At 35.9% G+C, this 144,179-nt stretch overlaps 1 long non-coding RNA gene across 1 annotated transcript; it reads left to right on the forward strand.

The window, feature by feature from the left end:
- Positions 1–55,064: 55,064 nt before the first annotated feature.
- Positions 55,065–118,519, forward strand: LOC123928423. The gene is made up of 4 exons (XR_006815696.1): positions 55,065–55,218; positions 90,800–90,948; positions 117,057–117,104; positions 118,319–118,519. It is a non-coding gene; the product is annotated as an uncharacterized LOC123928423 (long non-coding RNA).
- The last annotated feature ends 25,660 nt before the right edge of the window (positions 118,520–144,179 follow it).

Here is a 144,179-nt window from a genome sequence, read left to right on the forward strand (position 1 = left end):
TTTAAATATTTCTGCAACAATTTCCCATTTTATAAACATCTATACTGCATACCATCTGCTGAGACTTATTTTAATTCATAAAAAGACTATATTTAAATCAAAATGTAAGTGACAGAATCAGAACAAAAGAGAAAGGGCAGGAGAATAAACCGAGAAAGTTCCAAATATGACTTCTAAAGGCAGACAATATAAAAGCTATAATCTTAGTTTAAGCCTTACACTCTTTAAACACAGTAATTATAGGACATCTGCTGGGAACACAGCTTTGCTATTGGGTAACATTAATTGCCCTGTAATATTTCCTGACACTCCCCAAAATATGCCCCATTGCTAATAATTCATTCACATTTCAGTACCATTATTAGCTACTAATTCAAACAATCAAGACAAAGACAATGAATGGATGACCTTGAACAATTACCCACTCAGTGAACAGAATTTATTTTGTGCTTTTCAAAGACGTAACTGCTTTACAGAGACTGTGAATAGCACTCCCAAATCAGGCAAATGCAAACAAGGGGGGAAAAAAAACTGTGGCATAAGCCTGAGGTTCTTAGTGTTCTTAGAATTTTGATAAAATTCACCCATTTTTCTATAAGGAAAAATTAAAAAGTAGGATGAAGTTCAAGCAAAAACCAAATTCTTTTTATAATTGAGAGACAATTCAGTCATGGATAGGCAAGTATACAAATGGTTATTTATTTTTTATTTCAACCTGTGAGAACATTTAAGAATCACATAAATTCAGAGCCAGAAAAAACATTCACTTCTCACAGCAAAATGGTGGGAGTTTAATGGACAGCTCCTCAGGGGGCTCCTTGTGCAAAATATTTTAAACACAGTCTGCCAAGTTAACACTCCCTCCTCTTCACCACCTCCTTGTTTCTCAAGAAATTTGAATTTTTTAAGAAATGTTGTACTCTTGGCCTTTTCTAATATGGAATGCATTAAGAGAAAACCCATAAATAAATGCTTACATATGCTCGTGAGAAAGCAAGCAGACACCTCAAATTGATCTATTTGCCAACAAAGGGGGAAAAGAGCAGGCACAACTGAAAACTAAGGCAGAGGAAGTAATAAATGATACAGGCCGGCCAACATTCCCACTATATTTCCTTCATGTGTTGGGGACCATATTCTGGTCTGGTGTGTCCCAGTTAGAAATGCAAGAAGAATGGGGAAAAATGGATTAGGCATGAGCAATTCATGTTGAGAAAAGAGTGTTGGCATTTTTTCCACTATCTGAAAATCCCGGCAAGGAAAGTGAAAATACACACTGATCTAATATAAAATCCCAAAAAGAAAAGGCAAAATTTGAATTCCTTCACTGATAAGAGACCCTAAAAAACAATTCCCACAACATTCAAAAAATGAGGAAAATATGCATCTGTCTAAAGAGCTTTCTTATATTGGAACCTCCAATGCTTTTTCTTTCTTCTCCTCTTCTTCTAAAATTGTATTCTTCTTATGAAATTTATTACCATCAAAATTGATAATACGATGATGTTATTCAAAGTTTAGAGGAAAAAGCCTTAGGAGATAATTGTTTCTAATTGTGTTCTGTTCCCACCCACCCCCAGTGTAAATTTAATGCATTGCAGAAGTTTTTTCTATTGTTTTATTTTTTCAAATGTGAAAACCCAAAAATATAAATTATATAAGCACTCCTCTGTGTATTTTCCACTCGAGATTTTTATTTAACTATTTCAGCTTACTAAAAATAAGATAGAATAATCCATACAACCCTTACCTCACCATGTATTTTTTTTTAATTTCTTTTTTCTTTGCAGATGTTTACTGCCTTCAGGGATATTTTGCATAGAGTCAGAGAAGCTTATGTTAGAACACATGTTCTACCATAGAGGAAACACCTTCATAAGGTTGCAAAAAGACAGAGCAAAAGAACTCTACCTAAATGATATGGAAATGCAAGTGTTAGGATGCTGAGAGTGAGAGGTTGAGGAGGAACTAGAGAACATTCACTCCCTAACAGTTGATCAGAGGTACATAAAATAAACAGAAAAAAAAAAAAGCTCTAAATCAGCTCCCATAGTACCTAAGATGATAGCTTAATCACTGTGAGGTTTCTCTAAGTATTGAGATAGTTCTAAGAGCACCCTGAGTTTACTAGTCGCCAAGTGTTATTAATAGGGTTACTGTCTATTTGTTTGCAAAAATGTAAAATTCTCAACTTGCTCTCCTTGAGGTTTCATCTGATATTTTTAGAAAAGTCAGAGGAGGGTCTTCTCATGTTCTTGGCACTGTCCTTACTAGTCCTTGAATTCCTCCCCTCCCTTCCTCCACATTTCTCCATTGCCTCAATGCTCCTGTAGGGTGGAGTTTCCCCATGACCATCAGCCTCTGCCCCCATGAGAAAATCCCGTGTCTCTTCCAAGAGCATGATCTCTCAGTGTTTCCCAGGTTGCTCAGCTTTGAGATTCCCAAGAGGTTCTGGGATTCCTATGCTCTTCCTGTTCTAAAGAAATAAGGGAAACAACCTGTCCTTCCCTCTTTGTAACACATTACCTCACAGAAGATTATCTCCATCTACAGATGAGAAACTTTGGCTTAGCAAAGTTGAATGATTTGATCCAAACCACTCAGGTGGCCAATACTTATTCACTGGTCTTAAGTAGTATGCAAATTGCACATCATACTCTCAATGGACAGTCCTAAAATTGTCTGGATTCCAAAAAGAGCAAAATTTGGGGTAACTTGAGACATTTGCTACACATCCAAAAGTATAGAAAGCAATGTAAAGTCTGTGCTAAGAACAGGCACCCACAGAGCAAGGTGTCAGTGAAAAGGAAAGGTAACTCTAGAGGGATTCATGAGTCCTGAATTTATTGAATCCAACCTACTTGTTTTCCCTGGAATTATTATCCACTTTTGAGTATGACGCAGGGCAGACAAGCATCTTCACCTTGCTGAGTAAAATCCATGAATGTCCCATTGTAGCCCCTTCACTGCAGAAGCAAATGTGGGCATCACTGTCTAATCTACAAACTTGAGCCAGCAGTGGTATAGCAAAATGACTAGAAGCACAACTCCAGGAGATGGCTCTACCATTGAAGATCTATGTGGCCATGAGCAAGACCTTAACGCCTCCTTATCTGTGCAAGGGTCATGTAATGGTAACTTCATCACAGATTTGGTAGGAAAATTCAATAAGTTAGCATGAAGTGTTTAGAGCAGTATCTGGCCCATGGTAAAGGCTTAAGTATCATTAAAATAAATGTAATAGGAAAGACTACTCTGTGCATGACGTAATGAGAATGGGGAATGGCAATGACTTTCAGACCACAACTGTCTTTTATTTATATGCCTTTGGAACCCACAAAATCTCATTTCAAACCCACGTATCCTTATTTGGCTTCTATTTGCTCTTAGCAAAATATGCATTTTCACATATAAAGAAAAAGATCCAGAATAAGTAACTGGATATCAAGGATCCAACTTTTACAAAATAGCATTCTGATGAGAGGAAGATAAATTAATCAGATTCATGTTGATTAACTCTCTTTGAAAATGCACTAAACAAAAACAAAAAGACACAAACAAACAAAAGCCGGGAAAAGTGAGCTAGGGCTTTGTAGAAACACATTCGCAGCCAAATCCTCAACATCACTCCATAAGCTCATGAAATGTGCTGGACCTGTTTAAATGGAAGCTTCGTTGAGCTGCACAATTCTTTATCATTTTAGGGACACTCGAATACATTTATATGTAATTTGCTTCTGCATTATTTTATTAAAAGTAGACACCCTACGTGAGTTTCTTTGCATAATAAAAATTAATATTTACTTAAAGGTCAATTCTAGATATGCATTTGCCTATTTTAAATATTTGTATGCCAAGCATTTAACACCCTAATATATTTTCTGATAGAAGAACTGAAGCAGTTTCTCTACCAAATTATTCTGAACATGGCCCTTGTTTGGCAATAACCTGAAGTTCACTGTAGAGATTTTAGGATGTTACTATTTTAGGAAATAAATGAATGCATTGGTCTATAGCCCACATTCCATTTTGTCTAGAAAATTATATGCCACAGGCCAGGAGGTATATTTTTTCTTAATAAATAGTTGTGCAATGTCATGATTAACTGCGTGGAAATAAAGACAAGAAGGGTGTTTTCCTTCCAGAAGTAAAATTTCTGGAAAGGTACTTAGTAATCTTTTCTGTTCTTTCTTTTTTTATTTAAAATTTTTTTTATTCTTAATTTCTTTAAAGAACTATCTGTTTAAAATCGTTTAGATTAAACTACATCTGCTTACTTGCAGTTTTGATATTTCCTTCTCAGAACCAAAACACTTTTCAGCTAAAGTGCAGGTCCTCGCTTAAACGACATACTTCTGGTGTTCCCACATTTCATTTCAGATGTTGAGCCAAGCTCAAATTAGATTCATATTTTCTGTTCTTTTTTTTTAATCCCACAAACTCTATATGGTTATAGATTATGTCTGTTTAGAAAATTTTGTTGAGACTAGAAAGATAAGCCATACAATATGAACTTCATAATTTAGCCTACAAAATTCTCTTTAAATCAGTGCCATTCAAAAAAAAGTAAAAATTAAACGAATCAAGGCTAGTTTGTGAGTAAAGCGAATGTATTTAAATAAGAACGGACTTTAAAGGAAACATGACTTCAAGCAAAATTAACATTTTGTATCACAGGCCTCACAATTGCTGAATATTCAGCATGTTTGACCAACATTCAGTAGCACTTAATGCAAAGAAAGACTTGTGCAACTGTTTTATGAAATATTTATTTAGTAAGTAAAAGCATAGTTCCATTTGCTAATTATATTCTTCAAGTAAGTCATTTGGAAATATTCAAATTTTATTATCTTACCCAACAAGTAATGCTGTTCTTTGATCTCACATCTTGAACTATGCCCATATGAGTTACACAATGCTTTTGATACTACAGTCTCAGGAGGCTTGTTTTCGAAGGATAACCTACGTGGATCTTAGAGATACCAGATTCCTGTTTCTCATATTGAACCAAAGGTTGCCAGATACCTCATTTGGTATTTACTCATTTGTAAACTCATGCAATACTATTCCCAGGAACTTTTTGCCAATAATGTAAGACATTTGTAAACAGATCAAATGGGTCAGCTGAAAGAACAACCAGAAAGAGGATGTCTATAAAGTCAGAAAGGTATGACCTAGGTTCAAGTCCCTGCTCTAACATGGATTGCCTTTAATCACATTATGGAGTATTGGGAATTATTGTCATTTTAAGACCATACTAGAGTAAAATTTGTTAAAAGGAACTCTACATGTGGAGTAAATCTATAAGGATCTGCACGAGGGAAGACAGGGCCAAGTGAGGCTGGGTGTCATGATAGGACTTAGGAAGCGGTTGGTCTGGATGCCATCAGAAAATGGGAAGTAAATGCAAGGATCCTGACCAAACAGCATAGTTGAGAGAATGGGGTTAATAGCAGGTGATGAGAAAGTAGCAAGTTTGTCCTGAAATTGAATTCAATCAGGTTTTGACAAAGTCTACAAAGAAGACAGATGGATAGAAACTTCTTTGTGGAGGAAGTGTCTAAAATAATAATGAGTTTTAACTTCTAAAACAATGTAAGAATTCTCATTTAATTTAAATGTTGTCAGACATTTAATTAAATGTCTCATTTAATTAAAAAGTATTATTGATGCATAAATTAAAAAGCAGTAAATTTTATCAGAGGAAAGGGGTACCTGGTTGAGCTCAGGTCATGATCTCAGGATCCTGGGATGGAGCCCTGCATCTGGCTCTCTGCTCAGCAGGGAGCCTGGTTCCCTCTCTCTCTCTGCCTGCCTCTCTGCCTGCTTGTGATCTCTCTCTCTCTGTCAAATAAATACAAGCAAATTGTTAATGTTCACAAATAATACATAAACTTTGCTTCATTAGTTAAATGTCTGCATACTTAACATAAGCTTGAGAGTCAATCATCTTTCTATATCTTTTGATGAAAAAGAGCTACTTTCTCTATTGCTATATTGGAAGTATTGCCAGACTCAATATTCTGTTTTCACACTTTGACATAAGAAATTTCACTTATTGGGCGCCTGGGTGGCTCAGTGGGTTAAGCCGCTGCCTTCGGCTCAGGTCATGATCTCAGGGTCCTGGGATCGAGACCCGCATCAGACTCTCTGCTCAGCAGGGAGCCTGCTTCCCTCTCCCTCTCTCTACCTACCTCTCTGCCTACTTGTGATCTCTCTCTGTCAAATAAATAAATAAAATCTTAGAAAAAAATAAATTTCACTTATTATTAAGGAAAAAAATTTTATCATAGGATGAATTTTTTCCCTGTGTATTACAGGCATATACTTATCCCAGGGTGTTAAAAATTTGTAAAAAAAAAAAAAAAAAAAAAAAGTGTATAATGTGTGTGCATATGGTTTTATTTTTCTAAAGTTATTTGCAATTGTGTTAATGTTTCACATACTTATTCACTATATTTACTATATTCACTATATTTACTAAATATATCTATTATATATAATAGTAATATAGATATTATATATATATAATAGTAATAGATATTACTAAATATCTATTCAGTTGATACTCTACACCAAGCACCATATTAAGTAATAAGGATGAAAAACACATTAGTGTCTTCTCTTGAGGAGCTCATAATATGTTTAACAGAGAGAGATCCTAAACATGCATAAATTTGCACTATAATTTACTAAATACTCTAGTAGATTCAGAAACAAACTACTATAGGAACACAGATGAGGAAATAATCCTGACTGAGCAGGAAGGGAAGGAGTTTTAAAAAAAATACACAGAGAAGGTCTTTGGTGTGAACATTGAAGAGTGCAGAGCATTTTATCCCTTCTAGAATCACAAAATATTATTACTAAAAAGGTTTTATCAATTATTTAGTTCAAGTTCCTCGTTTTAAACATGGGGTTTGGAGCTGTTAAGTGATTTCCTGAAAGTCACCAAACAAATAAATAAATAAAAGGCAAAGAGGAGTAAGAATCCAGGGGTCTTGGTTTCCAGGTTATGGACTTTCTATTTCATATAGGACTCTTTTTCCAAACCAGTGTCTCCTTTGCAAATCCCACCCCTATGTCCACTTCAGGCCACTTAGCATATGTTCGTTATTAAACAAGAAAATACTTAAACTAAATCTCTATTTAAAGGAGACAGTGATGAAGCAAAAATCTGGAAGTAATATTTTTAATCAGTGTTTCAAGATATTCCCATTTATTTACTTCTCTTGCTAGGAAATATGATATTGTTTAGACACTATCCAGTTTGGAACAAAAAAAATATAATACTATTTACCTTATTATTGAATGCCAGAAATCCTTAAATGACCAGTATTATTTATTATTTAAAACATCCCTTGAAACCCATAACCATCTGACACCCACTTGCTAGGTCTGGCAACTTTGAATTGGGCCCTTTGCAATTTTGACGGATGTTCAGAATATAAGTAGCCAAAATACCATATATGTGCACTGATTGTGAAAGTTTTGGGTGTGATTCTAAGCTTAATCGCCCACATGGTTTTCAGTGCTGATTTACACAATCATGATTAAAGAGAGGAGCATGGTAAAAATGTCTCTTCACTTGGTGGCTATATATAGATGTTCAAAATCTCCTGCTACTTTGTAGTTCTCTTTCTGGATAATCCCATTCATTTTTAAAACTACAGAAAATTGAACTTTGAATATTTGTAGACTTCCATATATTTTAAGCATATGCTTCTATTTGGATGTACCTTAATCCCAGAGCAGCCAGACAACAAATTTGGCACTCAAGTATGGAATGTAGCCATGTTGTGCTCTCAGATAGAATTAGCAGAACATTTACATCATTTAGATTTAATATTTTATTTTTCTTAAGAGAAATAGGTATTATTGCCTGCTTGAATTTAAAGTATAAGATCCAGCTGATTGCATTATTGATCAAATTTATACATTCAGTTTTAACAGATTAACATTATTTTGGCCATTTGAAATGATGAAATTAGTTTGGCCATATGGTGACCAAATTGCAGTTATTAACTTCTCATTAATTAGCTGTTATAATAGCATAAATATAACCATATATGGGTCAATTCGGTTAAGCTGTTGAGGCTGCTTCTTCCTAGTATCCCCTATGCAGTCTTTTTAAAGAAGCCAGCAATTGAACTCAATTTCCTCTTCACTTCCAATATAACTAATATGAATATAGTTAGTCTATTAACTAAATGATGATACAGTTTTTGGTATCAGTAGATACACTTTAATGTATATTAATCATTAATGCATACTGATATAACTTTAATACATGTAAAATATATATTTATATCATGAAAATTGTCAGTTTTATGAATACTTCTTCTGGGTTCTACTAAGTATGATTATTTTTTTCCTTTAACCATTAATGAAAAATGTTTAATATGTCATAATTATTCTGACAGAGAACAAAACAAAATATCTTTTTTTTCTGCTTAATTCTAGTGCATTGATTATGATTAGATATTAAATTTTGAAGTCAATGTTTAACATGTTAGGGGATCCAATGGGAAAGAAAACGGTGTCTTTTATAATTTCTTATTAAACAAGAATTATATAGTTTTATGATGAATAGTACTGTGGAATCTTCTGGCATAATATGTGGTACACATTTAAACAAATGACATTAATCATTAATACTTTCTGTAAAATTACCATACACCAAAGACGATAACCATACTACTGGGTCTTTCCCTTCAGGGAAATGAAGTAGGAAAGATGATTGGCATGGCTATTTCCTTGTCTTCCAAATGCAAGGACAACAATAATCACTCAACTCCTCCATTCTCTCCCTAGTTTAAAAAATGGTATGTGGGTAAACATCTGGCACATCATGTGGAATATGAATGATATTTACTCATCCTTCTTCCCGCCCACCTGCCCTTCAAAATGAGACATTTCTTTACTGGTTATTTGAGTATAGAGACCATTCAAATGCAAATAGAGATTCTTTTTTGCACTTGAACTCACAGTGACCCACCTCAGAGCTCTTAATAAATAGATCATAATGTAAATTCTTTAGAACCAAACAAAGAAAAGCATAGACAATCTAGGCTTTTGTACACAGCTCAAGTCTTTGAGCCTCCTGCTAGTTAGGTGGGAAACATGACTAGAGAAAGACTATTCCATTTTTCAATCTTTTTGCCTTTGGTTCAGTAGAGGCTACATTGAAGAGAACACTAAGAAAGTAGTTCTTACATTTGTTTTCCTACTGGTGTGTTTTCCTTAACCGACACCCTACGACTACTGTGGATTATAACATGACATATCCTAAGAATTTCAAAGATTGACTGGTTTCTCTTGAGAGGAAGGAAATGATTTCTCATAAGAGATATATATATAATATTAATGTATATGTTAATATTAATTATATATATGCATCATATCAATTTATAAGAAAATATTCTCTGGAGTTTGATCATTTTACTGTTTGGGTTTATATAATGAGAAAAATAAATAAATAAATAATAAAATAAAATCATAAAGGATTAGGGCTTCTGGATGGCTCAGTCAGTTAAACAGCCTTCATCTCAGGTCATGATCTCAGGGCCCTGGGCTCCAGCCAGGATTTGGGCTCCCTGCTCAGTGGGGAGTCTGCTTCTCTCTCTCCCTCTGCCCTTCCCCCACCATCCCAACTCCTGCTCTCTCTGTCTCAAATAAATTAAAAAAAAAAAAAAATCTTCAAAAAAAAAAAATAAAGGGCATGGAAGGACCTGAGAAAGTTTTAAATCTGATCAAAGAAACTTTTTTTTTTTTTTAAGAGAGAGAACATGAAATAGCAAGCACAGGGGTGGGAAGAGGAATAGGAAGAGAGATTGAGAATCTTCAGCAGGCTCCATGCCCAGCACAGAGCCAGATGTGGGGCTCAATCTCATGACCCTGAGATCATGATTTGAGCTGAAATCAAGAATCTGGCACTTAGGGGTGCTTGGGTGGCTCAGTGGATTAAGCCCTTGCCTTCTGCTCAGGTCATGGTCTCGAGGGTCCTGGGATCGAGCCCCGCATTGGGCTCTCTGCTCAGCAGGGAGCCTGCTTCCCCATCTCTCTGCCTGCCTCTCTGCCTACTTGTGATCTCTCTCTCTCTCTCTGTCAAATAAATAAATTAAAATATTAAAAAAAAAAAAAAGAGTCTGGCACTTAACGAATTAAGCCACCCAGGCGCCCCTGATCAAGGAAACTTAAAAAAGGATTTTTCATGATAAGTTTTGGAATAGAATTGAGGATAGATATATCCTTATGGAGAAGTTTATACATATAAATAATAAGATAAATATAAAAATAATTATCATGCTAGACCACAATAAAACAGTTTTCAAGTAAGGATCTTCATCTAGTTGCTTTCCAGACAAATGAGAAATTGAAGACCTTCTATTAGATAGTGGATAAAACAGAAAATAAAATGGTTGATACGAACATCTTCTATTGATTTTTCAGGTGATCTCTTGTGTGCTAAATTTGACTCTTTTCTTTATAATGAAAAAGAATAAAGGTAGGGATTTTCAAGGGCCATGGTTTATATCAGCACAATAAATAACATAGCTTTAATAACCACATACAAATTTTGTGTCTGTGAGATGCTACCTCAGAGTAAAAAGAGAAAATGGAGTATTAATGATGGCCTTTTAAAAATCATCCTATTATAGTGTACATTCACTAGTATTACAAAAATACCAATCTTGATAATTTTACCAAGAAAAAAAATGTTAAGCTTAGGATAAAAATATTTTTCTTAACTGGTAAACTTTTTTTTTCTATCTATTTCCCTGCTAGGGAAAGCCTTGGATTACTAACATTAATGTATAACATAAGGTAATATTAATACGAACTTCCAGATAGCTGATCTTTGAGACAAAAGGCTTATGGTATTTCCATTATATATTCCCAAGAATGAATATAACACACACACATTTTAAGGAGACAGTAGCAGGCTCTCTAAGTTTTTTGCTTTGTTTTGTTTTAGATTATCTATTTATTTATTTGAGAGAGCGAGAGTGAGCGAGTGAGCAAGAGAGAGAGAGGAGCACTAGTGGGGGAAGGGAGCAGAAGGAGAGGGAGAAGAAAACTCCCTGCAGAGCAGAGAGGCTGATTTGGGGCTTGATCCCTGGGACTCCAGGATCACTGACTGAACCACCAGGTGCCCAGTTCTCTAAGTTTTATCCCTACTTCTAGTTGACTATCAATAGAAAAGCAAGTGTAGGAGAGGGGGACTACAAAAATCTTGAAAGCAAAACCACCACTGTTTTCTGATGTCCCCTCATATATTTTGTTACTCATGTTTTGTAACTTGACCAGCTGTCTCAATAAAAGAACGGGAAAGGAAACCAAATTTCAAAAAAAAAAAAAGAAATGATTGAATAAATCGAAGATTCTTAACCAACTTGAGTAAAACAAAAGAAATTAACAACTTAAGTTCATCAATATCCTATTCTATTCTCCTGAAGTCAAGAGATGTGTCATTTTTTGTGTTATTGGGTCCTATCTGAGAGAGGAACACAATGTCAGAACATCTTATGGTATATTCAGCCTGTCCTTGTCTCTAACCCTCTGTATCTGTCTAATCTTGTGTGAGGTCATGCAGTTCCTTGGTCATGGCACCATATTTTCTATTATGGTTAGAGCTCACTGTCACATGTGACTGGTTGTTAACCCTCTAATAACTAACATCTCGTTGGAGTCCACTGAGGTCACTGATGGACCTTAAGCTGTAGACTTTGTGAATTTGCTCCTTAGAAACTATTTATTTTCATTTGTTTGTGATCCCATCATCTTTTTCTTGCTTAGCTTGTGTGTCTCCTGAGTACCAATACCACCCCCCCATATTTGTTTTCTTAATATATCACTTTGAGTAAAATATATTTGTGTTAGATTTTGAACATCCTCAGCATCTGAGTTGTTTTCAGATTATTGTTTCTTGAATTCTCTGTGAAAGTATAACTCCATTCGTACTTTAGTTTATTAATTATTCACTATTCTCCCTAAAGAGTCTATCGTTCCAAATTTCATCATATATTTATGTAGTGATAAAGCTCTTTATAGACAACTAAGGGGCAACAGTACAAAGTAATTATCAACTTAGCTGTTGATTTCCCCTTTTCCAAATTTCATATATATCAAGAATATGTGTAGTAATAGTTCCTCCTTGCATTTAAGTAATTTAAAAAAAAAACATTTTGCATCATCGTTCCTGGATGATTTTTATTTCTTCTTTCATTGGTTACTGTGTCCTGTGCCTCATGTGATTATTCCATAGGCAAAACTTCTTAAGTTTACATTTAAATAGGTACTGATATTTTAAACATTTAGATGCAGGAAAAATCCCGATGTTCTTGAAAGTGTGTTGTGAGAATTTGCAGACAGAATTTACACATCTAATTGATTTTTAACAAGTACATTTTGAAAATAAGTACAAATAAATTAACTTCTCTCTAGTACATGCTTCCCATGTACTAGACATTTCTACTACGATGAGATCTTGTGATTTGAACTCCAAGCATTAAGCTACATTTTCTTCTTTTATCATTGTCACGCTCTTCATTGGAGGTCATGATGGCAAAAAGAAACTTCCCTTCAGATTCTGGTATAATGTTTGTGTCAACCTGTAGATTTAATAAATTAAGAAATATCTCTAATTTTACATAACATTTCCGGGATATATCTGCAGTTCTAAATTGGAGAGTTGGTTTTAAAATCAGGTTGAGAATTAGCCAAACCGCTCTGTCTCTTCGTCATTGCCAGCTTTGCCACATGTGTCTTGTGATTTATCAGCTTCCGCGGAAAACATACGTAATGCTATATGTGTATGGACAAATTTGACATGAATATTTACATGTCCACATAAAAACACACATTTGTAGTTTAACCTTCATGACCACAACTGTAAAACATGAAAAATCATACTCCTGTAAGATTGAACTTGAGGCAGAAACAGCTTCATATTTTACTACTTGTTTTTCTCTTAGAAGAACCCATGTGCAGAGAATTAAACTGCAGAAAGGATTCACATTAATACTGAATTTAATCTTTTAAAAGTAACGATGGGAGTGAAGGCTGGTCATGGGGAAGAGGGAATAATGTGATAGAGCAGGAAGCATGTAAGAGATTTACAACCCTTCCAGAAAACCCTTGGTTTTATTTCTTTCATTTTTTTATTTTTATTTTTTTAAAAGAAGGTTTTATTTATTTATCTGAGAGAGAGAGAGAGAGAGAGAGCATGAGAGAAGAGAGGCAGAGGGAGAGGGAGAAGCAAACTCCCCACTGAGCAGGGAACCTACAAGGGGCTTGATCCCAGGACCCTGAGATCATGACCTGAGTTGAAGGCAGATGTTTTAACCAACTGAGCCACCCAGGCACCCCAGCTTTATTTATTTTAAAGAAGTAAAGGCAATAGTTAAGTTTTCTAATGCCCATGCAGTACTTACAAGTACAATTTTTTTGTGCACCTGTCATATAATCCTTATCACCACTGTACAGGGGAAACGTTGTTACCCCTCTTTCACAGATGAAAAAAAATGCAAGCTTGAAGACTTGTCATGATTTGCAAATGTAGTACATTAAATAAGGGACATCTCCAGGAACCGAAGGCAGTTTAACTGGTTTCAAAGCACATGCTTGGCCCTCTTCATCATGATGCATGCTTCGTATTTATCATGTTTACGTCTTTCCCACTAGACTCGTTCATAATGATTTCCTTTTTTTTTTTTAAGATTTTATTTATTTATTCAATGGAGAGGGAGAGCACAAGCAGGAGGAGCAGCAGATAGAGAAGCAGACTCTCAGCTGAGCAGAGAGCCCGACTTGGGACTCCATCCCCGGACCCTGGGATCATGACCTGAGCGGGAGGCACACACTTAACTGACCGAGCCACCCAGGCGTCCACCGTGATGATTTTCTAAACCACATAGTTTTTCTCCTTTAGACTCTCTTCAGGCATTACTCATTCAACAAACAGTGATGGATCACCTGATGTACGATGTGCTATACCTGATCTTCTGGCCTGGAAAATACATTCCCTATTTAATTCTCACAGAGGAAAATACTTAAATTTTTTAGGCTACAAATTCCTGTTCTTTCATTATTTTCCGAAATACAGCAGTACGAGATAATGAACATAACCTGAGAACACTCTAAGTATTTATGACAAAGTCTAAAGAGTACATTTTATATTCCTAGCTTGCCCCATTGAGAGGCCATAAATCACAATTTTATCAAATATTTTAGCCATAAAAAGGGATATATTTGTGTCTATAAGAAGGTAGCTTGTTTCTTCTAATAGAATGATCCTGACAATTTTATTATAAGCTTAGTTACATAAATGACTTTTCCCTCCCTTTTTCTGCTAATAAAGTGCTTTTAGAAATAAATTACTTCAATTTCTGTGTAATGGATGAGGACATTAAGCACAATCTTGTGAACTGTTAATCATGTCCGCAAGTCACTTATTTTTACCTAGAAATTATCTCATAAATTTTGATATTGGGCACTGGCTACTAAGTTTAGCTGTATTTCTCACTGTAAACCATAATAAATGGATATATTATACTAAATTAAGTGACGAACAATTGATGCTTCTCAGGATCTCCTCTACAACAGTTTTATGATGTTTAATTCCAGTGGATACCCTGCTTACCCCAGAATTGAATTAGATCCTGCATCTTGTTTCAGTGGAGACAGGAGTGGACATAGGTATTTTTGTGGAGACAGAGGTTTAGAAAAACGTCTCTTACAAGTTCATGGCAAGTACCAGAGTAATGGTTTTTATGGTGGCCTTCACAGAATGATTGGCAGAACACGGTGGCACTGATTTATCAGATGAACGACTTCCAACACAGTCAGGAAGGTGGGGAATCAGGAGGCTGTGGACTGAAGCTATGGAATGTGAGAACGTGTGGACTTGGCAGTGATGTGGGGATTAGATACCCAGAAGCAGGCCCAACCCCCTCTACTGTACAGATATTGGAAACAGAGTCTGGTCATCACTGCTAAGCTACCATTAATATCCAAGAAGCTAGGCACTAGATTGCTATGCCAGAAATCCTGATTACAACCATGGTTTCTCAACTTCTACAAAACGGACATTGGCATCTCCATGATTTGGCAACAGGAAAGAACCAAAACCTCAGTAAGTTCATTTCAGCTTCTTGGTGCAGCTGATTGGAGAGTCTTATTTTCACAGCTACTCCTGTTTTCAAGTGAGATGGTGACTGTAGTTTTTAAACTTAACATATTTTATAGAAGAGGCGGATACACAGAGGGAACGTTGAATGCTAATTTAACCTCATCTAGTAGAGATCCTGCTAACTAGTGCATCCTTGTAAGTAGTAAATGGAATAATTTTTAAAGTAGTAATTATAATAGTGTCCTTATTGAGAAAGAGTGTTATAAAATAACAGGCTACATCAGTGACCCAGACTCTGAAAAGTAGCCAAAAGTTCCCAAAATGTTATATATGATTTGAAGAATGCATGCTTAAATAAGCTGGAGCATATTTAAAGACCTTAGAGTTCATTTGAAGATTTTTCTATGATACATCAATGCCAGAATAGAAATAAGATATTTTGTTTTGTTTTAACTACAAAATATGCTACTATCTTGCCACCAGGTTTTCTTCTGTCTCTCCGTTCATTTCCCTTGCTTTAAATAATATTTATATATTTTTTAAATTTTTATTTATTTTTTTCAGCGTAACAGTATTCATTGTTTTTGCACAACACCCAGTGCTCCATGCAATACGTGCCCTCCCCATTACCCACCACCTGTTCCCCCAACCTCCCACCCCCTCCCCTTCAAAACCCTCAGGTTGTTTTTCAGAGTCCATAGTCTCTTATGGTATATATTTTGATTCCAAAATTAATATCTCCAGCCCATATCTCTCCCTTGCACAGCAAACTGACAGGCCCAAATTCATATTAAGCATTCCCTCTTTAATATCTCGTAGGCATGCTCTGAAAATGGAGATCTGGTAATTTCACCAATTTAGGGTAAGAAAAAAACCTATTTCTTTCTTGTTCTCCATCTCAGTACACGGTACCACCTTCCATCTAATTACAAAGAAACCTGAATTTCTCTCCTGTATACTACATTAAACTCATCACCAATGCAAAGGGTAATCTTGGTTTATTATCCCAAACGTGCTTTTTCCCAAGTATATCTCATCCCAATGAATGTAGATGCCATCTACATCTATCTGATTGCTCAAGTCAAAAGCTTAGGAGTCATCCTTGACCTCTCTCTTTCTCTTATATCACACATCTAATCCATCAACAAAACCCAAGTGTTCTGTCCACAGAATATACTTCAGATCCATCCCCTTCTTCATTACCAATTTTATGTCTTAATCCAAGCATGCATCATCTCTCCTGTGATCTAAAGAAATGATTGCCAAACTTGTTTTTGATCTTCTACTCTTGACCCCTCCAAACCATTCTTCAGGCAGCTGGCGTACCTGAACATTAAATTTAAAATCCATTAAATGGCCTTCAAAGCCTGGTATAATTCATCCTTGCCTATCTCTCTCACCCCTTCTCAGTCCACTCTTCTCTTTCTCTACACCACAGTTACACTGGATTTGAGAAATTCTTAAAATGCCTCCTTCTCTTTTCCAACACCCTCTGTTCTCTTGATTCATGGCATCTAATCTTGCGGACTCGGCCTTAACACTAGCTCCTCTTTGAGCACTTTCTTGACCATTTCATCTAAATTAATTTCCATCCCATTATTATACCGTTTTGTTTCTTTCTGCTTAACTGTTCACCATCTACTTTCCTCATCTGATTTTATAAGTACATATGGAAAACTGCATAGTATTACTCTTCTATCACTTATCCCTGGCGTCTAGCACTGTGTCTGGCACATAGTAACAGCTCAATAATTATTTATCACAGTATTTTCTAATGTGAAATGTAATAAGATTCATCTTTTCCATTTTAAGTAGCCAATATTTATTAAAATAGATGAGTTTGTTAAATGCTTATTGTAAGCCAACATTGTGCTAAATGCTCCACAAACATGTTTCCATTTACTACTTATAATTAACCCACGAAGTAGCTGTACTTCAGTATTCTTATTTCACAAGTGAAGAAATTGAGGCTTGGTGTATTGACAAGAACTTGCTGAGATCACAGGGCAGGGAAAACAATGTCAATCTTTTTCCATAAATGCAACTTTTCAGTATTTTGACTAGACTTATCTACAGCAAACGTGAGTCACAATTGCAGTTTCTTAAGTGACAGGAATTTTAATTATCTAGAGTCTCAGTCTCTAGGTCTATCTTATTTAGAAACAAAAGCAAGTTTGGTTTTTTTTTTAGGTTTTTATTTTAATTCCAGTTAGTTAACATACAGTGTTACATACAGTTTCAGGTGTACGATGTAGTAGGTGTAGTAATTCAACACTCACATACATGACCCTGTGCTCATCAGGACAAACGCACTCCTTAATTCCCATCACCTGTTTCGCCCATCCTCCACCGTGCTCCCTCCAGCAACCATCAGATTGTTCTCTATAGTTAAGAGTTGGAGAAACTAAAGCAAATTTCAGCCTTTCTGTGTCTCAATTACCTCATCTGTAAACCAGCATAGTATTTTTTTACACTTAGAACATTATCATAAGATGAAAAGAGATAATGTATAGGAAAGCATCCAGAAATGGATTCAAGAGCCACAAAATATAGGGGTTTTGTGTCAAGGGAGGGCAAAGAAAAAAATAACATTCATTGTGAGCCTGTGAGACAATACAAAAAATTGTCTGGAGAAAGGTATGCTAATTTTTTAATGCTCAAAACAAATCAATTGGGTACCTTTGATTCGCTGCATTTTTATAGATGTGTACTCCAAGTTCATGGAATTCTTGATCTCTTTTGTTTAAACCTGAAAACAGCTTATGCCTATTAAAAAGAAAACTGTTGAAACCCTGTCTCTCTATGAAAATGGTATGATGACAAATCTAAAGTTAATAATAATAATAATAATACATTTTAAAAATCACCACCAAATAACTTACATTAACCTGCATGCCTACCAGCTCTGCTTAGCCCCGTTCATGTATGTAAATTATATTTTTGTTTACGTATTTTTAAAGTCAAGCTAGCATATAAATCCTACATTATAAAATGTTTAAATTTTTATTGTAAAAAGTTACTTAAACATTTGTAAGTTTAGACTCACTTCAAGGGAAAATAAAAGCAAAAATACCCAATTTTGTACAGCAGCTTCCCAGAGTTGTGAATGTCACACAAGTACCGTGATGTGCGTAATACATATACATAAACCTTCCAGGAAGGGAACATGACTTCATTGCGAATATTTTAAAACCCTGTTTATAGTTAAACAAACACAAGTATTGTGGGCTGGAATGTAAAATGACTATATATTTGAGAACATGAGACTTTAAAGACCTTCTGGGCTTCTGACTCTCCGGTTTAAGTTAGGACCTGGGGAGGGAGGCGTACACACTCACTTGCGTTTGTGGTCAAGGAAGTGCATTAGTCAGCTCTCACAAGCTCACGCTGCATTACAAACAACTCCAAAGCTCAGTGCTTTACTGCCCTAACTGCTTCTCCTTCACATGGGACAGTGGTGGCTGTGGGCAGGCTGCTGTGTGTTTGCTTCTGGCCAAGGGTAAGGTTCAGGTTTGCTTCTCCGCACTTTTGATTTTGGTTATTAGACCGCAGGAATAGCTTGGCATGTGGGAGAAGGCACAGGGGCAAGAGCACTTGCTTGGCATGTGGGAGAAGGCACAGGGGCAAGAGCACTGGTGGAAACCCGCTCTGTTTTGACAAACTCCTGCAGCCACATGCCTAGGTATACGGAGACCACCCCACCATGCCCACTCATCGGCCAACCTAAGTCACCACCACTAGAGGGAAAGGGATGCCCAATTCCCTTGTAAGGAGAGGGGGGCAGTGAAAGGTCGGGAAAAACAATTCAATCTACTCCAGGTACTTAGGAGGAAAATTCTTGGAAGTCCTAACATACATTGTTTTATATTCATGGAAGCCAGTGAGACTGCACATATCGACCCCCAGTTAAAAAAATCAAGGAACTCAGTCTCAAGGATGTTAAGTGACTTGCTGAACGCCAGCATCTCCAACTAACTATCTAGAACAGTTTTTCAAGTGCACCATAGAGTAAATGGAATGCTCATTTTTGGATACCTTCCAGTACTTAGCACAGTTGCTTGTGTATGGTGTTGACTAGATTTTAGGAAATAAAGCTCATTCTTTCATTTAGCCATCAAATATTTATTGACAGTTCATCTTGAGTAAGCTACTGTGCACTAGGTACTGAGGATAAATCTGTGAATAAGACAAAAACACTCTTTGCCTTTGTTGAGCTTTATGTGAAGTGGGAAATAGTTCCTTTTTAAAATACAGGATTTTGTCACCATTCTTTTACTCAGACTTTGAAATTTTCTGCTGATGAATTTATGTTAGTGTAAGTCTATTTATCAATGAAAAGGACTAGGGATATTGTATACCGTTTTATCATAGGGAATGATGAACTAAGGTAAGAACATGTTCTAGGATCCTTAGGGGTTCAATCTGCAGAGTCATTTCCCTAATTTACAGTATTCCCCATGTTATTCTATCCCCTTCTATGTGAACCTTTGAAGTTTTTAGTCTTTCCAGGAAAGGTGATCAGTATTTACTTCCAGATCCGTACACTTAAAATGGAAAATTAAGGATCAACAAAATAGTGAGATATTGGCTGTGGTTTGCCTAGAAATACCTTGTGTGTCCTCAGGGAGGCAGCTGGACTCAATGGCTACAATTGCAAAGTGGAAACTTAGGTACTAATCATCACCTTGTTACTTGCTAAGGTGTCTCAGGGTCACTTGCTCCATTGTGGAATCCTTAAATTGGGGGGTAAGAAGAGGATGGAGCACTTGTTAAACCTTCTTAGGTATTATTGCTAAGGATTATAAGTAAAACAAATTGTCTTTGTGTGTTTCTACCCTTTTCTACCTCTGTTGTACTTTCTTTGTATCACATGTTAGCTCTTTTTACATATTTTTTTTTACTACACACTTGACTCCATACTTCGTGTGTGTCTATATAGATCTACACATTCCAGAAATAAATTATTCACAACTATACTTGGTTCTGATGGTCATTATTTAAACCAGTCGTATTCAAAATTTTGACTAGAAATATTTCTAATCAACATACAACTTAAGATAAAAATGACTAAAAAACGGTCACCTGAGTGGCTCTGTCGGTTAAACATCTAACTCTTGATTTCTGCTCAGGTCAGGTCAAGATCTCAAGGTCCTGAGATCGAGCACCATGTCTGGCTCTGTGTTCAAAGGTATGGGAGGGCTGCTTGAGATTCTCTCTCCCCCTCTGTCCCTCTGTGTATAGCTGCATTCTACTCTCATCTTCCCTCTCGTATTAGAGGAAACATTTCCTCTCCCAAAGGACCTCCCAAAGCCAGGTCCTATAGTGTTCATGACATGACACCACCCCACAGAGACACTGTACTATTTCCTCCTCCTTGCACAGACCATTCTCCTCCTTGGTAAGAAAATAAATGCGACCAAATCACTAGAATCTTTTTTAAAAATGTCACATAAAAAGAGGGAAATGTTAATCCTGCCTATGCCTCACTCTCACCATATTCCTCTCACAGCCAGTCTTCTTCAGTCACCTGCGGTGTGGTCTCTGGCCTTGCCAGTCCTTCATAACAGATCTCACTAATGTCAACAATGATTTCTTGCTCCTGGGGCCGTCACTTCTTCCCACAGAAGTGGACGGTGGCAGGAATGAGTGTCCAAATACCCCTAGTATGAGACAGGGTACCTGAAGCTGTTTTCCTGTAAGGCAGAAAGTTTTTGCTCTATATTTTACCTGAAAAATAAAAGGAACTCCTTCATTATACTTACACAGCTATCAATGTTTACTTAAATAAAAAGGTGATTCATACTCATTATAGAATGGACAAATGTTATTAACATTTATTCATCATATCTAAAAGTATATTTTGAGAACCTACTTTGAACAATCCACTGGAGATTAGATAAAGAGCAAAATCCAGCATAGGTCTTTGCCTTCATGAAGCTTATAGTCACTAGTGGGGGCAGAAATTAACTAGTTACACAAATATAAAATCGCAATTTTTGTAGGTCCATAAAGTGTTGTGCACAGTGCTATAGAACATTGTGGATCAAATTTTAAGTGTCCTTGATGGAAGGTTCTGTGCACCAAAGAGAATTAATGCGATGCTTTTTTAAGACTATAATTTGATATTAGTTATTACTTAAGCTTTTTAAGTTGATCATTCATAGTTCATTCTATTTCTAAATCTAGCTAATTTGAGGAGTTTTAAATAGGGTGTAAATTAATGTTTGGTTTAATTTGTAAACTTAAACTCATCTGAACATTTTAAGCTCCATTTATGTTTATTGTATTCTACTTCCTTTTAAAGTATTTCAATTGTATAACCAGCAAGACCACAAACAGAATCCGCAAGCACTGAATAATGTCTTTAAATATAATAAAAAGAACCTATAAATGCAGTGAACCTTACGTTTTCTTAAATGTTTTGATATTAAGTATGCACTTAACACAATTTAACTTTAAAATCCTGTCTAAACCAATAATCAATGATACCCTTTAAATGGATACCACAAGTCTGACTTGTTATAAGAACAGGCTGAAAATTCTAAAATATTATAAGTACATAAAAACATGCTTAGATTTTTTCTTTTATTATTTTATTGCCCCAAATTAATACACTCAGTTATGACTATATTTAGCTCTTTGTAAGGCAGTTGTAGAAGGAAAGCAATCATCTCTACAGATAACTGAATGCTTTCACGTAGCAGAACTTATAGCTTTGGTGGGCCACCAATCTTTTAGTCCTTTGTCTTTTCACCTGCCATGTAGCAAACAGACCAGAAACCTAATAACCTATCCATACTTTTTTCTATTTGCATATTGTAATTAACTTATTGTTTCCTATCTTTTATAATGTTTCCTTACAAATTCATTGTTTTCCTTATATTCTTTGTAATTTTTCTTAGCAAAATTATATTATTGTCCTGATGGTGATTGCCTTTATAATTCTGTATTTATTTTGTGGAATACAGAAACAATGTCTCAATAGAATAAGAAAAAGCAAGCTATCAAGATGGATTGAGAATGCAGGGCAGGATAAAAATAGAAGAAAACTGTTCAAAGAAAGTGATCTAGAAATCTGTTTAGGACTTTCTGATGTTTTGGTCCAGATGTTAACTGTGCATGAGCAGGGGGAAATAATGTGAGGTCTGAAAAAGGGTGACGGGGCTGTGAACTGAACAGAGACCTTAGAGACCTCGCTATGTTGGGAGATGTAAGATTTCCAATGATCCTGAGTAGAGAGAACACACGGAACCACCCAAGCATTTAACTGAGTTCCCAGAATTGTTACATATTACAAACAAGACTACTCTAGTCCTAGAAGGAAGTCTACTGTAAAAAAACACCTGACATGCCTCAAGAAGATCAAGCTCATCTGCCAGTGTAGCAACTGCCTTCCAGAACTAAATTCAGCACTCTGGTTGTCTTGAAAGGAAGACAGTTCTTAGACTCACAACAATGTATCCGTAATACCAGCACACAGTCTTAAATTACTGGACGTGAGAAGACTTAATAAAATGTTTGTCTCTAGCAGGCAATGGCATTAAAACGTCTATTAAAATAAGTTTAAATTTTAAAGAAGAAGACACACATAACAAATGAAAAGATGAGGAATCGAAGCAGAGCCACGGAGACTATAAAAACGAACCAAATGCAAATCCTAGAACTGAAAAACACAATAACTGAAATGAAAAATTCACTAGGTGTGCTTAACAGCAGATTGATGCTACAGAAGAAAAGATCACAATAGTAATTATGCAGCGCAGTAGTAATTATTCAAATTGAAACTCAGTGAGAAAAAAAAGGGCTAAAAAAAGAAAATGAGCAGAGTCTTAATAACCTGTGGGACAATAACAAGCAGTTTAACATATATGAAATTGAATTCACAAAAGGAAAGAAAGGAGAGATTGGGACAGAAAATATTCAATATATATAAAATATTTCACTCTTGGAATAGAAGTTGCAATAAAAGTCACTTACCATCTCCTCTCTTGTTCTATCCCTTTTCTTGGAATATTACCACCCCTTCCTTCCAATAGAAAGCTCCCCCTCTAGTCGTTGTGGGTAAAGAATTGCCAGACAATGCACTAGATTTTTTCCCCCCTCTCTCCCTTTCTCTGTTGTTTCTTATCATGTAGGTCCTCTCTGGCTCACTTGAAAATCCTTACTGAACTCCTGTTTTAATACATGTAAGGCCAACATCTGATATAGTAACTGCAATTGTAGTTGCCATCTGATTAAGTTATAAATAGTCCATAACCCATTGCCACTTTCCAAAACTCATCTGTCTTTTGTGCTGCTTAAATTGGAGAATTCAAAGTCGATGTGACAGGAATCCCCAACCGTGCATTTTTCAAGTCTCTGATAGTGTCACTAATCTCTGTTATTTCCCTAGTTACACAGAATTGCTTGGGGTTTAATAGTTTGGTGAAGAGTGGAAGTTCCAGAAGCTTCCCTCAGCCTTGCACAACACCATATCTCTCAATCTATTGGTTAGAGAGACAATGTGAGGATTCTGCCATTTTGCTGAAAATATTTACTTCAACTAAACACTGGAAGCACTGAGGATGGGGTTATGAAGTGAGTTTGAGGACCCAATGAGCTTACTATAATGTGAGTTCAGATCAAAAGTCCATCATCAAAGGATCCTCAGAAGCACCGCCTCCTGACTGAGAGCCCATGGAGGCATTCTGGATCCTCAGGAGTCAAAACTACCTCAAATTCAGGGTCCAATAATACCTGAAAAATGTAATATTCTTGTTTTCCCAGTGCAGAATTGTCTGGTATATAAAGCCAGTTTGGGGGATAGTTAGTGGCAAATTTAGAATATGCTCTCTGAATATTATTGGTGGGACTTCCTTCAGGGTATTTGATTCAAGGAGCTATGGCCTGTGAATTGGTCTGGAAATGGAGGGAGGGGTCCAAAATTCTCTATTTTGGTATCTCCTCTCAGGCTTTTACCATGAATTTTCCCCTAGTAACTAAAACAAAGAATATTTTTGTGAATGGCCTCATTCGGTCCTAGAGACTATCTAATCCGTTATTCCGTCCCAGTGAGACCCATCTGGTGAGGAGGCTCAGCCTGAAGCCTATCCTGGTGACCACTTTCACCTGGAATTACTGTCTCATTGCCACTACCTGGCATGACTAACTTCTAGTCTTCTTGTTGAAATCAACTCTGGAGTATGGAGTCTACCATCAACATCTTTGGTATATAAAAAATTTCCACTAAATTATTTTTCAAACAAGACAATGCACCCTCCCCAATTTTTTTCTTTCTTTCTCTCTCTTTCTTTCTTTCTTTCTTTCTTTCTTTCTTTCAAGGGTCTGGATGAAGGGAAGGGCATCTAGGTCTTTTAAGAGGGAATATCTTCTAAAATCTTTACTCAGTACATCTCTGGCATCTCATCTGTATTGTGTATGGTCCACTTTCGGATCAAATCAAACTAGGAAACAATTCAAACTACTCACAACGGCTTGTGCTGTCATGACTAGATTCCCTGGTAAGTACACCAAAGCTTATCAATTCAGCCTTGTTTAAAATCATTTCTCCCTTCCTTGCTCTATCAACTCAGAATTCATTCTCACATGTGTTTCTTTGAGATTTGCCTACATAAATCAGCAAATCCTTGCATTTTTTTTCCAAGAAGAACTAAAGATACGGCACTGCCTATCAGCTTCAGCATCAGCCCAGTTCCTTTTCTATATCTTCAAGTCATGGTGTGTCAGAACCCCCAGATGCACACAAATATGTAGCTACACATGGCAACCCTGTTTATTCACACTGTTTTATGTGCTTTGTCTTGATAGCTAAAGACTGATGCTGTAGCCACTGCGAAATACATGGTCTGATGTAACGTGTATAGCTCTCTCTTTATAGTTATCGATTAAATATTTGACCTGGCCTTTGTAAAGCATTTCAAGAGCCATTATTTATCACTATATAAATAATATAATCATGGTTTTTATTTTTTTTCATGTTTTTAAAAAAAAGACAAAAACAAGAGCAAAAACAAAAACAGTTTAATGCAGAGTTATTTGTTCCAACATTTTTCTGTTCAGAAGGCAGAATCTATCTGACCAGCAGAGCAAACTTTCAAAGTAGCTAGTTCTCCTTTAGCTTTCACTCTTTTCTCCATCTTATTTGAAGATATAAACTCCAACATCACATATTTAAGACACATATGTTTGCAATATTTGGAGAAGCTGCCCTTCTCCAGATCTGTATTATGTCACATTCTTACCCTATACTCCAGTATACAGAACTGCTTGCTGATTTAGGAAAGTACCAGGCAGCTTCCTACTTCCTTACCTTTGAACATGCTGCCTCAGCCCTCTGGGGATGGTGGTTGCCGGTTCACCTTTAATAATCTTACATAACGGCATCCCCTGACCATCTCATAATGGGCAGGCAGCATTGAACACACTCCTTTTATGTAATGCCATACTGTATTCCAATTATTTTTGTTTGTGTCTTTGATCTGTCCCAGGTAAGTGCCTCTAAGGCTCTCAAAATGTAAATACCTAAAGAAGTGGCTTAAATGAAGTGGGAAAATTAGGATTAAGCAAAATTAAATAGGAAATGAGGATTACACCTTCTTGAGATTGTAACATTATTATAATAAAACCCATTAAAAAATTCAAGTAGAGTTTCCTAAACTTCTACATGCTTTCAAATCCTGAGATGTGTTTTAGTCTTGCTTCTGAAGCCTAAGTCGGTGGGACACAAATATGTTGGGGAGGTCTTGGGATTTTGATGGTTATTCTGTTTGCCAAAGCCCCAAAACCAGATTCCTTTCTCTGTGCAGGGCCTCAGGAAGGTGACCTCTGTGTAATGCACAGAGGCTGCTGTTGCTCTATGTTGGATACAACATACATCTTTTCCCTTTTTGGCTGCTCCTTGTTGTATTTAACCAGTGCGATCCACTGGCCAGAGATTGGAAACTGGAGGAGAGATGAGGGTGTTTCTTGCCCTGTCTCACTGATTCAGGCCACATTTCCAGCATGGCTGGAGCCTCTAGGACTGCAGCTCTCCTCCTGTAACTTGTCATCAAATTCACTGCAGTGTTAACAGAATGTCTTCTCCTGCATCCTTTAGGCCAAGGATGATGGAGGCTTCTCGCTTTTTCTAATCTCTGGCTGCTTCAACAAACCTTGTTGGTTGTTCTAATTCTGTTCACACATTTTATTAGAGTCTCTAACAATTTTAGTTATGTTCTATCTCTAGCCTACACCCTTATTTCTACAGAGTGTTTCCAGTCTGCTTACTGCTTTATGGTTCAGCTTAGGCTAATGTAAAGGCTAATATAAGCTGTTACTTGTACTTCTTTAACACTGAAATGCATTATTAATTTATCTCTTGGCTCCCAAAATGGAAGCAATTAATTTATTTATGACCTGGGGAGATTTGAAAATAATTTATAACTTTTCTCCAAAAAAACCATGACATCTTTCTTGGGATAGATGAAAATGTAGATGAAGCTTTTTCAAAAATAATAAATCATAAATTTAGAATATATCTTTCAGAGATTAAATTATACTTTCTAAATTACTTTTTTTTCCAGTGTTCAATTATGACATATTTTCCAATTAAACATGATCAGTGAAGATACCATATGCTCTGTTACCCCTGTTGATGTTGATCAGTAGCAGGTCAGTTAATATTCATGTTTAAAAGGCTATATCAGTAATTCTCTTTAATTTTAGGCTGTTAATAAGTTTCAATGCTTATCAGAACTGTACTTTTTTTTTAATTATGTAACTACGATTAGTGATCTTTCGGAAACCATTCAGTACCTGTTACCTGATAAAATGTACTGAATTTGATTCTTAATCACTCAGATCAGGAAAGGAATGAGCACAGGCAGTCCTTGCTAATTCCTTTCCTGATCTAGTGTGGGACTGTAAACACACACAAACTGAAATTGTACAAAGCAATCTTAATAACCAATGGGAAAATTATGAGTTTTCCATGAAGTTTTAAGTTTTCTTTCTAAAATATTAGAAACTCTTTCTATCAGCTATAAATGTATGGAGAAATGAAAATAAATAGTAAACTTAATGTTTATTTAGGACACTGTAGTGTAAAACATGAGAAACATGGAGAATTAAAGTATTTTATTCCCATTGTAAACATCTTATTAATAGTAGTTTGGATAGTGCTTGCCTTCTCATAATGTAATGTCTTTTCTGTGCCTTAGTGAACGGTCATATTCCTTTCTAAGTTTGGATCAGCTTCCAACGTTTTATCTTTTGCATTTTCAGAGTCATGAAATACCTCCAAGAATCCCTTTAATGTGAAGTTTTCCGCTTCCTCTGGGACATTTTTCCCATCCCGACTCCCCTCTGGAACATCTTTATTCTTTTTGTCATCCTTCTTGTCCTTTCCGTTTATGTTGATACATTCATCCTATTAAGCTTCTCTGACTACGTGTGTAGAGTCTCTTCCCATAATTAGGTATTTCTCATACACTTCCGTCTACTCAGATTTCCCAGCAAACATTAATATTTCTCCTTGTTTTAACTGAAATTTCGTCTTCATTGTCTTATTCCCTCTTTTGATTATTTGCCTTGCGGAATGCCATGTAGGTTTCTCATGACAAGGCAAGGAGGCAACACTACTGCACACTTTCCTGTCTGTGTTTGAACAGAATAACAAATGAGTGACAGACCCTGGGAGAGGCAACATATTTGGCCACAGACCGTGATTTACATCCATGATTTATGTAGTGATTTGTGAACTAAAGGGCCAGCAGCAAAGGGTGTACTAAATTTATGCAAGCATTCACAGTTAATATGCTGTGGTAACTGAAATGTGAACCATGTCATTTGGAGGTGCGTGTTACATAACTAAACCATGGTAACCGAGACCCGTGCATATTGGAACCTTGATGAATGACTGCCTAGATCAGTTTGGATTTTAGTAGAAGACTTTTTGTCATTATTTAACATTGTTTAAATCACTAATACCTACTGGACACAGCTTAGTACAAAAGTCACAATGATTTGTGATTTCAAAGAGAATTTGTTTTGGAATGAAAACTAATTAACATATTTTTCCTTCTTCAAACCACATATCTTGGCAGGCTACACAATAGCTATTCCAACAAATATTATCAATACCAGAGCAAAACCCGGTCTCATTTCCCCAATCACTTGTTTTGGACATTAATATAAATTTAATGTGAAAACTAGATTTAAAAATTGAAAGTAGTTTGGGATCTACTCTCCAAGCCTACTTTATGCTGCTCCATAACAATAAACTCAGACTAAAGTTGGAATTCTTCAAGTCACTTGTGAGAATACAGAGAGCAATGGCTTTCTGAATTCTGAATGGAGTAGAGAAATTTAGTAAATTGTGAAATGAGAACCACGTTCAGTCTAGAGTAAACAAATTAGTTATTCATTATTGGTTGGACATAAATTGTGAAAAATAAAAGCAGATTTCTAAACCAATTAAAGTATAAATGTATTAATTATACTCCCAAACATAATTTAAAACCTAGAACAACACAAAAAATAACTAAATCAAGTATCAAAAACATTAAAATCCAAGAACAGATGTTGTAATGACATTTTACTTATTGGAGTAGGACATTTACATTTTGTAGTTTCACACACTGCAGAGAGAAGCTGATTGCCTGAACCCTACTATTGTTGCCGGTGGCTTGTGTTCATGCATAAAAAAGCCAGATGTTAATGAGAACATTTCTTCCTTCATTTATTAATTCACTCACTTGCTCACTCATTCATTCATTTTGTTCATGTATTTATTCATTTCTTTATTCAATATTGCTTATGTTAATATTCCATATACTAAATACTGGGGATACAGTAATTTATTAAAATCCACAATTCTTGCCCTTAATGCAGTGACTAGTCTACAGAACAGGCAGACATCTAGCAAGCAAATACACAGTAGTAAATATATAATTTCTAGTTCATGTGGGAAAAGAAAAGAATGAAATGAGCTGAGAGAATAAAAGAGGGGAATTCTTTTAAATAGGATATCCAGTAAGACCCCTCTGAGAGACATGCTGAAACCTGAGGGAGGAATGGGACCTGCCTTAACTGTAGGGTGAGATGGGTTCTGTGCAAGGAGAACTAAGTAAAATTACTGAGGTGAGACTTTAGCACATCTCAGAGTACAAAGGCCAGTTGGCCAGAAGGTAATAAGTGAGAGTAGACTGCTGTAATAGGAGGAGGGAAAGTGGGTCAGGAATCTGAACATTAAGAACTCTTGAAGTCATGGATTTAATTATATGATCAGAAGGAAGCCCTTGGAGGGGTCTCATAAGGAGAATTATATGAACTGATTTACATTTCAGTTCAAACTCGAGTGCTTTGTAGGGGTGATCGAGAAGTATAACGAGCATGTCCATGATGAGGAAAGAGGCACAGGGGGCACAGGGGGACATGATGTTCACTTTGGCAAACGTTGAGCTTCCTGCCAGTGTGATTTTAGTAGGGAGAGCAGTAGTATTTATGATCATTGAATTCAAAACTGGTGACAGTGACCCTGAGCTGAGTTTCTGGGTACAGCTTACATTCTCGCTAGTAGGGAGCCTCCCTCAAGGTTTGGTTCCTCCTCTTCGTCTCTAGATGTGCATGGACCATCAAATGTAACATTTTCTCACTGTGCTGTACTACTGACAAGCTACTACTGACTTCTGTCTGTGACATCCCTGACCCTGATTTGTTGGCCTGTTCTTGTTTGTGTGCATGGATGTGTGTGGCTCTTGGACAGCAGATTTTGCTTCCTGCAGCTGAGCGGTAACTCCCAGGGCACTGGGAGTCCACTCCATGGACTATATTGCATTCCAGCCTAGTCTTCGTAAGTCTTCAATCTGTCAGTCTTGCCAAGCTATGTCCTTAATATTAGAATTCACTTATTTTCCTGGATCCATTCAGAAGTGTCTGGGTAGGGAGTTCAGCTCTTGCCATTGAATGCCTGGGCACATTTGATTAAATGCCTTTAGGAAAAATGTACATTAACCTTATGTATCTACTTCTTTATAGGTCAGCCTCCATTTCTCTCTCTGTCTCTCTAAATCTCCTTGATGATCCTATACTTCTCTGTAGCTTTAAATAACATAAAAATACAGACTTTTCAATTTGTTATCTCCAGCTGAGATAATTCTTCTAAGTGCCAGACTCATGTATCTCACTTGACATACCATCATAAATGCCTCATAAGCATCTAAAACTTCACATGTTTATATTCGATCTTTCTCTCCCTCCAGTCTCCCACTCAAAAACCCAACTTGTTCCCTCCTGAATTTTCGGTTTCAGAAAATGACATCAACGTAAGCTTAGATGTTCAGAAGTCAATTCTGACACTTCCTTACCTTCAGATCCATCAAAGAAAGATCTGAAATGTCTTTTGATAGTATCATCAGAAATTATCTAGAATTGATCTATTTTTCTCCTTCTCACACTGGTGTCCTCATAATCTTCCATGGCATCTTACTTTGTCACTACAGTAACTTACTGATTGACTTACCCAGTTGCTTCCCTCTACTATATGCCAGAGAAGAGAGGGTACCTATAGTATCTGATCTCCAGAGGCTCCAGCTATCAAACACAGCAGGATTTCTATTTACATGTAATGCTTTCCAGTAGTCGATTCAAAATGTATTCAATGCTACAATTAATTCAGAGAGGAAGGAGCCACAAGGAGCCAAATCTGAAATTTCAACCATGTGGCCAGACATCCTGTGAGCCTATGAACATATAAACATTTTTACTTTTTTTTTTTTCTCTTGAGTCTATCCAATACTGGCTGAAAGAGCTTCAAGCCCAAGCATAAAAATATTCTTATAATTATTGCATTTCAATTCTCACATTTCTTACATTTTTGTGCTCTCTCAGAGAAGAAAGTGAAAAAGTTGAGCATTTTTATTTCTTCTGTTCATAGTTTGAGTGAAGCAACATGAATCTCTACATAAATAGCCAATGACAAAAAAAAAAAAGGAAAGAAAGAAAAAAGAGATATCTTTTTTTGGGAGGCATTATTTGTGAAGATATAAAAATCCAATTATTTATTCTTTACCTACTAAGTCACAATCTAAACTGAATAAACTTAAAACCTTGCCATCAAAGCCACATTACTATAAATAAGATTTTAAGGAACAAATTATAGTTGGTTAAAAAGTGGGATAGAAGTATTTTAAGAAGGTAGAAGAAACTGACATGAGTTCAAATAAGAATGACTAGACCTTATCTCCCTCATCTGATACAATACTGGAAGTTGTTTTTTGTTTGTTTGTTTGTTTGTTTTTTCTGGGGGAGGAGGTTGTTTTATTATTTTGAAACATAAGCAGTAATTCTCCAACTTCTGCTTAACTCCAAGTGACTGGATAATCATTACTCTCATAGCCCATTACGTTTACATATAGCTCAATTACTGGAAAATCTCTCATTCTTTTTCCCTCGCCAAAAGTTTGGCCGGTGATCCGCCCTCTGGAGCCATGTTGCAATCTGAGTCCTCTTCCACAAGATCCCTTTCGGAGAAAGCTCTTACTCTCTGTCTTATTAGACAGCTTATCTATTTCAACTTTAATTTTTGAACTTCTTTTCAACCATTCCTTGTATGATCCTTCATCGCCGTGTTTAGCTTTTATTAGATATTTACTCTTGGCTACTATCAGGAGTTCACATCAAATTTGCAAGTCTGTACTTTCCAGAATCATTTCATTATTGACCCTTCAAAAAATCTGTACAATAACATTTCTTTATTTGTATGGAAACATTTCTACTTTCTCTAAACTCTTCTAAAGTCCATGTTTGAAAGTTATTTCAAAGCTTTTGTGTATAATTCTTTTTTAATTTATAATTCTTTTGATCATGACAATTTGAACTCATTTAAAGCAAGAAATTCCTTATTTTGTCTTAATGCAATGTGAGTTCCAATTCTCCTTTAATGATACTCATCAGCCCTTTCCAGATTAAAAATGAATTTAGATGGATGAAAATCTGCAAGCACACTAAAACAACACACACACACACATACTCCAAACCTTTCAACAAGGTCACTGTCCTTGTGCCTCCTGGCCAGCTGAAATTTAAAATATCCAGGCAATCATTTTTTTTTTTTCTATTTGTTTATAAGATGTTTTGCTCATTGGTCCCAAGTAAAATTATACAAGAATGCTGGAGTATTCCAGATAAAGCCGATCCCATTATAATACATTGTTTTCTCTCCAGAAACAAGTGTATGATTTCATAAAATGCATAACCAGATTTTCAAGTAGCTTAAATTAATCCATATTTGCATGGCCTCAACTGTATCCCATTAACAGAGGAAAAGGGGAAAGGCTATGAAATACATATTAATCTGTAATTTATGACCCTTTCCCATCCTCCATATAATGAAAACCTGAGATTTATTTTCTTACATGGTTGCACGAGGTAAGGAATGTGGCTCCCCCCAAGTACAGGCCCCTAGTGAATGTTTCATATCACTGGTTAGTAATGCTACATATTAAATTTAACCACCTCATCTTCTTGGTACAGTTACTACGTGATAGTTTCAACAGTTTCTTTTTTCTTCCCTGGGCTCATTATGGAACAGATATTACAAGGGCTAAAAGGGGTCATACATTAACTGGATGAGATCCAATTATGGGAAAAACCAGAGCAGTACTCTTGGGCAAACTGAAAGCTGTGCTAAATTGATCACATGACCACACATTAAAAAGCAAGAAAATGTTCACTTTTTTTCAAGATAATTTAATATATGTATGTCAGTAAAATTATGATTAAAGAATCCACTCATTCAGCGATAGGTACCAGGTGACTAGAATTCCTCAAAAAAGGAATTCTAACAATTAAAAAAAAAAACCCTTTTCATATTCAGTATTTGCTATAGAAATATACATTTGGGAAATATGTAATTATTTGAAAATAATTGAAGGATGGTTTTTGGTTTTCCACCTATATTTAAAATATTTAAAAATTGAAGTTATTATTGCTGGCTTTACAGGAGAACCACATTTTCATACAAACTGTTAGACAGCCTGAATTCATAGAATTTGAGTTTAAAAAATCATATATTGTTCTGGACAATTACCAATAGCTAAATTGTATAGGAGATGCCCAAAAGCGTATTGATGTAAAGCTATATCCACTTCGGGTAGCAGAAAGCAAACATTGTTTATATTTTAGCTTGGAAGATAATATATGTAGAATATATTAGTTCAAGTATATCATTTCTGAAGTAAAATATTATTTGAAAAAAATCCCAACAAGAGGTGAGTTATGCTTTACAAACACTGTTGGAATCCTTTATCTTTGACATTTCAGAATTTTTTTCCAGAGTTTTATATTGAAATAAATAAAACAAGTAGACATTTTCTGGCAGCTAAAAAATAACACCTTTATTTTCAGTACTGATTTTGTTATATATCAGAGTACTATAAATAATACCCAAAAGTGTCATAAAATTTACCTCCAAATTATTTCATTATGCAAGGAAATGAGAAAGTATTAAGTTGCAGCTCCCAAACTGCTGGAAATCCTTCCTGATGTGGTAAGTCCGCCATAGCCAGATGCACCAAAGCACTTGAAGAAAACATCTTCTCAGAAGATGGACCTGGAAAATAGCCAAATAACAAGTCACATTCTCAGGCAACAATAAGGAAATGGACACTGAACTAAACATGGGAAACTAAACAAGTCTGGATAGACTTGGTAACCGCAAATTCATCCAACGCTTGCCAGAGAAATAAAGATACTTGGTTGCAAACGAAAATCAGGTTGGATAGATCAGTGTACTCAGCTCAGCTAGGGGTTCTGCCAGAGCCACACAAACTCGATGGTAGCATCTCTATTCTTGGAGAAGGCAAAACCTGGTTCTGAGTCTGCCGGTTAACCTGAATCACTTTGCATGAAGAAGAGCTCTTCTGGGTCTGGAGGGTTCGTCATAGTCTTCAGTGGGATGGACATGGGGTGGGGAAGGACACCTGCTTAGCCATTCAGTTTTAGTGAAATCACCTGTGACAACATATAGTGACATTTCCCCCACATCTGTCGTTTTAGCTAAAATTAAACACGAGTACCCGGAGAACATTGCAATATGCTTCAAATTAGAGCAATATCATGATTTCTAGATAAGAGCGGTCCCAGTTGGGCAGTATCCTCACCTGGCCCCTCCCCAGGGGCCATTGTTATCACCTTTTAAAGTTTGTATATATGAGCCAAAGATGGGGACGGGGTGATGAGGGCAGTAGATCCTGATTTTTCCTCTTCATTTTCTCTTGGTTTTTCCTAATGGGGATGTCTATTGGTTTAAGGTTAATTTCAGCTTTCTGAACTCGTGTTTTAAAAGCCAGGTAATTCTAAACTGTTCCTCTTGTGCTTTGTTATATTCTCACCATTCTTTTTTGGTTATGAATGAGCCTGAGTCCCTGGGGTCTCCCCTGTGTTCCTCCTTCAGGTATCTTTGTTTTGTTACTGTAATAAATTAAATCTACCAAATCTTTTTAGATGTTATTCAGAGTTTTCAAGAACACCTTTACATGGGGGTTCTGTAATACAGGAACCCCAATAGTTTCTCATTTACCCTGGTGCCTGTCACAACAAAGTGAAGCAAAGGGACTGTCGGCCATCAGATTTACCTCCTCTATCAATTCTGTGCCACTGAGCCCCTCACCACTGCTGCGTGTGGCCTTCTGGTTTCTGGTTCTGCATGTGAGGAGCTTGGGAGTCACCACTCTATCCAAGCAAAGAGCAAAAAGCCAGAGAGACTGAAAAATCAACAACTCTTCTTAGCCCCATAAGAGGAGGGTGACCCTTCGCCTCAGAGTTTGAAAAGACAGGTGAATACAGGGAGTTGCAGCTCCTGGAAGCAGCTGCTCACCCCCCCAGAAACTACCCAGGAACTAGAGGTGGGGTAGGAAACCTTGAACTGTAATTGATGAATTGCTGGAGGCTCAGTGCATACAACTCTGAGAATCAAAAACTCCAGGGGGATCTGGTCATTGGCAGAGTCCTCATAATATTATGTGATTTAAGTCCTGGAGTACCACCAGGTTCCTGCAGTGAATCTGGAATTGAGATCCCGTTGGACTTCTGGCAGAGGGAAGGGGAGAGGGAACCATTTGAAATATACATCAGTATGCCCTGTTCTTAACAAGGGCTGCCTTAGGGGAGACTACTTAACTGGAGCTTAACCTGCTGGAGATTATAAGTGCCTAACCTACCTAGGAAGTGAAATAAGCAACTCCGGTTCACTCTAGCCATCCTGTTTTGCCTAAGATTTGTGGGGGGGGGGGGGCATGAGAAACTCTTGTGAAGCTCAGTCCAGAAGTACAGGTTCACTAAAAGGCTGAGATCTAATCGGGCTATAGAAAGCTTTCTCTCCTCTCATATATCACCACCACATTACTGTGGGCCTATTTACAGCAGTTCTTTTTGCCCTATATATTATGGCTGGCTATTAAGAAAAAAGAAATTACAAGGCATACAAAAGGCAAGAAGCACAATTTGAAGAGACAGAGCAAGCATCAGAAAAAGGCGTGGCTTTTTTTAAATTTTTTTAAATTAATTTATTTATTTTTTCAGCATAACAGTATTCATTGTTTTTGCACAACACCCAGTGCTCCATGCAGTACGTGCCCTCCCTATTACCCACCACCTGGTTCCCCCAACCTCCCACCCCCGCCCCTTCAAAACCCTCAGGTTGTTTTTCAGAGTCCATAGTCTCTTATGGTTCAAGGCATGGCCTTTTTATTCATGTTATGCATGTTAAAATCAGAGAAAACAACTGTGATTAACATGCCAAGGGTTCTAATGGATAAGGTAGACTGCATGCAAAAACAGATGGCTGATGTAGGCAGAGAGGTGGGAATTTTAAGAAAGAGCCAAAAAGAAATGCAAGAGACACAAACACTGTCACACAAATGAAGAATGCTTCTGATGGGCTTAGTAATAGATTGGACACAGGTGAGGAAAAAATCGCTGTGTTTGAAGATGTATCAATAAGCACCAAAATTAAGAAACAGAGAGAATAGTTGAGGAAAACAGAACAGAATACTCAAGGACTGTGAGACAACCACAAAAGGTATAACATATGCATAAGGGGGACACCAGGAGGTGGAGAAAGACAGAAAAGAAAAGAAGAAATATTTGAAATGATAACAACTGAGAATTCCCCAAATTAATTTCAGACACCAAACCACAGATGTAGAAAGCTCATGGAACATGAAGCCCGATTATTGCAAGAAGCAAACCAAAACAAAACCAAACTCTACCTCAGCATATTATTTAAGAGTTACAGAATATCAAAGATACAGAAAAAATAAAACCTGAAAGAAAGCAGAGGGGGAAAAAACCCACCTCACTTCTAGAGGAATAAAGCTGAGAATTACATCTAACGTCTACTCAGAAATCTGGCAGTCAAGAAAAGAGTACAGTGAAATATTTAAAGCTTTGAGGAACAAACTCATCCAATTAGAATTCTGTATGCTGCAAAATTATCTTTCAAAAGTGAAGGAAAAATAAGGACTTTCTCAGACAAACAAAAACGGAGAGAATTTGTTGCCAGTAGATCTGCTGTATGAGAAATGGTAAAAGAAGTTCTTTGGACAAAGGAAAATAAAATGAGCCCAGAGGCTTAGATCAACAAAAAGAAAAGAAGAAGGAACAACTGAAAGTAAAATAAACCTTCATTTATCTTAAGTAATCCAACATATAACAGTGTGTTCAGAACATTGCAACAATGTATTCAATTATGTATGCTTACATATATATCTTCTATGTCTGTATATGTCCATACTTATGTATACTTACATATGAGTGAAATGGATGAAGGCAATGGTACAAGGGGAAAGGAATAAGGCACTAGGATTGCTTTGTTGTTACAAGGTACTCACACTGCCCGGTAAAGTAGTACAGTGTTATTTGGAAGTGGGTATGGGTTAGTTGTAAATGCATATCGAAAGCACTAAGGTAACTACTAAAAAAAAGGTTTAAAAAAAGTATTACAGATATGCTAAGAAAGGAGAGAAAAAAAAGGAAACATATAAAATGCCCAATTAAAGCCACAAAAGAGGAAGAGTTGAGAGAAGTGATGATGTTGGCAGTGTTTGGTTATTCTTTAGCCATCAGAACTACACAGATTCTGTGGGCTCCGGTGACTATCAAATGTATCTGGAAGTAATGAGTGTAAGGGGAACCCAATTTATGAAACTCTGGTGGGTGTACTTCTTCTGCCTTTCCTGTCTATATCCTCCATAGGCCAATGGCGAGGGGAACTTCTGCTTGTTGGAAGTACTATTCCGAAAACTGGCCCAACCCCTTTCCTTAGTGAATCTGCAACTTCTGTGTCTACTGCAGGATGACCGGACTGTCTACATGGGTGGACTTTTGCTTCACTGTGGGATGGACACGCCCTCACCTCCTCCCTTATATGAGGAGGGTTGGGCCCCCTACCTGGATGGAAGAGGGACATGGGACTCCTTCCCCTTAGATACATGTGGTAAAGACTAGGTCTTTACCTTAGAAAGAGGGAACAGCTTCACAAGTAGTCTCATCCCTTTCTTGTTAGTATAGTTTTCTTTCCCGATTTCCCCTCCGAATGGCTCACATATCTCTACTCAGGGACTTGGGTCTTCCTCCCATCATCTTTAGGACACTTGAGAGCATGCATAGCGAATGCCGAGCTGAAATTTAAAATATCCGGGCAATCATTTTTTCCAGTGCCTTTCTCACTGGTTCTATACCATCACCCTCTTCTGCAGGCAAAGAATTTCCTCTGCTACCTTCTCAATCGAAGTAAGCAAAAGTCAGACTTCTACCATTCTCTCCCGTTCTCTACCCTCCTAATTCGCCTTTGATTCTCTTGATAATCCTGCTTTATTTCGTGTAATCCCAAGTCTCCTACATCTCTGTAAACCCCAGAGCAGAAAATAACAGTTCCTATCTTTGCTTTTTCCTTACCCAGCCACTTTAACCTGGACTTTTTGCCCTACCAGTTCAAAGGACACTCACACTCTGTATTGACTTATCACAGAAAAGAGATGAATTCAACCCGTTGAGGCAATGTATTCATCACACAAAAGCAAAGTTTCATGTGGGTTTATGCAAGCATTGGGTGCGGTGGAGTGTCTACCAGCTCAGAAGATCTCCAGATTTCCTTAAAATTTTTATTTTAAACCAATTCCAGGGGTCATTTAGTCAACATTTAATATATTAAATGTATACCATGTCACAATACATAAAAACTCTCCAATTTAAGGCTTCTCATCAGAAATAGAGTTTTCCAAGGAGGAGAGAGACTAGTGCTTTTCAAACTAAGCCTAACAATGTCTATAATGCCTTCCTAAGAACTCAGCCTAATACAAAGCTTCTCCCTACCCCAGTTTTTTTTTTTTTAATTTTATTTATTTGACAGAGAGAGAGATCACAAGTAGGCAGAGAGGCAGACAGAGAGAGAGAGGAGGAAGCAGGCTCCCGGCGGAGCAGAGAGCCCAATGCAGGGCTCGATCCCAGGACCCTGAGATCTTGACCTGAGCCGAAGGCAGCGGCTTAATCCACTGAGCCACCCAGGCGCCCCTCCCTACCCCAGTTTAATCCCACATTGCCACCAGGGCTAGCTACCTAAAAATAAATCAGTACATTTTATTTGACTGTCTCAAAGCTCCATACCCTTCATGCTCTTTATAAACCTTTTATAACTTGTTATCACCTTTTCTCTCTTCTTCTCCTTCAGTTTTTTAATTCTATAGACCTAACTCAAAGATGCCACTTACACGAAGCCTTCTTCATGTAAGCCTGCCTGGAAACTAGTCATTTTTCCCTCTGTGGTGCTTTTTTCAGAAAAAGAAAAAAATTTTAAAAAGAATACAAAGTTTAGTAATTGAGTTGTTTTGACATTTAACTCTCTCTGCAAAGCTATATTTGGTCATATGCATTGCTGGAAATTTTTATAGCACATAGATAATTACTCATAAAAACAGATAACTTGTATGAAAATAAACCCTGAATGTAAGCAACCACAGTAAGCACATTTGCAGAAATCTGTTTTGAAAGTCTAGTGTAAAAGTGAAAAATATCTCGTGGTTAGAAATGAAATCCAGCTGCATAGGCTTGCAAGACCCAGTTGTGCACATCTTTTCCCCACGTGTTCAGTGATGTCACATCAGCCACATTAGGTGTATTTACATCATGGAAATCAGCGAATGTTCCAAATCAGGACTCTCTCCTACTTCCTCTTCACCTTCTCCTAAAGTCAAACATTCACTAGCACTCCACTGAAAACTTTTTTTTTTCAAACCAACCTGCATCTGTGGTTTGTAATTAAACCTTCTTTACTATCCTTATTTTAAAATTCTTAGTCTTATCATTATCTAATGGTAATGATAATTTATTTTCAAAGCATGTTTTTGCTTAGGAATACCTTTCAAGGAAGTATTAATTTATCTTTTGGGGTTACTTCCACAAACCTTTGACGAGTTAAGCCCTATACTTGATTCAATCTGATTGGCTAAATAATTCTGAACTTGAAAATCAATATTTTAGATCTTTATGATGTGGGAATATTATGTAAAAAATTACAAATAGTGTTGTCACCAAATCTAAGAATTATTTCTAAGAATGAATGAATGATTTAAGTAAACTAGAAAATATAATGTAATTCTTCTATTATTTTTTTTCCATTTTATTTTTTTTTCAACGTAACAGTATTCATTGTTTTTGCACAACACCCAGTGCTCCATGCAAAACATGCCCTCCCCATTACCCACCACCTGTTCCCCCAACCTCCCACCCCTGACCCTTCAAAACCCTCAGGTTGTTTTTCAGAGTCCATAGTCTCTTATGGTTCGCCTCCCCTTCCAATTTTTTTTTTTTTATAAACATATAGGGTATGTGCTATCGTGAGTGCTGTGAAGTGTGTAAACCTGGCGATTGACAGATCTTCTATTATTTTTGACTTGTTTTAATTTTTTCTTGATACTTACATTCTGTTTCCTTGCCTTTTCCTGACTCTGGTGTCTACTGGCATTCCTTGGTTTGTGGCCACATCATTCCTTCTCTATCTCCATCTTTATCTTGCCTTCTTTTCTCTCTCTCTCTCTCTGAGTGTATGTCTTCTCTTCTTTCTGTGTTGAATCTCCCTGCACCTCTGTCTTACCAGGTGACTCATTTATGTGATAACATTTCACCCACCTGGACAATCTAAAGAGATTAACCATCTCCAAATATTTAATTACATTTTTACCAGCTAAGGTAATATTTACAGGTTCCAAAGATTAGAACTCAATATCAGCCCACTATTTCACTGATCCTATTTTTAAAAGAGCTACTAAATATTGGCAAAAACATATTCCAAGGGAGTCTGGGTGTTTCAGCCATTTTTCAAATGCTTGAACAAAGTTGTCTAGTATTGCTAAGCATACACGGAACACTCATGAGTGGCTAAAATAAAGATACAAACTATCTACCTTATTTATATATGAATTATTTTGATTGTTTTTGAACTTCATTTTATGCATCTGTCATTTTAAAGTTTGTTATATGTGAAATACCTTATCCTTTTCCTTTTAGTGGTATAATATAACCCCATATTCATTTTTAAAGTTTGGTTATTTATTCATGAAGAAATATTTTTCAGGGGTACCTGGGTGGCTCAGTGGGTTAAGCCTCTGCCTTCGGCTCAGGTCATGATCTCAGGGTCCTGGGATCGAGTCCCACGTTGGGCTCTCTGCTCGGCAGGGAGCCTGCTTCCTCCTCTCTCTCTCTCTCTCTGCTTGCCTCTCTGCCTACTTGTGATCTCTATCAAATAAATAAAATCTTTAAAAAAAAAAGAAATATTTTTCAGTACTCAACTTGTATTAAGTACTTTTTTATTTCTTACCTGAAGATTCTATGACAGGTGTTACCAATTATGTATTTTTCACAAGTTCCAATATACATAAATCAAATTGATTTGCCAAAATTCCTTATAATCATGATTTGAATTATAACATTCTCACTGAAAATGTTTTCACTGAATGCCAAGTATGTCTTCACTGTTTTATCATCTCAGAAAAATAAAGAACCACAAGAAGTGATCACCTTCAGGAAGATTCAGAACCTCAGCCAGCACAGCAGGTTTAAAACCAGATATGAGCTTATTGGTTCATACTATCTTACTCCTCCAGTGTATTTCACATTTACTACCTCATTTAATACATGGAATTTAACAATGGAGAAACTATTTGTATGTATTGACAGCTTCGTAGGGTGAGGGAGAGTGCTTTTGGATCCAGACATAGGTTGATATCTTGATTCTGGCTCATATGTAAGAGTGGAAAAATCATTACCTTGCTGTACTCATTTATTCTAAATGATTAGACCTAGTGAACCTCACAGTATATGATAATGGCTATTAGAATACATAAGATATAAAATGACCTATATTAGATGGTTGGCGTGCTTGTATGTTCAGGAATTTTTTTAAGTGACAATTACTTTTAAGGGAGTAAGAGAAGGCTTTAGGAAGGAAGGTTTTCAGCTTTTAAAGACTGAAGAAAGGGATGGGAGAAAAGACATTATACACACACACACACACACACACACACACACACACAGGCACTCACCCACACACAGAGGAGGAAGAGGATCAGGAGGAAGAAGATAAAGTTATGGGGGATGAAACTAGCATGATATGTTTATGTGACACTGAGAAGCAGCCTGGGTGCATTAGAAAGAATGTGGGTAATACTAGAAAATAATGTTGCACAGTTAGAGGGCACAGATACTGTAGATCTTGAAAATCAGGAAAAAATGATTACATGTGATGAGACAAGAGATAGAGAACTATTAAAGGTTTTTGAGCAGAAGAGTGACATAATGGAAATAGTTGATAATTTGCATATATAGTGAAAGAGTTTAAAGAATACTAATCAAATGAAATTGGGAACTGAGAAAAATATTTCTTCTGAAATAGACAATTTAATGGAAAATAGTGACAGTATCCAAGTAAATAACATAACAAGAAAAAGACTTTGCAGAATATTGATTTAATGCATCACTTAAGCAAGAGAATATCTCAAACGTGCATTATCTATGCTCTATTTCCTTGTACCTTGGACAGTTTATCTATTTACCTCCCTCCAAAAAACAGGCACATTTTTCTACATGAATTGTTTGCTTATGATGTATAGTATTTAACAGTATGATAAACTGCATCTCAAAGAGAATTCAGCACTTTTAGAAGTTATGTATTTGTTAATATGCCATGGGTTAGACTATCATAATAAAAATGACTAAAATTAAATTCAGACCAGCAGAGGATAACTGCCATCATCATCATCCGTTGAAAACATATCACTGCCAAAGAAATCACTTTCAACATGCACAAAAGTTTGTAAATTGCAATTTGACCCCATTGTATAAATTTCAATAGTCATCTGAAACATCAAAAGAACCCATTTAAAATAATTATGTTGATTCCAAATTGTACATTCAAATGATATGTTCAGTTCACAGATTGGGGATATGACAAGAACATATGCCATAAAACCAAGATGAAAAGTTGAAGTTAGTTATCAAGCTTATTGTTAATTTTTAGACGCAGGTATGGAAAAATCTACCTCTTTAAATTAAGAGGACTGATCTGGAGAAAAAAACCAACAAACAGAAATTGTGTGCTTATGTCTATGCAGTTACCATATTAGAGATAAAATTAGCCTTTATTACAAGGAGAGCTCTGTGGAATTCTTTTAGCATAGGAAAATAAATGTCATTCCCCATTAAAATGAAGTGAATGCCTTATTTGGTCAAGGCAGCATGCATAATTTAATTAGATGCCTTAATATTCTGGAACATGGCATGAAAGGGCAGCTCAAATATATTTAGCAGTTATGAATTTTAGAGATACTATAGCTAAAAGATGTGTATCCTTATGAATACTTTATGATAACATCACTTCTGCTCCTGACTACAAAGGGGTCTTAGCAAATTTCTATTTCCCTGAAACAGCATTGCACAGTAAGAACAGGAATGAATGGATGTGAAAGTTGAGAAGCAGAGAGCTTCATGAATTTCATAACAAGGATCTGAAGAGATCAAGGTTTGCAGCAATCTGGAACTGGTAAGAGCTGCAAAGGATGTGGCTTTAGGGAAGAGAGGGTAGAGAGCACAAGGCCCTTGTAATTGAAATTCTTGGGGGGGGGATGAGAAGTTTGATCTCACTTTTGTTTTCATGAATATAAGCAAATAAGAAAAGTGATATCTTATTATTTATAAAACCCTGAATATTTTGACAAACCCCTAATTTGGGGTTGGAAGTCAAAATCAAATGAAATACACCAGTGTCATTTGAGTTTCCCTTCCCAGGGAGTTGATTTGACTCTAGCTCAAGGAGAGAATTAGTAAATGTGAAGTGATGGAGATGAACTCAAAACATTGATAAAAAGCTCCCGCAAAGAACTTAATGAAAATCATACCCTTAACAGGCATCAGAGAACATCACAAACCAAAAGGAAACAGTTTTAAGAGAGATTTTTCAGAGCAATGTTCTTGACAACTCGAGAACATCAGTGTTAGTGTTGACTGGACTTTTACGTCTTCAATGTTGAGATTATTTTCTTTTCGATGGGTTCTCATTTTTTAGATTACATATAGCATACATTATATGTAATTCAATACATCAAAAGAAGCCTAAAATTCAATGTCATCTTTATTATTTTCGATGCATTTCAATGATTCTATGTCTTATTAGCTCTCCCTGTGAGGTAATGTTCCTCTCTTTCATTTTCTCAACTGATGACAGTGCTGGAAAATAGTACATTCTCAGTGAATTTTTATTGGCCAACGGAGTCAATCTTACTATACATATTATAAATGAAGAAAACATTTAGGCCTCACAGGGTTCTTGAGGCAAACTTAAGGACCACTTTGCTGTTGCTCCATGAGGCTGGAAGTGACTCTAATATTGACACATTATCTGATAGTTATGCTCAGAAGTTGCACGAAACCTGTCTAGAATGGGTGTCTCTTTCTGCACCTGCCCGTGTCTGATTTGAGTCAAAGGAACATAGGTCCTTGGGAATTGAAGGAAAGATGTCAGGGAACCCAAGAGCCAGAACATAACCAATGGTTAAGACTGAGACCAGACTCTGGCATTGTAGAGAATTCAAGAAGTGTACCATCCACATCTGTAGGCTCTTCTGCATCACTCCTCATCCTTGCTGAGGACTTTCCTTACTTTCTAGTCTACAGTCTTGCTGAACATGGACTGTCAGTCCTTCTCAGTCTCTTGACTGGAGCTAAAAGCTTTCAGTCACAAGTTCAAACTCCTAAGAAAAAGGACTGAAATTAACTGGGCTTAGATGAAATCCCATTATCTGGGCCAACACACTGTGGGCTAGGTAATAGGACACGACTGCTCCAGTTGCAGTGTGTAGATAGAAAGCCGCAATGGGACTTCTTAGAATTCTGGGGAAACTATGCACTAGGCATCCATGCTATTCCTGTCGTAGCTGCTGGAAGGAGTTCTGAGCTCAACAAGAAATACTTTAAATGCTTTTCCTCCCAGCCACACCTCCATATCCTCTCAGGTGCACTTGGCTAGATTTAGCCAGTGGATTTTTGTTTGATCGAGTAATTGTCAACCTAAGGACCAGTCTACCATCATCTTTGTATGCTCCATCCATTCGTGCTTTTTTTGCCCTATCCAGACCTGCCACTCAGATTCTAGCATACTTCACAGGTGATCACACCCACTAGTCGGTCCTTTTAGTCCCCTCTGACTGAGAAGCATATTTTGGTCATTTGCTTTTCATTCCCTGAGCCCATCGCTAGTGCTAAAGCTTAACCTGGAAATTACCAATATGGCAATCATCTCTTAAGACTGATATAACTATTCCCCTCACTCCCCAAACCCGTATGAGTGGAAAAAATAATCTGTTTTGGGGGAGGAAGCAGAATGATTTCATTTTCTTTTTAACCTTTCTTTGCATCATTTTATTGCTCCCATCATAGACAAGTCCATTAGAAGGATTTTTTCCCTATTTTTTAATGTCCCTTAAAACAATATTTAAAAGAGTATGTCCAACAACCCATTTTTCTAACTGATATTTTCACTGCTTATTCTGAAACTTTAAAATTTTAAGCTTCACTGGTAAAACTTTCAGCATAAATTATTAATCCAATTTAATTTAAATTTTCATAAGTTGTTAAAGAAGATTGCATGTGAGTAACCAGTTTTCAGATTTGGTAAGTTCTAATTCAAGACAGCACTAATGCGCAGCCTTTGGGTATTAACTTTCCTTAAGTAAAGCATGAAATAATTTCTTTCATCCAAGACAAAATGTGGATGGCAGATGCTTTTCAAAGGGTTTAATTAATTATCTCAATTTTAGACCACCCAAGAGTTGGAAGTAGACTTGGAATTGAATATATAGATACAGCTCAAAAGTAATGTGATGTCTGGTAGGCCTAACAATTTTCATAATTGAAGATCTTAATAGATAATTTGGTGTGTCTGTGAAAGCCGTGTACTTACCTCTGTTAAGAAACTAGAGTTGTGGAGTGAATTATTCTTCTTTGTGCCGCCTTTTTTTCCCCCTAAGGTCAATAAGGTAATTTCTTGAAGTTATTTGACTATAAAATACTTGCTTTCATTAAAGTATCCACTCAGTCATTATCATGGTGTGAGAATTATTTTTGAAGACAAGTAAGAAATAACAGAAAAGAAACCTTCATAAAAGAGTCCTGAAAGAACATTCCGCAGAAGTTTCCATAAATATTTACAACTCCCTTAATAGGAGTAAAAGTACTTCAACCTTGACATTTCACTGTGTTACAACCATATGGACACTCAATTTATACCAAGGAAGCTAGAACAGCTTAATTTAAGTTAATCATATGTGTGATATTAGAAAAAAATGCCAAACCAGGAATGCAGTAGACAACATATCAATTAATGGGGTTATTTGAGGATCATTAAATGATCTCACTTTTTACCAAAATGTTTCCTCTCCAAGTAGTCATTGCCTAAAATTTTCACCACTGAACACCCAAATGGATGAATGACTTACCTAATTCTACTTATTCACACTCATGCTGTCTAGCGAAACAATGCCATTGTGGAATAATCTTTAACAAAATCAGTCTCGCAAAATGCTGAGCAAAGATTTCAGAAAAACAGTAGATTATTTTCACATTTACTTTGTCATAAAAACAGCAAGCAGTAGGCAAAAATTAGTCATCATATTTTTAAGCAAAAAAAAAAAAAAATCCAATTGCTAAGTGAAATCATACCAAAGTTCAAGTTGTGGATGAAAGATGAATGTAATAGCTTGAGTGGATAAATGAGGTAGCGGGACTTTGCGTAGGAGTGGCATGGTTCAACAGACTTTTTATAAATTCTGTTTTGCTGGCATGTGGCCGATGATCAAAGAAGGATTGCTGTGCGCCTTTGTAAAGGTATCACGTGCAGTTCCGCAACTGCCCAAGATATCAGATGCCAACAAGTGATAGCAAGGTATAATGAAATGTGGAGAGTTAGGGAGAGAATGGACAATAGAAGGGGAAAAGGAAATGAGAGAAACTTCCATTGGAGATAATCAGTAAGTCCTACTGAGTAGCTGGTCTCTAATGCTATGTTCTAATATAATGCTTCTAAGTGGTTTCTAGAGCCTTGCTACTAAAAATGTCCTCAGCCAACCAGCACCATCAGCATCACAAGGGAGATTGTTACAGGGACAGACGGAATCTAGAACCATGCCTCCCACCTACAGAACCAGCTCTGTATTTGAACCAAGTCTCAGATAATTCATATTCCTACTAATGTTAGAAAAACATCGTTGTTTGGTAGGTCGATATAAAGACTCAAAACATGTACTAATAAGTGAAAACAAAACTCTAATGAAATCATTGTTCTTCTACATAAATGTAATTTGTTATTTTTTTTTAAGATTTTATTTATTTATTTGACAGAGAGAGAGATCACAAGCAGGCAGAGAGGCAGGCAGAGAGAGAGGAGGAAGCAGGCTTCCCTGCGGAGCAGAGAGCCCGATGCGGGGCTCGATCCCAGGACCCTGAGATCACGACCTGAGCCGAAGGCAGAGGCTTAATCCACTGAGCCACCCAGGCGCCCCGTTATTTTAATCTGAGACAAGGTAATAATGATACCCTGTTTTGGTGAATTTCATTTTAAAAATTAGTCTCTGTGTACAAGTTGTATGACGTCTACGTAGCTTGTTTTCCTGTGATTGGAAGAAACAGAAAATACACTGCCTTTTATCATTGAAAGCATTAGACACTGGGAGACTTAAGAAAACAGCAGGTCAGCCTACTTCTCCCACTTGATCACATGATGCCAAAACAGCCACATGAAAAATGACAAACCGAAATAGTTTTTCGGTTTTTTACTTTGTTCCACATTAATCAAGTGCATATTTGGGAAATCCTCGATGTCTGAGTGTTAGTTTTTACTTACTTGTAGGAAATGCAAACATCACACTCGAGAGAGGATAATAAACTGAGGCAAATCAAAAGCCTTTCAGTCACTTAAAGGTAAACATCTAAAGTTCATAAAAGGTTTGTCTTTTACAGAGTTCAAAAAAGGAAAAGAAAAAAAGTAAGAAGCAACCTCTTCAGCATGTTTGTTCGGCCCAACTCCTTAAGATCTGACCACACATCCCAGTGTGTGCTCATTATAAATTCAGAACAGTTGAGAAACTTCCTACTCAGATATCATTTTCATCTGATTCCAATTTTCCCACCCAAGTCTCAGACCACCCATGACAAACAAAATTACGACCAAGAGCTAATTTTTACAACAAAAACAGTTTGTATGTAAATGTGTGAAGAGCAGAAATTTCTATGTATCCATTCTTTTAGAATACGAGTTTGAGGCCAAGTTAAAAGTCTTAACATAATCCAATAATTCAGTACTTGCATGTCGGAGCTATAGAATTCTTAACATTTTCCCTGTCATCATAGCTGTAAGGAGTGGAAAGACGTGGTGCCTTTTCTATGTTATGTTGTTTCTACAAATCAAGTAATTTCCCATATCTCAGTTTCTCTCTCTCTAGTAAAGGAGATAACAATACTTTAGCACCTGCCTCATTGAGTTATGGTAAATATCAAATATAACAGTGGACCTTTGAGATATAAGATAGGAGATGTGTCAAGTATTGTATAAATATAAAAGAGTTACTGGTAAGTGTGTTTCTTAAAGACATTATAGGATTTATAATATGGGCTTATTTAATAATATGCAATTTAGAAGGTCCAATTCTGCCATCAATGACATTCATTGATGATGATGATATTCATTCTTCAATAGGTTTTCCTTCAGAAAGTTGAAAGTAGGAATTGACCTTTCTGATATAGAAAGAATATGTCTATGTGATAAAAACTTTATTGATTGGACTTGAACAATTATAGAGCCTCTATATACAAATTTGAAAGAAGGAGCAAAATGCATAACAAAACTAATTTATTGGTGTTATTTTTGTTTTATTTTCATCACTGCATTTGAGGATTTTATTCAATGTCATTTTCTCAATCAATGCTTTAGAACTGAATATACTGAATTTACACTATATTTATAATATATTTAGAATTTTTATACTATATACTATTTATACTATACTTAGAATTTTTTTTTAGTTCAAATTTTGAACAATAAGCACAGCAAATTTCAGAAAATGAAGCTCGTATTCAGGCAGGGAGAGACATATAACAGACAAGTACATTTGAAAAATGAGATATTTTCTGATAGTAATAAGTTCAATGGGCAAAACCCAAAACCAGACAACAAATTAGATAGGATAATAGGTGGGTGTCTTCCTGGAAGAAAAGGTGTTGGAAAGGAGCCAGAAGGTGAAGATCTAGGACAAGGGTATTCTCAGCCATGGGCACAATTAATCAAAGAGTTTGAGGAAAGTCTGAGCCAAGGCAAGTGTGATTGCAGTGCAGTGACAGAGGGTGGATACAAGATGAGATCCAGGTATTAAGTAGGGACCACAATAAGATGACGTTGGGTCTTAAAGTCATAGTAATGGAGGAGGAGGCTATTTTGAGTGCAGTGGGAAGCAATTACAGAAGTCTAAGCAAGAAAGTGGCACGGTATATTTTATATTTTAAAAGCTAGCTGCTTTGTGGAGAACATACTGTGGTGTGAGTCCATGTGTAGAGGCAGACGGACCAGATACAAGATGATTAGAATAATGCACGTGAGAGATAATAGTGGTTTGGATGCACATAGCAGCAGAAGGCATCATGAGAGGTAATTGCATTTATAGTCTATTTCCAAGATAAGCCCCACAATATTTACTTATCTGTGGGCACATAAAAAAGAAAAAGGGGACTCAAGAATGGTAGCTAGGTTTCAGACTCAGCAGTTTTTTTGATGGATGTGTTGCTAGCTGATTTAGAGAAAGCTGGAGAATGAGCAGCATGCGAAAAAAAAAGAGGAGGATTCAAGAAAATTACAAAGCATGTGACTTGCCCAACTCATAATTGCTATTAGTTCTTTTATGTTTAGGAAGCCCTTGCTTTTACAGACCCCCAGAAGAGGAGAGAGATGTGTGATAGTACTTAAGACTTACTAAAACTCTGCTGGAGTTTCAAGATAGATTTTAGGCCAGAGGAAAGGAAACCAAGTCCTTCTGAGTGTGTGAGTGGGCTTTGAATCTCCTCTAAGAGGAAAGGTATTGAATCCACTCTGTCTTTATAATTTAGGACTGGAATGTTAGTTTCCCCCGGGAATGCTCCAAATCACTAAATAAATGTGGTACTTTGCTGATTACATCAATTTTACTTGAAGATTTCAAGGACTTGGGAGGCCAAGTTTAAGAGGCTTAATTCCATGTAATATATAATACCATTTATAAATTATGAAATAGAATAAACATTTCCATGCATTTTTCTAGATAAGACATGAGATTGTAAAAGCAGGAACTTAAGCGCCTTTTAGGTTTTGCCTTCTGGACAATAGAGGTCACTCAAGGGTTTTAAGCAGAGGAGTGAAAGAATCACCTTCCCTTTAGAAGACCCCTTTGGCTGCAGGTTTGAGAGAGGATCATTGCAGTAGTGAAGGTGGTAGAGTAGGGGTCAGCAAGATTGGAGATGAAGGAGACCCCTAACTTGAACTATCGTGCACACTGAAGCCTATACACCAGGAATGAGATGGAGTGAAATGGACAGATTCATGATCTCTATGGGCATAAAATTAATTGGGTATGAAAGCCCACGCCTGGGTGGCTCAGTGAATTAAGCCGCTCCCTTCGGCTCAGGTCATGATCTCAGGGTCCTGGGATCGAGCCCCGCATCGGGCTCTCTGCTCTGCAGGGAGACTGCTTCCTCCTCTCTCTCTGCCTGCCTCTCTGCCTACTTGTGATCTCTCTCTCTGTCAAATAAATAAATAAAATCTTAAAAAAAAAAAAAAGATTTAAGAAAGCCCAGTAAAGGAAAGGAAGATTTAAATATCAGGTCCAAGTGTTCTGTCTTTGGTCCCTGGTGTACTCTTCAGTGAGACAGGCAACAATGAAAGATGCACAGATTGGAGGAAGAGATGATGACTTTAGTGTTGTATGTATTGGGTTGAGGTGTCAGTGAGACATCCAATGGGAAAGGTACAGTGGGATCTACAGTTCTGGTCCTTAGGAAAAAGGCTAGGGTTTCAGAGAGAAATCATCTGTGTTAAGTTGTCATTGAACTCAAAAAAGGTGACTTAAATTCTGTTGAGTGAGAAGAGAATAGGGTCTGAGAAGGAATCTGAAAAATACAAATATATTAGAAACAAGAAGAGAAAAACCAGTTTTTATAAAAGAGAATGAGAGGCATAAGAAAGAGAAAGAAAACCAGGAATAAATCAAGCCAAAAGGAAAGAACATTCCAAGAATGAGAAAGTGATCAAATGCCTAAATATTTTAGAGAACACAAGTATTAAAAGGACTGAAAATTGTTCATGAGATTAAGCAACACAAAGGCATTTGGTGGTCTTGCTAAAATAAATAAATTAATTAAAAAAAGATGGCAAGGACACAAGCCAGATTATAACAGGTATAGAAATGAGGGGAAGGAAAGTAGAAATAGCGAATGTCAAGAAATTATAAAAGGCAGGAATTTTTAAATATTGAAGAAACTTGAGCTTCTTAAAATGCTAATAAAAAGACTTTGTAGGCAAGGAGCTGCTGACAATTTGAGAAAGAAACATCTGAGAAGAAATTTCTGAAAAGGCAAAAGTTTCATCTATGCACTCTGTAATTGATTTACCTTAGAAAGGTTGAAAAACTTTTCCATTGTAATGGGAAGGAATTAGAAAAAGATGAATTTACATTTTGGCAAGTTTGTTGGTTCGCCGCTGAGAATGGGAAGGCGATGCAATCTAGAAAGAACAATAGAGAGGAAAAAAATTGGATAATGTGAAAAATGAGAAAAAACTAAGTGGGCAAACAGTTTTACCTTTTTTTTTTAATTTTTATTTCTTTGACAGAGAGAAATCACAACTAGGCAGAGAGGCAGGCAGAGAGAGAGGAGGAAGGAGGCTCCCCGCCAAGCAGAGAGCCCGATGCGGGGCTCGATCCCAGGACCCCGGGACCATGACCTGAGCTGAAGGCAGAGGCTTTAACCCACTGAGCCACCCAGGCGCCCCGGGCAAACAGTTTTATACACCACTGAGGAACTAGTCAAATTTGGAGACTATGAGCTTATAGTAACACCTTTTATAGACAGATTGAATGTTTATCTAGCCACTTTTAGAAGCCCAGAATAGCCTCGAGGAGATTATCAGTTGGATGAATCCAAAATTGGGTTTTGCCTGGTGGGACTGATGGGACATCAGAAAGAAAACAGGACAAAAAAGGTACATATCTTGACTAAATACTGTATGACATCCTGAAATATGGGCTCTAATAGGGCAGGAAGTTTGAAAGGAAAGAGAATGGAACATGAAAGAGGATGATAGATAAGGAGCCAAAGAATTGAAGTATCAAAAAGGTTGAAAAAGAAGTGTAATAATAATAGTGGTGGAAAGGTTGAAAATGGTAGATGGCGAGTAGGTGACCTGACTTTACAATATTAACAGTAATCTTTTCCCACGTACATTTTGGGTGCAAGTGATTGTGGTAGGACTGGAGGTGGCCACATCATCAGAACTGATACCAGTAAAGTGTTGAGTGGATTGCCCTTGTGAGCATTGACCTAAAGCAGGATGATGGCAGAACTAGAGATGAAGGGGAAATCTGAGACCCAGATGCCTGGTATCCAGTGAATGAGAAGAACTGAAGAAAAAGTTGGTAGGTGACAACAGGGAGGAGTTATGTAAATATGTGCCAATCCTATGACCATGAGTTCGGTCAGTGTAAGTGTCCTATATGATTAATTTACACCAATATTGAGGAGAATCTGTGGTCTCGCAGTAATTTCCCCACTTGTCCTCCAGTGTCTGATTCATTTGTTTGGACTCTATTTTAAAATATTCTTTCTAATATGCTGGTATTATCTACCAGATTTTTTGTGATCTGTTGGCTACTAGTGAAGAGATCTCTGCAAGACGGGAAAAAAATTCAGCAAAAATTAATCTCATCTCTTCTTATGAAAGGCACTATGAGGGATTAAAATAGTGAAACACAATTCAGCCCTTGAAATATTTACACTCTAGTACAGAAATTTAATGAAAATAGGATAACATAATACCATCACGTGGGTATTGTATGAGAAGGCAGAAGTGGAAAAATTCTGGACAGAATGGGGTGATGACAATTTAGGGGAAACTAAGCACCCCTCAATGAAGGAGAAATATTCAGAAAATGAGAGGACTAAAAAGTATCTTCTAATTCTACTTTGGATCTGTTTAACCTATCCTAGCTACAGCATACTCTAAGAGATAGCAGTGTGTACTTTAGATTGGATCAGTGATGAAGATGCATTCATATTTCCTTCAGAAATTACCTCTAGTCTACAAAAAGACCACACAGAGGTAGGAGGAGTGAATGGGAGTTCCCCTTAATTTGTATGATTTAGGCTGCAGGAGGGACACATCCAAGAAACTCCGTGGGGACTCTTGATATTCCCCTTACAGAAATGGAATTTTTGATGCCATTTTGGAAAGGATCCATGACGTGTCTGATCCTATTATTCTATGGGCTTCGAGCTCTGAACCAGTCATAGGGCTCCTTAAGCCCCAGACTAATGTTCTGGGAAAAGCACATTCCTTCAACAAATATGGAAACTTCTATTGTTTCAAGATTCTGTGCAAGGGCTCTTGTGGGGCCCAGAGAAAAATATGTTACTCTAAAGCCTGTTTATAGTCACATGTGGGTCACTTTTCATGCTATGGTCTGGGTCTGAACCAAACACACTGACATGACTGAAGTGGATATTCTCTATTTATGCTGAAATATTCAAATCTATTGTACCGGAAAAAAGAAAGAAAGAAAAACCTTATTCAGCACCATGATGAGAATGAATATGGTGTGTAAAATGGGTGAGAGTTGGTTTGAATCAAGTACCATCAACTACCAACTCCATGGCTACCATGGCTACCATGTATCCATCATGGGTACCATGATACTGGGTAGTATCAGCACCATTTTCTCATCTACAAAACAGGGATAACAATAACTAATTTATTAGTAGTTGCAAAGATTAAACAAGACAATGTGAAGTGCACATTACTTGGCATACACCATAAGAAGGTACCTGTATTAGTGATAACCAGTATTATTTTAGAAGACAACATATCTGCTTGAAAAAATGGACATGCACTCAGCCATGTGTGGGTTAAAACCACGGTAGTAAATGATCTGTTTTGCCCACAAGAAATGAAAGTAGTACAGTGGACTCTATGGGTTGTTACAACGATTAAATTAAAAAGACTGACGAGGTGTTAGCAGGTACACAACAAGAAAGAGCAAACTACTACTCACTTAGAAGTCCCTTCATTTATTTTTCATAACTCTGTGGATCAGTATAAATGAACAGAGTTCTTATTTGCCAGAGTCCACCTTCCTCATCTCCAATGCTGGAAACATGGGATTTGATGATCTCTAAGATAACATGTACATCTAAATCATACGTATTCACCGGAGATTTTTAGGAACCAGGTGAATGAAATCATCCTGAAATAGCTGAACGATAACTTCTGGCTGCCAGTTTTATGAAATTTTTGCATTTACCAGAAGAGGCAAATTAAAAAAGGACTTTGAAAAAATTATACTTCCTCTTCATCCCTGCTTAGCTGAAGCCCTTTCTTTGATTTCCTTGACATTGTTGCCTTTTCATGTTTTCCAGCGTTATTCGCTCCCCTTCTCCAAAACCGAATAGCTACTCAAAAAAAGTTAATTCTATTTCTGTGTCACGATTGACTAATTTAGCCTGCTAGTTGAGAACTGCAATAAACCTTCTTTTTCCAAAATAAAATCTGTGAATTCATCACTGGAAAACAAAACAAAACAAAACAAAAAACGATTTTATGCTTCAAAACATGATTGAGTCCCACAAAGGAATGAGATGATAATTTACTTTCTGTCACCTCCAAAGTTACCCGGGAAAACAAACAAATAAACAAACACGTTTTTCTGACAGGCAAACCAGGCAAATCACAGACAAAACTGCAGGGCAGGGGGATCAAAAGGAAAAAAAAAAAAAAAAATCTTGAAAAAGCCGAGCTTCCAATCTCCTCCCACTGGTCTTCGTGAAGGATGACTTCAGTCCCTTTCTTAACTAATTCTGTCACTGTAAAATCCTACAGTCATTCTTCCACACATAAAGGACAAATAAGCTCAAGAGGAGGCTCTCGATGCTTTCAGTTTTAACTATTCACCAATGGTGGAAAAGGCAGAATGCCTGAGCTCTGTCCCGGCGGCCAATCGGATGGCTGTGTATCTCCCACATGACTCGCTACCCCTGTCTTTCACATGGGCTGTAATTTAGTTCAATTCAGAACTGCAGATAGTACAGCTTTCACAGGAGCAAGGGATGCCTGAGCACAAGTGGCTGAGTTCCGCGTGACTTTATGAAGCCCTTTCCCACCTCCCTCCTTCAGGAAAACGGGGGATTCTGCACCTGCGTCAGGGACAGCCTGGCAAAAGCCTCTGCTCTGCCTCCGGGGACGAGGAACTAGCACAAATAACCGTTTTGAAATTGTGAGTATACATTTCTTTCCGTCAAGTGTGCCGATGAAAATAGTTTTATGTCATAAGCATCAACGATTTGGAGATTTTTTTTTTTTTTTTTAGGGCACTTCTTTTAAATGTGTAGGAAAAGGTCTTCGGCAGGCAGGAAGATGGTTCGGGGACAATTGTTGCATGCTTTGTTATGTTAAAGAATTAAAAATAAAAGTCAGGCATTCCAAAGAGTAGCTGCGGGAGGGCTGCACCCTGGAACCCTGCTCCTGTAGGCTGCTTTGTTCATAAGAAAAAAATGAAGGCACACTCATAGGTACTTAGTTCACTTCTTCTCGTTCTTTATGGCTAATCAGATCTGATCTGTCCCCAAGAAAAATAAAAGACAAACTTTGCTGACTCCACTGACAAGGGTACCATAGACTTTCCAGACATCTGACAGTTATTATAATTAGCTATGAAAGACTGCTAAGACACTTGGGGGCAAATAGCTCTTAAATTCTGAACAATGGCTTCAAGCCAGAGCTTTCTTTTTATTTATTTTTTAAAACACCACTTTTCATTTTGTCATAATGATAGAAACGGAGCTGGTTTCGGTGTTTTCGTCCACAAAATGTGAAATAAAGTCCCAGCAGAAGTGAAAGGTGACTGGTTATAAAGTGGTCAGTGTAAAGATAGAAGGAAAAGACAGCTTTCTGTATCAGGATCCAGCCTTCCATGTATAAAGATTTTTTTTTTTTTAATTCCTAATAGGGTGGAGTGAGGATGTGGGGGTGGGGAGGAAGCATGCGGAAGCTTCTTTATAGAATGCTTGAAGAATAAAAGAATTTGGGATTTCTTCTTACTAGAAGGCAAAAGATACACTGAGCATCTAACTTACATGCTTGGTAAGGTTTTTTGATGGAGTTTCAAACAGAAGCGACATACAAGCCAGTTTTTTTTTTTTTAATTTATAAAATAATTGGAAACAAATGGGTGAAGAATGATCCTGTATTATTGCTTTCTTTTTACATTGAGCTAGGCTAACCTAGCAATGCATTATGCCTTTACTTCTAGAATCATCCAGATTCTTAAAAAGTTATAGGCTAAGTCTCATAAGAAATTAAAAGGCAAATCAAATCGATGTGATTGTGACTGATGAAGATTTTGAACGACAAAGCCTCCAACAGAAAGAGTTTGTAAGAAAACATTGCCCTCCTTATTTTTAAAAGAGAGCATCAACTCCATCAATTATTGAAAGGAATTATTCAAAGGCTCCAGACATAACTAATTATGGCTTAAAGAGATCTGCCAGAGCAGGGCTTGTGTTCTAATTATAAAAGTCCAAGACGGTAGGATTCATTTTTTAAAGAGGACTTGGACACAAATTTTCGCATAATCTTTTTAAAATACACCATTTTTTTTTTCTTTGTCTGCTCTCATGTTATCTACACCTCCCCCACCGCCGCCCACTGTGTGCTGAGACACCTGAAGGCTAGACATAATGATCAACAGAGCTCCAGCCTGTCTGGACTCCAGCCAGGTTTTTCTCCCCCCTCTACAATCAAGGAGCTTGCACGCAATGCATGCCGAGCCTATTCCACTGCTATGTGCAGATCCGGGATGGAAGTCTTACACATACTGCGGAAAGATTAAAGACAACAATATCCCCTTTCTTTTACCCCAGACAGCCTCAATTTTTAACCCTTTCATTACCTTTAAAACCAAGACATCTTCTCCGTTCAAATGCAGGGCTCAAGGGACCCTGCAACTCCTGCATCATATCATACAGCTACACATGCCTCATTGGGTATAGAAATCTCATCTCGACAGACCCATCAGGGGATATTTTAGGATGAACAGTGTGCTAACGAAACAAAACACAATTTACTCGTGCGGGAAATGCATTTTTGAATGAGCTTAAGCTGTGTGAAATCTAGAAAAAGTCAAAGGTCTGTGGAAAGATTCTTGCAAAGCTTGCAGAAGGTTATAGCGTTTCTGATGATGCTGTTCTTTAACCGTCTCGCTCTCTCTCTCTCTCTCTCTCTCTCTCTCACACACACACACACACACACACACACACACAACAGACACATTCAGTCGGGCAATTATATCATTATATCACAGAGAAACCCTGGTTTAGTGGTGATGTCATCACATATAAAATTTTGCCTTTGTGGGCAACATTTGCAATCACCTAATCTCCAACGTCTGCTGGGTGTGTGCCCATAGGAAGTTCACATGTTTGTGGGATTAACCAACACCCACAGGAAAGGACTATTTTATTTGTAGCTATCTCTCTCTTGAAGATGTGTTTATGGGGCAGAATGGACATGTTTATCAAGGTATCTGTAGTCAGGCAGAGTTTCTGGTTCTAGGAAGCCTTACTAAGATGCTGGTAGAACATTTTAGAGGTGGCTGAATTTCTATGCTATGAATAGGATGTAAAACGGCGAACATTTTGCAATCACGTGGATAAAAATGCTATAGTACTGAAAGGGGTTATGACTTGGTGATTCTTATTTGGCATTTACATTTTTGCAAACATTAAATCATTTCACTCTTAACTTACTGGTTAAAGAAAGAATATATACAAATGACTTAAAAGTAATGCTCGTTTCATGTGCTCTGGGTTAGAGGATAATTGGGTTAAAATTTTATGGGCTGGTGCAGTGTTTGTATTTATTTTCAAGTTCATTTTGTGGGTGTTACACTAAACAGTTGTCCACCAAACAAGTTGTCCAGATTTTTAATAATGTGTGTATTTAAGTGTACTGTTTTATTTTCCTTAACTCAAATAGAACAAAGTTTAATAATTTTATGGAAACAGATTGCCATATCTGAGACATAAAGATAGAGCAACCGTGCATACATAATGTCTCTTAATTACTAAGTTTGGATTTGTAATTTACTCTTCATTAATATAGAACGGCCAGGTATACTTACCAGTTCTTATATACCAAGTATCTGATACATTATTTTTTTTGAATTTTGCAATTTGCTCTGAATACTTCTTTCTTGCATACTTAGAAAAGGATTAATTCTGAAAGGATTTGCAACACATACATATATGAACAGCACGATTTATACACCAGCATACAATATAATGAGATTAATTTTACTGAGGCATTTATTGTATGATTGTTTTAAAACGAGAAAAAGTATTTTGTTCTGTTTTTTGCCTTCTGTGTTACTTTTGTTGAGAAAAGCATATAGCTCAAAGAACAGACACATTTTGTGCTTAGAAAAAACAAGCTACACAAGTTAGGTGACATTCTGTGGGGTAAGACTCCAGTGCGAACTCATAAATAACTTTTTTGAGAAATTTTTGGGCTTGACTCCATAATTTTTACATAAATAGTTCTTCCAGCCTATACTGGAGTTTTTGCCTGAGGATGAATTATACAATTGTTTTGTCAAACATAAAAAAATGGACAAGTAGTTGTTGGATTTAAATTTCACCTACTTTCTAAAAACAAAACATGACATTGCCCACTGGGGATACAGGTTACTAAAACGGCATCTTTCAAAGAACAGAAGATAATGGACTTGATTGAAATAGTTGAACTACGTAGCGCCAATTCAAGAACAAATGGTTTTTCAGGGCATAAAGGAGAAAGAACAATTTACTATGGTACAGTTTATTCTTCTTACACAATAGTAATGATTTATTTGAAATGGCAGAACAAACAGTAAATATACAAAAACAACCAATGATATCTTATGTCAGAGGTATGTCAAGATTGTTGTTTCCTAGATTAGAATATCCTTAATTCAATTATTTATCTGAAGACTGTAGTGAAAACCTATACTGTTGCTTGCTTAGTTGATAGAATAATCATGTGTCCTTGCACATGTGTATAGATGGTATAAGAGATATTTGAATGTAGTTTTATGACGAAAAATAAGTGTTGGTATTTTACTATAACCAAAGTTTTTTTTTTTTTTAAATGATCTTGAGTTAGAATATTAACATATTTTAACACAATGTAATTTAGATGGGGAGGTCCACATAGCTATGTCTCTGCTAGCAGGGGGACATACTCAGATCATGGCTAAATTGATGTATTGATGATGTAATTACTGCAAATGCCTCATATCAAAACATATTTCAATCATTTCAGAAGATATGACTCTAATGTGGCAAACAGTATAAAACGCTATTTTTTAGAAAAACTTTGTTTCTTGACATTAGGAAGATGACTTCTGAAAGTCGGCTGACACTCCTAATTTCTCTTCATGAAAGGATAGATTGGGTTTTGTTTTTTTTTTAAATTTGCCTTTACGCTTGAGACCTGAAATTATTTTTAGTAGATGCCCTAGCACTGCACAGAGAATGCACAGGAACCTCAAGTCACAATGAGAAAAGAAGGAGAATTGGTTTGGTTGCTTGACGCCTCAGATTTTATTCTTCCAAGCCTACATGCAGACAGAACTCAAAATTAATTTGAGTGAAAACTATCCGAGTTATTTTCACAATTTTCAAAAGACCCACGGTCCTGTTGATATCCCATTAAGGAGTAGTGTTCTAAGAGTGATTGAATGTTCCCCTGCCTGAAACTCAGTCAAGCTCAGTGAGGCACTGGGGTCAGATGGGCTCATGAATCACAGATAGGAAATGAACTGTGTATTGCATATTTGGAGGTTGAAAAAGAAACATTTGGGATATTTTACCGTAAACAGATTTTGGGTTGAGTTTTGGCACATCTTTTTAAACATCAAGCCTGCAGTTCAGCTGAAATAACTTTTTATATGTATAGCTAAGACCAGATGGCCACGTGCTCCTTTCTTATTTAGATGAGACTTTTCCTTTCAATAACATCTTTCTTCCTGACCTGCTTAAAAATTCCAGCGAATGAAATCAGCACAGGATTTTCAATTCTAATTGACCATGTGCAGAGGAAGGGCCAGTGGAGGAATCAGTGGAGGCATTGTAAGGCTTTACTGCCTCAGTTTTGTCTTTGTGTTTTCTCCTTACTAGCCAATCTAAACTAATTGAAAACATTTAATTTTTATTAAAATTAATATAGCTGCGAGATTAATCCTCTATACAAATTATGTGAGTTGGCTGTTTCTACCATTTCATCTTAAGGAATCCAAAAAAAGTTATCATGCACCTGCATAGTCTCTCGACTAACTGGTAAGCAAGTGATTGGTTTAAAAAAAAAGCATTAAAATACTGGCATAATGATTGAGTTAAGACAAAAAAAATGATGATATGAAATGTATTTGGAATAAATCATCATTATTGGAACATACATGTTTTTTTAAATTTACCTTGAAAATACCCGCCATATAAAGTTCTTGGTCCATTATGTGTGCAGTCATTATATAAAAAAGAAAAAAAAATCTGGAGATTTCACTTGGATTTAGGTTACTCAAAGATAACAAACATTGAAGATGATCTGTGTAGTCAGTGGCTCACTTAGCAAATCATACGCGGTGAAAGTGTGCATGTGAGTTTTCAAGTTCTGTTTCCTCTGGACAAGTTCATTACTCAAATAATTTTCTTCATAGTTGATTTACGACTTTGAAGAGTCAAAGATGTTCTCTTTTTAAAAATTTAATTCTCAAATGATAAAAGTGTTAGATGAAAACAAGTTATCCCTCTGATCCTGACATTATTTTGGCCAAGAAAGATAGAAACATGCACCAGAGGTGCATATTTTTTAAATATATAATTGAGTTTAGAAAAACCCTAAATTAAACATCAGTGTCATTGAAAAATATGAGCCTCACACTAACACTGTCTCTGATTTGGAATTCTTTGCTCATTCTTCTGCAGGTAACTTTTTACCTCCAGCAAATCTACTTGTTGTCAAAAGTGGGATACCTCATCAAAAGCCACACTAGTGAAATTGTTTGAAAAATGCATCTTATGACTGATCAGATCAATTAGGATTTCTTTACATCAAAATTTCACAAAAAATGAAATGCAATTGCCCATGGGATTCACACCTATGAAGGCATGTTCTAAGCCACCAACATATAAAGTCAATTCTTTATGAACCTTGCAAACAGTCAATTTGTATGACCAAAATATTTAAACTCTCATTATATCATTAAGTGTATGCATTAATTACAATATCTCATATTTGATCATTTTCCTCCTGATTCATATATTTAAAAAATGCATTATAAAAAATATGTATGGCAATGATTTAGCCCATTTTTGTTCTATTACCCTAAATGCATAAAATATAGTTAGAAAATTGAGACATGAAAATATAAACAGAAAACCTAAGCATAAAACAAAGTCTAAAAAATTACACACATTTTAAGCTAAATTTTACTTTTAAAACAACAAATTCTAATTGACAGGGAATCTAGCCGTTTGTGTAGAAGATAATGGATAATAGGATCTTGGGAAAAATAATTAAAATTATACTGGTGCTGTAATTTCAGGGGATTGAAGCTAAGATGTTCAAAATAGATAGGTGTAAACAAGGAATACAGCCCTGAGTTACTCCCACTTTCTTTTCTTCCATGTTATTCTGAAAAAGAGATGGTCTTGATTCTGTAGGATTACAGATAATCACAAATACCAAGGGAATTTTAGTCTTTATATTTATATGGGCTCATGGTTGAGATTTGCTCGTCTGTTTTCCTGTATATCCTAATTCTTTAGATGAACAGCACAGGAGAAATTGTGATCAGTTTGGGGAGCTTTGCAGCTGTGTAAAATGTCTGCCTCACTCTATCCTCTTTCCTGTTCTGTAAGACTGGGATCATCAGTCAGAGACAGGGCTAGCTCCTCGAGAAACCCGGGCCCCCTTTCACTCTCCACGGAAACCATCTGTGTCTGTTTTCACGTTCCTTCTAAAGAACCTTTCCCCAGACTAGAGCACACTTCTGAACATTGGAGGCTTCTTCCCCCAGTTTGCTATGTTCTCAGCCATTCCTGCTTAAGTAAGACTTTGCCTCACCCAGCTACGGTTCACACTCAGAGTTGGTTTTTTCTGTTTTTGTTTTTGTTTTTGTTTTTTTGTTTTATTTTATATTTTTAAAGTGTGGAGGAAGTGGGGGCAAACAGGGAATACGTGACATCGAAAGAATAAATGTAGGGGCGGTTGCAGATGTCTTTGGCGTTCTGAAAATCTGCAGGGTTGTAAGCAGAATAACAGGGCGACAGTGAGTGTGATTGGACAGCTCTCACTCCCCGCACGTGGAAGTTTTCTCTCAAGTAATGCCCTTGAGGTGGACTCTTCATCCCTGCAGTTCATACTTGATTTGGTATATTTCCTGCAGGGAAATTTGCTTTTTTAACTTAAAAAGGCCTAACCTCTCCTTCAGCAAACGTGGACTAGAACAAAGGTATGAGAAGAGATTTATGTCCATAAGATGATGAGTGAGAGTGGGAACGGTACCAGAGAATCTAAAATGAGGCAGGTATGTCAAAAAGTTGATTCTAGTTGATTATATTTTTATCATCCATACGGATTGTCTAGAAATCTGTATGGAGATGTCACCTCTGTGTGATGGGAAACCAGAACTAAACCAAAATTTCATGTACGGTTTTAAGTATCCTGCTTATTGCTTAGAAACATTCATGAAAGAGACATATTTCACGGACTTGTAGAGCCATCTGATCCTTGTTGCCATTAGCCATCTCTGGGATATCCGTCAACGTTTAAGGGGAGAAAATGAAACACTCACCACTGGCCCGGTTGTTGTAAGCACTTCACAGAGTGCCCCCCGCCCCAAGCCCTGAAAGGACAGAAAGATTTAAGCTGACAACAGTGACCAGGAAGAAATTCATTTTTTGGTTAGTCTGAGGACAGAAAAGGGTTAATTTTTCAAATCTCTGTGAAGGGGAGGGGGGAACCCCTGGAAGATAAAAACCAAACCAAAGCCTAAGCTGCTAGTGATTTGGTTGTATTTATGGATTATACTACATCTTGAAAAGAAGAAAATCAGAGCTGTAAGATGACGCTGCAGGGGTCGTCTGGACTTTTCGCTGAGTCTAAAGTCTGTTTAGTCAATGCTTATTAAGGCCTGGATTTGACCTTTGCTCTCCTCACTCCTCCCTGTTCCAGGTGCAACATTTTTGCAAGTGCTTTACCATTATTGGACACTATGTACAAGCTTCGAATTGTGAATGAAGAGAGTGTCCTTAGCATAAAAAGCAATCTAGTAGTTATGATGCCCACATTAAAAGAGAGAAAGGTTACGAAGATCTGTAAACTTACATACACTTTCCTTTATAATTAATACATGGCGACTCTAGGCGTTCTTCAAGATATAATTAAGGTCATTCCATTGCAGCTTGCATTAAAACCAGTTTGGTACGATATGATGAGTTTTAAGGTAGTGATTTTTGTCTAAACAAATTATCCTTGAAGTTAACAGAGAAAATCATCTATAATGATTTTGTTTAAATTTTTACATATACACTGAAGTTCTTATGTTCTAGGTTTTGTTTTTGTTTTCTAGAGGATTAATCTAAAAATTGTGTCCACTGAGAAGAAAACACAAAATTCCCTAGTATTTGCTCCTGGAATATAGTCACACTTGTTTACTTCAACAATTCTATAAAGTATATTTCTTATTTACAGAGTGTTTGGTAACTCTAAGAGAAAGTCCATTTATACACATGCATTAATTGATATTTTGAACAAAATAGCCATGTTTATGCCTCTGAAATGTTAGATAACATGCATAAAGCATATATTATAACTTAAAAGTAATTATATAAATGTAAAAGGGGATAATAAATCTATTATGTATAGAATACATTAAAAGCTTTAAAAATTTCTTTCTGCTGAAAGTTTTGTTCAATTGACAGTTCTCTAAATTACATAAATTTACTCATTTTAAATATATAGTTTTGAACTTTGAAGAAAAGGAAATCTACCTTATAAAGAAGATGAAGGTTTTAGAATTTCACAAACGAAGTCTTTTATAAACATCTTTGTAAGCTAGAATACAAAAAGTAGGAAAAAATCATTTTTAATTTAGAAATTTTCAAACTACACAAAAGGTATAAGCAATGTAAATATATTTTCATGCTTCTACACCAAGATCGACAATTTTTAATATTTTTCTTCATTTACTCCAAGCCATTAAGAAATAAACTATATCTAGTTGAAGATCCCAACCCCCTTTGTATTTCCTGACGTCCCTTTGGCTTTAGGAATAATCACTACCTTTTACTTGCTAGATCATCCTTCATGTCTTCATTTTTAATCATTAGTTATGTATCACAAACAGTAAAAAATGAACAAAGTATCAAGTATGAAGTCTTATATTCACTGCTTCTTAATTTACCTTAAAATTATTGAAAAATTTTCAAGTGAACATATTCGTTGGAAACTGTATTTATTCATTTCAAGTTAGAATACCATAATGATGATTTAATGTAAAGATTTAGGTTAAAAGATCTCTTTGCCCTACCTCCACTAACTCCTTTGGTTGCAGAAATTGAGAAAATGTCTTCTGTCTCCCTTTTATTCAAATTTTTAGAATTGAGCCTTTTACATTTTACTATCTTCATGTTACATAAGGGATTGGTAATATGATTAAAGCTTTATACTTTAACATGATCTCCATTGCCCTCATTTTATTGTTTTTATAAAGGAGCAAGTATTATAGGTAGCTTCATGGATATTAGTTTTCATATTTTTACACTCATAGTATCTCATATGGACTCTTATTTTAAAATATTCTAAGGAGCCATAGAGCTATGTTTGGTTTGGTTTGATGAGAAAATGCCAACAATATCATAGTTAAAGAAACGAGCATTGACTTTAGGACTGTTTTTTGCAATTTCATGTGGAGTCAGATTTCTGTTTAAAGAGGACCAAATGCATTTCTGAAAAAATGTATTGAAACCAAGATCCTTATTTGAACACAGTATTGCCACGGATTTGCATAAGCTATGTGGTAATTCATTGCCATATAGACCTCTTAATGCTACGTATCCTCTGTGAATGCATCAGAGTAGAAATCTGCATCAGAACATTTACTGTTATAGGTTACCTTTAACATCTTCAGAGAGAAAATTTTAGAATAACCTGAAGGTGAGTTTGAATTTATTTTTCCCTATAAATCCCTTAAAAATTATTTGGGTAGCAATCTTTCAAGAGAAACCTAAAGTCAATTTAAAACTTAAGATCTTAATGCCTCAGAAAAGAAGTTAACTAAAATACCTAGGTCAGATACTTGAGCTTGCTCTCCAACCAAACTGTACTTTCAGCTTTCATTTATGAACTACATGTTATTTCCAGACTGGACAATAGTAACCACTAGTCAATATTTACTCCAGGCAATATGTATGCTGACATAGTTTAAAGATGATAATAGATGAGTATGCAAGACTCCATCTTTTTTTCAGGTTCAAACCAGGGTATGTTGTAGCCCTCAATAAATGTGACCTCTCATCTTTTAGGCTAGGTGAAAATAATCATCATCATCATCATCATCATCATCATCATCATCATAATACAATGATCTTGACTGTACCATTCTTAAAAGAATAAATTGCTATACAACATATTTAAAACTGATCTCATCTATAATTTTTGTATACCAAATAATTTATTCAAAGATACCACCTTTTTACTATAAAATGAATTCAAGAGTTTGAAAAACTGGTCTTTAAAGGCTCTTCTCTTATAACATGGCCAAAAGAACTGCAAACATATTTATTAAGAATTTATGGAATTTTTTCTTTCTTTTCTTTTTCTCAGCCACCTATCATCTTCCTTACCCTTTAAGCTACCAATAGGCTTCCCCTTCAGATAATTTCCTAGTCAGTGTCACTCATTGGGGGTTTTTAAATTCTCGTTTCTCCAAAACTCTGGTCAATTCATTAACATCTCTCAGTATTTTTATGTCTGTTTCTCATTATAGTCACACAGCAAATAAGCAGAACACTGGGTAAAGAATAAGAAGATATGTTACTAAGTAACTGGGTGACTCCTTTGGGACCTCAATTTCCCTGTCAGTAGTTTAGGGAATTAGGGCTACTGGATCTTCAAGGTCCCGGGACATAGCTCTGCATGATTAGCTGAAATTGAGACTATTAACAGATTAATGAATTCTGTGCTTTCAGAATAATCTCAATATGTTACACATACCCACAAGTGGTCTAGCCTGTTGGAAATCTAGTCATATTTATAATTTTTCGAAATAATTCTTTTTAAATGTCTAATTTTCACTGGTTAAATCCCTTTGTCCATAAACTGTGATTCCTAGATGTGCCTTCTGAAGGATGTTCTTCATCTGAATCTGCTGATTTCCTCCATGAAATATCATATGTAAAACCATTAGTTTAAGGAGAAGTTAGATAATTCAGACAATGCATTTTACTGATGAACTAAGTCAAATCAGGAAACAACATGGTCACTTATTTGTAAAGATCGTGTGTGTGTGCGCGCGTACACGTCTTTGTGTGTGTGTGTGTGTGTGTGTGTAGGATATTCTTTGCAAACTCCGTAATAATTTGGAACCACTGGGTTGTGCAATAGAAGAAGGGGGTTCACTAAATCTTAACTGTTATTATGGCAATGATATGATATGACTGCGGGGGTTTCCAGATGCTGATCTGGACATTAATACTAAGAGTTACAAAATAGACATCTTCAAGGTATTACCAAAGTTGTATTTCAAGTTAGCACTACCCCTATTTTTATTATTGGGAAGCTGATCATTGAAACACTGTTGAGGAACTCTGAGAATGATTTTACCCTGCATTTTAGCAATGCAAATTTACTCAGATTCCTTATTTATGAGCAACTTAGGAAAGTTATAAATTCTCTTGCTAATTCAGGCTATGCTTTAGGTTTAAACTAGTTTATAACTGTGGTATATGTAGATACAACTTCCACAGGGAAGAAATTCAAGGAGTTGAATTTCTCAGTTTCAGATGTCAAAAGCAGGGCTCAGACTAAAAGTCCAAAACGGGAGTGCAGCAGCATGAGTGATGGGAATCCATGGAGGAAACTATCATGCTAAGTAAGTTAAATAATAAATATAAAACGAATTATAAAAATACACTTGAAATATGAAGAGTTAACACTATACTGAGATTTTTTTCTACTAAAGTCGATATAAGATATTTAATTTATCCTTTAAGAAAATTGTGATCAACAATTTAACAACTATTCAGATTATGTGATAAATCAGACAATTAAAGTGATTTCTTATGCCTGTTTGTCCACCAAGGTTATCTTTGCCTCCAAAATATGATAGAAACACAGAATAGATCCAAATTAAATTGCCTTTGTAGATATTCACAGCATACCAAAATCAAGTGTTATAAGATTATCTATAATACGAAATTGTGGAAATGTCTATGATTTTCATTATTCCTCTCTTTAAAAAAAGTCACTTTATTCAAATAATTATATAAACCTAATCTTTAGAAAGGGAGAATGAAGAAGAAAAATAAAATATCATATGTAGTCTAGAAAGTCCTTTCTTAACTGAAAATATGAATTATTCAATGAAATCATGTAGCCTTTCAGAAATATTTCCCTATATCAGATTTTAATTTTGTCTGTCATTCTGTAAAGCTGTGATACATTATACCATATGCCACAGAGTAACAAACCATAGATTATTAATGGTCACATTTGAACTTGGTAGGGAAAACTTTAAGTCCATAATTGCTGTCAATGCTAAGTTGAGTTTATGCATCTGAATTTCCATTATAACTTTTTTTTTAAATGGGATGCAAAGCAGAGGAAGTCCTGAGGTAGAAAATATCAGTGCCTAAATAATATGCATAAAATGAAATGCAAAATTTTTCATGGTCACAATGTGGATTTCTTTACATTCAATTTAGGAAACTTATTTCTTTGAGTCAAACTTCAGCGTTCAAGAGTTTGATGATCTACTTTGTGAAATAATATTATTTTCACACAGAAAAGGGCCTTAGAGGTTACTTGTAGACAAAGAAACTGAGCCCTGAAAAGAGAAGTGAGCCATCCAAATTCATGGAGTAAATTATCTAGCATAAGAGAGAATTCTTTCCATTTCTCAGGTGTCTCTCTAAAAATGATTGGATAAAAGAAAACATAGAGATGAAAGTACAACATTTCCATTTGCTTAATAACATTCGTTCTGATAAAAGCCCTGCTACAGATAAAGCTGAGTCAATTTGTTTTAATAAGAAGCATCAAACCTGCTACAGAAGCACTTAACCCCTTTGTTATGCAGCTTCTCATTTGTGAACCGTCTCACACATACCCTCTATATCCCATGACACTGGGATCTTTATTAAGTGCTTACTGCCAGTAAGTCATAGTGCTATGTAGAATGCATCTAATTCTCATTAAAACTTCTATGATGTAAGTCCCATTATTCCTTTTTTGGAAATGAAGAAATTTAGAAAGAGGGTGGCTAAGTGTTAAGTCCATGCTGCCGCAATGCCTGTATGGTAGACTAGCATTTGGACCCAAAGACCAGACACTTCACCTGTGCACCTAACTGCTTTTCTTCATGGCGTTTCTTCTATTACTGTCCTAAAATATGGGATAATAGGTGGTGGTAGTGGGGGGGGGGGACATCAGTGTAATAAAGCCTTTTATAAATGCAAGATGGTAATAATTCGAGAAAGGATGCCTGCCCAATCTCACATTATCGTGGGTAATCAGTTCTTAGATGTGCAGGTCAAATCTTTCTAATGAATTCCATTATAAGGAAGATGGAGACAGAACATACATAAGCACCATGGAAAAGCCCATTTATTTTACTTGTTTATTTAAGATTCCTATATACTGAGTTCTCTTGAAAATCATTATAATAGGGTTTGACCTGTGTGGATAATACACCTTTTATTGTCATGCCAATTGTATTTGTTTTATGAAATCAATTTGTTCTCAGTCATATTTCCCTATGGCTCATCAGTTTCCTGTTTTTATCTCCTTTACCTCATCAACATATTATATTGTGCTATTCCATCTAAATAGCAGTAATGCTTCAAAAAAGTGTATATCAGTATTGGTTGCAAATTTAAAAAAAATTAATCCCATAGCATTTTAGTAAATGCACTGAACTCAGCTTTAAGATAATTTACAGTAACAACGAAGTCCACCTGTAATGGCCTCTATCCAAATGAATGCAGCCACCAGTGGTCCTTATGAAAGGACAAAATTATACCCACAGATGTGCTATCAAGTTGTTACAGTGTGGCCATTTCATAATCAATCTATAATGTTTACTGAATGTTAGCTCTAGAGAAGATATTGGACATCAACATTGTTAATGTTCTCATGGTTTTAAAAAGAAAATCTGTAAACAATCTCAATCTTGGACCAGGGTTAATGGAGTCTGTCGAGAAATAAAAATATGTACTTAGAAATTCTAAAACCTCACACCTCTCAATTTTTTTCTGGTATTTTCTAAAATTTATGTAAACAACTAAAATCTGATTTGGTTGGAGGCTTGGTTGGACTCACAAGACTTTCTCTCTCGTGATTTCTTAAGTGTTATTCAACTGGATGTTTCTAGATGTGAAACTCTGACTCAAATCAACTTCTCTTCTTGGAGAAGAAATGTCAGTCATTGCCCGAAATTTTTTTTTTTTTTTTTTTTTTTTTTGCTTCTCAGCTTTCTTTAAAAAAAAAACAAAAACAACAAAAAACACAGTTCTTGATTTCATGGCAGGTAGTGAAACTCATTACAGAAACTCATTCATTCCACAAACAGCAGTAAAACATCTTTTTAAATATACTATATCTAAAAGAATTCTTACATTATGCATTTTCATCCACTGAAAATATCTTTGAAGGTATTCACTATTTTAAACATGTATCTAGGGGCACCTGGGTGGCTCAGTGGGTTAAGCCTCTGCTTTCAGCTCAGGTCATGATCTCAGGGTCCTGGGATCGAGCCCCGCATCCGGCTCTCTGCTCAGCAGGAAGTCTGCTTCCCTCTCTCTCTCTGCCTGCCTCTCTGCCTACCTGTGACCTCTCTGTCAAATAAATAAATAAAATCTTAAAAAAAAAAAAAAAGCATGTATCTAGTGTGCCTATGTACAATCTCAGCCTACTGGGGTAAAACTTGTTAGAGGTCAAGAATAATAGCAAGGGACTGGAAGCTAGTTTGGCAGTTTCCTACTGCAGATAGGAACACTGCAGATAGGAAACTGCCAAACTAGCTTCCAGTCCCTTGCTATTATGCTAGTTTGGCAGTTTCCTATCTGCAGTGTTGCTCTTAATTCTGAGAAATTCTATAATAAATTTGAAATTGTCTTCTAAATCTATGTTGACCATTCTAAAGAAGTTCCATTATTTATCTCTGAAAAGTAACTACTCTAACCAGTCTTTCAAATGTTATTGCAAAAAGTCATTTAAAAAAACCCTTATTAGAAAGCTTTATATTTAAATACTTGTTCTTAATTTGCATTAGTTTTCTCTTAAAACTTCATAAGTGATCTTGAAATCATTCAATAGGACATTCATGTATTATCATGAATTTGTTACCATATACATGAAGAGTAAAGTTAAACTAACATGATGTCCCTAAAGAGACAAAAGAGATGTTCACCAAATTACATAGATTCTGGTCACAGGGAGAAAAAGGTAGAGACTGGATCCTGGGCTACTTTAATTCAATGCCTATTTATGGAGCTCTTGTTTATTCTCAATACTGGCCTATGCAGGTGGGAAGATATAAAAAACATGAGAAAAACTTATTCTCCATCCTCAAAGTGTTCATAACCATGTTGATTCAAAATAAAATAAAAGCAATCAAAGTAATTAACTTTTACTCAAAATACAGGGTGAAGTTAAAAGACAACCCTCTTTTCTACCTGACTGTAGAATTTACGACAAAAATCTTAGATTTGAGGGTAGCAACTCCTAAGTATGCAGGATCCAAAGTAAGCAGAAATGTCAAGGAATTATATTTTCAAAATTATCTTAATTTCAATAATTTTAAATAATTGATCTTCATAATAAAGACCAGCAGAAATATAAGCTCAGAATTATAAAAGTAAACATTGGATTATATACCATATAATTTTTGGATAGTCTGTTCTTTGATTCCTATAATATCTTAAAATGGGAATTCATGGATTAATCAAATGTATCAGTTTATTTTAAGAAAAAATAGATCTGTATTAATGTTTCTTGTTTCATGTAATTTAAAGGAGTATTTTTAATCAGGTAATTACCACTTGTTTTGATACTGCACAGAAAAGTGCTATCAAGTCATTATTGGTTGACTATAATCACATTCTCTCCAATCTGAGAGCATGTACATGAAAGGAAACACCAAGCATGATACCTTCAGTGTGATCAAATAAGTAGCTACTGCTGTAGGACATTTGTTCCAATAAATCTACAAGCATTTGGAAGAACTCGGATACATTTCAGAAAACACTTGGGATCTTAACATTCATTCCTGTCATTCTCTTTGTTCCAGTGTTCATATCCATCAAACCAATGATATCATTGAGAATGTAGATGGCACAGCATTAGCACAGTTAGCATGCATTGACCGCACGTTCTGGGTCAACTCAGTCCTACCAGTCACTGCCTCAAGAATCTTCAGAATGAAAGCTGCCCTATTCTTGGGTCTTCCATGTGTGATTCCAATATAATCTTTTCAGCAGACCTGGGAACCAAAAATGTAGTGATCTCAAAATCATTTCAAAGCAGTAGAATTGATGGAATACCATCATGCTTCTGGAGTTAGATGGAAACAAAATACTCCAATTAAACTGCAATTTCTGGAATAATTTGGAGTCTCATAGCAAGAGTAGCTCATGGGATCATTGATTTTACAGCCATAGTCCAACTGACAGGTGAGTTCTTGCCACTTGTCACCTTGAAATTTGGGCCTTTGTTTCTTAGATTCTTTATCTTACCAGTGAATTCTCATTTAATTCTGTCCCATTCATCAATGTCACCATGATGATCTTTCTACTCCTTTCTTTGTGCAGGGCAAATGAAAAGAGGCTTATTTTGACTTTGACTCATTCACAATAAACCTTAAGGATATTTGAGCCAGATGACAGAAGCATACTTCCCAGAAATTGCCATAACATCATCAGGGATTTCATTCATTCTGGAGATGATCTGGAGGGATACGTGCCACATGGAACTGCTAAAAAGAGTTTCAAAGTTATGATAATTTGCAAGACAACATAGAATAGTTTTATGAAGAAGACAAAATTTCAGGGAGATAATAAGGGAACATACCGTGAAAACGAAAATGGGGCCAAGGGACACCATGACCAGGGAATCAAGATGAACCTTGCGAGGCATTCAGAAACAATAGTCATGTTTCTAGTTTGGTCATAGAGACTCAGGTGTGCAGTGCTACCTCCAAAGAGACTCCAGGTGTCCTGAATGGTAGCCCCTGGCATTCTGTTCGTCTCATTTTTGTGGAAGCCACACCTCCTTGTAGGATTCCCAGCAGCTATGAAAACAGCTACCATGGGGCTCGCTCAGGAGTGCCCTTTCTTTCTCCTGACTCAGCTCATTATCTGAGTAAGCCTGTCCAGACGAATATTGTTCTTTATAAGCCACCCCTGAAGTGTTGACCGTGACACACATGTAGTCTCAGATTATGTCCTTTAGAATACTACTGTATCTCTTTGTCCCCAATACAGCCAGTTCCAAGAATCTTGACTAATTCGTCATAGTTTTTGGTTAAACATTATGATGCTAGAGTAGCATCCAACTGCTATTGAAACCCCTACAGTTCCAGTTGCTAAGAAAGTAACTGAAAAGAGAGATTTTTACTTAGCTCTTGGTTTTAATAGGTTTTCTCATTGGAGAGAAATGCCACCTCTAAATTAACGGGAACACCCAAGGAAAGAATAAAGAAATCATAATACAGTAGCAGGGCAGTCATCGACCTCTATGTTGGCTCCTTGTAATGTCTAAAAGGAATAAAGAATTAAAAGGTTTGTAATGGTAGTGCATGTCAGTTCCACAAAATAGCACAATTTGTGGTCAAACAAAAAAGAAAATTACTAAAGCTATTGCTTTGTTTTGGGTCAAATTTATATACTCTAATAGAGTGAAGGAAGTTATAATACAGGTGTTTGCCATCAAAAGTCTTCATCTGTTTTCATTTCCTTTGACTTATCCTAATATAGGTACAAAACATCATTTCACCTCAGAGAAAATTAAGCGTCAGGACAACTAATTGAAGAAACTGAGTTAAATTTTCAAAGAGAAAAATAAGAATATCAAATTAGGTTCTATTACCCACACACAATTCTGAGTCACAATTAAAAACACAAAGGAATTAAAGTATCAGTATGAAATATAGGTAAATGTGTGTTGGTGCTGCTTCATTTCATGCAGAAGACAAGGATTTGTTTGTTTCAAACAGTGTTTTCATCATCTGGATTCTTGAGGCACTCAATAAATAGCACCCATCTTCCTTGCTCAAGTTCTGAAATAAAAAATAAGGTGGAGACAGGATATCACCTTTATTTCTGCTGCAGCTTATCATTTTGAAGTATATGGCTTACACTTTTGAGCGTGCTGAAAATTGTGGTATGGAGACGGTCATCCACGAGTATACCCATTCCGCAGGTGGGCCAGTTCTGCAGGGATAGAAACGGAGAGAATGAAAGAGAGAAACACACCCACACCCACACCCCCACAAATGGGTATATGCTAGCTCACATGCACAGTTTTCCCTACAAACTTTCCAATTAAATGCCTGTCTGGAGTAGAATGAAGAAGAGTGAAGAGTATTTTGCTAGTTTGCCAGTGGAGTCACTTCACATGAAAAATCAGGAACAGGAGAAGGGACTTTTCCCCATAAAGATATGCATAAAAGAAATAAACGGTAGTGGAATATACAGTAGAAAAAATAGCAAAATACAGCTCTAGAGTAAAAGAAAAAACCCATCTTTGATGCTTTATCTAAGTTAATATTCAGATACGGGTTCCAAATTGTAAAGAGTAAAGCAAAGTGATCCTTCACCCAAGCCATCCCCCCCAAAATTGCTTCTCAACCTCTGTCCACCATTCTACCAACCATTTAACTCTGGTTTCACCAACAAATTAAACATGTCCTTTTAAATGAAGGACAGTGTTTCTAAATGTTTCTAAAATGACTCCTTCTAAAACCACCTCAACTACCTAATACTTAAAATAACAGGGCATGGCAAATAACTAGAAAAAAATATTTCATCATATGAAAAAGTTTTGTTATCTGAGATTCATATTTGATGAAATTCTTCCACAAATACTTAAAATTGTAATGGGATGGGAAAGAAGACATCTCTAGACAAGTCATTTCACCATGTAGTATTAATTAATTTTTGCAGATAATTGGAAACAATTTTGCCCAAAATGTTGATGGAGGTGTGGAATTCTCTCCTATTTCTCCCCCACTATCTTCTATTCTCAGCCCTTCCACTGATATCAACCCTTTGCCTCCTGGGGCAGCTAACAGCAGGATGCATAGCAGAAATAACCTTCAAAGTTGCTTCTTTTCATCCCAGACATTCTAGAGATGTCATAGTGACTACTGGGGTAGTCAGTCCTGCGTGTGGGAATAATTCGAGTACAAAGGTGAAGCCAATGCATCCAATAGATCTCTACTGACCTAATTCTAAAATAATTCTAAAGGGGAGTCTGTGACAGGATTTGACAAGGAATTACATGGCAAAACCTACCTGAAGAGGCTGGTTGGTATTCAGATAGCCATCTTCAAGACACTCAACCTCCCTGTAGCGGTCGATGTTCTCCCTAGAAATAGAACCAATAGGATGTGTCTGTGCACTTGCGTACCTGTGTATGTGTGTGAGTGTGTGTAGACATTAAAAAAGAGAGAGACACAGAGAGAGAAAGATTGATTTTAACAAGTTGCTCATGCAACTGAGGAGGCTGCCAAGTCCGAACTCTAATACAGGCCAGGAGGCTGGAGACCCAGGGAAGAGTAGCAGTTTGGATCTGAAGGCAGTTCGCTCTAGCATTCCCACAGAACACCTTGGGTTTACAGAAGCATTTACTCAATATACCCGTTGGGAGTACTCTGTTCTGGGAATCCCATGTAGCTCATTCGTGAACACATGGTTCCTTCCCACAGCCGTGAAGTGCTTGCTACGTATCAGGCAATCAGGGGTCATTTGGTCACAAACGGAAAGAATGGCAGGTTCAGATTTGCATGTTAGAAGGATCACTCAGGCATCCGTTCGGATGAGGTAACATTTTATGTGCCAAAAAATTAAATCATGATCCAAGCATGAACTATAACTTGTGTTTTTTCCCCAGACGGTTTACTCTCGAAACAAAACACTAAAACATGGAGCCATTTGTTTCCCCCTTTATTTCGTCCTCATTTACACATTTGGAGCACATGCTTAAGTCAGTGTAGGTAGTTTCAGGCTAAATATAATTTTATTCTTGAAAGTGTAAAAAGCGAATGCAGCCCCATAAGGAAGAACTCCAGGTGGTTAATCCTAAGAACTTGCGCCTGGACACTAAGGGGCTGATGGTGGCTCGGCTCTGCGTTGCTCAATATCCGCTTTGTACCGGAACAGTAACATTTTTCATTTGAAAATGATGCTGTACAAGGTGTAAGGTGCTTTCAGATGTGGAAAATGCACAATGCTGACATTCTAACTGGAAGTACTATTCCCTTCCTTTGCCACATATTTGCTGGTAATGCAACAGATCGTGAAAGCTATAGTGAAATTATAAATTGCGCATAGAAGATAAAACATTCACTCTCACTAGAAGTACAAAAATGGAAGAATAGTATTACCCTAAGGTTTCTCAGGAGGTGTGCCATGTTTATAATCACTGCTTGCACAAAACATGAAAACCGTCTCAATGTGCATATGTAGGCTTGCATTGTGCTGCATAAGCAAAGATCTGATCGTGTTAACACACTTACAATGTGACCTAATGCATATGGCACGTTTCCCAATTACACTGGTTTAAAAATTTATGTAATTTTTTCTTCAAGTGCTCAAAGCTAGATATGAGTACATTACCTGTGATAATATAGGATTATGACTTAACGAATTTTCTAATCCATTGAGGTCATTGAAAATTTCTTTTTGTTTCAAAATACAAAGCTAGGGAAAACAATGGAATTTTTAGTTTTTTTTAAATGCCAATTTTCAAGTGTATACACAAGTGCATTTAAATGTAAGCCTTACTATGTTTTAGAGTTAGTATATTCTTATACAGAGAACTTAAGTGTATAAACAGTCATAGCCCAAGGTTTCCCATCATTATGTGAACCTATTGTTTTGTTTTCCATATACCTCCCTAGTTTGCCTATGTTATTTCCTCCTATTGAAATGATTTTTCCCTACTCTTCTCCAAATGTCCAAATGTAGCCCAACTCACCACCTTCTCCAGTACACCTCCCTATCACTGCTGGGCTTAATCTCTTTCTTTAAACCCTGATAGCCTTTCAGCTCTATCATTTTCAGGGTATGTAACACTTTGTTCCTTGTGTCATTGTCTTTGCATCCTTAGAAGACCAGTCCTTGAAGGCAGGATCCCAATCACTCAGCAGAGTACTCTTAATGTAGTACGTGCAAAGTGAGTATTTGTTGAAATACTGAATGGATGGGTAAGGACTTAGAAAAACCCCTGCAAAAATCCAAGAATTGGCTGTAAGAATGCAATATCTCTAGCAATTTTAAGAGTCCTAAATTTTCTCTGTCCAAATTGTAATAAGCAGATGGTCCCAATTTTCTTTATAAGTTGAATACAAAAACGTTGGGACTTGAGGGAATCAGATAGGAGTTGTAAGATTTTATCAAATAAATCACATTTCCTTTAATTCCCATGACTTTACGAATCTGTGACCAATAAATGGCCAGCACTGAAGACAATGGTTACTTTTACAGATTTTAATGAGACCATAAGTATTAATCATTATAAATACAGACAAAGAGCTCATCAAAGAATACACCTGGAGAAATAAAATGAACCACATAGAGAGATACCATTGTTAAGATTAGAAGAGGTGACTGGAATAGAAGAAAAAGATGGAATCTTAAGAGATTTAATGGCTTAGATACCTCTAAGACTGATTGCTATCCATTCATTCAGTTATTCAACACATATTTATTGAGTACCTATATTTTAAGGCTGAAACTCTTCTAATTGCTGAAAAGACCAGAGTAAACACATTCTCTGCTTACAGTAAATACATCTATAAAATCAGTAAGGTGGCAGGCAGTAAGTGGGATATGAAATTTTATATAAGAGCTGTCAGGGAAGACCGCTGTGATAAGGTAATACTTGAGCTAACTTGTTGAATGAAATGGTGGTGGGAGCAAAATGGATATTCAAAGAAAGCTTTGCAGACCAGGGCACTGCAAGAGCGAATGCCCTGGGGCAAGAATGTGATTAAGATGCTTCAGGAAGAATAAGGAGACCATTAGAGTTAAAACCCAGTGAACAAGGAAACAGTTGCAGGAGATACTGTGTGGGTGTGGGATGGGGAGACCTCATAGGGCTCTTGCAGGACATGGTTACCATTTGGGATTTTATTCTGAGCGAAAAGGGAATTTATTGGAGAGTATGAGAGGTGGACTTTATGTGATTTGGCTCTAACCCTAAAAGGACCACTCTGTCTTCTGTGTGATGAGCGTGTTAGGCTAGGTTGGTGGTAATGGATAAGGGTGAAGCATGGAGACCAGTTAGGACATGATGGCCATAATCCAGGCAAGAGAGGCAGGTGCCTTGTATTAGGATGGTAGCAGTGGAGGTAATGAGGATTTGGGATGTATTTTAAGATAGAACCTATATCAAATTATTCGTTCAGGTTTATACTGAGTAGGGTTCTACCACATGTCAATGAAAGAAAAGTCTCTATTCCAAGAGACCCCATGGTACCATGTTTATTGTGGCCATTATTTTCCCACTTACTCTTTGGGGAGAGCTCACCTGTTAGACTTAATCCCAGTCTTCAAAGAAGCCTGGATGACATGCTTTGTGTCAGAAGTGAAGCCAGGGGCTCCTGGGTGGCTCGGTGGATTAAGCTTCTGCCTTCGGCTCAGGTCAAGATCTCAGCGTCCTGGGATCGAGTCCCGCATCGGGCAGGGTCTCTGCTTGGCAGGGAGCCTGCTTCTTCCTCCTCTCTCTCCACCTGCCTCTCTGCCTCCTTGTGATCTCTCTCTGTCAAATAAATAAATAAATTCTTAAAAGAGAAAAGAAGTGAAGCCAGATCCCAGCTCTCCAAAGCTACTGTTCTGACTGTATTCCAATTTCCGATTTCCCAATTTTCTTCTGCATACCCAAGAAGAGTTTTGATCTAAAGGGCCATGTGTAAAGTATTTTTAGCAGTAGGAAATATTCTGAATATTGACTGCATGGTTCGCTTCATTAAAAAACAGTAGCATATTCTTTTCAAAAGATTATTGTATTGGATTTTTTATCAGCACTTTGCATTTTGTAGGCTCAAAACCATGATGCAATAATTCATATTTGAGTGATTTTTAACAGGCACTCAATGTGGAGGAATGCTTACATTTGATTAGTGATATTTTCTTTGTTGTCTTGTTTTCAAATATGTGTGTTTAAAATTTAAATGTTATTGAAAGCAGACCTGAAGATATCACATAGCAAACTATTTTTTAAAAAAAGGAAAAGTGTAAGTTTCTTTCTGGTCTTGACTATTGATGTAGATTTTATTGTGTAATGTTAGCCAACGACCTATTTATTTTAATTCTGAGACATTTCTCAATCATTTCTGCATTTACTTAAAAATATTAACTAATCAGATAACAGGTTTTATTGTAATGATAGTATTGTGCTAGACAATACTTTTTTACTGACCATTAGGGTTCTACCTCATTCTTTTTTTCCTGTTTTTGAATAGGAGTTGAAGTATTCTTAGAGAGTCTTAGCTGCTATTATATTTAGACTGCTAGAGCATGATGCAAATGTCCATATTTTAATCAGGAAATATGGACATTGACATTTTTAAAAAAGTCTTCCCCCTCACATTCTTGTGAGTCATTTTTCCTCCACAAGATTCTTTTCTGCATATTTCTACTAGACCCACACCTGACTCAAATAAACTCTCAGCCTCTTGAGTCAAGCATTCATTTCTCTCTTTTCTCCATCCTCCTCCTCTGAAAACTCAAATAGAATTTAATGCATTGTGTATCTATTGATGGTCCCTAAAACACTTGATATTCGGGCCCAAAGATGGGAAGAATAACAGAGAATTGGACACAGCCCTTGCTTTCTGAAGACTTGGCTCCTAAATAATCATTTTAAATGATCTAAGGAAAATCTTGCTATTTGCCTTCAGAAGCTAGGTAATTGATATCTGGTGACTCCTACCAGTTGCTTATTCTTAAAGAAAAAAAAAAAAAGGAGCATTTTGTCCAGTGTCCAAAGAGAATTTTTAACATTTTTCTGTCCCATCAAAGGTAAGTTTCATCATCTCTTTTAAGGTATTTTCCCTTTGGATCCCTCTTTTTATTTTATTCCTCAATGTTGTGCTAACCCTTGATCATAGGAGAATTTGCAGATGTAAGTAAGATAGCTGAAGAGCTTAAGAAACAGGAAACATCAACCATCTTCTACCAGGGTTACTCATCCCAAGCAGAATTACTGGACTAAGGATATTTTAAAATACAGAAAGAAACAGAGTTTGTTTAAGCATGGAGAGTCACCAGGGCATTCAAGATGGCACTCTATATTGGTTACGTAGAGTATCTTGGTCAGATGGTGTCTAAAGCCCCTTCCAATGAAGATCTTACACGTTCCCATACAGATCTTAAGGGGAACAAGTGATTTTTCCTGGCTTAGAAGATGCTATAATGGTTGCATGTGGATACACTATAAGTAGGATAGAATAATTTATCTTCTCAGAGTCACTGATGCTCAACCCTATCTTTCTAAAAATTGGATTGATTGAAAGCAAGGCTTGCTTAAACCCTGATTGCATATTTTAGATATTTTCAAAAGATTATGTAAGAGTAGAAATTGGAGTGTATTATCCTCTGTGCCTTCTATTTAATGTTCTGTTCTGTTTTCAATGAGCATACTAAATATGATGAAAGAGTATAATGAAATAGCTATTTGGTAGTTTTGTTAGGTTCCAGGGCCCCAAATTTTCTAATCCCATTAACAAAAAAATACATTGCCCCTCAAAGCCACAAATATCTCAAATATTTAAGTTTATGAAACTAATAATTAGCATTAGAAATATTTTCTCATAGAGACTTACAACATAACCAAGTCATTTTTCTTGAAATTATGCATGGAAATTTAGTAACATAATATAAAAAATAAAGAAGTTTTCTTTTTATACTATGTTGACAATAAATTTCATAATCTACAGTGTTAGCTTTGTAAGAGCTAATTATAAAAAATATTGTTGCGTTATGTATAACTGTGTGTTTGCTGAAAGAAAAATAAAAGTTGAATGGTTTTGCTTAAAAAACATTGTTAAGGGAAGAATTTTTATTATCTGAAATAATTTAAAGTCATGTAGCAAGTTTGGCTTGATCGGTATAGGATGTCAGAATTTATAAGAGAAAGTGCCAGACTTACCAAAAAGAGAAGAAAATCTGTGGTTTTCCTGTTCAATACATTTTTTCCCGAGACGTGTAAATGGCTTTGATTCTTTTCCCACCTTGTGAAATGGGGAAACCAATGAAAAATATAGGGGCTGCCAAATAAAAGGGTGCACACCCTGCTTATATGAGCAATAAATATTTATTTAGGGAATGAAAAAAAAAAAAAAAACCCAGAAACAAGCAGAGCTGATTTGTGTCCCATTCTCTATGTACAATTTGACATGCCTATTTATCACACTTCAATAAAAGTGACCTGAAAACTTAAGGGATATTGTATCCTGTGCAGAATGGAAATGTAGACTTGAACAACATCGGTCCCTAAAAGTTGCGCACACATTGTTCTAGTTCCCTTTCATGGAGTATTTATGTACCATGTTTTAAAAGTTTCAATAAGCCTTTTATCTGGAAGCAAATAAAGTTCAACAAAATTCATGGTGCATACTTAGGCTTTCTAAGTAATCTATAAGAAAATTCATAGGTTCTTGAAACATCAGGAATTCTCTTTAAGCAGTATCAGTCGAATTTTTTATTTAAATTTTTAAAATGCAAATTACACTTTCAAGTTATTTTTGTTCTTAAATATCCACAGATGTTGTAAAGCAGAACTAAATCAGTTTCTGAATGTATTATGGATGAAATATATTATACCTGTTACGCTACCAAGGTATACTTTATGCTTTTTTTTTTTTTTACTTTTTACCTTTTTTTTTTACTCTAAATTACAATTTACAAACACAATTTCCTCTCTAGCAAAACAAATTTGGTTTTCCTTGAAGGAGTACTAGGTGTAACTGGTAGGAAAAGAAAAAAGAAAGAAGAAGAATATCAATTAAATGGCATAATAGTTCGCCGTTTGCTTTTATCTTAAGGCAAAAAGCTAAAAAGCTTGATTTTATATTTTAAGCATGTTCTATTGTTTATTACAGAAGAATCAGCATTCTTGGTATTTATAGACCGTGTGCACGTCCAGTCCTGACCTGTATTTATTCTACAAATAAAATTTTAATTGTTGCTTCAATGTAAGTGCCATCACAAACATCATTTTGTTCATGCTCCGACTTTTAAAGACAGCTCTTCAGTCTTAATAGTTTCTGCTGCTAGCACATTATTAACAAAATAACATGTTTGCTTTCCATAGGTTTGGCGCATATTGCAGGGTGCATGTTTAGGAAGACAACAGCAATAGGAAATATGTCGAGGTGTGCTACTTCAAGCACACAAAAATGCAAGACAAAAAGAGATCCAGAGACCTGGCTGAAGCTTGGAAGAATTTTCTTGTTTGAGAAGTATGGAATAGTTTGAGAGTTTTGTTTGATGATAACAATGAGGCTGAAGAGGGAACAGCGAGGGGTGTTGTTGAAACTGCTAAATCCTCTGTTAGAGAACTGTACCAACACCCCAACTGTTCCCTATCTCTTCAGCCAACAGTGTGAATAGAAATTGCCTAGCTCACACCTGACAGTCACAGCAGAAATTTCCTAGCTCCTATTGGAAACTTGCTGTGTACCGGGTGGACCACAGGAGATATTAAAGCTGTTAGAAGGCCAGAGTCACCAAGCAGTCAAGAAATATTTTTGACACCTTCCATCATATCCATGTCTTATCTCTTTGAAATACCTTTTAGAGAAAATTTACAAAGGACTACATATATAAATAAATACATACATAAGTAAAAAGAAAAAGGGGAAAGACTGAAGTCAGGAGGTAGATTTTCAGTGTTTCCTGAGGCAGGTTCCTAAAAAGCAAATAAAAGCTAGAAAACAGTGCGACAGAGAAGCCATCAAACATACATTTATATGATGAACAAACAGAAGAGGGAAATTCACATACCATGCACAAGCCACTTGAACCAAAAGATGTTACTATTAGAACATTTACACAAGTCTGTCTTTGCTTTATCTACTTTAGCTCTTTGATCAAAATATTGCTCCAAGCCCAGTATAATATTGAGGTTCATATCCATAATATTTTTTTCCCTCTAAATCGCCATTTCCAGGAAATGAAATTTTAGTTAGTCCTTTCCTATATAAGCAAGATGATTTACTGACTGTGGCAATTATGTGCTGAGCTCATTCTTATTCTCTTATTAAATACAAATTTTCCCCATCAGCTTCATCTAAAAACTAGGACATAGAACTCTGATGGAGTCAAAGAAAGAAAGGGAAAGTTATTCTTGTCAGGCACTGATAATTCTATTCAACCTAACCAACCTGAGAAATAGGTGTAACCAAATCTTGGGTGGCTCTGGGATCATTTCTTTGAACAATGTAACTCATATCATCCATATGATCTTTAGGAAGAACCATTTCCAAGAACAACTTTAAATGTTGTGACATGAATGTGTACGATAATGAATTTGCCTGCGAACATGATTATTTTTATCGTCATTGTTTCCATAAAAATTTATGGTTAATAATTAGAATTTTGTAGTTTATACTTAAAAGTCTTCCATGATGATCCTTACCTAAGAATTTTGGGAAATATTTTATATTTTTCAAAGCATCAACTTGCAAATGGCATAACCTAGTACAAACCTGCTTGGCTTTACTTTTCTTTCTCTAAGGATCTAACAAAAGAGAACTGCAATGGCATGTCTTGTAATTTAGGATTTTTTAAATTTATGGTTTTTTTTTTTTTTTTACGCAAAGTATCCTAAATGACTGGCATACTTCTAATAATTAACGTGTGTAGTCCACCCTATACGTAACAAAAATCCAAATAAATATGCTTTAAATTTAATCATTTTAAATTTGTACCCACTTTTCTTGCTTTCTACAAACTTATTACATTTTATAGCTTAGAAATATCTTACTTGCCCTTGCAATGAACAGTGCTTTGATAACTGTTTCAATTCATTTTTTCTTTAAATTCAAGATATTCATTTTGCAGTTTTCAAATTCCACAATGAATATAAGATTGTGGAGACAGAATGTGGCATACTTACTTTTCGTCATTCTTGTATTTACAAAATATGAAAATTCATTTATTTTAATTGACCCAATCAACTCTGAGTATAACAGCTCTGCTTTAAATTTCTATTTACTGCAGATTTTGTTAAGAAAAAGTTAATTTTAGTTCCTAGTTCAGTTACATGGGTGTGTATTACACATGGGGAAACACCTCTGACCCTGGTACACAGGGCACTTGCCATTCTCATTTTTCTAGTGTTAAATTGTCACTCACTGGGTGCTTACCAGGAAAGCACATAACTCTGGCTATGTAACACAGTTTAGGTTTCTTTTTATTACACTAGAATAGTCAAAATACATCCTTTAATTTGCATTATAGTATTCATAAAAACACTTCCTCACTTTTGCCATCATTCTTTATTTTCCTATTTATCTTGCAAAATCAGATAATAAACATTTAATAAAGCTAAATTTTGCATTCAACAGCTCTTGGATAATTCCCTTTAAAATGTGATAAAACATTGTCACTTAAAGGATCGCCATCTATACCTAAAAATTAACTGCAAATTAAGTGGCTAATGCTGTTAAAAAAAGAAAAAAAGAAACTCAAAGTGATTTCAATGTTTCTAAGAAGCAGGGAAACCACATATCACATCAGTTTGCTGCTCTCAAGGTCAGTACTAAGATCACAGAGTCCCCACTGTATGATACAATTGGAAGATAAAGACACATTACTTCCCTGGGAAGCTTTGTCGGAAGCTTCAAGCACAAGTGGGTCAAGTTCCCAGTGATCCTTTGCGCCTGTCTAATTAATGACTGTTGCATTTGATTTGCCTGGGAGTTTATGATGATTCCTCCCTCCCACCCCAAATAAAACAACCTTGCACACACCAAAATTATCCTGTTAGGTGTTCTCATTTCCAGAAGTTTGCAGAGAGAAGAGCCTTTAAAAATCTCATTTTTTTTTTAATTATCTTTCTTCACGTGTACTTGATCGTCTAGAAAATCTGTATTCCAAGAAATGATGTTTTTTCTGCCTAAGTGGTAAACATACAAATAACGTGAGATCACTTCAAATACTAATCAGTGGGAGAAATGATTACACTCTTCAAGCATGTGTTTAAATGGTCAGAATTCACCTTGAAATGTAAAATTAATGATCATTTACTCTGGAGTTTTATGTGAGTATTGCATAAGTGCGTGGAAATGGAGCCACTCAACTGTACAATGCTGCATTGTTTCATTTCCCATGTTTCTGTGTATATGTTACTGTTTCAGTTTCATTTGTCAGCAAGTGTCTGTTTACCCTGCTTCCTGTTATTAATTATGGGAAACAGGTTTTCTTGAAATATATTAGAGACTCTTTTAACTCTTGTCCAGACACTTCAAGGCAAGATATTGATGATTCCTTTAATGTCTGTACAAAGCCGGAAACTGAGTTAAAATACATTGTTGTCTCACACAGCTTACAAGTTCTTATCTCTCACAGGAAAAAAAAAAAAAAAAAAAAAAAAAGGAGGCAGAAATAATTAAAAAAAAAAAATCACAGCAGCTTCTATTTCTATTACTAGACACCAAAATAATAGAGTTGGATACTTTCTTCATCGGCCACAGCAATTAACTAACATATCACAATGTGAATTCTGAACTCAAAAATGTTTCAAAGATCAACTCAAATAGTAAAGTGCTAGAAGACAATGGGCTATATTCTAATGTAAGTGTATCCACAAAGAGACAAAAATACCAACCTTATTATTGGTGCATTACAAAGCTTTTTATATAGAAACATATGGTCAGTGCATCCAGCTCTCTGTCTTTGAAATAGGAGGAAATATACTTGCATGCATTAAAATCATAAAGGAGCCAAACATCTGGAAGTTTTAGAAGAAAAGCAAAATAGTTATGGGAGGAAGGTCCAGATTAAAAAATGCAGATGTTTAATTGGGCTGTCAGTTATGTTATGAGGAAATAAGGGCAGAAATAACCAGAAGCCACTGGTGGAAAATTAAAATAGTTTCGTGAACCCTTGCCAAGCTAAAAGCAATGAAATCGGTAACATAATATGGACAGGGGCATTCTCAACTGAGATCTGAAAATGTTACCATGTGCAATTTTATAAATTAGCCATTTCCAAAAAATCTTTTTCATTAAAGCACAATAAAAAGTTTTTCAGCCTCTCCTCTCTCTCTTCGGTCATTAACATCGGGCAGTTATTCGGAGTTTGGCTTTCATCAATGACAAGCTCTCCCCCCACCCTCCTCACCCAGTTTCTAAGACCCTCTAATAGTGCTGAGTGGCCAGAAATTACAGATGCAAGGAAAGCTGACAAATGCCTGCCAGGCCCCTCCCCCATTGCCTGGATAGTCAAAGCCCCCGCCAGAACATGCCTGAGAGCAGCGCACCAAGAGACAAAGGCACAAAGATTCCATTTTCTCAGGGAAAATAGATTTCATGTGTAAAACACTAGTGAGAAAAAATTGAAAGCTGACACATATGTGCAATTTTAGAGAGGCAGGGCTGAATATTTCAAGAAGATTGAAATTGCATTTGATTGCATCAAAGCCTAACAAATGTTGTTTAACCTAAAAGTCTTTTCAGTCTGTAAAAAGACATTCAGTGGCAAGATATTTTATTTTTTTTTTAAGCACATGGTTAAAAAGAAAAAAGAATCTTGAGCTCAGTGGAGAGATGTTGATTACATACTACTGTTGCATAAAGAATTAACACTGGCTCACATCACAGGGTCTACAAAATAAAGGGGGAAAGTTAAAAAAAAAAACACCAACCCTATTGAATCAAAGGGTTCAGAAAGATAATATTAAATCCTTATGAGTATGTTTCCTATAAAAAGAATCCCCTCCCAGCAGCCCCAGGGTATCATTACTGGAGAGGCAGCGAGTGGTTTATTAGAGATTCAAACCTTGGCATCTGAGCCTTGCCAGGCATGCAAGTTTTAGCTTGTGAGCTCAGGGCCCTTGGCTTGCACAGTCCCTTCTGGCATCTAACAGTGAGGGCCGTCTGGTTGGTCTCCACACGCCAGGCAGTGTGTGGGTGCAAAGGCTCAGACTACGAGACAAAGGAAGATCGTCATTTGCTATGGAAGGTCATGCTTCATGCTTTCCTTCCTACCTAAATTCATATATGCCAGCAAAACATTTAGGGACGATAGGAGAAATATGTGAAAAAGGAAGGCATACAAATGAATCAGGGAATTGATCTATAACATATCTTCGAGTGATATAAATAAATATACAGAGAGAAAGGGCGAAAGAAAGGAGAGAGAGAAAGAGGGAGAGAGAAAGTTAGAAATTTTGACTTAAAATGATCTTTTCATTGAAGGGAAGGAAGAAGCTTTTCCCTCCTGACTTCTTAGATTTTTAACTTTGGTGGATGGTTTTTTGGTTTGTTTTTTGTTTTTACTTTTTAATTTTAATTATTTATTTGACAGAGATAGACACAGTGAGAGAAGGAACACAAGCAGGGGGAATGGGAGAGGAGGAAGCAGGCTTCCTGCTGAGCAAGGAGCATGATGCAGGGCTCTATCCCAGGGCCCTGGGATCATGACCTGAGCCGAAGGCAGATGCTGCACAACTGAGCCACCCAGGCGCCCCATTTGGTGGGTGTTTGTGTTTCTTTAACTTCATACACCATGCAAAGCTAATTCAGTTGTATATGAAAATAAACTGTGAGGTCACTTTTATTTATTTAAAAAAATTATTTAAGTATAATTAACATACAATACCCTATTAGTTTCAGGTGTATGTCATAGTGGTTTGATATTTTTATGCATTATGAAATGATCCCCACAATAAGTTTAGTTACCATCTGTCACCACAGAAGATCATTACAATATTATTGACTATGTTCCTTATGCTGTACATGACATCCCCATGACTTATTTATTTTGTAACTGTAAATTTGTATCTCTTAATCCCAGCCACCTATTTTGCGAACCTCCTAAACCCTACTTACTCTGCTAACCAACAGCTTATTTCCTGTATTAATGAGTCCGTTTCTGTTTTACTTTGTTTTGTTTTTTTAGATCCACATGTAAGTGAAATCATACAGTATTTGTTTTTCTCTGTCTGACTTATTTCAGCTAGCATAATATCCTGAAGGTCCATCCACGTTGTCTCAAATGCAAGATTTCATTTGTTTTCATGGCCAAGTAATATTTCTTTGTAGATATATAGTACGTCTTTATCTGTTCATCTGTGGATGGGCACAGACTGCTTCCATATCTTGACTATTGTAAATAATGCTGCGATGAACAAAGGGGTACATCTCTTCGAATTGGTGCTTTTATTTCCTTCAATACTTACCCAGGAATGGAATTGCTGGATCATATATAATTCTGTTTTCCATTTTTTAAAAAAGATTTTATTTATTTATGGACAGACAGAGATCACAAGTAGGCAGAGAGGCAGGCAGAGAGAGAAAGGGGGAAGCAGGCTCCCTGCTGAGCAGAGAGGGGCTCGATCCCAGGACCCTGAGATCATGACTTGAGCTGCGGGCAGAGGCTTTAACCCACTGAGCCACCCAGGCACCCCTGTTTTCCATTTTTTGAGGAATCGCCATACTGTGGCTACACCAATTGACATTCTCACTAGTGCGGATTTCCTTTACTCCACTCCTCGTCAACACTTGCTATCTTTTTCTTCTTCATGATAGCCATTCTGACAGGTGTGAGATGATATCTCATTGTGGTTTTGATTTGCATTTCCCTGATTATTAGTGACGGTGAGCATTTTTTTTTCATGTGTCTGTTGTGCATCTGTTTGTCTTCTTTGGAAAATGTCTATTCAGATCTGGCCTTTTTAAAATCAGGTTGTAGAGTTTTTTGTTTTTTTTTTAAATATTAAGTTGTACACATTCTTTATAATTTTGATATTAATCTTTTATCAGATGTATGTTTTTCTCCCATTCGGTAGGTTGCCTTTTGTTTTTTTTGATGTTTTCCTTAGATTTGCAAAAAACATTTTAGTTTGATGTAATCTCATTTGTTTATTTTAGCTTTTGTTGCCCTTTCCTGAGGAGACTGCCCCCTCTCAAATATTTCTGTGACCAAAGAGCTCACTGACTATGTTTTCTTCTTTCTCAAACTGAGCCTGTTTACATTCGCTCCAAATCCTTTCAATAGGATGCTGTTCTTAATAGGTGGGTTCAATATTTGCAGAATATTTGGAATGGGTTTAATATATGTTGAAATGTGTTGGACCATTAACAGGTTAAACTGTAATTAATAGTAGCTGTCAGGGGTTAGAGACCAAGAAAATGCACTGGGCATATTTTAATTTAAAAAAATTACAATAAAATTTTTAAAAATTGAGAACACATTCTGTACTATGTCACTCCCTTTCAAGTTCCTGCAGTTCTTAAATTCCTTTAGTCAATAGGAATATCAGAGAGAGAAAGACAAGAAACTAACAACGTTCTTCATAACCTTATAAGAGGCGACTGAGAGGAAAAATGAGAATATTAGGTAAATCCTATGACCTCTCAAATGTTTTACACAAACTCTATTTCCACAACAATATTCATGTCAGGAAACATTCTAGCTGCCCCTCCCAATCTAATCAAAATATTATACAGCATTTTGAACAAGATAGTCATACCATTAATTAATAAAACGACTATTTCAATTAGGTTATTAAAAATAACCTGAATGTTCAAAGCCTTTATCTATTTGCTATCAAAAGGGAGTGTTTCATATATCTGAGAGTTGGGAGCATAATTACACGTATTCAGCCACTGTAAGTTTAGTGAGTCTCAGAGCTTCAGTTTTCCTTCATGTAATATGAGGAATTTTGTCATTCATAGGAAATTTGGGGGGAGGGGATTAATCCACAAAGGCAGTGTTGGCTTCCAAAATGCTAACATACATGTGTGCACAGTGGGAAGAGAGTGTAAAACTTCTTCTGTGTTTTAAAAGTTTAAAGTTTAGTAGGAAGAGCAACCCCATGTCATTAATGGAGAAAGGAAGTCTCTGGAGAATTCAGTAAAATAAATCAAGCAAAAGCTACGTAATCACCACACCACGGTCCGGTTCCTTGATGCATTTGTACACATTTTCCAATGTTTCTGTAACTTTGAATCTGATGCTCTGCGATCTCAAATTTCTTCAAGTATATGTGACATATTGACATTCACTTTCTCCCCCGTTAGTCATGTGTCTGCTAAGCTAATGTGCACAGCGCAGCGGAGTGAGCCCCAGTGAATCGAGGTCATGTCCCGAAGTCCACCCAGAAAATAAGTTCCCTTAGGCCCCGCCCCTCACTGCCAAGTCCACTGCCTTGGCCTCGGAGGACTTGAGAGCCGCAGTGGAGGGTGTGTGAGGACTTCCGTACACTTTCTCGTTCCAACCAACAGGGTGGTTCCTGCCTCTTCAGTCATGCTTCCTCGGCAGCCCCTAGAGCATCGCCTCAGGTGCCGAAGCACAGAGAAGAAAATTATGAAAAGAAAGCTTATTGTTATATGGTCTATATTGAGGAAAATATTGATAATCTTTTAAAATATATGTATCCTCGAAGAGAGAACATGTATGTCTGACCTAAGAAGATCAACAAACTTACAGAGTCTAAAAAGTGTTTCTTACAGTAATTTTTAAACCAAATGCCAAGATTCCCTAGTTTAAGGGTAAAAAGGAAAATAATACTGTGATTGTCTTCATTTAACCTAATTGAAAGGGAGAAAACCACATCGATTAGTCACATTCAATATTTTCTTTTTTGAAAATTCAACTGCTATCATAGACTAGGATAATGATACAGCGATAACATTATGTTATTTAGATAAATGAGTCTCTATAGAGAAATTAGATGATGAAAAACAAAGCAAATATATTAATATGTCTGATAATAAAATCTATTTATCTATCAACTGTAATAATGGTAGGTAGTATTTTAAAACCTTTTTAAACACGGGAAGTACGTCCAAAGGAAAATGAATCCTTATAACTAATTAACATTGCAAAGGTAGCCAAAGCTATCTGCTTAATCTTTTCAGAGGTTTCTGGTTGTTACTTGACAAGACATTTTACGGTGGGGAAACCCAGACAATGTTTTCTAGGGCCAAATTTGTAGCCCTAGAACAGGAAAAAATTAGGACACGAGATGAGGCAGATCTCTACAGAGTGTTGGATTGGAAAACATCCCTGTAAGAGGACAAAAATCAGTTGTGGCTAATTTGCTTAGCGTGGCCTGAGTTTCATTTAATATCTTTTTGTTTCATACAGGGATCTTGGGAAAATTTGCAACGAATCCATAAAGGAAACTGAAAGCAGTTTGATCTTCATCTTTAGTGACAGTCCCACAAAAGTTGAAGAAATATGTTATGTCTCCGAAGAAGAGTACAGTTGTGCCCTAAAATTAAAACACGATTAAGGTATGACATTTCTTTTAATTCAGTTGCAATGCTTTGTTCTTTCCATTACAGATAATTTCTTCTTTTTTTTCCTCAGTCTCTCTCTTCCTTTTCTTCCTCTCATTAGCAAATTGTCTTTTATAATTGATGTTGTTTACTGTCCTTTCATCAAATAAATGCCACATCACTTAGGCGAGCCATCTGACAGGGCACCTAAATACACATTAGAAGGTACTGGGAGCCATGAGTCGCTTTGACCGCCTCATCAGGGAAGTTATAATAAGCATCTTGATGCCACTGAGTGCAATGCCGTATTCAAATAATAGCCTTCATCTTTACCCTCTTTAAATATAAAAGTAAACCTTGAAATCTTTGAAGGACCTAACCAAACAACACACACATGAAAATAGACTAGTGAGCCTTTGGGGGGAAAATTCCTTACGTGAAATCTGTAAAGAATCTTAGCAGTTTTTCAAGAAAGACCTCTAGGTAAATGACGGCTGTGAAGGAGACACATGTCCATCTCAATTTTATGAGGATCCTTATTGTGGGCCCTCTATGCCATTTTTGCTCCCAGCAGGATTTTTCTTTTCTCGTCAAGTTTTCAGGGCTATCTACTGTTCTCTGTGTGTAAAGCATATTTAGTGGTCCCACAAAGCTGCACTAATTAAAAACAAAAACAAAAACGCGCGCGCACACACACACACACACACACACCACCACCACCAACAACAACAACAATAAAAAACAACCAAAAAACTTTGTCAAGTGGTCAGACAGACTGGAACTAGAGGATTATAGGTAAGAGGGATAAAATGAAGGGTTGGAAGCTATAATTTCTATTTCTGTGGTGGCAACCACATCAGCTGTTGGAGTCAGGCAGTTTAAAGAATATGGCTACTTAAGCATAGAGTCTGGGAAGAAGACACTTCAAAATATAACAGTAAGTCAGGCCTCTAGTCGTAAAGGTACACTAAATGATGGGCATCCCTTGCTGGGTCCCTTTCCTGATTGTCCCAGCATCCCTCTTTCTCACACGGATGTCTTCTGCTTCCATTTGATTCCCTCCTTGTCTTTGACAAAGCCATCTATTACTATATATATATATATTTAAACCTTATATTTTAACCCTAGTTGCTTGGCCTCTGACTACCATCACATGTTCTGTGCTCCTAGAAAACAGAAAACATGTTTTAAAAGGAGACACTGTGGGGCGCCTGGGTGGCTCAGTGGGTTAAAACCTCTGCCTTTGGCTCAGGTCATGATCTCAGGGTCCTGGGATCGAGCCCCGCATCGGGCTCTCTGCTCCTCGGGGAGCCTGCTTCCTTCTCTGCCTGCCTCTCTGCCTACTTGTGATCTCTGTCTGTCAAATAAATGAATAAAACCATAAAAAAAATAAATAAAAGGAGACACTGCATCTCAAAGGGCTTCTCATTTGGCTGAGAATTGTTCATTCTTGAACAAGATCTGTCGATTTTCAGAAATAGCCCCTCCCTGGAAATGGTTTTAAAGAATGTGTATGTACATATGGGTGTCAGGCAGTCAAATTTGTAGATGGAGTAATTTGAAGAATGAATTATAATATTATAGTGACAGGATTGCTTATAAAATGATGAGAAATATAGATGTCTGTCTAGTCTACATAATATTCACTACGATCTTGGGAATTTCATTCCATAATTTGGCCTTATATTTTTATTGGAATTAACAGAATCAGAGGGTTGGTAGAAAGCATAGAAATTTTATAATACAGCTCTCGTATTGAAATGAAGAAAATGAAGCCCAGAAAATAATCTATTCCAAGTCATTCTGCTTGTCTATAAATGCTGTTGGTTTAATTTTAGTTTTGCATATATTTAGGCAAAGAAAATATTTTCCCAGAAACTAGTTACAAATGTTTGAGAAGAGATATAATCATTAAAATATGTATGTAGTAAAATATAACTATTATTCAATAGTGGATAATATATATTGAAGTTGCCTGGGGGTTTTATTCATCTAGGAAAACTTACTTTCATTGTTAATATATCCTCTGATCTCTATATATGTATAATATGTAAAACAGCTCAAATTATCTATATAAATGCACTTTATTTTTGTATACAAATACAACCCACTTTTGACTTTTTTTGTGTTATGATTATATATTACTCACAGTTCTGTAGTTTTAACCAGAACAAAAAGGATTGCCCAAAGAAAAGAAGGTGAGTTATTTCATAAGTTGGGTTGGAAATTCAGAAATTCTTTTTCCATTACCAACATTGTGTTCTTTTAAAAAATAAGGCAAACTCTTATTTTTTCATTTATGAGTATTTCCATAAGAACTGACAGAAATGGGGGTGGGGAGGAAATCCACAGTATATACACAGCTAGACCCTATTATTAGAAGCAATTGGGTGGCATCCTATAGGAAATGTAGTTTGCTCTTGAAGATGGAATAGGCTTAACGTTAAAAAAAAAAAAAAACAAGATATTACACATACCAAAAAATGTGTTTATAAAACAAAGCTTTTAAATTTTTAATTATACCTCTAAGCTGGTTTTCTAGTTTTTCTAGGATATGAAGGCATTCAAAAAAGAAAGAAAGAAGAAGAAAAAGAAAGAAATATTTACTCAGATGAGTGTTGGGAACATCACATAGAAATATTTGTGGTGATGTTACTGGAAATGAGTATTTTTTGTAAAGTAAACAAGTAGAATGGCTGAGCTTTAAAAAGCCTGCCACACTGCCTTAAGGTTAAAAATGCAAGTCTAGATATCTCTAAGAAATTGTAATTTGTTTAACTTTTTAGTTCTAAGCATTTTCTGATGCAAGTATTAAAAGATGGCTATGTCTTCAGTTAAAAATGAACATTTTGATGAAGTAGTAATACTTAGGTTGTTTTCACTTTCCATAATTAAATACTACTTGCTACTTATTCAGGACATACGTTTCAGTCCCAAATCATTGAGGACACATCTAAGTCAATTAATATTATTGTTTTTTTTAAATTAAACAACAATTTTGTGGTAGTTTTCAGGTTTGATTTCAATTTGTATTTTAGGGACTTCAAATTTAGTTAAATAGCATCAAGATGTTAATTGTCTCTGTGATCGTTATAATTTAAATAACAGTATGTAAAATAAAGAACATGATAATACAATGAATGCAGACTTATGGAAAAATTTCATTCCTTAGTCAAAAAAGTGGGAGAAATCAGGACAAATGAGGATGAACATGATTATCTTTCCTGGTACTTTTATAGACTGATCTATGAAAGTTGGATTTAATAATACTTGTCTTAATGGTATATGGAGCAACCCATGGCTGACATCAGAGTTCATAGGTGTGTGGTATGTATATTCTTAATAAAGATATCTATGATCCGATATTGCAGAGATAATTAGACTTCACATAGAACTACCTCTTCTAGAATCTTCAGGGACAAGGAAATGCTGCTATGTATCACCTGCCCCTTCTACAGATAGTGCCAAAGGATCTAACTCAATGAAAATTCAAATCAAAATGCACAAAAATACAGTATTCCCAACCTGCTGTTTGTAATGCCAGATAAATTATATATGCACAACAATATTTGCCCATTGTTAATTTTTATGTTGCACAATTATACTGAATTTTGAGTGTCATCTTTAACAAAAGAAGCCTAGAAACATCCTTTGGTAACAAAGGAAAAAGTCATCATGTATGCTTGAGAAAACATTTTCAGAGTTATTGTGGGGATTGCTGAAAGACACATTGAAAGATGTTTAGGGCTCAAGAATATATTTCATTTAGAAACGGGGCTGTGCTTTTGTATTTTATCAACTTCATAATCATAAAGGAAACTTAGAAGGAGAAGAAATATAAGTGAAAATCTTGTTAGAAACAGTAATTATACAGTTAGCAAAGTGACTGCTTATTTTTTCAAGGCAAAGTTTCATTTTAAGTAAATAACATTTTCGGGAAAAGAAGTTGATTAACAAAACTGAGCACTCACGCGAGGCAGTGTGCCACATAACTCAAAACGCCAGTGCAAGAACGTCAGCTGGTAGAAGGGGATTCAATGCTGTTCTATAGTAATCAGCCATATTTTCTCCACTGAGAAGAAGAGCTCTCCTCAGATCTTCAGCGCTAGTGTGGGTATGGACATTCTGAATATCAGAAAAGGGAATTTGATTCATGTTCCATAGTTATACGGCGATGATGGAAGGCTTTGATTTCTCCAGTGGATATCATGGAAATCACAATAGCTATAACCAACTTGTGTTGACTAAATAGGACTTAATTTTTCTTTGGGCCAGGGTTCCTCAACAGAGGCACTATTGATATTTTGGACCAGACAATTCTTAGGCATAAGAGATTGTACTTTGTAGCATTGTGCTTTGTAACACTTTTAGTCAGTATCCTTGGCCTCTACTCACCACATGTCAGTAGCATTCCTCTCTCACCACATCGATATTATCAGACATTGTCTTTGGTTGAGAACCACATGTCTAGACATTTTTCATTTCTTCTCTTATCTCAATGGAAAATGAGTTATGTTGATTTTTTGCATTATCTTTAATAGACATTTTCTATAAAGTACTTTTATGTACTAAGTGAAGAAGTGGTTTGTAATGTTAATGTCTCTGCAGGACACAAAAAATAGGAATCTCAATGGTATATTCATTACTTGAAACATTAAATATTGGATTAAAAATACACAGATTATAAGGGATACTGAATGTGAACTCACACTTTGTGCCATACCTGAAAACTTGCAGTGTAAGCCAGGTAAATTAATGCATGTTTGCCTCTGATTGGACATGAAAAATTTCTTCTTGTGTATTATAGTTAAATATAGCAATACATTTTCAGAGGTAAATTTCTGCAGCAGAGAACAAATTAAGACCCTACCAGATAATTTTTCATGGAGTCCTGATTATAGCAGGAGAGTGGCCCTCATTGCGCTTTCCATAAATGTTGGCTTTCTCCATCTACTAAAGCACAAATTCCCTGGAATGGCTCACAAAATACTGAAAACAAAAGCAAAAGATCTGCAGAGAACTTGGGAAATCATCATCAAAATGGGCTGATAGCCATGTATTTAAGATGTGGATTATCAACTATTTTTTTAACTAACAGCAATGAGATGGTAGAGAATTATTAACTTGATACATTTTTGGGACTGAGGGGGTTTTCGGTAGAAATCTATTGATAGGAAAGGAAAAAAAATAAGCTACGTGGAAGTCTAAGAAGCAAGCCATTAAAAGAGAAATATGCAGGAAATAAGGAATCCCAAGTTTTTAGAGCATAGGGGAAAAAATGTGTTGATAGTATTGATCCACTGGTCTTCTAAAAACTACGAAAGTCATTAAGTCAATACGTCTTAGCTTGGTTTAGCTTTAACAACAACAACAAAAAAGCTATATGAATGATTTCAATGTATTAAATGATGTTTTATTTAGCTTTTGTATACAATTATAAGCGTATGTGGCTTCCCCAGTGAGCACCTGGAAAACTGAGCCGATTTGCCTTTCCTTTTTGATGGCATTCATGTACTTTCTCCAAGCTTTTTAAGATCACCTGCTTAAAGACCCTCTACTAATGATATGGAGGCATTAAAATTTAAATACAATGAATATTTATTTTTTATTATATTTTTTAGACTTGAGATTTAAAAAAAAAAGTCTCTGGATCCATGAAAGATAAAATAACAGGTTTGCCTTTTACAGACCTTGAGTCCTACACTGAGAATAGATACAGGCTGAATTCCTTTCTAGCATGAATTGGATTATCACTGAACATATAGCCATGAATCTATAATGCCAAGAGTTAGACATAACACTTGGAAGGCTTATAGCTCCAACTTGTAGTAATGAAATTGTAAGATAGAGTTATGCTTACAGCTTTTTCTTTCTTTAAAAGAACTCAGAGTAATGGTACTTTGTTTTTTGTTTTTTTTTTAATCTGCAGTGAAGTCTTTCCCTGGTAACACATAAACAGAAAAGTTGATATGAGGACTTATCATTGTTACTGAATTTTAAAAGTAATAAAGCATTTTTGTAGAAAATACGTAGGAAATTGAAAATATAATTCCCTTTACCAATGCATTATGTCACTATTTCTTGCAACTTAATTACTAAAGGATGATTTTAATAATCACACATTTTCTAGGACAAAATTTCCCAAGCTTTTGCATACCAGAATTACTTGGAAGATGTGTTAAAATACAGATTGCTGGGTTTCAAGCCCAGCAATAGGCAAGGCCTGAGAACTGCATTTCTTGCAAGTGCTCAGGTAATCCAGGCCCAAAAAGGCCCATGGCTTTAGACACATACTTATTTCTGATCTAGCTTCTTACTGTGCTTAGTAACTTTCTCTTTATTGAAAATGGGAAGACTTACTTAAATGTAACTACGTTAAAGGAGTTGTATATATTTCAGTTTATTCATCAGTAGTAGACCAATCAGCTTTGTCACTGACAGGAATGACTTATGACAGTGGATGTTTTTAATAAAAGATTCTCCACACAGCATTGAAAGACAGGAAACCTTAAAAGGAAAAAGAAAACTGATAAAACTACACCCAAACAGGGCTTTAAATTAGCTAAAAACTTTTTTTTAATCCTCTCTGCTTACACAGTAAAAGTTCGTTTTCTCACACTTAGCAAACACTTGTTATCAATATTTTGTTCGTATTTTTCCTTAGTCATCTTTTTTCCACTTGCCAGAAAAGAATTAATCATTCTCACTGTTTAGTGTCCCCCCTCCCACAGTATACAATTGTTCTTGCCTTTATATATTATACAGCTTAAAAATGTACAGCGCGACCTTACTAATTCAGTACTTTTATTTAAACTTTGGCAAGGTCCCATTAAATTTAAGATGTCATTACAGTACAGGACATTAACTATACTGAATAAATTATTCAGGATTCAAAACAATCTTTTCAAAGGTATGCAGGCCTGTTGCCTACAGTTGTACAGGCTGTGCACTGCACTTCTGGAGGCACCATTGATCTAGATGATGATGTGAATGGTACTGTCTGGAATTGTGCGATCAGGTGTTCTTAGCCAGAAATAATAGGCCATGTTTAATAAGACAGACATAAAGTTCTTGTTTTAACTCCAAAATTCTTGGAGAATTGCAGAAGAATTGCACATGTGATTGTGTCTGATTTAGTTGACTGATGTTAGCTCAATATGGGTCAATAATAATCTACACCTTCCCACAAAAACTGGGAAAAGCTTAGTGTTTCAGTGAGTTGAGTTTCTGGTGTGAGGGAAATGAGAAGTGTCTTAGCTTCGTAGCTGGTAGAATGAATCCAGAGCTGACCACTTCTCAGATACTATTTTCAATCCTGCCTTGTTTGGAGGTAAACCAAGGTACCAACTGTGAATGTTCATTTACAAAGAGCACTAAACAGATGTTCCACACTCAGCATAATAACTGAGGACCTTAGAAAAGCAAGAAATTGTTGAATTTTTTTCAGTTAACCTCAATGACCTATGAACAAATACATACCGGTTTTGCCAGTGAGGTATGCCAAAATAGCACCTTGATTCTGGCTTTGGAATAAACGTTGTGGAGTTTTTGATAACTTCTAGCCTTTGACAACACAGCAGGGGAAGCTGAGAAGGGAGTTATTTTTAGCTGAATACTGGAAAATCATCATCCAGTTTCCTCTGCTCAGTCACTAATAATCACAGACAGCCTTAAAAAGAGTTGTTGATTAATCTGTGTCCAAACATTTTATTTTTTTCTTAATGCTGTCATTCAGAAACACTTACAGTTAAACCTTGTCATCTGGTTCTTCTTAGAAGACCAACTTCTGCTGATACTACCTATTAACACTTTACCGATGCTTTATAAGACCAGCAATATAAGGCTTTGAGAGTGCCCACTTTTTGTTTCCCATCCAATTTAATAATCCTGGCCCATCCTTTTCCGCAGAAGCAAATGTACAAATGTGGAGACACTTCTGCATGAAGACCGAGTTCATAATGTGCACATCCAAAGCATTGACATTGATGCCGTATCCATGGTTTTCAAAGGGGAGGGTAATCTGTGATAACAAAATTGTATCCCTTCCTTCCTGCAATTACCTCACTATCCTCACAGCCTTGACATCTGGAAACCCACAGCTACAGTAGCAGCTGTGATTCCTGTTCTACAACAGGAAGTTGACTACACATTCCAAAGCGCCCTCATTGTTTTGATATTTTTCTGGCTGCTTAAGAAGCTTGGATATTGGAGAACACACTATTGTGTCCCAATCGCAGTTTGGAACCATTCACCAAAGTCTATCTTGTCACAGTCTGAACCACTTATACATATGGAAGCTTGTCTTTTTCTTCATGACAGATGACTGTTCATTGTGGTCATGGTCCGAAGTTAACCATGTTAGACATTGCACACTTTATTAGAGAATTAACTGATTTTGCTCATAATTGCACTCTTTTCCAGAGTTTATTTGGTGGTTTCACCTCTGCCATAATTTTCTCAAGTAATCAGCATGGAAGGAGGCTTCTCCAAAGACATGCTTCTGTCTGAATACTTGGGAGAGAATTGATTATTTGAAGTTAGAAATTGATTCTCATAGTATTGTGAGAATCACTATGCCTTGCATTTGCTCACAGAGGGTCTCACTTAAGATTTTCAGATCCTTGTCAGTCTGCTAGAAATCAAGAGATCTCCAAAAGGAGTACAGAATTATTAGTACTGGGCAAACACAACCGTATTTTATCTTCACTAAATGTCTGAAACTGTTTTGTGTTTTTGAGCCAGTAAAATTATAATGTTGTTTATTCAGAGTTCTTTTATTCCTTAAAAAGAATCAAAAGAAATAAGTATTGTGTTGTTTTACTGTTAATTTATCTTTAAAGTGGCTACAAATAATAGCTAGCTATCTTCATTATAAGAGCATTTGTGCTTTTTTTACTCATCAAATTAAGAATGAAATGGATTTTAGCAACACCCTACAATTACCTTATTAATCAAAATTATTACCAGTGATCTTGAAGCTGAACTGGTTTGCTGTGGAACAGGTTGAGGATTGCTGTGATTCAGAGCATAACTCTGCAAAAACATACTGACATATGATTTTTATTTAATTTACAAATTTTACTAAGGTTTTCCTCTTTCCTATATTTTCCCCCAAATGTAACAATATCCCCCATTGTATATTTTTATTTGCCTTAATCTCCAATTTAATTTAATTTTTCTTTTTGCTTAATTACTTCTTCTGGAATTTTATACTCATAAGTGATGAAATCTCAAGTCTCTCTTTCATAATTAAATAGTTGATTTAAAATAATTCTTTATGTCCTCTATTCTAGTGACTATAATCTTTGGTATTGCCTTCTGGATAGAAATATTTTTACACTGGGTTTATAATAAATTTCCTGTAATACTGATTCCATGTATGCTTAAGCATTTTATCAGTTTTATCCAAATATTCCTGTGATAACCAGAAGTTATTGTGTCTTCTCCTAGTATTTTAATACTCCAGTGTATACTGAGTGTTTAAATAACCATAAAAGCAATATTTGTTTGCATAGTTATTGGCTTGTTTACCATCAGTGCTCCAGAAAATCTTGCTAGGCAATCTGCCTGGGGCTGATACTTATAACCATTAGCAATTACGGATTCCAGAAAGTTGTTGACATGATTCAAAAAAAAAAAAACAACTCAAAATCAGATACAAAATATACAGTGTATTCCTAGGGTACTTTTTTGTTGCTATTCATGCTCTGGCCTTTACTTGTTATCTTAACTGTAATTCACTTTTCCTCAAAGTGCACTGAGTAATAGGAAATTCTATATCAAACTTGGGTTCTTCTTAGACATTCATAGACAGATGCGTTGTTTTCAAAATTAGCAAAGCAGAATTATTTTTATATGATGGTGTTTTTACACATCATTTATGTTTTGCAGGGGTTTGGGTAATATGCCAGTGATGTGCTTTTCATTGTCGAGGAATCCATCTACTACACAAAAGAGGCACGGGTGCACCATCCAGCAGGTGGGGACTTCTGTCATCTGCCATATGTATTGAGCTCTGGGGGAGATAAAGAAGAATGCATAGGACACTGCTCTCAGGGAGGTTACACTCTAGAGTCTCTACTAATAATATGCCACCAATGGGCAACAACAAAAGCTAGGCAAAGACTTTTTAACAGTAACCCCTCCATTCGTCCCCACATAGGGACAGGCAACAAAAGAAGCCTCCGTTGTCCCTGAATACAAACCACTCTGAAATAGTTAGAAGAACAGCATTAATGAAGAGTTCAGTTACAAGCTTTGGTTGTGATTTTGTTTGCTTGTTGATGGGTGTTTTGTAGAAAAGCCTAATGCATTTAAATCGTACTTTGAGCATGACCTGCACCAGAAATAGTGCTGAATAAGCTTTTTTCTTTTTTTTAAATGATTTAATTTTCTAAAAAAAAACTGTCAGAAAGTTGACTTTTAGAATTTTGTTTTGTCATTATAGAACTAAATTATCAAGGAAGAAAAAATAAATACTATTTGTGCATATGACATTTCACTTTTAAACTATTTCCAACCTGACTTTAGTAGTTTGTTATCAAAATTTTAGCAGATAGTAAGATTTGATGGAATAAAAATATGATTTTTGGCCTTTAAATATACTACTTCAATCATCCCCCAAATTTCACCTTGGGAAGAAACTGGAAATAGTTCTTATGTGTGAGAACAGAGAAAAGAAACAAATGTTATTTATATAATATTAGATTCAATCTTGGCAAAAATATTCTTAACTTGGGATCTGTTTTTTTAAATTACCTCTCATTTTTTAAAATTAAAAGAATCAAAATGTGAATGCTTCAGACCTAAGGTTTAATGGATTCTGGAAACTATCACTGGCATCCTGTAGTCTAAAAACAATATTTGTTTTTGACATGAATTTACAGGGAGCTATCAGGACTATGTGCAAATCACAATGAGTGATTCTTTCTGTAGAATTTTCCAAAGAACAAGACATAATGAATCTATTATGAACATCTCCCAGATTATGTTCCCTTTAAAATGTAACAGAATTAACGTAGAATTTAAAGCTAAAAAATTGTTAACTATCACAGGTTTTCAATAATTAAGAGACTTGCTCAGGAGAGAATTCACTGTGAATTCATTGATTTTGCAAATAATTTTATTACATAAATTTTACTACAAATTACTAGCTCGTGAGGTTTCTCACAGAGGTCAAACATATGTTTATGTTCTGCTAAGTCTTAAAAGCAAAATATGTCCTTATTCTTTAAGAAACATGTATAAAAGAAGAGAAGAAAACAACAGTGTTCTTAATTCCTAAGATACAAATGCCAGTAAACACATCAAACCATTTTGAATTAGAGTCTAGTCACTTTAAACCCAGATGTGTGTATTTTGAGCACATTTTTTTGAGCACTACATAGTCATAAAGTAACCTAAAATAACAATGAAAGAAAACTAAGCTCTGCTGATAAAATACACTTTACTTTTTATGTGGCGTTAACAAAATGACTTAGATGGAAAATGAAATCTGTCTTAGCTTAAGACAGAAGCACAAAGACATTTCCCTTCTGGACAACAGACTTTGGCATTGAAAGATCAAAGGAACAATTTTATCTGCATTGTGACTACAGACCAAAAATTTTACAGTATTCCTGTCTCCATGCTAGAGCTTATGTGTCTTTAATGGCATTTAAATTATAGCCCTTCTGCAGTCAAGTAGTCAAAACACCACGTCATCTGATGAGACACCATATTATAATCTGTCAGTATGTCTCATTTAAAAATTCTCCTATACTGTACTTGCCCTCATTTTTCTCTTTTGCTGGAAAAATGGAGCAAATTGTTTTTTAAACTGGGTTTATGAGTTGACCTAATCAAGCTAGACAAAAACACACTTTGGGTTTATACTATTTTAACTTAATTAATTTAAACCAATTTGTAGATTTTCCCCCCTTTTTATTGTGATAACTCCTCTCCACATTTTTTTGCTTGTTTGCTTTTAGGGTTTTAATCTTTCTTAGATATGAAATGATACATGGTTTATTATAGACAAATATTAAGTGAAAATCAAGAATGTGTGTCCATTAAAGAATAATAGCTTAAATATTTTGTTCTTAAAGCAAAGTATTTTATGTTAAGCTAATATATAATAGAGGGATTATTATATATAAATGGAAGGAGCTGTTCTCTGCATTTTTGTGTATCACACAATATAGATGGTGTTTCAAATGTCAATGGAGAAACAAGTTTTGAATATGTTCCTTTAAAGTAATGTTTATTGTAGTGATTTACCAATCAAAACTTTCTGAAAATGAGTATTTCATTTAGAATGGCCTTGCAGATGGGAAAATAAGATGTTACATTTTTTACAGAAACAGTTCTTTTCTCAAAAATATAAAAATTTGGGGATGCCTGGGTGGCTCAGTCAATTAAGCAGCTGCCTTCAGCTCAGGTCACGATCCCAGGGTTCTGGTATCGAGCCCCACATTGGTGCTCAGCAGAGAGCCTGCTTCTCCCTCTCCCTCTGCCTGCCTCTCTGCCTACTTGTCTGTGCGCTTTCTCTCTCTGTCAAATAAATACATAAAATCTTTAAAATATGTATGTACATATATATTTTTAAGAATTTTATGAAAAAGATATCAACAAGAATGTGTAATCAATTATCTTATACCTTAATACTATCCAGTATTACCTATATTTATAAATGGTTATAACAGATATTTTAAAAAGCAAAATTTATTTTGTCTAAAAGCATGTTAGATTAGTAACTGATGGATAACTTTGTTTCCATGTTTCAAAAATATATCATGGGAATTTCGTGAACTCTCAACTAGACTTACCTGAGTTTTTAAAATAACATTTTTAGGGGTGCCTGGGTGGCTCAGTGGGTTAAAGCCTCTGCCTTAGGCTCAGGTCATGATCCCAGGGTCCTGGGATCCAGCCTGCATTGGGCTCTCTGCTCAGCAGGAAGCCTGCTTCCTCCTATCTCTCTCTGCCTGCCTCTCTGACTACTTGTAATCTCTGTCTGTCAAATAAATAAATAAAAATCTTTAAAAAATTAAAATAAAATAAAATAATATTTTTAAATCAAATACGTTTGAGATACAAGATGCTTGTTGCAATAAGTGACTTTAACGTCACATGGGAGGCTTTTTTTTTTTAACATTTTATTTGCCAGAGAGAGGGAGAGAGAGAGTACACACAAGCAGGCAGAGAGGCAGGCAGAGGCAGCGAGAGAAGCAGGCTCCCTGCCGAGCAAGGAGCCCATTGCGGGACTCGATCCCAGGATGCTGGGATCGTGACCTGAGCTGAAGGCAGTGGCTTAACCAACTGAGCCACACAGGCGTCCCTTTTTTTAATGAAAGTGACACTACCTTAGGTCAGCTTCGACCGAAAATATTTATATTAGATTATGTCCATCTGTTTTGGAAAGAGCCAACCATTACAAGTAAATTGATTTAATTTTCAAACAATTTTAAACAAATTTTATTCCTAATAATTTTGTGTAGAAAATCACAGTAGAGTATGCTGTGCGCTACATATTGCGTAGAAATGATGGGAATCACCAGACATACAGTAGGTTTGAGAAGTTAGATCTTTTTCCCAACCTAGATGTGCCAGGGATTGTTCAACATATTTTACTTATCTGAGAAACTGCAGAAGATATTTACTGAGATTGGGACAATTTAATATATCACTTTTTCATGGAATCAGGATTGGATGTCTCTATACTTAGTTAATATTTGACAAGAAACCATGACAAATATTTAATTTTCAGAATTTGATGTAGCTAAGTGGGGCCCTATAGTGTAATATTTTGATTTAGGATATGTATTTTTTTCTTAGGTAACCAAAAAAAAAAAAAATAGTGATTTTTAGGGATGAAAGAATAGAGTAGAATAAAAAAATTCTCCATGTATGAAAAATAGTTTACTTTATATCCCCACTCTCTTCTATCTTAAAACCCAAGATATATCCTAGAATTATTTCTGGGAGTCTATTATATATTAAATTCAAAAAATTATATGCAATGCAATGAATACTTATAAATCTACTATGCAGTTTAAGAATTAGAACAGTAGAATTTGAATTAGAATTAAGAATTAGAACGTATGGAAAGTGTTGCTTCTCCCCTTTCTCCCTTCTTCCCCAGAAGTTATAGTTACCTAGTCCATTACACATGAAGTCGTGCAAAGTGTGTGCTTTACAAATGCACAAGATGTGTGCTTTCATATCCAGCGGGGCCTGTTATGATGTCCTTTGAAGTGTGCAGTATAACTTACACAGATTTTCACAATGGCTGCACTTTTGAGACTTATTTTGGGATTATCTTTTTATGTATGTATGATAGTTTTGCTTGTTTAGAGCTTTGAAAAAATGACAACATTTCCTAATAGCCTTACTAGCACTAGCTTTTTTTTTTTTTTAAAGATTTTATTTATTTATTTGACAGAGAGAGAGATCACAAGTAGGCAGAGAGGCAGGCAGAGAGAGAGGGGGAAGCAGGCTCCCCGCTGAGCAGAGAGCCCAATGAAGGGCTCGATCCCAGGACCCTGAGATCATAACCTGAGCTGAAGGCAGGGGCTTAATCCACTGAGCCACCCAGGCGCCCCCTAGCACTAGCTTTTTTCACTAAATATGTTGCTAAGGGTCATGGACATTGTTGTGTATAATTATATGTTTGTTTACTTCACCGCTATATAGTATTCAATTGTGCAAATACCCTCAATTTATTTTTCTATTCTCTTCTTTGACATTTGAGTTATTGTCTGCTTTACAGTTAAACATGCTGTTGCTATAAATATCCTTGCATATGTCCTTTGGTGCACATGGGAGAGAAATGTTCTAATGGACTAGAATAGGTTTTTTGGAGTCTAAAAGCTTATGGATGGAATAAGGGTGTATGTGAAAAGTGAAATTTTAAAGATCTGATGAGGGTATATAAAGAATATTATGATACTCAGTTACATAAGACTTTCCTTAAAGGACCCAATTGTAAATATTTGCAGCATTTGTATGAGTACTATTTGTGTATAGACCTCAGTTCCATTTATAGGGAGCTATTTGGGTGGTTCTATAAAATGCCTGCCTTGCTAAATCAATCAATCATTCTAGTCCAAACCCATTAGCTAGAAGAAGAAGCAAACCCAGAAGCCATTTTGGTTATCATAACATAGATTAAATGAATTTATTTTAAACTCAGAAAATGGGGATTAAAATGAGATGATTCTGCCAAAGCAAAAATGATCAATTTTACTCCCCTTTCTACATCCCGTTCAGATTATTTTTGGACATACTGAATACACACCAAAAACAAGATTGTGATTATGATTCTAAGGAGGCAGGAAAATGTACTGACAATTATTAGATAAAGGGATTTTTTTTATGGTGTAAAAGATATGTATAACCTAAAATTTAGACCATTTTTAGTGTACAGTTCAGTGGCATCAAATACATTAAAATCATTGTGCAGTCATCCCCACCATTCGTGTCTGGAACATTTTTTCATCTTCCTAAACCGAAACTCCATGTCCATTAAGCAATAACTCTGCATTCCATCCTTCGCTGCTCTAGTCCTGGCAGTCACCATTCTCCCTTCTGTCTCTATGAACTTGACTACTCTAGGTACCCCCAGGTGGAATCATATGGTGTTTGTCCTCTTGGGATTGGCTTATTTTACTTAACATCTTCAAGGTTCATCAATGCTGTAACAAAACTTCCTCATCTTTTATGGGTGAATAATATTCCCTTGTATGTATATACCACCTTTTGTTAATTCCTCTGTCTATTGATGGACAATGGGTTGCTTCCACGCTTTAGTTATTATCAACAGTGTTGCAATGAACAAGGGTGTACAAGTGTCTGTTTGAGTTGCTGCTTTCTCTTTTCTTTAAGTATGAAGATTTTTAAGAACTCCTAGAAGTCAGTCTCCCAAGCAGCTACTCCCCTAGGTGTCAAAAGAAAATCCAAAAATACTTTCTAAAGATTGATAGAAGGAGGAAGAATAGAGACAATCTACTTTTCATACTTTTTCTTTTACGACGTTCCCCTCTTACTTGAATGCATTCATTTCTTTCAGTTACTATAATTAGATTGATATAATATCCTATTTGTTATTCTCTAACTTAAATAATATGTAATTACTTCAGAATTTTAACTTTAGACATAAAGTTTTAATTTAAAGAACACATTTGAGAAGTAATTTTTTCTCACACTACTTCCATTAATAATAGGTTATGTTTACATGGAATATTAATCAGAAAAATACTTTCTTCTGCTTTATTAATATTTACCAGCACTCACAATGGGATGATTACCAGACAGATGATAGAGAGATGGATAACTAGTCAGTCTGGCTTAGCTTTCTTATACCCCTTTTACAGAAGGGGAAACCGAGATCTTGAAAGTTTAAGTATATAAGGCTCTTCAGTTAGAAAGTGGCAGAAGCCCAAATTCAAACTTGGTCTTCCTGGTACCAAAACCTATTTTAACCATTATAGATTCTTTCCTCCCTTAGCTATGGTAATCTGCACCACAGCAACATGAAGTTGACTGGGAAATTGAGAGCTATTCATTTTGTCTTGAGGAATGGAGTTCTGAGAGAGTAAATCATTTGTTTAAGATTTCATAGTTGATAAGTGGTACATCAAAAACTTGGACCTTCTGTTCCATTCTTTTTTCTTTATTTTTAAAGATTTTATTTATTTATTTGACAGACAGAGATCACAAGGAGGCAGAGAGAGGAGGAAGCAGGCTCCCCGCTGAGCAGGGAGCCCGATGTAGGGCTCCATCCCAGGACCCTGGGATCATGATCTGAGCTAAAGGCAGAGGCTTTAACCCACTGAGCCACCCAGGCGCCCCCTTCTGTTCCATTCTTTATACTATGCAGTCATGACTGCCATTGGTTTTTGTTGAAGTTAATATATTATATCCCCAAAGTTAAAGTCTGAACTCTTAAGCATTCCATGCTCATGGACTGGAAGTACCATAAATATATGTAGTTTTTAAAAATAGGCAAAGTATGCAACTTGCCCTAATGCCATACTTCTTTTATCAACAGAATAAGCATCACATTTTAAAAATAGTTCTCCATCATTTGAACCTCAATCTCATTACTCTTAGGAAGAATTACTGTGAGAAATTTTCCTGAATATCAACTTAGAGTGCATTTGTGCTTCTGTAGTATTAAAAATACTTTGAAGCTTTGATGCAAATCATACTAATCCTGAGCTAATGTGACAGGAATTGTGCAGGTACTCCAAAACTGGATCCTTCAAAGGGTTCCCACCTAAGCTTGTCTTGACAGCTAACTGTGGATCATTAGCACCATGCAGTATCTTCCAGTGTGCTGATTTTTTAATCCATAGAAAAATTCAGTAACCACTGCTAGAACTATTTGTAACCTAGCTGTCTTTGAATTTTAGTAAATACAGATGATATCTGTACATTAACATATGGGGAAGAGGGCATCTCCTAAAGGTACTCATTATTTTTTGGGTTAATCCAGTCCCGTGTCAAAGAACTGAACTATACTTTCCGCACAACTCAAATGCAAATGAGTAAGTATAAATATCATTAATTTACCCTTATTTTAATATAGCCTAAAAAAATGCACCCTCAAGATACTTCATTGAAATATCTTGGCCCCTTTTATTGTAATGTCTTTTCAAAAAGAAGAGGGAGAAATGCATTATAAATGTTAAAATACGGAACTATGTGAATGAAGTGCTTTTTAAAAATACAGATGAAACCCTCTTAGGTTTCTATTAAGAAAACAGATATTACATCCTCTTATTACAAGCGTGTTTGTTCTCCCCTCTCCCACTGCTGGGCTTTATTTCCACCTAGAGACATCTGTATACCAATCCCAGCAGTAATGCCTGTGCTCTGATAAGTCACAGCTCACATGGCCCCTCTCCCCTGGAGAATGAATTATCAGGTAATCTCTACTTTTATCCAATTGATTTTACTTCCTCCATATTTCAATTTCATTAGCATAAAACAGAACAGTGCTTAATGATTACTTAAAACTAAACTCAAGGAAAGGAAAACACAATTTGTTGGTAAAAGATGGTTGGTAATAATATTAGAATAGTTTCAGATGCAAGCAAATATTCTTCAAATATTTTTCACTAGAGAAAACTAGAAACATACCTATGTTTATACTTTTATTATAGACACTACTTTAAAATGCAAACATTCTGAAATATTTGTATAACACAATTTCATTTCCAAAGGAGAATGGTTATTTGTCCTCATTTTTCCCCATTTAATTGAATAAACTTTGTTTTTCTTATGATAGATTAGCTAACCAAAGAGACTTTTTTTCCCCCCACACAAAGTATAAATAATTGTTTCCCAGACATCAACTTTGGAAAAAGCCTGCCATTGACAGCTGATGTAGTCATGGATGTTTGGAAAAGCTGTGTTCCGATTCTCAGAAGATACCAGAGTGCATTTGTTTTCAAGTTTGGGAAGAGGTCCTTCTGCAATGACACTTTTCCTGTCACTTCCAAATATTCCTGTACAAGGTACACAAAGTGAGACCCAGAATGTTTTTTAAGACTCTAAATTGTTTGAATATTCTAAATATTCTAAAATAATACATGGGGATAGATGAGTAAAAGAAGGTATAAAATAAAATAAAATATGGATGTATTCAATAAGGCAAAGAAAGAGAAATAATATAGAGAAATATAGGAGGGTCTGTGGTTGTCTCTGCTTCAGTAATATGAGGGCTCTACTGGGAAGGGGAAAATAAAGTTTGAGATTGTCTATTAATTTACTTCTAAAAAACTCACTACTTAAATCAAGGATATTATTTTTTAAAATATATATACATGTATGTTACTAAAATATAGATATACGTGATATACACACACATCAAAACCATCAGCACAACAATTCCTTTGTTTCTTAGAAACAACCGCTACGATACACATGAATTTTATTTTTTGAATGCAGTGTACTGGTGAGCACTGTAGCAATTTCTAGAATTTAGTCACTCTCTTTATGGTGGTAATTTGATTTGAATGTGTTAACTTGAATATTTAGACTTTAAAGTGGCTGAAATTTTCTAATATGATCAAATGTGGATCAGAGTATCTACACTTTTTTTTTGCATATGTGTTTTATATACATACATATATATTTTTTTTCTTTTGACTTTTCTGTTCAAAAATGGATTTCTACTGAATTTTCTTAGGTGAATTTGACAAGCTATTGCTGAAAAATATTTATTGGTTTTTTATTGGCCTATACTGTAGATGTACTAATGTGCTACTGGCCATGTGAATTATATACAACTCTAGGAGACAAACACAATCTCCAGTTACAAATGAAGGGCACACATGGGTTATCCAACATGTGAGTCATCAAGAAATGCAATACTGTGCAAAGACTGGTGAATCACCCAGTCTGTAAAGGCAGCTTTTTGAGCTTTTCACACAGATGACTGCTGCAAAGCATAACAAGGAATAAGGAAGAGGAGGTGGTAGGGGAAGGAAGGGAGGGAAAAATAAGTGGTGGTTGCGGGGCTCTCTATAATCTGTTTTTATTATTCCTTACTTTCTTGACCAGTAAACCAAAAACAGAAGGGAAACTTGCAACTCTTTACTACAATGACCATTCTCATGTACCTAGTGCCAACTGAAAATTCTAAAATTGATTATAATCGATTTAGAATTGTCCTTTTCGATTTAGAATTGTCTTACACCCTATGCACTGTAAAGTGACTTGAGGAGTAAGTATCTACGTTGTTTACTTAATAATGTCGTCTTCCACTCTGTGGAAGCTACATGGGAGCACAGAGCACAGGCCTCACAGTTGACGACAACCTAGCGCAAGAAAGAAAGAAGGGAGAAAGGAAGGTCTTCCAATGTTATTTTAACATCTGTGAAATGTATTCACTTTTTAAAGCTCTGTCTCTTTCCTGTCCTCTTCATCTTGAAACAATTCATGTCAAAGAAAGCATCTTAGCACAAAAAACATTAATTCTTGCTCTAGCCCATAATGTAGATGTACCGCTACCTATCTGAAAAGTCAACAACAACTCTGGTGATTCTGTGTGGGAGCTGTTCATACATTCAATGACCCATCAAATAGTATCCAGACTCCTCACCACAGTGCTGAAAACTCCTCAGAGTCTCACCTCAGAAACTAAGCATCTTCCAACGTCCTCTTTGCCTCTTTCCTCACCCCGTGTTCCAGCCATATTGGTTTAATAGTTGTGTATTATTTCTCTGACATAAGAATTGTTATGCCCCGTTGCCTTCTCTTTAAAGCTCTTTCCCCTCGGATTGCCTCTATGTGTCCATTTTTCCTCACAGATTTCTACTCATCTCGTAGTAGACAAGAAGTGCTCAAAACTTTCCAGAATATTTTCATGGACTTTGTATTTAGAGGAAAGAGAACATTAAAACAGAAAAAGACTTAGGGATTGTCTAGCCCAAACTTTCCATTTTGCATCTGAGGAAACTGAGGCACAGAGCGAGATTACTGCCCAAAGTCACACATGAATCAACGATAAGGCCAAGGCTAACTACCCATCTCTTGCTGTTCTCTTCCGTGGTGATCACGTCTGCCTTCAATTCAGACAATTCTGGAATTAACCTTGGGAAATGTGTTAAAATTTCTGAGTCTAAACCTAAAACTGGACATAAAAATAGGTAATCTAGAATAGTCTCTTTCTTTCCTTCCTTCTTTTCATAGTCTTTTGTGATTTCCAGTTCAGCCGTTTAATCTACATACCATGTAGACTTCCTTACTTTCAGAAAGAACTGGGATATAGTAGCTAAAGGTAAGAGTTAGCACATAGACTACAGGGTTAGAATTTTTTGGTTCAAATCTTAATCTACCTGCATGCTTTGGGCAGGGCACTTAACTGCTTTGCCTCAGTTTTATCATTGGTAAACTGAGGATAATTAACTGATTAAATTCATTCACACATGCTTAGTCAGAACTTCCTGTTCTAGGCTTTGAGGATTTGGCAGTGAACCACACAGACAGAAGCTCTAATGGAAGTTCCATTCCGGAGGAGAGATAATCAACTGATAAACTATACCTCTCCTCCCCTTCCTCCAACCCCACAGGAAGTGCTTTTTCTTTTTTGCCCAGAAGTTTCCTTCCTGTAGCTGTCTAAAAGGCTAGCTTCCTCCCAGCATTCAGGTTCTTATAATCACCTTCACTGGGCACCTACTTTAAATTTTAGTCCTACCCTTGTCACAGTTCAATTCCCTTTTCTGCTCTATTTCTAAAAATAGTGATTCCTTATTACTATCTAACACACCATATGTTTTTATTAATTTGTCTAGTTTGTGTTGCATCTTCCGTACTCAAATGTAAACCCCATGAAGGCAGGGATGTTTGTCTGTATCCAAAGAATCTAGGCCCACTTTATAGGCCTGGTATCTATCAGGTACTCATTTTCTATTTACTAAGTGACTGCATTAATATCTAGTGTAATGTCCTATGGTGATATTTGCAATTAAACAAAATGAAACAGAATTAAGTGTGTAGAGAGAAAGATCTGACACTGTTAGATTAAAGTGGTGAGGGAAGGCCTTACTAAGAAGGTGACCTTTGACTAGAAACGTGAATGCAGAGAGAAAAATAAGCCACGGGGATAACTGATGGTTGAATGTTCTAGATAGCGGGGGCAGCCTGTGCAAAGGTCCTGAGGCTAATTCATATTTTACATGCTCTATTAATGGCAAGGAGACACAAGTGACTAGAGCAGAGTGTGTGAGAAGAGGGGTAAGAGAAAAGGTGAGAGAAACCATTCAGACCATTCATGTAAACCGTGGTGAAGACTGTGGATTTGATAATAAGACAGCCAACCAAATGGAGGTATAGAGAGATGTTGAGAGAGTTGAAGTCAGATATCTGACATGTACACATATTCAATACAAGTTAGTTACTGTGTACCAGGGATTGAATCACAGTTATAAGTTACAAATGAAGGCAATGAAAAGAACAAATAAATGAACACTGAATTTCCTTCCCAATCTCTACCCTTTATGACAACAACATCAAAATGCACAGAAGGCAACTTAGGATAGAAAGGGACATGTGGGAAGTTTTACTGAAAAAAATATATATATACAAAGACTGGAGATGTGTGTATATATATATATATATTTTTTGTTGTTGTTGTTGTTGTTGTTTTGTTTTTTAAAAGGCATATCACATGTAACAGTGACACTCAGAACCAAAGCATTTTAGTCGTAGACTGTGTTATGGATTTTTCTGCACTTATTTTTACTTTTATAATATACAGCTGCATTTTATCAAATAATCAGTTAACAAAATGACAATAGTTTCCTGTCACAGATTTGTTTATTCCAGACTACTGTTTGATCTCACAAACACACCAAAACATTACCAGCCAGACCATTTAACCTCTTTAAAATATCCCCCCTTGGAGGGAATGAGTTTTACTCTTGATAACGTCAATCCAGATTCTGTATATGTTTATATTCATCCTAAAGCAAGAAAGTACGTGGTAACATTAAAGATTGTGCTTTACTCTATACCTTATTAATCAAGATTTTGTATTAGTTATTTTCTACCTTCAGCACAGTTTCTGGAATTTTCAGTAAATATGACGACATTTCTGAAGAGAAAAATTTCAAGTCACCTCGTAATTAATTCCTTGTTAAAGTGGCAACAGATTCAGTGTAACACCGAAGCATGTTCTTTCAACATTGTCAGAGAAAAGAGGGACCTGCTTTCTTAAAAGACACAAAATAGGAGTCTGTGAGGGTTTTTAAAATTAAGGGCCATGCTTATACTTTATTATTTAGTCCAATTCTTGTGTAATAGTGAGCATCTAATCCATTTAGCAGATTTGATTTGTCAAGCTAAAAAAGCATATGCTATATTTAGTTCCAGCAAGGGTTGTAGAAATCAGTTGAAAAAATTCCAATAGAGTTGGTAGAACACGTAGGCTTTTAATTATTTTACTTGTCCAAAGGGCACACCAATTGGGCAGACTGCCTACTATACATTATAAATTAATTCCATTTGTCCTGAAAACTTGTTCATTATTTCAGTACTTTGAATTTTGGCTGTCCTAATTAATCTCTGTTTTATAATTCAGGCACTTGAACCTCTGCAAAGGCTGCATTTTTCCAGCCTGTAATCACACTCTCAACAGACAGCCGAGCGCTGGGGACAATGGCTCCTTCACCCTCTCAGCTGTACCTCGGCCTCCGTGGAGACAGACCTTCTGTCTCTGATTTATGTGCTGAGTCCTCCTTGAGGAGAAATGCCTGAGTGGGGAAATGCACAGCCCAGAGGCAGATTACTTGCCTCAGTCTTTGGTCCTGTCACCCGAAGGCTGTCCCTTGAGTACTGATAGAGAGCCAAGAGGCACCTTGGAATATTCCCGGGGAGATTCGAACCCACCCCACCATTAGCCTTTGCAGGTTACATCTGCTTTCTTTTCAATCCATGCACTGTGAAGGCTGTTGTACTCAGGGGTCTTGATGCTGCCCTTTCTTGCCATGGCAAAGGGGCCTGGAGCTAAGGACACTGGTAGGTGCACCCTGCCAACTCAGGCCTTGGCAGCATAAAGGGTCACCATCTTGCACGGCACTCTCAGAGTTCTCTTGCTACATGACTGCTCTTTCTGAATGAATGGAAAACTATTTTTACTTCAGTTATTGTTCATTGAGAATGAAAAAAAATGTTTCATCTGACCTTTTCTGAGTATTTTCCTTTTACTTCTTATAATGATGCAGAGAAAGTCCTTACAATGAATTCTGTGTTCAGACAAACAAACAGACAAACACACCCCAATTTACTTGTCACCTAGTTCTTCATTTATTTCTGGAAAATCTACTCCCTAAATCTTATCAAGGAATCATAGAGGAAAGCTAGCACATTGTTTTGCTTATTGATTCTTCTGGTAATTGTGGAGGGAAGAATGGGGCCGTGACTCTGTCACAGATAAGGACAGGGGTCCAGGATGGCTCCTGATGCCTGACGTTACAGAAGATTGCAGCCCTCTGAAACGAGCTTTGTTCCTGCTCAGACAAGGCTTCAGATTTGTTTCTTATTTGTGTGGACTTCCCACTTTCTATTTTCCTAGATCTTTAGAATTAGTTTTATACTTTAAGAATTCAATTATCTATATTTTGGTGTGCTTAGATTGGGTTGGGGGTAAAAGGCAAGAGACAAAGCCATAAATAGCAAAATTCAAACTGGTGAAATAACTAACCCATAACCTAAATATCTATATTAATAATACAAGTTGGTAAATGTCTCTTACAATGTATTTTTAAATTTAAACTATTTCTCACATAGATTAAGTAAAAGTGAGCTAGCTTTCTAATATTATTTTTGGAAAATCAATTCAGTCAATTCAATAATGAGAACATATATTGCGAAAATTCTATTTTAAGGTCCTATGTATAATTCTGTAGGCAGTGCATTCTTTTGCTTACAAGTTATGCTTTACCTTTCTTCATTTCAAATATTGAAAAATAAGATGGCTATTTTTGAAGAAGGAAGAGAAGGAGGAGGAGGGGGGAGGACAGGGGAGGGGAGGGGTAAGAGGAGGGAGAGGGGAAGAGGGAGGGAGAGGAGGGGAAGAAGAAAAAGAAAAAGGAAGAGGAGGAGGAGGAAGGGAAGGAAGAGAAGAAGAGGAGGGAGGGCAGGAGGAGAAAGAAGGAGGAGGAAGAAGAAGACAAAATATCCAGGGCTTTAAGAATTAGATAAAAAGTTTTTATTTATTGCAAACCAGAAAGCATTCAACTTCTTGTCTCAAAGAAAAATAACAAAGCCAAAAATCTATTAAACGTCTTTGCTCTTCAAAAACCAAATGAGTGGAAGTTTGTTTTATGACATTTTGAGATCGAACGTATTTCCTAGTGGCTTTTTGGGAGTTGGGAGGGAAGGGTTGAGTGGAGAGATTGGCTGTCCATGTGGCACCAGAGTGAGGACACTAATGTGAAGGAACTGTGAAATTCTAGATTCTTACATGCATTTAAAACAAAAAAGGCAGAGGGGCACCCAGGTGGCTCATTGGGTTAAAGCCTCTGCCTTTGGCTCGGGTCATGATCCCAGGGTCCTGGGATGGAGCCCCGCATCGGGATTTCTGCTCAGCCGGGAGCCTGCTTCCTCCTCTCTCTCTGCCTGCCTCTCCGCCTACTTGTGATCTCTGTCTGTCAAATAAATAAATAAAAAATCTTTAAAAAAAAAAAAAGGGCAGAAAAAATTAAAAGAGCTTAAAAGACAATTTGAATAGGAGATAAATGATATTAGAATTAACAATTATAAAGCTCTAAGTGTTATCTTTTGATAAAAAGATATTTTATGAGAGTATATGTTTGTGTTTTCAAGTGAATGGGAGGTAATCAAATTTATACTCACTTTCAGCTAATAATCTATAATCAAAGAAGTGCATATCTGTTTACTTAGGATATAATACATGCTTATTTGGTGTCAAATCCTCATATTAATATTCTCTGAAATTATAACATAAACTCTTATAATTTTAAATTTTACAAAGGAAAACCAAGATAAAGCACTTTTCAAAGGGTTGTTTTCCTTTTTCTTAAGATAAAGTTGTTATTCAAGCATGCCAGTTAAAAATCTTCCCTTTTCTTCCCTCCTGCTTTCCTTCCTCTCCTTCTCTTTTTGCTTTTTGTTGTGCATTTTACTAAGAAAAAATGATGGTAGCTTTAGATGGAGAAATATTTTATTTATTTGTATTTGAGGCTTTGATGCGTGATGATTAATTTAGCAATAGAAGTGGAGTGTTTGATTTTCAACTTTGTTTCTAGACATAAGAAAAAAACGGATTGTTCCTATTTGAAAGTTTGAAATTTAGGTTCCTGCAGACTTTCCTTATGTTTGCAAGGTTTTGTAACAACTACCTGAACACAATCTACTGAGAATTCCAAAACAAACTTTATAAAGTCATGAAGTAAGAAAACTGATGCAGCCTCCAAAGTCAGCCTTATTCCTGTGGAAGGATATTTGAAAACAGCTCTGGCATACATTTTTGTGCACCAATCTCTGAAATTGTTAAAAATATAAAAAGAAAAGGAATGAGTACTGAGCAAATGTTGCATAGGGCGATGTACAAAAGCATGAAGATAAGTCAGCTTAGAGCAGATCACCAATCTTAATTCTTTCAAATATTCCTCCAGATGGAAATGTCCTGTTTCGCGTGGAATAATTGTAAAGACTCAACCTCAGTAAGTATAGAATTTTGAATAAAATATATTTTTCCTTTCTCACCTCCACCATCCAATAGACACACAAATTGTCCTAAAGAAGAAATGTCATGTTTTGGAAAAATACACTGTTTGTAAGTATGTAAATAAGTATCTAAATATGAAAATATGTAAATATACTGAATTTCAGGAGACATCTGTTATGAATTTCTCGGTGTGCTACATATATATATATATTTATTTCATTATTTCTTCTAAAGTATTCCAAATTTGTGATAATGGATGTACATCTAATTTTAAATTTTACTATCCACGCCAGTAAGATATCTTTAGAAACCATAGAGGCTTATGAAAATTGTACTTTCAATATAATATTGGTTTTAACTGAAGTAAAAAGTTATATTTAAAGGCAGTAGAAAAATTGAAGCCCTTGCCATTATCTCTGCCTTGTGCCTCAGGCTATTTCCCATAATAGAAGGGAAAGCTTACTTGTTGATATCTTTTGTCTCCAATAGATATTTTTATCTTTTTGATACTAATTGTGTATCGCCCCAAAAAAGATATTTCTCTGGAGTGCCTTCAAATGTTTCCCATATAGGATGGGAAAACTGTGGTAACTTAAAAGTGCTTTTTGAAAGATATTTCATGAAGCTAACGTTGCTTATTAGAGTTACAGTCTTGTAGTTTGTGTCCATAGAACTGTAAGTTTTTATGGTGGTTCTTTAAATCAGTATAAATTAACAAAATTTTATATCATTCAGGTGACCGTAACAAAACTGAGCAGAGTGTAGAATTGAGAATGTGAAAGAAACTATTTTGAAATGAGCATTTAGGTCAAAAACTCTGTTTCATAAAAATATTTTTGTTACCCTAAAACAACAAAAAGAATCGAGGGGACTCTTTGACAAGTCGTTGCCAAAATTATTTTTTCCTTTTTTTTGCCAGAAAATAAAAGCCAAAAATAGACTGAAGCATAATATATTTTTATAGCTCTCTCTCCAGAATGACAGAATTTTCTGTAAATCTCATTATGTAAAATAGGCCTTCCCTGTGGTAAGTATGAGGTATGGGAGAAACTAATTGGATTGCTCAAATTAGTCAATATGTCTGAAACTATTTTGGGGATGCTTAGACTTTTGGGTAACTATATGATACAGTTTGTTGGTTTCTTGTGAGAGTTCTTCTTTTGATTAACAAGCAGAAATCCAGCATAACGTTAAGAAATGCAATTTTAGGCACAGTACAAGGGCCACCGATGACCACAAGGTATACAGTCATCTCAAAGAGAATGATGTACTGAGAAAGTAAGAGTGATCACGTGACAGTGGAGTGACCGCCAACTTTCTGGACATTGACGTAAGCTGAATTTGATACAATCAAAAGAGATGTTAGAGAAAGAAGACTCTAGAATAACCTATTTTGTGATTTCGTGAGGGGTTTTCTAATGGTATCTTCTGGGGAAAATATCTTCTAGCTGAAATGATTGTAATTAAAAAAATAAAATTGCAAAACGCCAGAACATTTTCCCTTAAGAATATTATACTTAATAGTATCTTAACTATTAGTAAATATGTCCTTGTGTTTCTTTAAATCCGCTGTGGACTAAATAGTCCACTTGCTGAGATTGTTTTATAAATATCAGTATTTATGTTGATTTAGCTGGTTTTTTGGGGGGGGGGTTTTGGTTGTTTTTTTTGTTTGTTTGTTTGTGGGTTTTTTTTGGATAAACATAGCCCAGTATACACATCTGAACTCCGTTGGCTTCTTGGCACCACAGGCCAGGGTATCCGCCATTGATCACATTTTGGGAATTGTCTTTAAATCCAACTCCATTTATTTTTAAACCCCATTTGTAGTACATCATTATACTGAAAGAAGGCAAATCTGTAGATCCTTTGAGGGTGATTCAGTTTTCTAGAGTCGCTGGAAAGCCCATAATGTTACAAAATTTGGTGCATAAAATCGTTGATTATTGATTCACAAGGACTGGAATAAAACCACAAATCTAATTTTCATCTGTGCTGAATGAAATACCTGAGAAGTTCATTTTGGAAATTTGTTCTGAACACCCAACTAGAGTCAATACTAAAAAAGGAGTGAGATGGGAAAATAATTTTTACTGAACCTCAAGGAGGTAACAGTATGTGATTCATAAATTTGGATAGAGGGCATGAAACTCACTCCTAAAGATATGTTTGGGTAAGAACAGAAGTAGGTAAGGAAGAACTTTCATCTAACCAGAGCACATCACTGCCTCTCTATTCTCTTTTATATAGCTTTTTACTAAACAAAACTTGGGGACAGTTAAAGAATATGTTTTGAATGGGTCCCAAAATTATTAGTACCCACATGTCTTGTTCAATTGAGATAATATAGAAATGTTTTCAAAAATTAAAATATCATAAGAATATAAAATCTCTCAAGAGGTATTTGGGGGCCAGACACCTATTTATGATTGCAAGGGTTAAAAACAAGATTATCTTTGTTCACGTCATCCGAAAGAAAATACATGGTCCATTGCACAACAGAGTAAAATTCATAATCTAATAAGATGCTTTATTAAAGAAAAAAAGAATTATTTGTCTGTAATTTAACCCCATGCATTGCTTTATGTCAGTCATTTGGATTGTGGCCAAGATCTCTGATGAGCATTGACCTGTTTGCACTTTTCCACGCCAGAACCTCTGAAGATGATTAGCTTCTGTGATTTAGAATTGAGATTCCAGGCCATCTGGATGTGTAGGACCCCAAAATGGAAGTTAGCTCTTTCTACACTGTTTTATATAAAGTCAGGAAAATGGGGGATAGATGGGACATGGACTGTCTGTTGAGCCATTAGATATAGACGTGTGCCAGAGAATTAAGGAGGAGACAAGAACACACTGAAACACCTACCATGTTCAAGGAAATACATCAGGTCCTCAGATGACGAAGAAACAATTCCTGACCTCAAGGATCTCACTGTCTAGTGGGGAAAATGGACAAAGAAAGAGAATTATACAAAAAAGTACGTTCATGAAATTATTTGTGTATCTATTTTTCATTTTTAGAGTCCACAGAGAAAATATATGTAATATTGACACTAGAATTCTATGTCTTCTTGGAGTACATGTGATTAATCTATTATATTTCCCTCTTCTCCCCTCATTTTAAAATTCAACAGGCAACATTAAATGCCCTTTAGAAGCCTCAGAGTATATATGGAACATTATGTTGTCTTCTTACACAATTAAAGATAATTCTTAGCTAATAATTATGCAACAAAAGAGTGTTAAAAATAGATGCTGAGTAATTATATAGAGAGAATTTGATAATGAGGTGAGGTGGGCAGTACCCATAGAATTCTGTCACTCTCTGATAGCTTGTCTCAAATTATCTAGCACTTTTGAGTCTCTGTGTCAATCGAGCATATAATTTAGTATTTTTTAGGAAATAAATATTTGTCTTTATTCTACGGCTATACGATATGTCTATTTGCACAATAATCATCATCACTTCCATAAGTTACTTACGGCACTTGTGGGCATGTCTATCCTCTTATGTCTCAAATTCTTTGACATCTAAATATTTCCTCCCACAAATCTATGCTTTTGAGACCCTCTTGCCGAAGAAATATAACAGTATTTGCATTTGTGTAATTTTTTTTTTCTCATTTTATTTATTTTTTCAGCGTAACAGTATTCATTCTTTTTGCACAACACCCAGTGCTCCATGCAAAACGTGCCCTCTCCATTACCCACCACCTGTTCCCCCAACCTCCCACCCCTGACCCTTCAAAACCCTCAGGTTGCCCCAACCTCCCACCCCTGACCCTTCAAAACCCTCAGGTTGTTTTTCAGAGTCCATAGTCTCTTATGGTTCGCTTCCCCTCCCCAATGTCCATAGCCCGCTCCCCCTCCCCCAATCCCACCTCCCCGCATTTGTGTAATTTATTCATCGCTAGCATCATGGTTGGAATGTTGCAGCTTCTTAACAGCTTTGAGGAAACACTAAAAACTAGTTTTAAGACAGGAAACTGGGAAGAGTAGTGTATTTAATTGGCATTTTAGAGGGGATATTTTAAAAAAACCACCGAAATTGACTTTGATCCAAAAATTATCTGATTCATACCTTCGCTGGTTAAAAATTATAAGCTATAAAGCCACTTCATTTTTCTTTGTTGTTGTTAAAGATTTTATTTATTTATTTGACAGACAGAGATCACAAGTAGGCAGAGAGGCAGGCAGAGAGAGAGGAGGAAGCAGGATCCCTGCTGAGCAGAGAGCCCGATGCGGGGCTCAATTCCAGGACCCTAGGATCATGACCTGAGCCGAAGGCAGAGGCTTTAACCCAATGAGCCACCCAGGCGCCCCTCCATTATTAATAATAAATAACTAATTGTTAAAAAAAACAGTTCCACAGATGTGTCATTGTGTTAGTTTCCCTCAGTATTAGTATCCAATAACCATTTATGATTAATACAGGAGAGAGGTTGCTCATAAATTAAGTCCAAAAGGAATAATTTCAAAAAATCTAGTACAAATAGTATCTATTTGCCGGGACTAAGAGTTTGCTAGCTGGATTAGTGGTGGTGGGGGGTGTCTTTGCTGGATTGCAAATATTAAATTCATATAGATAGCTTAAATGAAATTACAGTTTTTCATTTTAACCTAAGAACATCAAAGATGGCGTGTATCCATGTCTGATAGGCTTTCATATATTTCGTGGTACTTGTTGCAAATTTAAGCTACCCAATTTTCTGCAAATCTGTAAATATAAAAGGAAAGCAGCCAAAAATGAAGATATGAAGATTTGGATGGGAAGGAAACTTTCTTACTATGATGTCATTTTCTTATTTCTGTCTCTCTCCCAATCTCAAAACATATTTTAACATACAATAATTTCCATGTAACTTTTTTTTTGGAGAAGAAACAGTTATAAAGAATATAATTAGTCATATAAAATTGTTAACGTATCTGGATTATTGCTACACATTTAATAAGGAACATTCTTACATTGGTACAAACATAAAGTAACCTCTGAATGAGGTCTTTTGTCTTTCCTCTTTCCAATTATGATTTCAACGATTGAGTTGCCACATGGTCTTATTGTTCAAGAAACAAACTGATCTATTAATATTTCTTAGAAGAGAAAACCACTGACATTTTTCACTAAATATTGGGTTTTGCCTGTTTATTTTTTAAAAATGCAGAATGGAGGAAATATGAATAAAACCCTATAGGAATTATTCTCTTTGACTAAGAAAGATAAAAAATAGAATAAAAACTACACGAATCACAGAATCTTAGGTCTAGACAAGGTCATTTTTCAAATCAATGCATAAGTCCTTTAGACAATTAATCCAATATATGTCATATGGCATGTATTTGATGGATAACTTGTGCTACAGCCTTTCGTTTTCATAAGGTTTATTGAGCAATATGATATTTAACTGTAATGGATTCTTGACATGTGGCTGGAATCCTTTTTCAGCCTTGAAGTCACCTGTGGAGCGAACATAGCAGCCTGCTGGTTATCTTAGTAAAGTCCTTGCATGTCCAAGTTTGCTTTAGATTTTTCATTCTTAAAAAATGAATTCTTATAAAAATGATTTTGATGGAGTAAAACAAAATCCATGCAATGCATATCTGAACTTAATATCAAAAATTTTTATAAACTTCCGTATTTTCCAAATATAGTATTTTACATAATATTAGAACCATTAAAAAAAACACCCTTTAATAGAGGAGGAGCTTTGTAGTTAAAATTGTCAAGTGCTGCTAATCTCATTAATTTTAAGTTTCTATGTAGAATAGAAACCTAGAAAAGTATCATAGCTACTTTTATACCATAAATTCTCCTTTTTATTTTCTATTTTTAGGCTATTTATCCTAGTCTATTTATTCTATTTTCTTTTTTAAATTTTTATAGACTGTACTTTGTAATACATTTTTTTGTTTATTCTTTTTCTTCCCCTTTCCACCACTCTAATCATTCAGACATTTTTTTACTCCCAAGTCAGTGCTTACTAAAAGCTCATGGGAAATAAAATAGTATTATATACGTTGTTTCACACAGATTGATGTAAAAAACATTTGGTATCCTGTTGATTGAAAGAACAGATGCCTGTATAATTTATGAAGCCAGAAATACCTTCACAATATCTTCCAAAAATAGTAAGGTATTTTAATAACATAGTTGTGGGGAATGAAGTCAAAAGCTTGGAAGAATTTAAATTGTAGACTGATTTTTGAATGGAACATAGACAATTTGAAAGATGTTATCAATATTCAAAAAATATTATTGTAATCATTCATATGTAATGTAACATAAGAAATCACAACTTAATATTTGATTGTTTCACATGAAAAATTTTTTTAAAAAGCATAGTTTTTTTAAAAAAATTATACATCTCTTATCTCCTCCACAGACAAATTTTAAGCAATCTATATAAGCAAGGTCTGACTTTATTCAAAAACTGGTATGTTTTTTCTAGAAAAAAAATACTTATTTTCTTTAATACATGTGTTACTCTTAATTTTTCACAATTAATTTACTTGTTTAAGAATATCAGCATAGTAAGACAAGTTGTGTAACTGACATGGTTTGTTTACTGGGCTTAATGCTCAAATTATTTTAAATATCAGTCAACATGACTATTCTTTCCAAACTGAGGGATTAATCAACCATTCCTGCAAAGTCTCAGATCAAGGGCACTGTATTTCCTTGCTAAAAATAAGCACGGCCAACTACAGTTTGTGGAAGTCACAATGGTTATACTATTGGCACGGTGATCTTCATTATGAAAAAAAATAGTTTTTAGCTTCAGTTGTGACTTGAACTTTTCATTTTATTCAGCTCATTCCAAACTTCACACTAACATTATGCCTTATATATAAAAGGAGGTTTTATTCTGGTAAAAAAAAATTTTTTTTTTGGTAAATTGGTTATTTACATGATTAATTATTCATAAAGGGATAGTTTATAAAAGCCCAATATAATTCAATTACAAAATATGCTCGTGGGTTTTGGAAAAATGTAATAAGGCATATATTTTCCTTTCTTTCTTTCTTTTTTTTTCTTTGCTTCAGGAAGAAGGTTAAATTTCAGAGCAAAGAAACACTGAAATATTTTCCAGTAGACAAACCTTTAAACATTAAAAACTATGAAGATTTGATGAATGTTTAAAAATACAATGATACTTAAACACTAATCTAATTCTATGCTTAGTCAATTACGTACTTATTTGATTTAAAATAGTTTATGGGGGCGCCTGGGTGGCTCAGTGGATTAAGCCACTGCCTTCGGCTCAGGTCATGATCTCAGGGTCTTGGGATGGAGCCCCGCATCGGGCTCTCTGCTCAGCAGGGAGCCTGTTTCCTCCTCTCTCTCTGTCTGCCTCTCTGCCTACTTGTGATCTCTCTCTCTGTCAAATAAATAAATAAAATCTTAAAAAAAATAAAATAAAATAAAATAGTTTATGAATAACCTCAAAAACAAGAAACTATTTTAAAAGACGGAAAATCGTCCTAAATCCACTCTAGTCCCTACACTGTATTAATGGGGAATAAGACAGGGATGCATTAGGTTAACCAAGGGCTCCTAACTTCAGAAGAGTTTAAGATTAATTGTAACTTTTAAAGTAGACATCAATCCTCTTTAAAACTGTCTGTCTTGGAAGAGCTCTCCCTGCCTGTCAGTCAGTACCACCTACCAGGTAAGGAAGAAACACAGCAGAGTGCTGATCTTACTGGGAACGTCATTGTCCTGTTCTTTGTTTCTGTTTTTTTTTTTCTTTCTTTCTTTTTTCTTTTTTTAAGTGATATATCTTGAGGTTATTTAGAAAAGAAATCTAACATTTCTCTCTTCTTTTCTCATCATAGAATTGGGAAAGCAGCACTTTTTAAAGGGAAGAAACGTTGTAATCCTGGAAGATCTAGATAAAAACCTCTATCCTTTAAAAAATAAGGAATATTATGCTAGCCTTTGCAGAATATCTATTGGAAAGGATTATTTGGAAATAAATTGAACTAGTGTCATGAGGATGATTTTATTATCCAGATTTTATCTAGGAAATTAAAGCTCAGAGAAGTTATGTAACCAGGCAGTGTGCGGCAGATCCCAGTCCACTGACCCAGTTTTCCCGCTCGTTAGTTATCCTCCTTCCAATAAAGAATACCTTTCAAATTGCCACAACACACACACTTGGAAAGCCTTTATGCACATAAACATAGTTTGTATACATTCTCTACCAAAAAAGAGTTTTAATCCAGTTAGTGATAATAAATGATTAATAGAAGGAAAGTAAGGAAAGCAAAAATATATGACTAATTCTAGGTTTTTATTAGAAGTGGCATTCATGTTGGAGTTATGAAGGTTCTTTTCTTTAACCTTCTCTATTAGATTAAACTTTGATTTGAGATAGTATATAGTTTTTAAACAAACACACCAATATTTATGTCTCTGAACATTTCCAAGAGCAAACAGCACAAAGATGGCTCGTCTGTAAATTTCACAATCTTTCCAGAAAATGAAATTTTCCTCTTAAAATTATAAGGGCTCGGGGCGCCTGGGTGGCTCAGTGGATTAAGGCCTCTGCCTTCGGCTCGGGTCATGATTCCAGGGTCCTGGGATTGAGCCCCGCATCGGGCTCTCTGCTCAGCAGGGAGCCTGCTTCCTCCTCTCTCTCTGCCTGCCTCTCTGCCTAGTTGTGATTTCTCTCTGTCAAATAAATAAAATATTAAAAAAAAAAATAAAAAAAATAAAATAAAATTATAAGGGCTCAATAAGTGTCCGTTGGACTGATTTGTCTGTGAAAAGTATTTTAAAATCATTCACAGTTTGTTTTGGAACATACATGCTATATGGGTTACTTATATATAAATCCAGTTAATATGTATATTATTATATAATATGTATATATTTTTTATTCAATTGTTGGTAACATTGCCAAATAGCACAAAGGTTGTGCTGGAAATGTGTCTCTTCTCCAAAGCAAATTCCTAAGACATTTTACAAAGTGAATAGTGTGGAATTGTTTCTACAGTTTTGGGAGGGAAGGAAAACCAGAAATGTTCAGGCCCTCTGCTGTCACCAGGGGTTAAGGGCTATCAGGAATTACAAAGCTGTTGGAAAACAAAATTATAGGCCCCTCTGGGGTGTCAGTATTTCAGTAGTAAAAGCTGTCTAGTCTGTGCCAAGCTCTGGCATGACTCACCCTGATTTTTCTGCTTTCTCGGTGAAGAACCAGGTCCAAGTATTCAACTTGGCTCTCTTTGAATTGAGTCAGTTTCTGACCTCTTTGATGCTTTCACTCTTTCTACTGAAGTAGCCAGAAGTCCCAATAATTGCAATGATAATTACCAAGAATGAGCATTTCTGTAATAGGCACTTTAACTGTATAATTGGTAAGGTGAAAATGTTACTGCTGAAACATTTTAAGAGATTTCATGTCCTAAATAGAGGAAGAAATCTTCCGAGAAAATGGGTACCTGAGTAACCTGAGAACCTGAGAAAGGAATCTAGGGGCCCCCCAAATGCCACTTAAACTGGCACCTCATTTGTCCTGGGTTTCAGATATGGTGTTACTTTCTTCCAGGGGAACGGGGAGGGAAATGCAATGGCTATTTTTCTAACACAACATTTAATACTTTTAATGTTTTGAAACAAAGATTCATTTTCATAAACAGAAAATGAAACTGATTAAAATACAAATCTGTTCATGGGATATGTGCTGTCCCTAAAATATTCAAACCAACTAAAATTTATAAAACTCACGTGGTTGCAAAATCTCATTCTCTTTCTTTTGTCCAGATCAATGCCCACATGCTCAATTTAGGTCAAGGCATCAGGCAGAGGAAAGGACTGGAGACTGACATTGAGATGCTCTATTTCACACACTTGCCCTCTGGAAGGACTGGCAGAGGCAGTCACTTAAATTAAATACAGGTCATCAGACAAGATATATAATCTATTCTTAAAACAGACAACTTCAGCATCCCAAATCCCTATGGCCTTTTACTGAGGCACATCACACTACTTCTTGATGTTCCTCTGTCAATTCATGTTAGAGTGTGCTGTGTTGAAAAGTGGTATTTCATGTGTTCTGTGACCCTCTTGCTCAAAGCAAAGAAATTGCTTTGGTTTATTTATGACCTACTAACCTTAAGCAAAACGAAATATTTAATGTTCTCGCAAGCCTAGGAATGAGAAATAAAAGCTAAAGTAAATCTGGCCTTTTGCAAGTTGGTCTTACTCCGTCCACACAACCCTCCAAAGTTATGAAGATGTGGAGAGAAAGATATTGATCCATAAATGACCCACTGCTGTGGGTCCTGTATGAGCCACTGCTAAGGCTCCTTTCATTCAAGGAAAAACACGCAAGTATGCAGATTGCTACCATCAACTTAGAATTCTGGAATTAGGAACAATGTGTTTAAAAAAAAAAAGATACCGCAAATTTGGGTACTGGTGAATCTCAGTGTTTCAAAGATCAATGTTTTATAGCCAAGGATTAAGTCATGGAAATAAAGAGGTGGGAGAGAGAGATTTAGAAGATAGGAGATAATAATAATTGAAAGCACACATGAATTAGCAAAAAATTAAGCTGACCAGCAAGTGGAACACTTTTTCCATATGGAATAAAAATAATCTAAAGTTTATTCTCTTGTCTGACACAAGGGAACCTGCAAGTAAGAACGCAGACATCTTATTTCCAGTTTTGGGACATTTACCCTGCTCAGAGATGAGATTTTTACCTTCAACAAACTATAACTATATGAAGTATGCCTCTAATTTATTCCAAGGAAAGAAGAAATTAATCACTGTATTTATCATTTGCTATTTTTATGTGTGTATGGCAAGATATCTAATGTAATTTCTTATTGTTGTAAGTGAATCATTTTTATAGTTAGGAATTTTAAGTTAATTATATTCTGTAAAAGACTAGTAGCAAAACATTTTGGAACATAAATAAGAACACGGTTATGCATTGCAATTAATTGTAACTGCCCTAGAGGTTTGCTTATTAATAAGCCCAAAACATATTTTGTGTTAATGCAAAATATACAAGTTAGAGTCTTTTATCACAGCATCCCTATTATACAAGTTTTAACACATGCAGCAAGAGAAGAAGAGCCATGACAGAAAATGGTTGTGTATTGACCTGCCACTAGTATCATGACATTCGGGCAACAGAGCGCGAGTGACGTGCCTTCAGTTGTAATTGATAACACAAACAAAGGAATCCACAGTCCCTTGATAATACGCTTTCCAGCAGCAACCCAGAAATATCTACAGATAAAGCATTCTCCTAAAAAGTTTTATTTTGTAGGGAAAATTTGGTTATTTCTAAAGAATTAAACACTGCAAAATTCAGATGAGTCATTTTCTTATAGTCTAAGATCGTCGCCTCAGTATATACTCCCCATAGATTTCTAAAAAAAATAGTTTCCGCCTAAACGTTTTATCTAGAACGCATTAAACAAGCAGTGCCTTTAAAATATTCTGTGTGAGTGAAATATTAGAATATATAACCATTTAGAGTATATATTTCACTTATATTTCAAGGACAATTGTTTGAACAGACCATGGTCACCTTCAAAACACTATTCTAAATTGTTGTGGGTCATCTCCCCCACAGAAAATTGTAACCACACTTGGATCCACTTAAGTGTATGAAATAGTGACTTTCTATCCTGGTTTTGATACATACACAGTGACTTTTTTCTTAAACTGGTTAAAATTTATTGAAAGTGGTTTTAAAAATATATTCAACAGGGTTTACAATAATTTAAGAAATAAGCATAAGTCACAAATTATTGAAATTGGTTTTATTAAAAATTATTATTAAATTATTAAATTATTGATTATTGATTATTGAAAGCGGTTTTAAAAATATATTCAACAGAGTTTACAATAATTTAAGAAATAAGCATAAGTCAAAGCACTTTTGGATAAAAGGAATATGAAAAGAACTCCCTAAAAGTGTTAGGGTTTTCGTATTCAAAATAGAAATGAATGGTGTTGTAGCATACCTGGATTGTTTTTGCTTTTTTCCATTTTAATGAATTCTTGGTTTCATATGTACTGAGCTGGTTTCTTCACTTATTTGCTCATTAGTTTCTAAATAAGATTTTTTTTCATGTACTAATTTTTATAGCCTTTTTAAACTTTATTTTTCTATAACCTTATTTTAGAAAAAAATACTAAGTACAAAAGGGTATAACATTAATATGATTTTAGGAAATTTACAAAAATTCTGTTTAATTTGTATAATCTAAATACTTCATGTTTACCTACTATAAACATAGCAATATTTAAATTATAAGATATTGTTTTGATTTGATACTTCAAGCTCATTTGAATAACAAATTCTCCCTGTCATTAAGAGTGAGATCATTTCATTTCTGGAATTAAGCCAAAATTGACATTTTTTTTTTTTAGATCAGTGAAACAGATCCTTTCCTTTCACACAATGTGATGTGGAGGTTGGAGGAATCACATTCTTTCATATTCTTTTGAAATGGCTTAAAATGCATAAATGTATGACTAAAGTTACTCTGTTGTTTCTGTCTCCTGCCCCCTTCCAATATTTACAGATACTATAAAGTCAGCAGAATTCTGTGTTTAGAGGTTGCTTCAGTGAACATTCAACGCTGTCGGTGAGTTTGGAATTAAAATCAAAACCATCGACCGTTGATTGTACCCTATGGCTAACCATCATCTACTACTCCATGGCTTTCAGAATTTGCAGAAGATGGAAAACCAAACCAGGACACCCCAGGATGTTCTCTTCCCCACGCAGAGATTATTTTATAAAAGGTCACAATCAACATTCATTGCTGTCGGTGGGTTGAACTGTGTGGACAAGCTCACTGAACAATGAATGCAACTGTGGCCCCACTTTTTGCAGACACAATCAAGAGATGCCCCAACTTTGAAAGATGTATTGAATGTAGTAATATTGATCTTTAACGTTTCCAATCGGCAGCATCTTCTGGTTTACTTACTCAATTTTTATCATAATGACCAGATTTAGATGAAAAGGGCATTAGCTTAAGCAAGAATAATACTTCTCTGCATTTCTGAATGGTACAGAGCACTTAAAAAAAAAGTAACTTGTTTTATTCATGGACTCTATAAGATAATCATTTAAGTTAGCTTACCTTCCTACTGTCTCGGTGTGGGTGGACAAGAAGACAGAAGGAGACACATCAGCACCCATGCCATCTGGCACCCATGCCCTTAATAACAACAGCACTTAAAAATCTCATTCTATCTTTTATTACATTTCTTGGTCAAATTAAGACAGAAACACGTGGTAATTTTATATTTCTTTTGCTCTGGGTGGGGACTGACTCAAGTAATCCTTCCTCTTGCTATGGTATTTGCTAAGGAGAAAAAAATGTATAAATAACTACGTAACAGGACAGTTATGAGAGTCATATAGTAGATTGATTTCTCTAATTAAACCCAACTTTAAGATAAAACTTTTCCCACTTTCTTTGTGCTTTGCCTTCCAAGATGCCACTCTGTGTTATCAGATTTACAACTATGGTCTATTAATTGCCTCCTATTACTCGTCTGACTTCTTCACAGAAAGGCTATGTATGTCATGGTTTTTCAGAACTAGTTTGGCTTTCTGTTTTTATATTGAACTATTGTCACTGCATTCTACTGTCTAAGCTTATCATTTGAAATAATAATTATTGTATTGTTTTGTATAATAATAATAATTATAATCACATAAATCCTTCAAGGATGTTTATGTTTGGAATATTTGGAAGACTTGGATATTCATATTTTATTTTATTTTTTTTTTTCATTTTATTTATTTTTTCAGTGTAACAGTATGGATATTCATATTTTAAAATCTGTCAAATACATTATTCTTTCCATTCCTTGACCTTTTCGATTTTATTTTCCTTCAGGTCCCATTGCAGAAACCCATTCCTGGGACCCGGCTCCAGATCTCTTCATTACCATTAGATATTTCACCACATCCAAGATCTAAACTGTGGTATCTCACTTTCTGCCTATCATTTCCTACCATCCTGGTTTCTCACTCTCTTATTCACAAGGTGACTGTCCTTTCAGTTTTGGTGTTGCTGGGGAAAAAAAATGTCACACAATCATAAGGATGCGTGTTAGTACATATCCAATATGGGTTTCCAAGTTCCTCAGTTCCTCAACTCTGACCTAGCATTCTCCTACCCACTCCCCCATAGTTAGCCCAAGTGTTTTCCTCCTGTCTCAACTGCTTCATCATTCCATTTCCAATGGCTGAACTAAACTATGGATTTCACTGAGTAGCTTTAGTCCATCAAATTGCTCCCTCAATTTCCTCAGCGATATTGTACTTAGATGCTCCTGCCCCATAGTTATCTTCCTCTTGCTTTGCTCAGGACACGTATCCCTCTACTCATTCACTGTACTGGTTCTTTCCACTTAACATAGGACAAGGTTGGAGTATCTAGGTGGCTCAGTTGGTTAAACATTTGCCTCTTGATTTTGGCTCAGGTTATGATCTCAGGGTCATGAGATCGAGCCCCACATTGGGCTCCATTTTCAGTGGGGAGTCTGCTTCTTTCTCTTTCTTCCTCTTCCTCTGCCCCTCCCACTGCTCATTCATTCTCTCTCTAGCTCTCAAATAAATAAATAACTCTTTAAAAAGAAACTTATAGGATTTAGCTTTCTCTATTCTCAAGCAAAAAAAAGGAAATTTAAGAAAAATCCCCTCTGTACACTTGCTTCATCCCATTTGTTTCTCCTCTTTAAAGCTGAGACTTCGAAAATATATAGCATTGTCTAAGTTTAGTGGTTTCCTATTTTCACAACTACCTGTAATTTGTCTTCTTCTTCCATTCCTCTCTCTACCCCTGTATGCTATTGTTCTACTGAAACTGCTCTTGACCAAACCACCAGCAAGCTCTGTATTGACAAATACAAATCATACTTTCCTGCTTGGACTCCCCTTGATGTCTGTCACTACTGACACTTCTTCCTTCTTTAAAGTCTAGTCCTTAAAAGTCTGTTACCTTAATCTCATTTGAATTTTTCTGTCTTTATAACAATGATGTCCTTTTCCTTTTTTAGAAACCTATCTGAATCTGTTTAATCTACCATTATGTTTTCTTGTGAGACACAAATTTCCGAGTATCTTCTCTTCTCATGCTTCACAATCTTCACAATATCCTCACATGTATGATACTTATATCTACTTAGATTCTGTGGATACTGAAATCTTTGTCTCCAGTCTAGATATCCTGAATCTGCATATCTAATTGTCTTCTGCTCTTCCCATAGACCCAAGTTCATCCATGACCACAGCAAACTCATCATCTTTTCCCCAAGCAATAACACCTTTCATCTACTTGAGTCAAAGCCAGAAACCTTCGGATCATTGCATCTCCTGTCTCTTGCTTTCTGTTCTCTTCTGCACATATGATCATAATATCCTAAAGATGTGTCCTTTATGGAACACTGGCTGGCTCAGTTGAAAGAGCATGTGACTCTTGATCTCAGGACCATGAGTTCAAGCCCCATTTGGGCATAGAGATTACCTGAACAAATAAAACTTAAAAAAAAAAAAAAAGATGCTCACTTCTTGTGAACTAAAATTCTAATTGTTCTGTGTACTTCTATTACCTAGTTTAGAAACTCATACTTCTTACTTGGACCATTCCAACAGTCTCCTAATTTATTCCTATCTACAATCAACCATCTGTTCATATTTTCTCAACAATATATATTTTTTAAATTAGAAACTTGATTATGTTGTAGAACTCTTTAATGCCCTCTGAATAAAGCTTTCTAATATGTTTAACAGATGGATTGTTCTAGTGGGAAAAAATGTGAATATTAGCTAAGTAGGAAAAAAATGAAATTTTACCTGGAATTTCACATAATCCCTCCAGATTTACTTATAAGGAATTAATTGAAATTATAAAAAATCTTCTGAAGTTAATGTAGTTGAAGATTTATTAATCTTGAAATAGTGAAGAACTTTTTCAATATTAACACAATCAAAGCAAAAAGAAAAAAAATCATGGAAAGATCTTAATCTTCAATCTGTAGCATGTCAAAAGAAATACAATAAAAAGACAAATGTCTGGGGCGCCTGGGTGGCTCAGTGGGTTAAAGCCTCTGCCTTCGGCTTAGGTCATGATCCCAGGGTCCTGGGATCAAGCCCCGCATCAGGCTCTCTGCTCAGCGGGGAGCCTGCTTCCTCCTCTCTCTCTCTCTGCCTGCCTCTCTGCCTACTTGTGATCTCTGTCAAATAAATAAATAAAATCTTTTAAAAAAAATGAAGACAAATGTCAAAATGGAAATGAATATGATCAATAAGAAAGACAAATGAAAAATTTTAAAATGTTCTTAATAGAGAAAAAGCAACAAGGGAAAAATTAACACCTCAAGAGATAAATGAACAACAGAACCAAATAGTGAAGTCACAGAAAAAACGCAAATGAGTGATGTAAATTTTACATATTTTACGTAAAATTTTACTTCATTAATGAAAATTCAAACTTAAAATACTGAGAAGTAATTTATCTTTAGTAAAGCTAATTAATGAAGAAAATGACACATAAGCTATTAATGCTGAAATGAATGTTCTTATATACTAGATATGATTATCTTTGGTTTCTCCTGATACTTACTTCCAAAATTGATCTGACTGCCTTTTTTAATATATATTTTTTGAAGATTTCATTTATTTGACAGACAGAGCTCACAAGTAGGCAGAGAGGCAGGCAGAGAGAGGGAGGAGAAAGCAGGCTCCCCGTGGAGCAGAGAGCCAGAGCCGGATGCAGGGCTCAATCCCAGGATCCTGAGATCATAACCTGAGCCAAAGGCAGAGGCTTAACCCACTGAGCCACCCAGGCGCCCCTACTGCCTTTTATTAAACATGTGATCTTCCCAGCAGTGCCTGATTGAACCAGGGGTATACACCTGTCCCAAGGGGAACCAATTTATAGGCTTGGTAGAAACTTTTATATTTTTTTCTTAGGAATTTGAACTAAAATATACTAAATCAGTCAGGAGGTAGTAAGTGTGTACAAGATTTATAATGTCATAAAGATAAGGGGTGGATTGACATTTTACCCTGCTTATATATCAGTAAGTCAGAAGTAGAAGGTGGTCAATGAAGAGCAACAATAAGAAGCAGATGGGAGATATTGTACAGTTCCCTGAGAGACGGCTGGGGCAACTTCAGTCCACAAAGTTCCAGGTCTAGAACTCATTTTCCCAGCTGTCTTTGCTGTTTTTTGGTGGCTTTTAGATGTCTAGAAAATGACTGAAGCCTTTAAATAATCCCTAGTTTATTTGTTAGCTAAGGCTGGTGTTTATCCTTTGCCTTCAGAACCATATAATCATGAGTGTTTGAACTGATGCCAAATTTATGGTAACACTTTGGCATTATATCAAGAATTGTAAAATGTTCATAAACTTTGAGAATAATTTCTGACAATTAATAAATATTGAGTAGTTGCAATGAACTCTATCTTACATATGACACTTATTATTTTTATATAATTCTTAGTGCTGAAATTTTGGTGATTTTTCTTTTCAAATGCATTATATCTTTTCTTCTCTTTTTTCTGCTTTGTTATATTTTTGTTTTGTTTTGTTTCAAGCCAATAACACATATTTCTTTACTGTCCTAAAAGACAGTAGGTCTTGGGGCACCTGGGTGGCTCAGTTGGTTAAACATCCTGCTCTTGATTTTGGCTCAGGTCATGATGTCAGGGTAGTGAGATCAAGCCTCGTTTTTGGCTCATGCTGAGCATGGACCCTGCTTAAGATTCTCTCTCTCCCGGGGCACCTGAGTGGCTCAGTGGGTTAAACTCTCTGCCTTCAGCTCAGGTCATGATCCCGGAGTCCTGGGATCGAGCCCCACATCGGGCTCCCTGCTCGGAAGCGAGCCTGCTTCCCTTCCTCTCTCTCTGCCTGCCTCTCTGCCTACTTGTGATCTCTATCTGTCAAATAAATAACAAATAAAATAAAAAAAAGATTCTCTCTCTCCCTCTGCTGCAACCCCCACCCCCCACCCCTGCCACTCAAAAGGACACACTCTCTCTCTCTAAAACAAAAACAAAAACATTAAAAAAAAAAAAGTAGGTCTTGGTCAATTGCAAAAAGAAATAAAGCTAAATAGAATTATCATTTACTTTATTGAATTTACACAATGATCTATGTGTCCTACTACCTTCACAAGAACCATTTGAGAAAGAAAATACTATTTTGAATACGGGGACAAGACAATAGGTAGTATACTGCTGTCACAGCACCAGCAGAGGGACGGCTCTAAACTATACCACCCAGTTTAATTAGAAATTTTGAGAATCTAGCCTTCAGTGAATAACTGTTTCTGGGAAAAGACAGTGTATTCCTTTCAAAACAATAGCTAGGCCAAAATTAACTTTTGTTGGGATTTATGTAAAGCATAAAGGTATGATCTGAGAATAAGTTTTATACTCTCAGACTCCATACTTGGAAGAATGGTACTATGATTTAACTGATTTAAGAACTGTTTTGTTTTTTTTTTTTTGTTCAACAGAGAAAATAATCTCCAAACGTCAGAGCCTTTACCCACTGTTTTTTTGCTCCAGCCTGGCATTAAGAGCAATGTCAAACACATGATAAAAGCTCATTAGTTATTAGTTGAATTAATGAGTCATGAACACGGATACTCAGCAAGCAGTACCTCCAATGACTGACTCATATAATACTTTAGACTAGATCTATAAGTCAAAGTTGAGTCTCTTTGAAAAGTAGTTTTTTCTGAAAATTATATACAGAAGTGGAGTCCTAACATTTACTTATGTATTTACCACATATGAATTTAACTACTATATTTCTTCCAATCTAATAGACAATTAATGACAAGACAAACCATTATTGTCTAAAGTAATGAGAAAAGAAAGAAAGAAAGAAGAAGAAAAGAGAAGAAAAATCAAAGAAAAAAATACAGAAAGAAAAGAAAAGAAAAAAAATCTTCTAGAATGTCCTGAACTGTCTTATCATATGAGGACACAATAAGAAGGTGCTGGGTTGAACGAGGAAGAGGGCTGTCATCAGAACACAACCCTGCTGATGCCTTGATCTTGGACTTCCCAGCCCCCAGAACTATGAGAAAAAAATTTCTGTTGTTTATAAGCAACCCAGTATTTGCATTTTCTTACAACAACCTAAATGAAGACAAACAGATGATTCAAACTAGATTAATGTAGTAATGGGAGAGAGCCCAGTTATCAGGACATAAAATAGTAAAACCTAAAATTAAACTGGTTTATCAAAACTACTCCCTTATTCACATGAAAATTCAGAACACTGAGAATAAAGAGAACATTCAAAAGTCTGCAAGAGAGAAAAATCAGCTGACCTCTAGGGATCTGGAATTTAAATGACACCCGACTTCTTAACAACAGTACTAAAAGTCAGAAAACGATGGGAAATTGTTTTCAAAATCTTGAAGGAAATGATCCATGGCCTAGAGGCCTGATGGTCCAGAGTGGAGCAAGAGGACAGAAGATTCTAGGAGAGAGAAGTCTGAGAAGGAAACAAAACTAATAGAATATCTGGGGCGCCTGGGTGGCTCAGTGGTTTAAGCTGCTGCCTTCGGCTCCGGTCATGATCTCAGGGTCCTGGGATCGAGTCCCACATCGGGCTCTCTGCTCGGCAGGGAGCCTGCTTCCCTCTCACTCTCTCTGACTACCTCTCTACCTACTTATGATCTCTCTCTGTCAAATAAAAAAAAAAAAAAAACCTAATAGAATATCTGCTATATTCACTCATCCAATAAGATTTAAGTGCCTTCTCTATACTAGCAACCATTCTAGACATTGGAGATACAACAGAAAACAAGTGTTTGTTCTCGGAAACCTGCATTTTGGTGGAGGGTAAGACATAACAAATGAATAAATTAATAAATGTGTAAATATATTAAAAAAAAAAGAAAGAAGGAAGGAACAAACCCTGATCAGTATAATCTTAAAAATGCCTTCAATTTTAGACATATCTCAATTTCAGATATGTTAAAATGTAAAAAAAAAATAAGATTCATCTTAGAGTCAATGAAATACAGTAATTATCCTCAAACCCCACAACTGATGGGTTGCATTCCTTATATTAAACAACAAATACAAATAAATCTGAAAAGATAATTCAAGTAAGAAAAAAAATGGTGAAGTTTTGGGAATAACGTCAATTTTTTCCTACCATTGACCACAAAGGAATCACGTTTTGAACTTCACGTGTGTTTTAAGGATTTTCAAGGGTTGCTTTAGTTATATACATGTTTTTTATTACAGATGCTATGCTAATTTTAAAATCTAACATTCCCCTTGACCTTAAGGTAAAAATAAATCTTGGGTATATGAACAGTTTTTTTCTTAATTTCTAATGCTATGAATTATAGCCTAGTAAGAAGAGACTGCATTTACTTAGCAGCCAAATTTATATTGCACAAATCCTTTCTTTTACTTTAGACAATGCCATCACAATTCAGTATAATTTTAACAGGTCTTAATCAATGTTTTCTAACTCACTCCCCATCCTCTTTAGACAAATTCACTTATTGTTCTTGCTCCCTCTAAGAAAGCAATTGTGAGTTCCTTTGGACGCCTTTAAACCACCCCTCCCTATGTCAATTTTCCTGAAAAATCAACACCAAGTAATAAGAATAAAAGATCTCACTATATTCACTGCCTGAATCTCTCTCAACCCTGGACAGACAGATTGGACCCACGCACGCAATGCCTTAGTTAATGGCGCCAAATCACACAAAGCCATTTTTAAGATGCTTGGTCTATGCTATCAATCCTCTTACCTTAGGCAATCCCCTCCTGCTGGTTAAGTGCTAACACATGCTTTACAACTGCAGGAAGGGATATGGTTTACAGATTAAAATTAGATGCAGAATTAAATTGCTTGAACACAGCAAAAACGAAAGAGGTAGTGTAAGGGTGGAGAAGACAATTTGGGCATGCCAATACTCACACACACTTAATTCCAAGACTTGTATTTCCATGAATTTCCATTAGAATTCTTGGGTTCAGGTTGTACTTTCATTACTGAGAGTAATTTCAGAGCAATAATACATAGGATCTGTCAAAGAATATGCAGCCCCATGAAAGTGAATGTTCACAATGTGGAATTTACAGTCATCAGAGATCTCTGAGTCAAATACCAGAGCTCCTTTTAGAAAGCCAAGTAGAGTAGTTTAATGACTACTAATGGCCTTTGTAACTTCTCAGGCTGCTCTAATAAGAGTAATCAGAGCTCAGGCTTCAGGGTGTAACACGATCACCTGTGCTTTTCAGAAAGGAATTTCTGTCCACACGGATAGTGCTGCGCAGCTGGCCAAGCACATTATTGGTAATGTCAGAAGGAAGGAGAAGAGAGATCACCTCCTCCAAATCGTTACATGCCTTTTATAACCGGTAAACACAAACTAACTAGCAGTTAAAAATAGTGTCTTTTAATTTTTTTTTAAAATGCCACTCATTGACTGGAAACCTCAGACTTAACCAACAAAAAAAATAAAAGAAGAAGAAGAAAAGAAAACAAACAAAGTTCACACTATGTACTTTCTTGGTTTAGAATATAAGGCCATAAAATGAAAGCTATTTCCTCATCCACTAAATAAATATGTGTTGGGAGCCTATTTATTTACTGGCATTTTGCTAAGTGCTGGTGGATGCCATGGTAAGCACAGTTGCTACTTCCTGGGAACCTACAGTCTAGTGGAGAGAAAGATATTCATCACATAGTTGCATAACTTGAGAGCTCTGAAGTAAAGGACTAGAGAATAAAAGGAAGACCACCAGAACTTAAAAAAAGAAAGAAAGAAAGAAAGACCAACCAAAGTTGCATCTTACTTGACTTATGATGCAAGAGAAGATATACCAGTGAAGAAACTCACTGGGTCATTCACCAACATGGAAAAGTTACAGATTTTTAAGTGCTAGATAGGAGTATTCTTAATGATGTGCTAAGTAAGTCTTGAAAACTAACTCTCTGGATAAGAAGATGTCTTGTCTATACATGGTTGGGGAAAAAAAATCTTATAGTTTGTTGGTCAGTAATGGGTTTTCGGTTAGGTCAAATAAAAGTTTGGTGTACCAAGGTCATTCAAAGTTTCATCATTTTTGTAAGTTTCAGCTGGTTTGAGCTAGTTATGATGAAATTTAATTTTTGTGTCATTCAGGCAAATGCTGCTGTGGTGGAAAAATTTCCATTTACAGATGTAAAAGATAATCAGTAAAGGAGTTGGAGTAGGAGAGGTCAGGGAAGGAAGACAGAGCATCCTAGGCAGACATGCGAGAATGGCATGTGCAGACATCAATCGTGGGATAAGAAAGACAGTTCAAGGAAAGGTTAGAGGCCCATACTGTGTGGCTGGAACAGAGCTTATAGGGAGACTACTGTCACTTGAGGTTAAGGAAGTGGGCTAGGGAAAGGCCATATAAAATATATAAGCCGTGTTAGAAATTTTGGTGTACTGTCCTAAAAACAGTAAGAGTCTACTGAAGAATCTTTAAAACAAAGGAGGCTGGAGGGTAGTGGATGATCTGATTTGTGTTTCAAAAAAGCCCCTAGTTACAGTGTGAAAGAGGAACTGAAGGTTTTGCTAGTTTAGCTGCTTCTATAGCACTTAGGAAGCAATCAACATTGTCTACAACAGAGATGACAAAATTTAAAACAGAGAGGGTTCTGGTAAATATGGATGATTTCAATGATGAAAGAGAAGGATAGTGTGAGGTGAAATGATAATCAGGACACTCACGTTTCAAACTGTCCTATCATTCGTCAACATAATGCCTAATTCCTGATCCAACCATTTCCCCATCTTAGAGACTATGCTTGGCAGCTTCTCAAAATGGGCCCCAAAGATCCTCATTAACTGAATTATCCATTCTGATGTACAAACATATGCCTCTTCCTGAGTCAGGGTTGGACCTTGTGACTTAATTCTAACAAATTGAATGTGGGGAGGTGACAGCATCACTTTCAAGATCAGGTTACCAAAAATAAATGTAGTTTCTGTCTTGGTTTCTCTCTTTTGCTTTCTCCTGGATCACAGTGTGGGAAAAACCACTTGCTGTATCATAGAACAGTCTCATGGAAAGGCTCCTGTGGCAGGGGACTGAGGCCTGCCAGTAGCCACTTGAGAGAGTTTGTCGGCAGGTCCTCCTGTAGTCAGATCTCTGGATGACTGAAGCAGTATGGACACCTTGACCACAGCCTTACAAAAGACCTCGAGCCAAGAGGAACCCAGCCAAACCATGCCAGATTCCTGATTCTGGAAACTGTGAGATAATGTCTTTATTCTTTTAAGTTGCGAAGATTGGGGTGCTTTGTTACACAGCAATAGCTGACTAGCATTAAGGAAGGAATTTACCCTTTTTAAGTCACTTTCATTAAAAAAATAAATAAATAAAGCTTCAGGCGTACTACTTTACCTTCCTTCACTATATTATTTCTTATTTTCTTACTGAATCTTCTTAAAATGTTATTTTTACTGAAATCAGTGTTCAGACATGATAGAAAATTTAAATAATTTAAGTTTGAATGATTTCAAATACAATAAAAGAGAAAAGAAAGAGAATGTGATATATTTATCAACTCACCTCTATTATAAGGCTAGGAGGTATTCTGCCTCCGTAAATTTGGCACTCTCAAAGAATAGATAAACTGAAAGAACTCAAACTACATTTATCTTCTCTGTTTTAGTGAATTTTAATTTTGTTTAGTAAAACTCCAGTTGTACTAATTAAGCAAAAGTAACTGCCTTCCATTTTCTGCTGTAATTATATAATGATAGGAGAAAGACCTTTTCTGTATCTTGTTCATAATATTGGCTACTACACAATAAGAATGAACTGGGCATTTAGGAAATACAAAATTAAGTTATTTCCATGAAAATTTTGCTCTCTGGATACTGCAGGATTTTAGTCTTTAGCAGTTCCTTCCCCATCTCTAGCCCTACCTCAAAAGATTTCATGGAGGTTCTGGGAGATTTCACAAACCCTATCAAATCTTATGTTGTACTACCCACCTTCTTCCACTTCTCCTTTCTGTTGAATTATAACCATTCGTATTTAGCACTACTGTTCTTTTGGCTGCGTGTAGTCACACCCAGCAGACACTGCTTTCTCCTGCTGACAGAGCAATCTCATTGGGTAACAACAACATGGCTGCCAAGTTCTGCCATTTCTGGGTACCACCTCTCCCCTGCAGTGCTGACTCAAGCTGCCAAAGCTTCACAATATGGAGAGCTAGAAAATTTCTTTCATTTTTCAGTGTCACACTCCAGTAAAATGCTACCAAAGAACTGCATTTTTTCCAGTTCCACATGAAGTTGTAATGGAGTAGTTCCTTCTGTTTATTCAGAGACTCAAGCATAAATCCATAAGGTGAAGCCAACAGACTCATTGACATACACAACAAGCACTTTGCTAAATTCAGAACTGTCTTTTGTGTTAAGGCTAAGACAGAGGCTAAGGATTTATGATTGGCCAACCCTAAAAATCCTTTCTTTTTTTTCTCTTCTTAAAATGAAGCTGTCTGTGAGGAAGTTCCTCAGCTCTTCATAAAATAGATTTCTGGGAAGGCATAGGGAGAATCACCTAAATTACAGCAAAGGCAACTACTTAGCCTCAAACTGGTCTGCAAACGTGACTACCTGAACTCAGAGTGGTTCCATAAAACACCAGTTAAGTAATCCTTTACTCTTTAATTGTTCCTGTTGACAACAACAGCTACAATGACAATAGAAATAGTAAATACCTCACGTTTTCCCGGTATGAACACTGAATTAAGAAATTGGGAGAATTGCTTTAGCCCAATTCATGAACTACTTCTTTGGTAGAAATAAGACTGACTATTCTTCCAGAATCTTCCATGCCAAATGATTTCCTCATCTTTAAATAATATTTCTGGAACAGTAGATATTGAAAGTCCCTTGCAACTCTAAATCTATAAGATTGAATTGAAAGAAAAAGAAAAATTTTAAAAAGTTATTTAGCCAAACAATTATATGTATCTTAGAAACTTTGTTTTACATTTACCTTTACTGATATTAGAATTTTTTTTATTTTCATCAATTTTAAACCATTTATTTATTTATTCATTATTTATTTATTTTCTTACTTACTTATTTCCTTTGAGAGAGAAAGAGAGAGAGAGAGAGAGAGAGAGAATCACAAAAGTTCTTGGGGCTCTATCCCATGACTGAGATCATGACCTGAGCCAAAACCAAGAGTTGGGTGCTTAACTTACTGAACAACCCAGGCACTCCTTATGCCATTTATTCAACAGAGACATAAAGAGAGGAGAAAGTATTTGTTGGTTTATGTCAATAATCAGACTGATCACTTTAAAACAGAGATTTTTTTAAAGAGCAAAACTTCAAAGAAAATCAAATGAAAATTTTATATTAAAGCACGACAAGTATAAGGAGATATTAAAAACAATGACAGTAAGAGCAAAGGGAACAAAGATAATCCCCAAATTTCCATTTTGGGTTTCATTTCATTTCCACACTTTGAAGAAGTCAACAGCAGGTTATAGTTTTTGCTGTTTTCTTCACAGTTGTAATTTCCAATGTGGTTGAAATCTCATTCCAAGCTAATTGAAATAGGAGGAATGATTCAGACTCCTGATTTCAAGCCTGGGTATCAAATGATTCACAATGCTTTTATTACTAACTAACCTGTATTCTACCAAGGGCACCCCCGACGTAAGTAAAACATGCCAAATAATTTAACATGTGAGTTATCATGAAGCACAATTTCTTTGTTAAATATTTACTTGTTCTTTTATAGTATTTGCATGGGTATACAAACTCTGTTCTACTTGACTCAGTGCCATCCGAAGGAAATGTCAAGCACCGGGGGAAAATTTGGCACTTGGATTCCACAAGAGTAACTTGCTCCTCTTGCAAATCTTTGCTGAAATGTCCAAAAGGAACTAAGAGTAAAGCACAATTAAAAAAATAGGAAAAGGTGTTATTCATACTCCAAAGTTTTTTGAAGAATTCCTTCATTAAATTAGGAATATAGGCCAATGAGCTTAGACTGAGGGAAAGACTGGCACCGTCAAATATTGCAGATGGGAATGCAAAATAGTAGAGCCCCAATGAAAAATATCTAATAGAATGATATATGCATTAAATATAATTAAAATACTAAAGAAACAGTTCGCAAAATTAAAAATGAACTGAAATGGATCAAGTTAATTGCATACCCAGTTGGTAGAAAAAATAATTATTTCCTAGTGACTTGACATAGTACATGATATTGTGACAGTACCACCTTTATGGAATATATTTCACAGAGAGATACAGAGCTATAAATTTCGCTCAGTAGTTTAATTCTTTAGTAATTTGGTATTAGAAAACTATTTTATATAGTTATAGAATAATATAAATAATTACAATAATATATAATACATTAATATTATTAGAACCAAGATTTTCAGTATAGAAGTAAAGAAGTACAAATATAAAATCAAGAATTTAATTAAAATTATGTAATGCTGTATTTTAATTGGAGCTATTAGTATAAACATGTCTTAAAAGCCAAACAAACGTTCCCCCAAATTTTGTCCACAGCAAAGCCTCAAAATAACAACAATCTTGGTAAATTGCATTATCTGTTCAAACCATTATCTGTCTCTTTCTACTGGGTCCATTCCTGCAGAACCTCTTTCAGACACCCCTTCCTATGGAAGAAGCAAACTTTCCAGGAAGAGCACAACCACAGCTTGGAGAAATACCTACATAATGTGCAAGGTATTCAGCTCAAAAAGAGGAGGCAATGTCAGCAGACAGCCCCAACAATTCAGGGACCTAATTTAAATGTGAAGGGACAGTTTGAGGTTCAAATATATAAAGAGGGAAAGATGAACTGGAAAAGATATTTTAAAATTTTTCCAGGAAAACACTGTTTTTTGTTTTGTATTATTTTTTCCAATTACAGTTTTTGAGCAGAAGGTGTATATATAGGATGGATTTACTCTCAAGGTGTGGAAATGATGGGAGTCATCATTCATCCCTTGATGGGAGAGTTTTCTTAGCTGAGCTTTATGATCATAACCAGTAAACTCTGA

This window comes from Meles meles, chromosome 17 (genome assembly GCF_922984935.1).
Source record: "Meles meles chromosome 17, mMelMel3.1 paternal haplotype, whole genome shotgun sequence".
Lineage (NCBI taxonomy): Eukaryota > Metazoa > Chordata > Mammalia > Carnivora > Mustelidae > Meles > Meles meles.